This window comes from Takifugu rubripes, chromosome 5, assembly GCF_901000725.2.
Source record: "Takifugu rubripes chromosome 5, fTakRub1.2, whole genome shotgun sequence".
Taxonomy (NCBI): domain Eukaryota; kingdom Metazoa; phylum Chordata; class Actinopteri; order Tetraodontiformes; family Tetraodontidae; genus Takifugu; species Takifugu rubripes.
Genome location: NC_042289.1, coordinates 4,180,881 through 4,291,093, shown reverse-complemented (window position 1 = coordinate 4,291,093; position 110,213 = coordinate 4,180,881). Strand labels below are relative to the sequence as shown.

The window sequence follows — 110,213 nt, the reverse complement described above, 5'->3', positions numbered from 1 at the left end:
GGACATTGTGACGCCACTTTTGCGACATACGTTTGCATCTGTAGCAGCAATCTTCTCTTCACCGGTTTGGAACATCTTTGATTGCCGCTCTCGTATCCCTGGATTCACATCTGGATTCTCACTCTCTCAGACATCCCTCTGTCAACTTCGGGGGACACGTCATCACACCGGAAGGTGTAAATTGCGTTGGGAAACGGCTGCAGGGTGTTGGTGGGGGGGGTCATGCATAAGTGAAAAGTCACCAGTTCTGCACAGGGCTGACATTCACAGACAATCACAGTCATATTTGAGCCAAAAACTAAAGCTATAGCAAATACAGATGTTCAACGATCACAGAACGTGCATAGATGGAATAACTGGAGTAACTATGGAAGCGGGATTGTGACCTTTTAATGGTTGAAATGCTTCTGAAACTCGGAACGTGATTTAATCTTTTTCTTCCTGCTGTTCACACTTCCAGAATTCCATCAGTTCAGGCTGTTGCTGTCCACCGACTGGCTCAGGGTTGAGGAGTGTCCGCTGCTTTTTAGAGAGATAAGTTGTAGAAAACAGAACCAAAAATGAAAGTAAAGCGATGCAGACTGGTTCCAGATGTTTTCAGTGACTTTATTTATTTTAAAATCACGCAGCATTTCTTTTAAAGGCATCATAAACATTCCACAACAACCAGCGTGTTCTTCTGGGATGGGATGGAAACAGGAGTGCACGGTGTTCTTTTCTGACTGATGCCCAGTGTTGAGGGTTGCACCAACAATGTTGCCACCATATGCTCACGGGCGAGACGCCTCGACGAAGTTGGGGAGTTTAAACTCTTCCATGTTCCCAGAAACGGCCTGTTTTTAATTCAGCCCCCAGGGGCAAAGGGGCAGAGGGGGGTCTAAACGAGAAAGGCGTGGCTTCCCGGCATAAAGATATAAGTTACATTGTTTTTTTCCCCTGATATTCCAGAGAAACCGCGGCGGTTTTACCGTCACGTTCCGTGACTCACCGGTGAGTCACTCCTGTGGGCGGGAGTGCGCTCGGATCCGTCCCGCTCGCCTGTTCTCGCCGCTCCATCCTCGGCTCCGGGAGTATCCGGGCAGATATCAAGTCATGTGATAGCCGTGTTTCTTTCTTAAATTGCAGCAGATGACCCCCCCGCTGTGTACCAGAACAACACTGAGCCACTGTTGGGTTAAGATCGCTCCGGGAAGTTCTGCAGGGGGAGCGGAAAGGTTCCAAACTCTGAACCGCACAATCATCGACGCCTGGATCCCCGCAACTGTGCGTTATGGACAGGGAATCTATACCATATGGTGAAGGGAAAGTCTTCAAATTTGACCAATGAACGTATTTACCCAAGCGCTGGCTTCCTCCTGGAGGGGGGGGGGGGGGGGGGGGATTTATGCCTGGCGATGACGTCACAACCCAGGGGTCGATTTGATGACGCCAGTTTTCAAACCTAATCTGCGTCCTGTGATTGTTTTGTAATTAGCGCGCAGATTCCGCGAGGGTTGAAACAAAAATGGGATCGTTTTGCAAACGGTGAATTTCTTCCTGTTTTCAATAAAGTGGCGCTTTATTGTGAAACGTGCACAGGACCTGTCCACGTCTACACTGTGCACGGTGCATATATGCATTTCTATATATATAGCGGGAGGCCCGATGTGGTTTTGATGCAAACTCGCCACTGTGGTCGTTTCCGTCATTCATCATCAGAACATGATGATTATGGGATTGTGTGACTGAGCTGATCGCGGGTCAAAGGTGGGGTCAAAGGTGGGGTCAAAGGTGGGGTCAGTGCCGGTGCATCGCTCTTTAGCCCAGAGCTCTTCATCACTTCTTCCTGCTGTCTCATCACCATCATCCCGCTTTTCAGCTGTCGTCATAGAAACAGTTGCCATGACACCCGGTGCCCGTAAGTGATGCAAGTGTTCCAGTGTTCCAGGTGCAGGGAGGCTGTGTACTATACGTGCGTGTGTGCACGCGTGTGGTGACAGTTTTTTTTTTTTAACTGTAAACTGATCCGGCTTCTGATTCCGATGAGAGACAAGAGGAAATTGGCTCCGGGCCCTTTTTTCCACAGCAGTTGTATAACTTGAGGAGCCGTACCCATGGGAGCTGAGTTACTTATTCATATATATTCTTGTTTGGTTTTTTGGAGGTTCGTGTCTGTGATCACTGGACGTGCACGTCCTGCTTTTTTCTTCTTCTTTTTTTAATGTTGGCTCAACACATCTGCAGCTATTATCATCACTGTGATCGTTTTCCGTGTTTTCTATGCAACACTTGGCATTCTGGATGTAAAGACTTGCAGAGTTTAGATGTTTAGATCCATATTTGGATTAAACGCCAACACAGGGGTCAACATTTCTATCAGAGAATGACGCAAAGCCTTCATTTTCATTGCAGATTCCAATCGGATTAGTTACAGTTACATAAAAAAAACCAACTTGCTGGCTGTGTAAAGCTGCATTTCGGTGTTGCCCAACATAGTTTATCAGTGTTTCGTGAATAAAGTGGTCAGATTTGAAACTTATGTTATAGGATATTGTAACTAAAGGAGTGGAACGTTTCACACTTTTCTGCTGAATGAAGCTGTGAGTGCACTAAACCAACACGTCACTCTAAACGCGAAAATGTTCGACAATCAAATTCTTTAATAGGCATAACATCTAACAAAGTGATGGTGTGGAATTGATTTAGAGAAAATAAGACCTCTTTTAACAAGAGGGTAGTTGGGAATAGAAATTCTGCACTATTTGATAGTAAGAATGTAAATAAATAAATCCACATGCCAGCAGATTGCATTTAAAGGCTGGTGTGTGTTATTTCTTGTTCAATGACTGCACGTTCTCGTTTATAAGGTGAGAATATTGTGAATTACTAAAGGAATCCTTCAAGCTTTGAGTTTCTACTGGTGAGGAGCTGCTTAAAAACTTTAGAATTTTCTCGAGGAGGGCGAGAAGAATTAATTTTCCCCCGCTTTGATTCGCTCATCACCTGCACTCGTTACCTCCCTGACTCCTTGTAACCTTGTCGCTCTGACCCTCCTCCTCCTCCTCCTCCTCCTCCTCCTCCTCCCCCGTCCCTCTTTTGCACTCTGCTCCAATTTGCGTGCGCGTCCCCGACGGCCCGGCACGTACGTTGGGGGCTCGGCCGTACGCCACTGAAAGGGGGCGCGCCCGACTTAAAGCAGCGCGGTGTCCGGTGTTGATGTGTCGCACATTTTAAAAAGTGAGCGAGGAAGGAGGCTGGAGTTTGGAGAGGAGAGCGGAGCAGCCTCGAAACAAGTGTCCGCCGCCGGAGCGAGTGTCTGGGGCGACTCTCTGCGGGATTTCCTCCGCTCTTCATCAGCAAAACGCACACTATTAAACAGCTGTTGGACAACCACAGCGCGGAGCCGTCCCGTGTCGCAGCAGCGCGTGGCGATGGAGCTGTCATCCATAGGGGACCAAGTGTTCGCGGTCGAGTCAATCACCAAGAAGAGAGTGAGGAAGGTAAGACGGCCGCTTCGTGGAACTTTATCCGCCTCCCGCCGTTTTCCGCAACTTGTCTCCGTCTGCGTTCACCCGTCTCGGCGGAGCTCGCGCATCTCCGTCCTCATGGCGCACCGAAACTAGGGTACGCAGTTTCCCCATCAGGCCACCAGCGACAGACACGCGCCCGCAATGTTTGTTGCCATCAAACTTCTGTGGCGTCTCGCGGCTCCGCAGCCTCCCGGTGCAGCCCGCTGCGCCACGGAGGAGAGGCTACGCAGTCCCAGTAAAATGGGAAAAGGAGGCGTGTGTGTATCTGAGAGACGCGCACGGGGCAGCTGCGCACTTGTTTTGAGTTCCACCAGCGGCTCCTTGCCTCAAAGTGCTGCGTAATACCGCTGGCTGCTACGTAACGGTGACCCGGAGTGGAGAAAATCCTGGAATTAAAGGTGCGTAGTGGAAGCGGCGCGCGCACAGGTAGGCTCCCATGTTCGTTCCGATGCAGCGTGCTGCTGGAAAGTTTAGACTATAGGTGCGAGTGCTCTAAAGGTAAGTTTGTTCTCCGGGCGGGTTTATTTTTCCAACTCGGAGCGGCCGCGATAACGTTGCGCAACACCCGCGTTGTTTACATGTTCTCGTGGCCCCACCTATCCGTGCCAAAGCCCGTGCTTGACCCGGACCGGCTCGCGTGGCCATGTGCACGCACCTCGGGTCGTGACCGGGGAGAAGGGGTATATATAAAAATAAATTAAATAAATAAATAAATAAATAAATGGGGGTGGATCTGCTGTCATTTTAGCTGCAACTGACGTCATCATTCGGAAAGAAAAAAGGGAGAAATATGCCCTCACACTGTGCCCCCCCCCCCGCCCCTCCCGCCACCACTGAGCCCCTCCTCTGCTCTGTCTCCTCAGGGTAATGTGGAGTATCTGCTGAAGTGGCAGGGATGGCCCCCAAAGTGAGTAAGCATTGAGTCATGGCTCAGTGGCCTCACCCCTCCATGCACTCCTGTCCACTATATAGTGAGAGGCGAACGGTCCTGTGGACGCACGCACGCACGCCAGCACGGACGGACAGAGGGATTTGATCTGTGTGTGTGTGTGTGTGTGTGTGTGTGTGTGTGTGTGTGTGTGCAGGTACAGTACTTGGGAACCGGAGGACAATATTTTGGACCCACAGCTTGTCTTGGCTTACGAGCAGAAGTGAGTTCTCCAGATGAGTTTTCCTACTTTGATCAAGCTTCTGTCAGTTTCTGCTCACTCACCCCCCCCCCCCCCCCCTCTCTCTCTCCCCCCCCCCCCCCCCCCCCCCCCCCTCTCCTCTGTGTCTGTGCTTCTCTCTCAGTCAGGAGAAGATAAGAGCTCTGGCCTATCGTAGGAAAGGTCTCAGACCCAGGAAGCTCGTCCTGCGGGTATCGGCCTTTCTTTTTTTAAGCATTTGATATCAGTTAAATTGAGATGGAATCACCTTTCAAAAGTTTGACAGAAGATTTAGTGCTTTTGTTCTACTGTTGATCATCTTCTGACGTATTAAGTACAAAATTAAAGTTGGTCAAGTGGAAAAATGTTATTTTAATTCACGTGAATGTTTACGATGAGTACAGTCACTTTGAATGAGCCTGGGGTAGAAGTGTGAATCCTTTGTTTTGGAACGTCATTGTTTCTATAGCAACCTAGATTCTATAAACCCAACAGCGTAGATCTTCACATTTGGTCGGGCGGAATCTTTCTGCCTCGTCAAATCCCTCAGATCCTCTGAAAACTGGTTCTGCTGGTTAAATAACGCCTTCTGTAGCCAAAGCAGAGATTCATGTGGATCAATAACAACACTGCAACATAATCTGCAGAGATCGCGGCCCCGGACCCCCTGGGGGCCCCTGTCCTGTCCCTTATTCTGAAACCAGACTGCAGATTTCAGTTGTAAATCAAAGGGTTTCGAAATATTTAAAGAATATAGAAAAGTTGGGTCTAAAACAGTGTTAGTGGGGGGGGGGGGGTGTTGTTACGCTGGAGCCCACCACCAGGGGGTAGTCATGCTTGGATTTATGTGTGTTCTGTGGGTTTAGGGTTAAAAATGTGCTTTTTCCTCACAGAACCTCTTCGCCATGGACCTCCGCAGCTCCCACAAGGAGAAGCCCCGTCCCCGCCTGCGTCTCTCCCTCACCCGGGCAATGAGCACAGATATTGACCAGGGGGAGCGGGCCGGCATGTTCCGCCGCCCCCTCTGGAGGAAGAACAGGCAGAGGGCATCCAAACGAGGTCCAGAGGGGCCCTCTCACAGAACCATCTGTCCACTGAGGAAAAAGAAGTCCCTGGAAGAAGACTGGGTCGCCACCAGCGAAGAAGACAAACAGGAGTCCAACAAAAATGAAGACGTCTTATATGGTCAGTCAGCCACGCCCCTTTTTTCTGGCACCTTTGACCTCTCGGGGCTGCTAACTTGGTTTTTCTCCCCAGACGGCCAATCAAAATGCAGCCCTCCAGCCTTCAGGCAGCAAGAGGACATGGACGAGGAGACGGTGGACGACACGGAAAGCACAGGGACTTGGACCGACGGATCGTGCACAGGAACGCCGGGACAGACACAGACACTCGCGTGTGAGCAATCAAAGGAAGACGCCTTCGCCGCTGAGGTGGGACCGGGGGACACTGGGACGGCGTGCGAGAGGTCCTGCTGGGTCCTGCAGGGCCTGCAGGGGGGCACAGAGGCCGCCCAGCATCCCGCCGTCTGCCAGAGCAAGGCCGTCTCCGTCATAGTGTGCGTGTCAGGGTGCGGCGAGATGCCGGGCGACTCCGTCTGCGTGGCCGCCAAGGAAGCGGGGGGGGACGCGGCAAAAGAGCGCCGTCTGACTTCTCAGGTGGCGGCAAAGTACCCTGGGAAGGTGATCACCACCAATGTGACCATCAACTCGCTGACGGTGACTTTTAAAGAAGCTACAACGGCTGAAGGATTCTTCAACGGGTGTTGAGCGATGGGGGCGGAGCCACAGAACCGCCGTTAGAGCCGCCACTCTGTTCATATAGCATGATTCCACATGTCGGGGATCACGGATGACATTGCCTTTACATCAAATGTGAGTGGTAATTTTATAATCGTGGCTTTTTGTACAGGTCCTACTAACCTGCTCAGATCATGCATCACTGTCCACTGAAGGGGGGGGGGTGACGGGGGTGACGGGGGTGAGACAGCGCTCCTAAACCACATGACTACTTCCACCTTTTCAGGCGTCCTCAGTGCTTTCCAGACAGACATCTCACTCGGATCCATTTTAAGGAGATCGTCTCAGTCACTCCTTTTCTTACAAACACTGTTTTGTAACAATAATGTTCTTATACTGTACTTTGATATCGTCACAGAGATCACTGCATGCTCTGCCTGTCTGTCTGCCTGTCTGCCTGTCTGCCTGTCTGTCTGCCTGTCTGTCTGTCTGCCTGTCTGTCTGCCTGTCTGTCTGTCTGTCTGTCTGTCTTGTGCGACACATGCACAAAGCCCTGTCCTGTGGTTTGCTGAAAGCGGTTTATTTCTGTCACAAAAGAAGTAAAACAAAGAGCAAAAACTACTGCCTGACGCTTAGATGTAGTTCTGCATTTTAAGAAAGATGGATGCACACAAAAAAAGAAATTAACTTGTTTGCCGTCTGTCTGTTCTTCTCTTTTTCATGTACAAAAGCTGGTTCTATTTTTGTATAACCAATTGATAGTCCTCTGTTTTGGTTTTGTCCCCCCCCCCTAGCCTTTGTGCATTTAAAAAGAGGTGATGTCTGCTGTAACGCTCTGTAAGGTAATGGGCAAAAGGAGAAAACTGTAAATTAGAAGCTAGTGAGATATTTATTGCATGTCACAAATATAAGCTAAACTAACTCATGTCACTTATGTTAGAATACGTATTTGACGGAGATTAACTGTCACTCATGTCTTCTCTTTAAGAATTATTTTTTATTGCATTTCCAATAAATATTGTGAAAATAAGTCATGTTTGGGGCATATTTATATAACTATCAGGCATTTCTTACACCAACTTTAGATAGAAAAACCGAATTTTCACACAAAAACAATACATGTCATCACTAAAATAAGAAATTAGATATTGGTGGTAAAAGGTTTTCTATTTTGCATATAACACAAGCCTTGTGTCCTGAATTTGACGTTTTTGTGTCTCTTCAGCTCCTTTTTCAGTTAAAATACACATCCACGTTGTAACGCAGTGTCACGTGTCGCCGCTAGAGGGCGGGCTGGTCCCAGGAAATACTAATTCCTGTAAATGACGTCATCAGGCGCAAGTTTATAACCTCTGAATCATCGTTTTAGTTGAGTGCAGCTCTGGAGCCTTTAGTCATCCCGATATGACACTGGAAACGTTCCCGCTTCGGCTATAAAACACTAACAAATGAGGCTCATAAGATTAAAAAACAAAACAAAAAACCTCCGTCTTCGTTTGTGTCTTTCAAAAATATCTAAAATCTGTTATACGTTCTTACGAATCAGGACTAACATCAGCAGGAATTAAGTTATTCCAGTAAACTGGAATAGAATAAATAAGTAAATGAATATTTTCCAAAAGTGCGTTCATCTAAATACGCCCGGGACATGCCAAATTCTAACCATTAATATACCTTCATATCAGTGTGCATTGTTTTAAAAGATTTCCTATTGATGAGCGCATTTTGAAAGCAACTATACAAACGATTATTTATGATAGCACATCAAAAGGCAAGATAACTGCTTTAATTCAGCTACGGAATAAGGTGGCGCACAGCGCCCTCTGGCGGTTAAACGGGTCATTACAAAAACAATTCATATTTACCTGCCAATACTTTCATAATCACGATGGAGATCTTCCATTGTTTTTTTTCTCCACTCAGTTTAAAACTGAAGTCATCACCTGCACTAACAAGAATCAAACATTAACACCATGCCTTTGAAAAATACTATTATTACTGCTTTTCTGTAATGAGTGAGAACCTACGTGCAGAGGTATTGGTTCAGCCTAGATTATTTGTGGCTTCTGGTCTTAGATCGCCTTATTAGCTTTGACTAGCAAAAGTATTGTTATTGACAGCACTACAAAACCAGAGGCAGCAGGTCAGTGCCTTCAAGTTATATTTTGTTTTTACAGCACGTTACCATATGGAACAAACAAGGCTAAATAAAGATTTATAACACAGCACTGTTGGTAATTTGTATTTTATTACTTAAAAAAAAGTATTCGAGTCCACAGTTTGTTTCCTTTGTACAGTAAAAAAAAATTAAATTAAACTTCCAAAGTTCTGAGCAGAAAGATGAGGATGATGAAGTTTGGGAGGGGCGGGAAAACAAATTACACCAGAGAAAGAGAAAGAGTTGGAAGGTCGGGGGCTTTAAGTCCACGGGAAGCAGCAAAGGGGTCGAGGCTGAAAGAGGAAAAATAACTGCTCGCGTCTCCTCCTTTTTCCTCATTTCTGTGCAACACAGTTCATTTGGATTGAAATCCTCCGTTTACTCAAAACAAAAACCCAGTAGAATTCTAAAAACACTAAAATGCCCACCCCACCCAAGATTCAACATCCCAGCCCTGGAACTGAAAATGTTACAGGCACACAGGTGTGCAGCTCCCCTCCCCGAGGCTCCAGTGCTCCAAAATAAACGTCTTTGAAGGAAGGAGTGCGCAGGCGTTCAAGGGAGAGGGTTTGCATGTTTGTGAGGGTAAAGTCCAGCACGGGCGACGTCCCACGCAGGTGATCGGGACGCCTCAGCGCGTCCAGTCAACATCTGGAACTCACAGCGGCAAACCCTCAACCACTGCAATAAACACTGACGCTCGATGATTCCAAGACCCAACTAAACACTTCTAAAGTGAAATGTAATATCCGCTACCCCATCAAATAGTCAATAACAAAAATAGATTTCTATATGAAGACCTCTCAGGATACATAACACCCCCAGCCCCTGAAAATAAAATAAATAAAGCAATCCGATTAGAAAAAGAGGATATGCAACATGTCTGGATTAACATTAATAATCATCCACATTATTCTGCAAAACAAACGATGGGAAATGAAACAGTACAAAAAAAAAAAAGAATCTTTGCATTAAATCCTCCCTCTTTAATTCTCAACCATTTCTAAAATCTTAAAAACATTTCTTTAAAAGGCAATTACTCCTATTAATCCCCCAAACCACCAAAAATACCGCCTTTTTTATTCGATAACAGGTGGAAGCGGGGGGGTGGGGGGGGGGGGTGGGACATAAGAAACCACCACCCTTTTTTTTGTCCACAATTGGCAAAAAAATATATATTAACAGCAATAACTTACAATTCATTTATTCTAATTTATTTAACGACTGCTGGATTTATTGTTCATCTCCCATAGGAAGTTCAGTTCAATGCATCTTTATTGAAAACATTTTAAATAACATTTAATAATAGTATAAAAAAAGGCTAAGTGATAACAATAACACTGTCCTGGGTGAGTGCAGTTTGTGCGAAATATCAGAGCATTTTGGCTCAACTCAAAATGTTAAAGAGTTCCTACATAATGTTTAATGGATTATGATTCATATTCTGGCCCAGCGGGTCCTGGCCGTCCCCCCCCGGCCTGTGGAGACCGGTCATGCTGCTCAGCTGAGAGAGCATGGCACTCTGCTCCGCCCCAAACTGCTCCATAGAGTTCTGTTGCTGGGCTGTTTGTTGTTGTTGTTGTTGTTGTTGTTGTTGTGGAGGCACCACCATCCCTGGATGATGCTGGTTCAGATGGTTGGGGTGTGGGGAGCCCGTCTGCATCTGTGGAGAGATGTGATGTGGGGAGGGCTGGGGCTGCAAGCGGGGGGACGGGCTGGAGTGTGGGGGCTGGGACTGAGGACGGGGCGACGGCTGTGGGGACCGCACCTGGTTAGCCAGGCCCTGCAGATGTGGGTGGGGGGACATCTGAGGCTGCTGAGGACTCATGGGATTATTGTGTTGGGCTGGTGACCCCCCAGGGCCCAGATGCTGCTGCTGCTGCTGCTGCTGCTGCTGCTGCTGCTGCTGGAGCAGCCGTTGGTGGAAGGCCTGCTGCAGCAGGGAAGATGGAGGCGCGGGGCTGCTCTGAGCCGGCTGAGGGGCTTGAGGTGGTTGTTGAGGACCTCCTCCCACCCCTCCACCTGTCTCCCCCCCCGGCAGGCCGGACAGGGCGTTATGCTGCTGCATCTGGAGGTGGTGCTGGTGCTGGAGCCTCTGCTGAAGGGCGACGGAGGCCTGCTGCTGGGGCACCGCGCCTGCGTAACCCTGCTGTCCTGGGGGACCCCCTGGCTGCTGAGGGCCAAGGGGGGGCCCTCCTGAAGGGCCCTGGCCCACTTGAGGCGGTGGCATTCCTGGTTGTCCCAGGTAACCCTGGCCCTGTGGGGCCTGGAACTGCACATGATTCACCATCTGCTGCTGCTGCTGCTGCTGCTGCTGCAGTTGCTGCCGTCTTATGAGCATCTCTCTAAACTGGGGGTTGTTGATATTTCCCATCTGGGGCCCCTGGCCCTGCAGGCCCCTCCCAACACCCTGCTGCTGCTGCTGCTGCTGCTGTTGCTGCTGTTGTTGTTGCTGCTGCTGCTGCTGCTGTTGTTGCTGCTGCTGCTGCTGCTGCTGGAGAGCCGACATTTGCTGCTGCTGCAAATTAGTGAGCATTGGCCTCTGCTGCTGTAGCTGGGTCATGGCGGCCATGTTGACATTGGGCCCCTGTCCCCCCATGTGCAGGCCCGGCTGCCCGGGCCCCGCGGCGCCCATGTTCCCCTGTGGGCCTCCTCCTGTCATGACGTTAACAATAGGCCCCGCTGTGGCTCCGGGGCCTCCGCCTGGTCCTCCTTTATATTTCGAGGCCCTCTGTTTGATGAAAGCTGCCATGAGCTGCGGGTTGGAGCGCAGGATGTTGAGCACCTGCTGCTGCTGGTGTGGAGAGCTGGGTGAGCGCAGGGTCCTCAGCAGCTCCTGGAGAGCTGCCTGTGGGATGTTTCCACCGGGAGGAACCATCCCAGCTACACCAGTGGCTCCAGAAGCTGCGCCTGCCTGAACGCCACCAACAGCACCCTGCTGCTGTGATATGCTCATCAGGGCAGCCTGGCCCTGACTTTGTTGTTGTTGTTGTTGTTGTTGTTGGTGGTGGTGGTGTTGTTGTTGTTGTTGAATCATTTGTTGCTGCTGCTGCGCCGCCATCATCCCAGGATGTCCCATTTGGTTCATTAGAGCTTGCCGCTGTTGAGGCGCCATCCCCTGGTTTGCCCACTGCTGCTGAGGGTTTTGGTGCGGGGCGTTCATCCGCTGCTGTTGAAGCTGTACCTGAGGGGGCAGCTGGCCGTGGGGGGGGTTGCCCTGCTGGGGGGGCTGCTGCTGCATGGCTCCGCCGCCACCAACCATCATCACTTGTGGACCGCTCTGGGCTTGATCCATGTGCGCCCGGGCGGCGGCCACTGGGGCGGGGGCCTGTGGAGGAAGTCCCTGTGACGCCCCCATCCCTCCTGGCCCCGTGTGTCCCATGGTCATTTGGGGGCCCTGGCCTTGTTGGTGGTGAGGCGGCATCAAGCCTGCCTGTCTCTGCAGAGCCATCTTCCTTTGGGCGTCGGCTACTTGCTGGATTCTCATTGCAATTTCCACCGCTGCGGGTGGGGGCCCAGGTGGGGGCTGCTGCTGCTGCTGCTGCTGTGAAACAGGGGCTTGGCCCTGAGGCTGACTGGGAGGATGTTGGCCTACGATATTTCCAGCCATCATGGGGGCACCGGGCTGCTGTTGGGGAGGTGTCACGGAACCAAGGATTGGTTTGCCCTGGGACTGATGGATCGGGGAGGACCCGGGGGGTCTGTTAGCATATAGCGGCATGTTGTTGTGATGCTGTTGAAGCTGCTGAGGTTTCGTCCCCGCCCCGCTTTGCTGCTGCAGTTGGACATGGGGAAGCATTTGTTGCTGATGCTGGGGGGAGCTCATCACCCCCCCAGCCCCACCACCTCCGCTGCCCATCTGCTGGAACTGATAGTGAAGGGGGTGCTGCGCAGGCACCCCGCCTGGCTGCTGCTGCTGCTGCTGCTGGACACCAGCTATTGGGCCCAAACCCTGCTGGGGGGCCGCGGGCATCGCTTGAGTTGGGGTCTGAGGCGTTGGGGGTTGAGTTCCACCAGATGTTGGGGTGCTCGGTGCTGTAGTGCCGTTGTTCCCCGGTGATGGGAGTCCAACCTCGGAGCCCATTGGGGGTGCTCCGGCTGGCTGCCCAACTCTTTGCATGCTCGCCATTCTCCTCCGCAACATCTGGGCCTGCTGCAGTCGGTGCTGCAGCTGCTGCTGCCGCAGCTTCTGCTTGATGTTCAGACAGAACGGGACGGGACACTTGTTCTCCTGGCAGTGTTTGGCGTGGTAGCAGCACAGAGCGATGAGCTGCTTGCAGATGGGGCAGCCGCCGTTGGTCTTGCGCTTGCAGCTTTTTGTGTGCTGCACCACGCGCTTCATCTTCTGGCAGGACGGCAGCGAGCAGTTGGCGTTGCGGCACTGGCACGCGTGCACCAGCGACTGGATGCAGCGCTGGATGCTGAGGCGACGAGAGTCTCCCGGGCTCTGGGTGGATGCAGCAGCCTGGTTGTTGCTGTCATCGTCCAGTCCAAGTCCCAGCTTGTCCATCTTGTGCACGTGACCTTTAGTATTGTAGCAAGTGATGCACAAGTCATAGTCCTGCAACGAAAAAGCAGATGGGAACATTTAGAATATTTAATAGAGCGATAATAAGAATTGGATGAATGAACGCTCTCTGCACTCACCTCACAGACAGTACAGTGGTAGCGGGTTTCCACGTGGTGTTTACATTCATTGCAAGTGTAAACAAAGCGGTCCTGGCTCTGACTGTGCAGCTCCACCAGCATGCACATGGAACTCCACTTGGACCTCCTGAGAGAGCTGAACTCCAAGTGTTTGTCCCTGCACAGGGTCAGGAAGGCGTCGCGGCCGTCCATAAGGTCGCAGGCCATCAGCGAGTCCTGGTCGGTGATGGGGGGCAGCGAATTGGCCGTCGGAACAGCAATGAGGCGGATAACGAAGAAGACCTGGAAATTGAAGAACGAGGATCAGCCGCCTGGTTTTTGATTCAGCACTTTCACCTTTATTAGCTGTTATCACCATAAAGCATCAACTGAATGGAAATTAAAGCACCGCCTCTTTTTACAGTAGATGTCAATTTACCTAAATAAACACGATTTTAGTGCATCGGTAAGGTCGCCGCCTGGCTGTTGCTCCCCTCCCCAAATCAGGGTGAGGCAGTCGGACAGTTGACAACAACTAAGTTGTGAAGAGGGAACACATTGAAACCCAACTGGCGCCGAAACCTGGATATCAGGCTTAAGGTCCAGTCAGGAGACAATGATGTAAAAAGAGCTCATGCCAACGAGTGCAGAGGTGACCATAGCAACGGCGGCATGAACAACGGGACCAAAGTAGCTTCTTCTTTTCCACTAAATATAAGGCACAAACTGCCTGGAGGGCTCTTTTGTGCTTCGCATCCATGTTTACAGTGAAAATCATCAGCCCGTGTGTGTGTGTGTGTGTGAGAACAACCAGAAAAGCAACTCTGCCTGTAAATCTCACCTCCTTATGCTTCTCCATGGTAGCGTAGAGCTTTTGGGAAAGATCGTTGGAAACATTAGGCATCCCCGGTTTCTTCTTGTTGGCTCGGCTCAGTCCGCTCTTGTTCTTGCTCGTCTTTTTATTATTTTTCTTTTTGGCATTTTTGCTGTCTCTGTCTGTGGCCTGCAAATGTTTTGAAGTCGGTGTAAATAAAACAATCATAATTTTGGAGTAGCAAAGTTCCAGGAAGTGCACTCAACCCTCTGCCTGACTCACGTCGGTGCTTTCGTTGGAAGTGTTGTTCTCCTCTCTCTTCCGCTCCTCCTCCTCCTGCTCCAGCTCCTTAATACTCTCCTCAAGCACGTTGGGCCAGAAGTCCCCCTCAAAGTACGGCAGCTCCTTGGCGCTCGTCAGTCGATCTTCTGTTGCCTGCTTGAAGACGTCCTGTGTGAAAGAGGAAGATAGTGCCGGAGTTTTTACACATTTTAAATTTCTTTAAATTAGTAATCAAAAATGGGACCTATGTTAACTCATCATATCCACTAAATGGGCACAACACAGCTAGCTTTGAACAAATCTAAAGGCTAAAACAAATGGTAACCCACTCGTCAACATAACGGACTGACAACAAATGAAAGATGAAAATCAGAGACGTAACATTTACAATCAACAGATGAAATGACTCACTTTATAATCGTGGACGATGCGTTCAGAAACGGCTTGATCCAGCATTTTCTTATACCACTCCTGCAGTCGTTTGGGCTTGGGAATCTTCTGGTCTATCGGGTGGCAATGGAAGATATAATCATCCCCTTCGCTGGGGGGACACGCCCAGATGTGACCTGTCGTGTACCTGACACACGGGCAGGAAAAGTTGCATTCGTCATAAAAACATTTCTACTGCAAACAAAACACATGGAATCTGGATAACAGAAGCATATTTCACAGTATATCATTTCCTTAGACTAAATAACAGGCTTTTTCACCCTTTGCATATAAATATCACAGCGATTAACACTTGAACGACACTGACTTTACATCTTTTGTCACACTACAAAACATGAATGAGTTTTCCTTTACAATATATATTATTTTGCCCCTCTTACCCCTGCCTCTTGACATATTCCAAGTAGCCCAGCAGGATTTCATGGTAGACAGCAGTCCTGAGGTGTCGTGGCTTGAAGAAGTGTATACTGTCCAGGTAAGAGATGTACACTCTTCTCTGGTTGGGGGGAGGACAGTCGGAGCCGTACTCTTGCACATGCATGCCGAAAAAACACACTTCTGTCCCATCGATGTCCTCGAATGCAAACAGCGCTTTCAATCTGTACGGGAAGGACTCGGCCATCTCTCCGCTGTCAACAAACCTGAAAAAAGGAAACAAAAGAGGCGTGGGCTAAGAGAACAGATCACAGTGGCTTCCTGTCTTACTTTACCTGGGTGTTTCATCTGAACCGCACAGGACACATAGCAACACAAAGGGTTTGGAAGCAGTTGTAACAAACTGATAGCTCCCGGATAGCGTTGGTGGTAGTTATTAAATTAATATACTTACAGTTACAAGGTACAGGAAGCAACCTGCCACAGGCTCATGACTGGAACCCCAGTTTTATGGTAGCCCTCTCCTTCACATACACTGAAAACTTGTCATGCAGTGAAATTACCTTGATTTCATGCCTGGCTTGACCTCAACCACCTTGTCTGACACATGGACCATACGGATCGTGACCTCGCCAGATTCAGGATGGTTCTGCCGCTTGATAAAGTCATTCACTCTCGTCTCCAGGTAGCTCCCCAGTTTGGTCTGAGGAAGCCCTAAAAAAGAGACACTTGTTAATAGAGAAAAAGGGTAGGAACAATCACGTTATTTACACTATGGTGATGTCATTGCTGCCATGTGACCAGTCGTACTGCCGACTATTGATGACCAATTACACACGTTTCCATTTTTCCTGGTCATAATTCAAAATTAAACATTTTGGGATTCTGTCTTTAATGAAATACACTTACTTTTGGCGGAGTATTTGTTCTCTTTCCGTGTCTTATTGGACATTTTCAGGCAGTTGTCACATACAAAGCTGTTCAGGGGATAAATAATAAGGTTAGATTTTCATCTTTAACCCTCTTTATCATGATCATCACTAATAAAATGAAATGGAGGAAATAGAACTGCATCAGGCTGAAATATGTGCCGTCAGGTTTAACTCTGTTCTGATATCAGCATTAATCATTGCTTTTGATTCATTTAAAAGTTAAAAGACTACAGAGAGTAAAACATCTCTTCATCCAACACAAAACAACAGGAGTGTGTGCATGTGTGAACACTCACCCCGATGGCCAGATAGTTTCATTATGTAATACACAAATCTGGTGCATTTTGCGGCCACAGTCAAGACATTCTACAAGCCTGTGAACAGACGGACAAGAGAAACCAGCAGATGCAAAAATCTGTGTTAATAAGGCAACATTGTATACATTAAAGATTGAGGCTCTGCACAAGCTATAGACTTAGTACAACTTGGTAAAAGTTGTGGCAACTATCCAGAGTAGACTTGTTAACACCACAAAAACACCAAAACTATTTCTTCGTTTTATCCCCTACGGTACCACCTCAACATTCTTCATCCTACAAGATCACTACATTCTATGGTGGCATGCACTGTGCTAATTATAAACAAAAATAAATGGTTTATTTGCCGTACAACTCGGGGTCGAGTGTGTCATTCTTCTTTCGCTGAAACTGGTCTTTGTTAATGGACCTGTGAGACATATCAGAGAGTAACATTTACTAGAAGCAAAGAGGGTCCAAAGATCAGATCACTCTGATCTCACGTTTACAGAATGTCAAATTGCACCCACAGGATCCATCAATTGCTACATCATTATCACTACCACTCTGGGGCAAGGACTATGTCAAACTATATAAACATAGAACAAAACTTTATCCACAAATTAGCCTTCGGCAACTATTACAGTGGCCTAGTTTATTCAAAATAAAGAAAACAAGAACAAATTGGTAAAAAAAAAAAGGCAATTAAATGGTACTGACAGAGGTGCACGCAAAGACTTTTGTTATCATTTCAAGCAGTACTTACGTCTGGGGCTGGGAGGGGTCATCTCCCAGGGAAACACTTTCGCCCTGGATTTCGTTGAAACACTTCTCACAGAAGTGGTACCTGTCAGCAAGAAGCCCATATTTTGGTGAACTACACGTTCGCCATCAGCACAGCCAATCACAGAGAGGGCACGAAGAAGCAGCCGCCAATCAGGGCAGGGCAGGGCAGGGCAGGGCAGGACAGGCCAGGGGGCGGACACACAGGAGGAGGCAGAGGGCAAGGTAGGTCGTCGCCAGGAGGAAGCAGCCAATCGTGATGCAGGGTTTTTGTGTGGGCGGACGTTTTGAGTTTGCACGTAAATTTTGGAGTGGATGATTGGTCACACCAAAACAGGCCAATGCAGACATCACAAGCATTAAAAAAGGAGGGAGAGAAGGAGAAAGGGAGGGAGATGGGGAGAGGGTTCAAAATGAATATTTAAAAAAAAAAAGAGGCGTGAAATCATTTGTTACAGGTCAGATGAAGACAATGGAGAGGTCAGAGAGGGGAGGGAGAACAGGAGGAGACGAAACAACAACAACAACCAAGAGGACAGAGAGCCAAGGCAAAGCAAAGATTAGCATCAGACGTTCAGTGGTAAACAACAACAACATTACAGCGACATGAAAGACCACTAGGCGCAGTGGAGAAGGGGAATGAGGATATGAGTCTCTGCACGTAAAAAGGGTGGATGAGAAAAATAAAGCAAGAGACCCATCATCCTTTCAGTTCATTTATAAAGTGGGAACCTTTACTTCTGGTAGTTCCATTGGATATTCCTCCCTCACCCATGTCAGAAAATCTCCTCACATGCTGTGCAAGTACACTCGGTGGGAAACAACAGTTCCAGGAATGAAAGAATTAACTGAAGCCAGGAGCCCACTTTATGAATGACAACATAAATTAAAACAGTAAACTATGAAAGTGGATGGTGCCAGGGTAATTAAGTTGAAGCCAAATTAATCTCATCTGTGATTGCACGGATTGATTCTATTTCCTATCGAATGGCAGCAGCGTGCAAAATACAAGACAGACTTGCTATCTTATCACGGCACAACCTTCATTCCTAATACTGTCTGCATGTTACTGGTCTGTGGTCCGGGTGTGCTTGTGCTCTAGTATGCCCGCAACACGTACCTGTTCTGGTAGCTAAAATAAGCAGCGTCACGTTGGATGGTGCATAACTGTTTTCCATAGCAGCACAGAGTTTGGGGGGAAAATTCAAACTACAACAAATAGACAAAAAAAGGTCAGTGTTAGACGTGTTGGACTAAACCTACATGAATCAGATATTTTATGTACTCTCCTCACCTTCCTCCCACAACAGTATCCAAGACCTTGCATGACCGGATCAATCTCGGACTCAAACACTTCAGCTAATTTAGAGCAGTACTTGTAGACTCGGGATGTCTTGCGGTTGTACAGCCAGGCATTGTTGAACATCAACCAGATATCGTCCACGTACTGCCAGGGCTCCTGGTACTGTCCGGTATCCAGCTTCCGTTTTATAGTTGACAGATCCATGGGGTTCTTCACAATGTCAAAGTAGTCCTGGTTGGGGAAGGGGTGTCATCCGAAAGTTTGGGATATGAGAGGGGAAAGGGGAGACAGTGGAGAGAACAGAGGATGGATGGAAGGGGTTTCATCATCCATGGGAAAAGATGAGAGATGGAGAACAGTGTGAGCAGCAGCGGTGGCGACAGCGGCGGTGGCGGCATCATCGTGGTCGTCATATCAAGGTTGTCATGGAAGCGTTGACCAGGTGGTACCAGAGTAGGGAGACAAGAGGGTGCAGGGGGACAATGTTGAGCACTGCAGAGAAGAAGGTGTGTGTGCAAACAGAGAAACATAACAACTTCTGCCCTCTAGCTCTCTGCTTTGCACCCTTTAGTTCCTGTCATGCTGTGACCAGGGACCAGGGAACCACCACATGTCTCTGTCAACTTCAGGTGATTTTGAAATATGCGAGTATCTAATGCAACCTGGGTTTATCCGGGTAAAATAATAGTCATTAATTGCCTTTAAGAAAAGCATGTTTGTATATTTTTGCCACACAGTGAAAGAGCACAGTAAAATAGCCAATGACAAAGATTCTTAGCTATAAACAAAACAAAAGTTCAGGCAATCAGGGTGCAAAACCAAGAAGAACAGAGCAGCGGCCAAAGCAACAGGCACACAACATACCATCGTAGCAATATAGCAGGTGGCATTCACAATGCCAACAAAACCACAAAGCAGCATGAGGGGCTGCGGGATGGCAGAGCTAAAACCCAACAGTGTTAAGGTGAAGCAAATATCACAGGGTGAGATGAAGTTCTTTCATTTCTCTCGTTAACATCATCTCCACCTTTGCTGACCTGCTTTAACAAGCACTTCACAAAAAAAGTTCTCTGTCTCAGCATAATTTTTTAGTCTTTATTCAGAGAATGTTAGGCTTTCACAGTGGTTCTAGGGCCTGATGGAAACATTTAATTTTGATTCATTTTTGAGCCAGAGTACCAAATTTCCAATTGGAGACAAGTCAACTTTGTGTGATTTTTCATGGAACTAGTGAGGGCAACTTGACAGTCACCACTGGACACTGCTCACTTGAACATTGTCAAACAGCTACTGGTGAGGAACTGAACTTGAGAGGAAGCAACAAAAAATTAAATATAAAATATCAATTAAAACCTAAATGTAATGGGCAAAGATTAAGTGTGGTAAATGAAAGCAATGGATTTTGACAACACTGTGCTAGCATTAGCTCTGCACATGTACTCAATTCAATTTTAAATTAGGTTTCTGAAATAGGACTTTCAATTTAGGCCAAGTGTGCATACAGATGTGACTGCTAACACTATAAATTACCATCTGATTTGTATTCAATCCATTTGGAAAGGCTCCTCGGTTCGTCTGACATGTGCATACCTCGTCAGGATGGGGTTTGCCATTTAAGTATCCGTCTAATCGCTGCTAATTGCAAATTATGCAGCAGTTGGCATATCTGGATCATCTGGTCCCAGTATTGGCAAATATATAGATTATTATTTCTCCTTATTCAGCCAAATCAAGAACTGTTGTGTCATCACAACAGTTAAATGCTCATGAGTCACTGCTTTGATTTACAAACACACACACACACACACAATGAAAAATCTTTTATCCGTCATGCAATTGAAGAACTAAGCGAAAGAAAAATGGAGTGAACAAAAAAAAGAACAAACTTTTTTGAAGAATTAAAACAAAATGTCAGCCAGTGCAGTCCCTTACCAGGTTAGATTTGTTACTAGTTCGAATACGTACAGGTATTCCCAGTAACTGGGGGTCCACCGGCTGGCGGAAGGGAAGGGACTCTGGATCCTGTCGGTACAAAGCCTCCAGGGTGGGCATCAGAGCCTGACGCAACTCCTCTGGCTTAAAGACTGGAAGAGGGCAGAATTATACATTAAGAAGGGCACAGTGCATCTACAGAGCACATGTAAACAAAAAAAAGTTTTCATGCTAAATCTTAAGACTGAACACTATTTCAACCTGGAGGGAACCGGATTTTTTTCTCTTGCTCTTGTGTTTTCTCATGATCTCACCACAGCAAATTATTCATCCATTAAATATTTATTAGACGAAATGTAGCATGGGTGCTTTTGCTCACATGCTACAACTATTTGCTGTGTTATCCATCAACACAGGCCTTCTGAGAGGGTAATGATCCCATTTTTTTTTTAAATTAAGCCTTGATTTCACTGACTAAATACTATTTAAACTGAGGTGATTTGCCTTTTATCTCTGGACTTTGCTGTAAAATCTAACAAACATTTAAATGAACATCAACCAAAGAAGGAACAGGGAAAATAAATGAATTTCTAGAATGAAAGAAAAAAAGTTTAAAAATAAGACATTTCAGAATTACCTTTCTTCTTACTCTGACAACTGGGTGTGGAGCTGTTGAGGCCTGTGGATCGCACTCCCTCCTCCTCCTCTTTAGGCTCTTTCTTTATATCTGGCTTCTTTTCCTCATCTGTTACTGACACGGAGGATGAAGTTGCGTCCATGGGCTCCTCTTTACACCCAACTCCCAACGCCTTTTCTTTTTTGATCTGTGTCAAAGTATTTGTTAAAAAAGAAATTGTAAAAAAAATGTATGTTACTTTTTTACGATCCAGACAACAATGTCACCATGTGAGCTGTAGCAAACTTGCCTCTGGTTTCTCCTCTGTCTTCACTTCCGGATGACCTTTGCCCTCTTTTTGGCTGTGGGCGTCTTGGTCCTCTTCCTCCTCCTTTTCTTCCTGCTTCTTCACCTCTATTTTGATATCTTCTAGACTGGGTGGGAGACCGTCGCCTGTAGTGAGCAGGGAGCTTGGCTGAGTACTGCTGTTGACCGAGGTTGGAGAGGACACCTGACCATCTGCTGTCAGGGAAGGCTTCGGAGATAGCTGGAGGACAAAGATGGATGGATGGATAGAGTCAAGCCATGTTCAAAAGTGTGAATCTAGAACAAGTTGTTTAAGATGAACTGTTTCTGGAAACTGACTGAACAGAAAACCTAGAAAACCTGTTTTTCTATTCTCTCAAAGAGGAATAAATACAAGAAAGGAAGGTTGTGTTATATAGAGAAAATGCAACAATTTACTCACTGGTGTCTGTGGCAACTGCAATGGCACATGAGCATTTTGACTAGGCACTGAGGATGCAGGACCTGCTTGGGGACCTGAGGCAGCCACAGCCCCCAGCTGACTGGCCTTTTCAGAGATCCCCGTCTGGCCCAATAGCTGCTGCTGTGAAGCCTGTTGTTGTGGAGGTTGCTGGGGCGTGCCTGGTGTCTGTGGCTGTGGGGTTTGAGAGCGGGGTATCGTAGGAGGAGGCGTTTGACGAGGTTGAGGGGTTAAACTGCGGGCAGGAGAGGGGGAGTTTGTTCGGATGGGCGGACAGTGGGGGTAGACGTTGGACTGGGTGGACGTGGTGGATGGAGACATGTTAGGCAACGGTCCAGCACCACTGGCACTACCGGGCCCCATGGAGCCTACTGTTCCAGAGCCTGGAGCATTAGAGGCGGACTGTGCTGCAGGGCTGCTGGCTGGGAGGGAGGGTGGCATTGGCATCTGATTCTGAAGGGTTGAGACAAAAAAAAATAAAATAAAAACACACACCGTGATTGACAATTAAACATTGGCCTACAACTTTTGACCTATTACATTTAATCCCGGTTAGTCTAAATAGTGCCAATGGCAATCCATGGCATCAAACAAGCATCCCCGCAGATAATTGATGACACAGCGTTTACTCCAATTCATCACGTTTACAGAAAATCTGACCTAAACAGGTGTGCAGTCCCACCCGTTCCTGGACTATAAAGAACTATGGCTCGTTTCTTACCACTGGAACAGCAGTTTGTGCACCCGGCTGATTCATTCCAACAGAACCAGGACCACGACCTGGACTGGACCCTGGAAATTGGCCTGGAGGGAGGTACTGGTTCTGTAACTGTGTGGGATTGGGATGGCTGATCCTTGTTGATCCCATACTCATCTGAAGGGAAAAAAAAGAGTGTTTAGAGACTATAATAGACTATTTCAGGAAATGGTGGAAATTTCAGTACATATACAAAAAATGTAAACATCTAGGTCCTTCAAATTATTATGTTGAGTTGAGATTAATTAGTTTGCATTATTCAATTGATCAAATGTCTAACAGAATTTACAGAGGTGCAGGAAAGGGTTGATGCTCCAATACCATTAGACAACAGAGCAAACGCAGACAAGGACCATTCTAATCAACATGTTGGCCCTCTTGATGCGAGGGTTCAGTACAAAAAACTCATAATATTGCTTTCTGTCAGGAGTCTTTTTGGCCTGACAATAAAACAGTAATGAATGGGAATTTATTGTAATTTATGTAAATTATTCCACAGAGGTTATTAATCTGATTAAAATCTTCAACCAGATTAGTGAGCTGCAATAATAACATAATCTTGAGATGTAGCTCACCTTGTAAAACCTAAAGCAATCTGTAACATGGCAACAAATACCAACCTGGTTCCCTGAAGGATTTAGAGGAAGAGGAGGCGTTGGCCCCTGTCCCATCGACTGCATCCCCATTTGGCCAAACTGGTTCATTCCTACATATGAGCATAGTGTTGATATTGTTATTATTACTGGTAGCAGTGCTCCTATTACTATTACTAGGAACAGTCAGAAAGGTTCACAGATGGAGCGAAGCTTAAAAACAGCCAACCATTCCACTGTTTGTTTCCTCAGTGCCGTGTTGTCTCCAAGACACGGCGCTGAGGAAACATCAGTGTGTTTTAATGGGGCGGCGTCTTCTCCCATTAGTCCTTGTCAGATCTTAAATTCACACATTTTAAATAACTAAAATATTTATTATAATTAAAACAAAAAACAGCGGTAGATGGAAGAATAAACATTTGTGGAAAATCTTTTCATTTAATCATAATTAAGGAAACTCAAGGTCAGATTTGCTTTAAACACAGCACCTGCTGGGTTCTGCATCCTGTTGACCATCTGGGTGGGCCCTGCTGGTCGGACCATGGACGGATCAGTGTGGGGACCGTCTAATGGATAAGAATTTAAAAGTTACTTTGTCTCAAAGTTTAAATACATTTATAATATCTGTGTGGTTTAAGATTTACGGCATATTATGGTAGTACAATAAAAAATAACTGGCCTAAAAATGACAAGAAAAACATTTTAATATTTTCAATTGAATGCTATGTTGTTGTTTTTTTAAAACAATTATTGTGTTTTTATTTTGGGAATCTAACATGTTTAATTCTTACAAAACCAAAGTGTATCCAGGGGTTTTGTGGGTAATTAGACAGGTAACTTGATATATTTAGAGAACTTAAAAAGATCCCACACAATTTCATCAGTGTGCAAGAGAGGTAAAAACTGCTTACTTGGTGGTTGAACTGGACCCATGGGTGGTTGACCCATGCTTGGGGGCCCCTGTGGGGGGCCCGGGGAGGGGATGCCAGGTTGGCCTGGCATCATGCCCTGCTTCTGAAGTCGGGTCCTTCTCTTTTCTTCCAGCTCCTTTTGAATCTTGTAGATTTTCTCTGCCAGGAGGTGATAATATTCACCCTGGACAGAATACCAGGCAAAAAGTGAGGATATTTCTGCACATATGACACTAAGCAAAAGAGTTCTTCTTATTTCTAACATCATTCAAGCCCTTAGACACTATGTGCAGGTTTCTCACCCGAGTGTTAGCTGACTCGTACATGTCGCCCTCAACCTTTCGGGCATAGGCCACGAGATTCTCCATCCGCCGATCTTTAAGTGCAGCTGGATCGGGAGTAGGAAATATGGCCTGTACACTGCAATCACACATGCACAGAAACAATGAAAATGATTTCACCATCAAATTGGTTTGGTCCAATTCAGGGGAAAGGGAGGGCAGACTTACAGCTTATGGACAAGATGGTTGCGGAGATCCTGTGTGATGTCTTCATGCCAAGACTTCCTTATGCCTGCAGCAGAAGGCGCTGCCGTGGGCATGGATCCCACGTTTGCCACACCATCATTGAGCAAGCTGAGGAATGTGACAGTCAATGAGGCCAAAGGGATGAAGCCAACATAGTACTCATTCTCACACCAGAGAAAGTTATAATGTGCACTGGATTTATCGTGTCACGCATCAAAACGCGAGTACAGATTTTTCCAAGACCACAGGTGTTGGGTTTTTAAATTAAATTAGGAAACAGAAAATGATCTTGAAAGCACTAATGTGAAGTCACCCAGTCGTTGCAAATCAAAGATAAATGGTGCAAACCTGGTGTAACAGTTCCGAATGCATCCACCTAGCTATTTTCTACTTTAAATACATATGTAGATGATTCTATCCATTGAGTGAAGCAGCTACCACATGATTTAGACTGAATTACTGTATGCAATATAACCCTACCTCTGAGCATTCATGTTGCTGTGCAACATTGCATTTGAAAGCACGGCAGACTGCTGGTTGGGAGGCTGCACACCAACTCCACCATTAACGCCCATCGAGTTTCCACCTGGAAGCAAATACTTTTTTACAATTGGATATGCTTATTAATACAGATTACATAGGAGTGCACATTTGCAACACGAAAGTGCCAGAACTGTTGGGAACATTAACATCAGATTCTGTTAAGCATCAAAAGGTTCAAAGTTACAACAGCAGTGAATATGCACAGCAAACTAACCCATAGAGTTCAGAGCCCTCATTCCTGGTTGACCCTGCAGCCCCTGGGTTGGCATGTTGGGCTGTGATGGCTGCTGTGGCATCTGGTTGCCTTGGTAAGTAAGACCCAGTGCAGCATAGGCCCTCTCTATGGAGCTGGGGTCAATCTGGTTGGGAGGGTTCAGGTTTGGATTGTTGGACTGTCCACCAGGCAAACCAGCACCTAAAGAATTCACCAAACCCACTCCTGCACTGTTCAAAAGAGCTGTCAAGAGAATGAGGGGACAGAAGTAAAGTAGAGTAAACATCAGCTTTACTAAAGGATTCTCTAGGACTTCAAGTGAGGTGGTATCAAGATTATCTAATACTTTAACTTAATGCAAAGTCTTTTAAACACAATGTGACCAATAGTAGTCGATGTAATCATGTACAACTTTGCTGGTTGGGTCCGGTCTAGAAACAAAAGCTGCCTGCAGGAGCGAATTACTGCATGTAGCTGCTAGTGGCTAAGAGTAATACATCATCTGGAGATAATGGTGAGCAGCAGCCAATTAAAATATTTTTGACTGATTATCAGTCATTCTGAATAAAATGGTGAAGGATGGAAGCGCACATGCACGCACGCACACTCACATTGCTGATTCCTTTTGTCTCCAGCATTTTTCAGTGGCAGGCATACAGGACAGTCGTGTCGTGTGCAATTTTTCCAATGAGAGATGATCTGTCTGGATGAGGCACAGTGAGCCACTGTGGGAGAAAAAAAACAGAGGAAGAGGCGTTTGAGAGGAGGACAATTGAACAAACAAGAAAGAAACGGGGGGACGGGGCATACAAGGTATTGCAAATGTGAGCATGAATACTAAGCTGAAAAGATAGAGAAAGTCTCAGAAATGAACTTTAGGAGCTATTCATTAAAAATTATATACAGATCTAACTGTCAAACTATTAAAGAACAACCTTTTACCTTTTCTGACAGAACTTAAAGACTAAAAAAAGACTAGTCAGCCTAATTAAACAGGCTCACCCTGGCAAGACTTGCCAGCCTGGCAATGAGTCATGTGGTTGAGTACATTCTTCATGGTGCGGCAGTGAGGCAGGTTGCACTGTCGCACTTCACCGTTGGCCTGCTCCCTCCGCTGGCACTTGTGAGCGTGGAGTAGAAGGACCAGCTGCTGTTGGATCAACTTGCGCTTCTCTGGGTCTGCTGTTGGAGGTCCTGCGCTGGGACCAACCCCTACAGGACCGAGACCAACCGGACCCACGCCTGTTGCTGCTACTGATGCACCACCAGGAACACTGACTGCTCCGGGTTGTTGCTCCTGCTGCTGTGAGGGCTGAAGAGATAGAGCATGTTGCTAAGGGCGAACCTGGAGTAGCTTCAGTACAAATGGCTACAAATCAGCCTGAGGAGACAGAAACTTACCATCCCAGGTAACGTCTTCTTGTCCACATTGAACTGATTAAGCATGTTTGGCATGCTTGCCTTATTCTGGAGCGGCGATCCCAGCCCTGCTCCAGGCAGCGCCTGGCCTGCAGACTGGCTGTACGGCCCAGCATAGGGCCCAGTATTGGCCATCATGTTCATCTAGAAACACAAGACAAGGCAAGAATACAAATTATAGAAATAAAATGCTGCCATTTTTCATCTAAATTGATTTCAACGGCATAACAATGACACATGAGGTGATAATTGTTACTTGATTGTGACGAATCTGTTTTTATTTGATACCTCTGAGTGAAAAGCAGAAAAACAAAGGTGGGGGGGCAGTGAATGTAGATGATGGTGACACGGTACTGGTGCACCGAGCAACTGCAGGATGATCAGAAAAATCTCAAAAAGCTGCTTTTGCTGCTGCTTTTGCTGCTGCAGTCATGAGACCCGTTCTGCCAAAGTATTTCCCATCATCATTTGCGATACTGATTCACACCTTTACAGTACGATTGTAACTGTTGTGGGACGTGATGAACATGTGGGTTAACCATCAAGCCGCAGAGAAAACAGAGGTGCGTCTGTGGGCCTGACATGAAACCACATTTGCACCTGCTCTAGAAAGCTGTCCCCAGCGGATGCACAGGAGCATTACTGCAGAATTACTCCACGGTTTCTGAACTGACAGATTGCAAAAAACCCAAACATCTTTCCACCCAACCTGTCAAAGCATCACCTGTGAGGGTATCTTAAAGTGCAGTCACACAATAAAATCTGTTCCATTCTAGTCCGGCATCAGCTTGATGATGTGGGCTTCTGCGCGGTGCAGAGGATAAATTTATTTATGATTGTTCCCCCACAAAAAGGCAGCAAATGGGAATCACGCTGGTTGGAATAAATGCGAGATCAACGTGATGAAAAGATGTTTTTAAAGTGCTGCTCTGTGTGTAAAGTTGTTAGGTGTGTTCTCAGTGGGCCTGAAATCTTTTTCATGAGGGTGCGACTGGTACGGCTGTGCATGGAGGCAAGCAAGGACGGACAAACGTTCAAGGTAGCCGAGGGAACCTGGCCCAGATTCTCGTGTGAACCTACTCCCTGTAAAACATAAACAACAAACACCTATATACAAAACCATTCTTGCTGAAAGCCTGGAGGCCTTCTGAAAATAACCGGTCGACAGTAGGAACACTACGGAGCGACGTCTCTGAGTAGATTTAGGGGACATACCTTGTTCAATGCTCCTGGTTGCTGTGGTCTCATCGTTGCCTGAGCCCCAGGTACCATTTGCTGGCCACCTTGCTGCTGCTGCTGCTGCAGCGTATCTGCTAGCAGATTGCTGTTGTTACCCATTCCCGTATTGCCGGGGTAACCCATTCTCGGCGAGCCGTTCATTACTTGCCCACCCATCATTCCATGCGGCTGCTGTCCAGGATTGCCTTTCTGGGTACCCATCATGGCAGCAACCCGACTGAGCGCCGCCACCCCCCCAACCATCCCAACCTGCGGCATCAATCCGGGTTGTTGTGGCTGGCCGTGGGGATGCATACCTTGGGGTCCACCAGGGGAGACTCCGACTCCCCCCATCATCCCCATGGGAGCCCCGGGTGCTGTGCTGTTGGAGGCAGGGACACCCTGTTGTGGTGGCGCACCAGCTCTTAATAACTCAGATAACTGTTTGTGTTTTGATGCGGCATCCTGCCCGCCCAATCCCAGCCCCCCTAAAGGTCCTGAAAGACTAGTGTGAAGTTGGCTGAGATCCCCTCCGTTAGATAGACCGAGGTCTGCAGAACTGATGAGCTCATCTGGAAGGTCCTGCTCCAACTCAAAGGGTGATCCAAAATCTACACACGTAAAAAGAAAAAAAGAATCTTAGTGATATCATTTGAAGCAGAGGGGAATTTTGACAGAAATGTAGGTGTTGTGTAATTACAGAAGTTCTTATCTCAAAAAACTGAACTAGCATTAGAACCTAATGAGATAAACCCGAGCCCATTGCTTGAATAGAGCACACAACAGCTAATCATCAAGTACACAGGTAGCTTGCCATCTCTACACAATGCAACATTTATTTGAAACTGGGTTCCAAATATGCAGAATGATCATGCACGACCAGGTCAGAGATGTGAGAGCCCAATAAATCAACGTGCACGTTAAAGAAGAATACAACAGGTAGGTTCAAAATTGATCAACGCTAACTCTCCCTATTTACTCATTTTACTCCATTCTACCCCTATTATGAGACCAAATGCTGTAGGAAAATAAACATGTGAAACAATAGCCTCCCAGAAAAATGCAAGAAATCGAAGCTACTTTAAAGATTTTACGCAGTTAAGTCAACCAAACACCCATTATTTCCCTTTAAGGTCGAGATTCCAACAGTCGACTGATGAAATGCACGTCTCAAAATGGGAATTATAATGGGTCGCAGGAACATGGTTGTGTTGTGCACGTTGAGTGCCGAATCACTGCACAAAGTCAATTTCAACAAGTGCGGCTCAATGTTTAAATCGGACAATGGGGGAGTACAAGAAAGGGCTTTGTTGGAGGTACAATTGCCAAAATGAAAAGCCGTTCCCCGGGGGCATTTGAGCAAAACGCGGCAACAGTGCAAATGGTCGCACAACTTGGTCTCGATGCGGCGCTTTAGCACAACTTTAATCAAGTGTGGAACAATGGCTAGCTAGTATACCACAGTGCTAGTATACCACGGTGCTAGTATACCACAGTGCTAGTATACCACGGTGCTAGTATACCACGGTGCTAGTATACCACGGTTAAATGAAAACAGCAAGTTGTCTGCCCGCGACAAGAATGGCTCGAAACCTAAGTAGCCTATTACTTCTACTACGAACGGTCCGTTTCCCACCAAAGAGAACTCAAATTACCAGTAGATTAAAGCTGGTATTTATTTGGTCCCTAACTTGCCTTTGCTAAACAGATACCGAGCTCAGCTGAGCCGGTGGACAGCAGGGTTACCGTCCTATCGTTAGCTAGCAGCCGAGCTCGCTCGTTATACCGTTACTCTTGGTTTAATACATTTCACAAAGAAGCTTCCCCCCATCTGCAGGGTTTTAATAAAGCCAGGTGTTTTATGGGCTTGTGGTCTCGGTATTCTAATTTATAAGCGCTTGTGGGCATCGGGCAACTTTTAAACTAAACCGGGGTGACTCGACTCTTCCATTGTTTGGAGGTGGACATTATAGTTAGTAGCTAGTTAGCCCAGAGAGGCTAACACATCAAAACATCACCGCTGAAAAAGTTTTTTTTTTTTTTAGCCCAAATTGTTTACAATTTTTAGCGGTCTAAAACTTAAACCCCTTCGTTTCTCTTAAAATAAAACATTCCAACAAAAATCCAAAGCATTAATTATTAAACAGCTCTCACAGACATTACTAAGTCTGTGTGAAACTCCACAGTGACTTCCTCTAATGACCAGCAATGGACGCACAATAGTCAACACTAGTCATTTTATGTAGCTCAAAATTATAAAAGCATTAAAATATTTACCATTCCCATCACTGGCAGACACCGAGAGGGCAGGGGAGGATAGTTTGGGCCTCTTGGCTGAAGGCGCACCGGAGTCCAGGACATTATCGGCCATATTTTTCACCAATTAAAAAAAATGGAGTAAATCCACAAGGGTCAGGCGTAATCCGTTTAGGTTTTTTCCCCTTTTTTAGTTTAGGGGAACGCTCTGATCGCTCCCCCACCGCTTGGGGGACGGTAGGGGATACTACAGCAATGTTGAACTGGTTCTCGGATCTCCCTCCCGGTTCACTCTGCAGATATCGGCCCCCCTCCCCTGTCGGAGATGGTTTCCTCGCAGATTTGAACAGGAGGTGGGAAGGTGGAGTCGGGAAAAAAGGCAAGCGTGCGGCCCTCTGACAACCTCATGTAGCCTCTTCGGTGTCACAAAAACGTCCCAGGAAGCCGTCCGCCGAGCCGGACCCGGTCGTGCAGAGAGTCCAGTGTCTCAGGTGCGGTTCGCTGAGATATGGGCTGCCTCAGCCTGGGCACGGAGGTCCGAGCAGGTCCTGGTTTAACTTGTGGAGGTCCCCCTCATGCAGCGGTAAACGCTCGGTTGCATGAAAAATTTGGTCGATTTCACTTTGCATAAAGGGAGTAAAATGCAGTCACGGTGTCCCGCTCAAGCGGGATCCAACCCGAAATCACCTGAAACGACGCCTCAGAACCAGTGCCGATCTACGTTCCACGAGTGTCCTTTCCTTTGCATATGCATGGTCAATTCTACGTGCACTTTAGCGTGTGGTCGTGCCACAAACCGGGTAGAGACAGAGCTCACTGTAATTGCACATTTGGTTGTTGCAACCCCTTTTTGCACGAGTTGCAGTCTGCAAATGTTTTAAACAAAGGTTAAAGTTAATAGTCTTGACAAAGGAGCAGCATACGAAGTTTAATGAATTGGCAGAGTATTTTATGAGGGCAATCGCGCTGCAGATTGCCAATCAGCGGGCAGTCAGATTGATCCAATTAGTTTTATTTTGCAGGGGGGGGGGGGTACTTATCTTGTGCTCCAGAGAAGCTTCTTCATTCGTGCCGTGGAGAATAGTTAATATTCTGGCAAAACTGGTAATGGGCTATCCTGGCTTGGGGGAAAAATAAAAACAAAAATGAGGAGATAAAAAAATTAAGGTCCCAAACCTCCCCAAAAAACGGAATCACAAATGTGATTTTTTTTTTTAAATGACGGCGAGTCAGAGAAATTCTGGCATTCGGGAAGCTTCAGATTGAAACAGTGGCGTTAACACCCCCTCTTAAATATTTGTGAGCTGACAAAATCCTCTCATTGACTCTTTGTGATGGAGGTTGATGCTGGTAATTTCTCCCGTTTCTTTAAACCAGTCTTTATTTCCACCTCTCCCGTCTGCCCGGCAGCAATTTATTTATATAATCGTCTATGCGGACTCTTCCCTTCCTCCGCGACGAAGACATGGTTGTATTTCATGTTGATATTTTCCCTTTTTTGCTTGTTTTTTCCTCTTCGTTGCGAGAGTGTGTTGCCCTCTTCCGCCTCTCTCCGCAAACACCCCCCTTCCTTGGATTTTTCAAAGTATTTCCTTCTCATGCACGCACGTCTCTATCACCAACGCGGATTTCCGTCCTCTGACGTCTTATCTTTATGCCGATGCTGTCGCTCTGCCGGCGGCGCGGACAGGGGAGAGTTCTCCGCCGATTCTGGCCGCGACGGTTCACGGAGCGGTCGCTTTCTCCAAGTGGAGTCGCTCCTACTCTCGGTTATCTCCTCCTGTTTCTGACCGTCTGCCCGCATGAACAAAATGGCGGCTTGTTGTTTCTACTCCTCTGATACGGGGGGGAAGGGGAGGCGGCGCGCGCGGAGTGGGGGGGGACGACGACATTAGGCGTGAATGGGGGAGGGAGGGGGAGAAGAAGAGGGGAGTCTTCGTGGGGGTTCGGGAATGTCCGTAAAGCGCTTCCGGGCTCGAGCCAGCGCTCGGTGATGATCTGTAGGGGGTCAGTGACGCTCCTGGTTCTGTCCTCGCGGAACGGCGGAAGTCGAATATTCAGTCACGTGCTGTACAGTAGAGCCCTGAGGTTTAATGTAAACATTGTGTGTGTGCGTGTTTAAGTGTTCCACGATGTTAGATTAAAGAGCAAAATGTCATTTTTCACAATATTGTCTGCAACTAACCGATTTTTTCACCGTTTTAAAGACAGTGAAGCAGGTTGCAAATCAATTAAAATTTGTCTTTAAAATTTGTAAATCCTTTTTTGCATCTATATTATGGTAAAATGTTTCTTATCAAGTAGACAAGACAACGTGAAACTGGGTAATTAGCATATTCAGGTGAGTTGAGGGGAATATTGGATATAATGTAATCTGTAAATATTTACAGCATTTCAGGCTGATCCAATCAAGCAACAAACAAGAGGGACAAACCACGTCACTATCCTGGTTGCCATATAAATCGATAGATTATTATTTAAATTTAATGTACAGCAAATTTAAAGCTTTGAAAAATGGTAAATGTTCACATGACACATTTTAAAAATTAAAAAAAATTATCATGATCTATTTCAAGTCTCCAAAATAGTTAAAAACTAAAATAGACCAAGATCGGCATTTGTATATATTTAAGACTAAAAAACACAAGCTCCCAAAACTGCTGAATGTGCTTTGTTTACAAAAAGGCCTAGATTTTCACATATTACTACTACTAATAATTCCACTGAACAGAAATGTAACTGCAACTTAATCTGTTGTCATTTTTATTTCCTCTCAATTTTTTTTCTTATCCTGGTGAATTGAGGTAGAAGTTCACAAAATTGGAAAATTTCATCTTGTGTCCTAGGTTAGTGTTAGCATGAGCAGCATAAATACTCAGAATTTTAACACGGGTATCCACTTCAATTAAAAATATCAACATACATAAATCAATGTTATTAAGATACTGTTTTCTGATTTACCTGATAATTAAACATTAAGGCAATTAAATAGTTATGATTTCAAACCCACATTAATAGTGCTGTGTCACATACTATGAAAGACTGTTGAGGAAACTGAAGTATGCAAATATTGTTCCAAATTTATTGGGGTTTCTTTCAAAATATGAATTGGCAAGGGTGTGTGTCAGTGTTGCTAAATCTGGATGAATTTATCTGTAGATATATTTCATCAAAATACTTTTGAGACTTTGACAGACAGAAACAGTTTGTGACCCCCAAACTGTAGGTCACTGAATTGACAGAATGTTCTAATGTCATGACTTTCTGCATTGATTTTTATATAAAATAACACATTGAGAGGGGAAATTTACTCCTTTTGATTCATGTTAATTGAACCCACTGATGTGATGGATTTAATTAACATAATCAAGACTGGTTTCCGTGGTTTTCATTTTGCAATTCCACATAAACATGCACACTGAAAAGCAAAGAACTGAACCACAGTTTTGTGCATAGTTTTCATATGATATTAAATAAATAAAACACCTCTGTTAACCAACATCTTCACGCAGGCAGACAAAAAGTCACAGCACAGGCCCCCAGTGCTGTCGTTTTAACTTTGGGCACAGGCTTGCTCAACATCAGCAATTATCTTTGGTGCATCTCGAGACAGAATCAGAGGGCCTCCATTTTCTTGGATCACCACATCGTCTTCGATCCTGATTCCCAGGCCCCGGAAGCGCTTTGGTACCTGGTCATTTTCCTCAGAGATGTACAACCCTATGATTGCGATTGGGAGACAAAGTGTCATATTTTGTAGCCTTGTAGTGAGGGGATATAAGTGCAAGACAAGTTAGACATGCCGTCATTTTAAAAATGTTAACACCAGAAACCTAATGCAAAAAGAGATAAGTGGGTCTTACCCGGTTCTATAGTGATTGCCATTCCTGGCTGAAGAGGTTGTGAGCGGGACAGTTCAGGAGTGTCATGGACATCCATGCCGAGGTAATGACCAACATGGTGAGGGCAGTATCGCCGTGCAGCCTGGGATAAACAAAACATTTGGAACATTGTATAAATAAAAACCTATTTCAAGATTGTAAATAAGCTACAGCCTTTTTCACATTCTGTCTGTTCCATGACTACGAACTGGGTAAATATAATGTAAATTAACGTACTTGAAAAAACCCTGTCAATATTAAAATCAAGTTCTGATTTGTCCATCCATTTGTCCATGTCCTTGGATTGTTAGTGATACAAGAAAACACATTAGTGTGTATCCAAAGACTGCATTTTTGTTTTCCATGAACTGATGTGATTAAGCACATAGTGAATCTACCAAGCAACGGTTCTTTAGCTTCCTATTCATGTTATGTACCTTTAGTGCATCGGCATTGCTAGAAGTGGCCTTGAGGATACCCAGCTGTGTGAGCTGCCGTCCCAACAGATCCAGCATGGTGCTGTAGATGTGATCCAGGCTGACACCGGCGGAACACAGCGACAAACAGGAGCGCTGGACTTCTAAGACAGCCTCATAGAGCTCAGCCTGAGCTGGACTGAACCTAAGCAGGAAAGAAAAGGAAGTAAACGATGGAAAGCCCTAGAGCAATACGCTTCAAAGATCAACATACTGCGGGATTACTTTTTCAAACTTACTTTCCATTCACTGGCCACGTTCGAGTAATATCACTGACATAACCAAAGTATTCACAACCACCGTCGAGCAGAACCAATTCACCATCCTGGTAAATGAGAGAAGGAAACATCTAATCAGCCTTCATGTGATTACTTTATAAAAGTGAGCCCTTTAACATTTCAGAAAGGCTGAAGCATCGAGCACCTTTCATTACCTTAATGATCTGGTTGTTGTTTATGTAATGTAGGGTATTGGCTCGATTCCCTCCAGCTACCACAGGGGGGTAAGCCAGGAAGTTGGCACCATGGATCCGATTTTCAAAGTCAAACTGGAAAAAAAAACAATGCTTACACATAATTCTGAGTGTCCTTTAGGTACTTTACTGCAAACTACAGGTAAGTTTCCAGATCTTGTCCATCTGATTACTCTGTCATTAAGTTCAGATTGGCAGATTGCTGAGATAGTTGACCTTCTTGAATTTTTTCATAGATTCAAACAGGATTTCTGGAGTGCTGCCAGAGTAACCTTTTCCCAGGCCTTTCCTAGATTGTCTGAAATTCTGAATGTCTTAAATTCTGTTTCCATGTTGTCGATGACCCTCAGAGGCAGTGATTTAAGCAATGAATATTCCCAATGAATAAGCACAGTTTGAGTAAATAGAGCAACAATGTCCCCTATCGCCAAGCTCAAATAAGGATACATGACTAGCATCTTTGTTTACCATAAATTGATAGTGAATTAATTTAGACCACTCTGGCCAAAACGATAAAAGTGATGACACAATATGATGTAAAATTGGAAAAGCGTCAACTGGAAATTATGTAGTTTGGTGGACAAACCATGGCTCCCTTGGTCTGCAGGCCCTTTCTGCATAGTTATAATTTTAGGGAGGCCTGTGACAGGTCTCTGCAGTGGTCGCTCATGACACAATACCGACGCTACGCTACCTGAAAGCTATGCAGATGCAGAAGCATAATGAGGCCAAACCATTTCCAGGCAAGCTTTAAGTGGCAGGTGAATATTAGTTAACTCTGTTAGCTCTGAGTAAGTAATTTGAATGGACAAGAGACCTTCCATGAGTGCTGATAAAGAGTACAGCAGCATTAGGACTTTTTACAGGTATCGTTCCGCTGTACAGGTGTTATATTGACCATTATTTAACTGACTGGCAACAGCCTGCCCCCCTTCCAGTTGCAGAAACATTTGTGTTGGTGGAGCAAAGTAAATGATTAAATAAACACACAAATCATAATCTCTTCTAGCTTATGACAAGTAACTAATAAAATAAGCCTGTAAAACTTTTGTATAAAAGCAATATCACACTCAAGGTCGTGCTTTTGTGCTGAATATCAGGAACGGTTTGATTATCTGTGGAATATAACCAAATCATGCCAGTGCTGATATTAGCTCGTTGTGCTCACCCCCCTTGAGGGTGATATTGCTTCGTGAATTCTGAAAGCAGTCTATTGATTGGACATGTAAAAATACATGCAACAACCATGATCACTTTATTTTTTTTAAATAGTTTAAAGGTCCTAAACAGTACGGTAATTTTTTTTGGCACAGAGTTATGTGGTATCATGCAGTATTTCATTAAAAAGGTACTGGGAAGTAGTGTTCTTTGTGTTACCACAATTCAGTTCAATTTCTGTTATTTGTGTACGGTTTAGTCTTTTAAATTTAAAACACTTTAAAAAAAAAAAAAACTCTTTCCTGGAGGTGGGTCAAACCGTGCCAGATGACTAGGCTGGTTGAGTGGATTGCGGGATAGCAGCTTGGAGAGAAAAGCCAAGTGAAAATCGAGGCCATCCAAATTCCAACTTATACACATAATGGCTAGAGGTAATACTGTCTTACAAGTAACCCACTGCAGTTCCGCATCCAGCACTACGGGAAAATCCCACGTTGGGGATCTCATGGCTTCAGAGGATGCAATCTCTGAGGCGCCTTCAAGAAGAGGGACACCAAACTATGCCTCCACACTTTGCTGTTGTCGATTGACAAGTTATTGCTGCTATATACAGTGTCGAATGAGACTGCCCTTCATGGTGGGACAGGAGATCCCTCCTGCCAGGAAAGTGCCATGGTGGACCACAACAAAGTCTCTGCAGCAGTGGGAATCAGCTTCTCCCTGGCCAGAGGGGAGCCACGAGCAGGATTCTGTGACTGTCCTTAAGTACCCTTTGGAGTACCAGCTGAACCACAGGAAGGACCTTACAGAAGGGCATCTGGCCAAGGATGAGTCAATGCCCCCTGGTCTAGAAGATGTCTCGGCCAAGGAGAACCAAAGTGGGGGGACAGTAGGTCAATGCCTTTTAAGCAGAGGTGCTCACTACATCTAGGTGGAGGCGCCACTCTCCCGATGGAGGTTTTTGATAGGAAAGGGAGTCTGCCATGTGATTCTGCATTTTGGTAAATATATTTTGCCCATGTGAGGAGTTCTTTTATTACATCCAGCAGCCACGCAGACTTGGTCCTGCCCTGGTGGTTTATATGATACACTGCCGATGTGTTGTCGAACCGTACAAGGAAACACTTCCCCCTTAGGTGTGGCAGGAAATGCCTGAGAGCAAGCTAAACTGCTCGCAACTCCTGCTCATTGATGCGTGCGCCGGGTCTTCCATAGACCGCCGCCCATGGGCTGTACTGTTGCCCCAATGCGCCCCATCCTGAGGGGTTGGCATTTGTAGCGGCAATCTACCTGCAAGAGGAAACAGAAGCCAGAGGGACACCTCGAGGCATGTAGACTCACCCTGTCCCTTCACGGGGCCAAGGTGAGAAGACACTGCTGTGAGACCTTGAGCAATCTGTGCCGCTTGGCATCCAAGTGAAAGCTGTTCAGCCATATCTGCAGGGTCCACAGCAGCAACAAGCCCAGAACAGCTACAGCTGAAACGGCTGTTAGTTTTTCCAAGAGACAAAGCAATGTAACATAGTCAACCAGGTGCCCACTTAGAATAGGGCAAGAACGTGCAGGATGTCATCACACAGTTGGAGGATAGCTTGGCTGTCACAGTTACACTGCCCACCTCCACCCCATTGAAGCCTGTGTCCTGAGATGGTCCCAGGCAACTCTTCTCTATATTTACTCTGAGTCAAGCTGTGTGGGACAGGAGATGTGCTGTATCTCGGGACACCTTTTTTGGGAAAAGGGTGATCCTGAAAGGTAGCACCCTGATCAGTGGCCTCGATAGGCAAACCACAGAAACTAGCAGCCGCAATGGCCGACTGCAATCAAGCTGAGAGGGTCAACATGAGATGTGACAAGGATTTATTTAATAAGATCATGACTGTGAATTCATCATATCTAAGTACCCCTAATATAGAGCTAAGTATCTTTTAGATAACATATTTGATTGATTATATACAATAGAATTATTAATTTACTTGACAAGATTCACTTCTGCAAATGCTGATCAATAATCATCTACGATCAAAGTTTCAATGAGACCAATTAAAGATGTTGTAAAGGGGATTACAAGAGGCCAAACTTGACAGTAATCAGATTTGGTCAGTTCATTTCAACTCATTTCACTCTTTACCTTGGCAAAGAGCACAGCTTCATCCACATCCCCCCTTTGAGCCAGAGCCATTGTCTTCCGAAAAGCCTGAAAAGCAAGTTTTCATGAGACCAAATTTCCAAAGCAGGAACTTCAAAATACCATGTCAGATCAGGCAGAATGGCAAAATAAGATTCTAACATGAAAATACATTCCTCCGTTCTCAGACTTTACGTTACACTGATAGTCGGCGATTGGAGGAATGTTCTGTCATTGCCAGACATTCGCGCCTGATTTTGCAACTACATCCTTGTGAGAAGTTTCTCATAAGTAAAGCTACCAAACCTCATGCTCCTCTACATGCCCAGAGATGAGAACTGATTAAACACACTGACAAACTGTGACGTAGAAACCAACCTGCGCCGAGATGTGACCAGCTTCTTGCATGAGTGCCACCTCTGCTGAGCTTTTGATGGCCCTGAGAGTGCGTATAAGGGGCCTCGGGGAGCGTGGCATCGAGCCCGTCTCCAGCAGGGGACTCACGTGAGTCTGGTGGAGTCGGGGGTGGGCAGGTTCAGAACTGTCATACCAAAGCAGGGTGCCTGGAAACAGACCAGTTAAACTATGTCCCTCACCATTACTTGTCTTTTAATTACCGTCACATTTTGATTTGTGTGGGTGTGTAGGGGCTCACCAAGTTATGGAAAACAGTATACATAAAAGGTTTCAAAATTTTAATTAAAGATCCATTGGCTATCTGCGAGGGACTTCTCATTTAAGACTGTCTGAGGTGTAGAGGGGCCCCGTGGGCTGAATGGGTTATCATTCTTATTATCAGCTCACAATTGAAAAGCCAGCATCTGAGATAAGAGATGATGCATTCATGGGTACCCTTCACCTTCATTATGCCACTATAATGTTAAACTAAGTATGCATTTACAACAGAGAGGGAAATATTCTGCCTTAACACAATAGAATTGTTTTAGCTGCAATAACTGATATAAAAACTCACTGAAAAGTGGTGTGAGCATTCTCAAGATATTTCACCATCTTCTATCACCAGTTATCTTAGAAAACCCACAGAAAAAAGTTCATATTTTTTCTACAAATTGTGTAACATTGGCTCTAACTGAACAGTTGGTTGTCAAACTAAAAAAATGGAAGTCTTCCACAGTTATCAGGATAGTGTTTCACAGAAAGATATGGTGTGGAATTAATAATCAGCTCAAAGTGACATCACAATGAGCTGATTCACATCCCGTTCCACCCACCTTTTAAGCTCTTCAGGACAACTCCGAGTTCCTCTGTGCTGTGAACTCTCTCTATCCCGGTCAGCGCAGCTGCTCCATCCTTCCCTGAGCGGGGTCCATCCCATAGCTCCCTCCCCGCGTCTCTTCGGGGGACAAACAAGATGGCCTGGTCTGGACGTCCTTTCCCATAAAGGACCAAGGCACTGTCGGGCTCTAGGAAGCCACTGAGGTAGAGGAAATCCTTCGGAACAATTGTCGACGGGTTAATTGGTGGAAGCCTCACTCAAGACAGTATCACTCTATTTGATTATGTAAAAAGAAGATTAAATTGAAAATACCTGGTTCTGGTGGAAAGGATAAGGGATGTCATTGGTCATGTAGCGAGTCGGATGGGACAAAATAATGACCAAATGATTATGCGAGGACGCAGAGGGTCCCAGCCTGTCTGCTTGGGCTTCGATAAGGGAGGCCAGTCTGTACCTGCGGAGCTCGTATTCCATCTGGCTCAAGCCTGGCGTCACCTCACCTGAGCAGCAGAGATCACACTTCATCTCTACATGCACCATGTGCCAACGTGTCTGTAGTGCAAAATTATCTTTACAGTTCAAATACCACTTTATCACTAATATGTATACTTTTATAAGACTTCAAGGTGTGATTTACACTAAACTGCTTTATGGTGTGTAGCTGTGTATCAAAGATATAAATTTACATTAAAATAATCTGCAATGCAGTGATCTTGTATGGAGCTCATATTACTACAATCTGTACAATTCCTAAACAAGGGTTCCAGTCTCACATGGCCCTGAAAACCATACTTGCCATGTTTAAGCAGGTGTGGATGAGTAAAGGGGCTCGGCTGGCCGAGGTATCGAGGAGGTAGCGTCTTCAGCTTCGAACCTCCTTGTTTCAGAGAAATGCTCCTGCACAGGTTGGTGACACTTTCTGGAGTTCCTAAAGTATCAAAGACAGGACAATGTCCAACTGTGTGCCAATAATTTTGCTTGCTACCTTACTGTGCAATTAAAGACACTTCATGACTGGTTGGCTTTTATCTTATTATATTTAAACAAATTACTTTTCAACATTTTCTAGCATCCTTTATACTGTATATGTCAAGCTAAGTGCTTTAAGCATCTTGCTCATTAATTATAATCATAGACAGTCTTTTTAGCATGTTGCTGTTAAAAAGGTTACCTCAAGACATGAAAACAAAAACATTAAATACTAAAATATATTTGAACTTAACTTTATTTGCGCCTGAAAATAATCTAGTGTAATCTCAAACGTGCTTTTTTTACGTACTTATTTTTCATTTTGTACAGTCTTTATTTTAATCAGATACCACCCGTAAAGAATATTCCCTTTCAACAATCTTCATTAATAAAAAGCATTTTGGAGACTAAATGACGTAAAACCACGTGGATATGAGCCGGAAATGGTCTATATTTCAGTGTCACAGGCTGCTGGGTTGGATGCTAATATTTAGAATATTACAAGCACGTTTCTAACTAAAACACACGTTCCAATGAATCGAGGAACAGTTACCTCCGCTCCAGGTGCGCTGTGAGAGCAGCAGCTTGACAGCAGATCTTAGCAGGTTGCTGGTTGAGGGCAACATGTTGCAAGTGCAACTAGAGGACACCGATCAGTCACAGCACGTCATTACCCTGTAGCGAGAGTTGTGGCAAATTAAAGTACTGAAAACGCTACGTGTGTCTAGAACTACTTGCTGATCATCTACATTTAAACTCTGACAGAATGATTGCACTTATCACTTTGTAGTAGCCATGTTTGCTAGTGTCCATTCATAGTGGTAACTGCTGCCCTGAGTTTGGTTTGACAGGTACTCACTGGCGCGCGCACTGCTTGAAGTTGTATTTTTATAACACCTATTTATGTTTGAAGCGCTGTAATTTCAAAGGTATTACATTTTAAAACATGTTAACCACATGCATTTACATGCAAAACATATGCTATTATGTGAGAAATTGCACCTTTGAGATTATGTAAACGTAGGTATCACAGTTAATCAGCTTCTAGTATATAATAGTTCTATTTCAGGTAACGAAAAACCTTCGACAGTAAATATATTGTAGTTATTTTATTTTTCATTGGTAAATGCAAGATTGTTAGTTCTTAAAGCTTAATTACGTTATCGCTATGCCTATCAGACATAGCAGAGGGCTTTAAAATGTCACGGACCCAAGTCTGTCCTGATACGCGCCTGAAGGAAAACAGACGACGCTGCTGTGAAGGAACAGTCGTGCGATTAAGAAGCAAATTTGTCGCTATTCTGCGATTTTGCATTTCAAACAGGTTTGTTAATCGTCTCCAAATTTAACCTATCACTGCGTATGTGTTAATATAACTACGTATTTGGCGAAGTTAGCGCAGAACGTTATTATGCGTCAAACTGGTAGCCCGCCATTGACGCCCGTATCCAGAAACTTCTGAATCGCGGCTTATATTAAAAATACAAGATGACAAATTGATCTGGCGTCGTCTTATAATTTACATAATTTGAAACGTGTGTGTACGAAAGCCCCACCGGCTTAAGCCAGTGAGTGGGATTTCCCCTCCACGGGCGGGGAATGAAAGGCGGCGCTGAGCTCGAAGACCCCCACGACCACGTCCCTTGGGGGGCCTTGATCGCCAAACATGCTATGTGGAGCTACTGTTCAGGACTTTGCTCTCCCTTAGTCGCAGCTACATATACTTGCGATATATTGGCCTACGATTGTTTCATGTACACGTCTGTGTGTTAGCAACTGTTCGTTCACCAACTCTGTAACGCTGAAGCTTCCTAACCGATCTCAAGTCTGAATAAAAATATGGAAACCCAGTTGGCCGGTAGCGCACCTTCCCTCAGAAGCGCCCTTAATTTCTGACCGGAATCATAATCCATCGCCTACCGCCTCTCCAGCAACCCCCGGGACCCACTCTCGAATAGTGTCTTAACCAATAAACTGAGGAAGTAGTTGGTAGAACGTGGTCGCTCAATTCACGCGCGTTCACTCACCTCGCTAAACGCACGTAGTAATGTTAGCATCCGAGTATTATTGTTAGCATCCGAGTATTATTGTTAGCATCCGAGTATTATTGTTAGCGTCTGAGTATTATTGTTAGCATCCGAGTATTATTGTTAGCATCCGAGTATTATTGTTAGCATCCGAGTATTATTGTTAGCGTCTGAGTATTATTGTTAGCATCTGAGCATTGTTGTTAGCATCTGAGTACCATATTATTGTTAGCATCTGAGTATTATTGTTAGCATCTGAGTACCATATTATTGTTAGCATCTGAGTATTATTGTTAGCATCTGGGCATTGCTGTTAGCATCTGAGTATTATCGTTAGCATCTGAGTATTGTTGTTAGCGTCTGAGTATTATTGTTAGCATCCGAGTATTATTGTTAGCATCCGAGTATTATTGTTAGCGTCTGAGTATTATTGTTAGCATCTGAGCATTGTTGTTAGCATCTGAGTACCATATTATTGTTAGCATCTGAGTATTATTGTTAGCATCTGAGTACCATATTATTGTTAGCATCTGAGTATTATTGTTAGCATCTGGGCATTGCTGTTAGCATCTGAGTATTATCGTTAGCATCTGAGTATTGTTGTTAGCATCTGAGTATTATTGTTAGCATCTGAGTATTATCGTTAGCATCTGAGTAGTAATGTGGCAGCTGAACAAGTCTCCTGTCTCTCGTTTCCTCCAACAGTGGCGTGAGCTGGACGTGACGGCGTTATGGATCCGAGAAAATTGTCCGAGTTAAAGGGCTTCGTGCAGTTGTGCGAGACCAAACCAGAAATGCTGCACCTTCCAGAAATGAGCTTCTTCAGGGAGTGGTTGTTGGGGTAGGTCTGTCCTTTCTGTTGGTGGCTGTAGTGCAACCTTGCAATAATGTTCTTTGGGTCACTTTAGATCAGATTTAATAAAAAACATATTACAAAAGTGCTGTTTCAGTACACCAGAAACATAATTTAGTCACGTCTGTTGGTTTCTAACAACATTAATGACACACACTTAAAGGTTGTGGTGCAAGTTAACATTGTTGGTCCAAGCTTCATGGTCTGTAATTGCATAAATCGTATTGAATTTGTCTAAACAATTTTTAAAAAAATTAACTTGTTTTATCTGAAACAGTATTTGAAAGATCCTGATTAAATATATTTGATTAATGTCTTATTTTTATGATCAAAGTAGGTTTTTAGGGAAACGTTTCATTTGCTTTGAAAATCCCACCACGGGTTTAAGACCCATTTGAGTTTCTTTTTAAACCTACAGTAACTCAAAATATAAACCTGTTTAATATCTTCAATACATTGTTTACTAGTAAACAACTAGTTTACTCTATATGTTTATAATCTAGTTTAGAATGCAGTCTCCTGACTCTCCAAATTTTAGAAAAATAAACATATATTGTTCACTGTACTAATTTTGCAGCATGGGTGCAACAATCCCTCCTCTGTCCAAGCCAAAGGAGTCGTGCCAGGTGAAATTACATTTGTATTCCATCAGTTTGATGCACAGTGCTATTTGATTTTGATTAGGAATACAAACACGGATAAATAGTTCACAATTTTAAAGTATAATAATGAAAATATGAGCAGAAAATGTCTGTCTTCACTGTTTTGTCTGACTGTAACACCATGTAGGGAGGCTGTCCTTGTGGTCCTCCTCCCACAAAAGCTTCACCTCCTGAGCCAGAACCTCCCGTTCTGTCTGAGAGCGACGAGAGCGACATAGGTACTTCACACTCACTCCTGATTTCATTTTTATTAAATCCATTTGTTCACTTTTATGATTTAGGTTTTTTACAAGGAAAGAAAATAGTAGCCGTGCATTGTTGGTTTAGGCAGGGAGAGTCGGTCTAACTAGCAGCACCTCTGCTTCTCACCACTGTTTTACTCAGAAATCGACAACGACGGAGTGATTGAGCCAGACACGGACGAACCACAGGAGATGGGAGCATCTGAAAATGTTGAGGTAACCCGCCGAGCTTTCCTCCTGGAAATGTGCATCGTTTGTTTTCTCAGAATAATATGAATATTTAATGTTTCGACCCAACAATCTGTCAAAGGTTTGCTGTAATTCTTCAGGTCACAGAGGAGATGATGGACCAGGCTAATAATAAGAAGATGGAGGCCATCGACGCTCAAGGAGAAGGTAGCTCAATATTCTGTCGACAAACTGGGAAGCGGTGAGTCGCTAACAGAGATATCTGCTGTTCCCTTTCTCTGTTTCAGGAGAGCTGCAGAAAGCTCTGGATCTTTTTACAGAGGCCATCAAGCTGAACCCCTGTCTAGCTGTCCTTTATGCTAAGAGGGCGAGGTGAGAAATGCTGCCTGTGTTTTTGTCACGCTTGTGTTTAACTTCTGAAAATAAATGTTGTTTTTTTTTAATCTGACTGGTAACCTGAGCATCCTCTGTATTCAGTGTCTTCATCCAGCTGCAGAGACCAAACGCAGCCATTAGAGACTGCGACAGAGCCATCCAAATCAACCCAGACTCTGCACAGCCGTACAAGTGGAGAGGCAAAGCTCACAGGTAGTCCTCCACCTCCTCAGGCTCTCCAGCATTTTCAAAAAGGGGCGATCTCAATTAACCTGACGTGGCGTATTTATTGACCCTGAGAAATAGATGCAAATCGGTTATCAGTCTGCTTCCAAGTGAAGAAACACTTGGTGTGTTCGCTAAACTCCGCAAGCTGCGGTGGCGTATTTTTGCCTTTCGTATCCTGAAATTTCTTTCGTAACAAGAGGAAATATTTTCCCGTTGAGACGTTTCGTAACCTGGAAATTTCATATGTAGAGACGTTCGTAAGTAGAGGTCCCACTGTACTTTAAATGCTAAGTAAAATATAAACTTTAAATGTAGTTGCCAGGTAAGTGGAGTTGCACCCGTATTCGTTGTGAAGCAACGCCCAGAGTAACTGTTGATGTTTGTAATGAAATCTTTTGTCTTCCGATAACGATGTTGTGTGTGTACCTGCCTCTCTAGGCTGCTGGGTCACTGGGAGGAGGCAGCCAAGGACCTGGCCACCGCCTGTAAACTCGACTACGATGAGTCCGCTAGTGCAATGCTGAAGGAGGTCCAGCCTAAGGTATCGTGCTATGAGGGGAAAAGTGTTCTTTTTATGGATTCCCAGTATTTCCCCCCTCTGTTTATGTTTGCTCGCTGTTCTGTTTTAGTTTCTTTACCCAGACACATGTTTCCCTCCGTCAGGCTAATAAAATCATGGAGCACAGACGCAAATATGAGCGCAAAAGAGAGGAGAAGCTGATCAGAGAGCGACAGGAGCGCATAAAGAAGGCCAGAGAGGAGCATGCACGTGCTCAGAAGGTGAGAAATGTTGTGACACTGGCCACCCTCTGACCTGTGCACGCTCCACACTGAAACAGTGTTGTTCTGCTTAACGTTATAGAAGGTTCAAGTGTCCCTTTCCCTCGTCAGAGGGTAAAAGCTGTGCACAATAATTCTATATTTAACATGTCTGAACAGGATGAAGAAGCACGGCAGTCTGCTGGGGCATCCTTCCCAGGTGAAATACTAATAAATGATGATCATGAGCTGCATATTTACAGCTGCGTTTAAGTCTGCTGTCAGTAACTGTGGAGCTTGGTTGTTTCCCAGGGGCAGGAGGGTTCTCCGGGGGACTCCCTGGTGGCATGCCTAATTTTGAAGCCTTCCTGAATGATCCTGAGCTGCTGATGGCCATGAAGGTGACTTAGCAGCACTTTATTGTACTGTAAAATAATGTGGGACATTTATGGCCCAAAGATAAAATGGCTGAACTTCTTCCTCCAAACTTAATTCCAGGACCCCGAGGTGATGGCGGCTTTCAGTGACGTGTCAAAGAACCCAGCCAACATCGCCAAGTACCAGAGCAACCCTAAAATCATGGCCATCATCAACAAGTTGAGTTCGAAATTTGGCGCTCCACCACAGCCGTAGACAGGAAATGGACCAAAGCAGAGAGGAGAGCGTGGAGGGACGTGTGTGGAGGGACGTGAGGCTTTTCAAAGGTTGTTGGTGTTCAGACCAGAGTAGGAGCGCTTATGATTGGACCGGTGTAGCCGGAGCAGCCATTTTATCTGGTTTATCACCCCTTTAGCATTTAGCAATGTTTTGAGACAGCAACGCGACGGTTTAGGAGTCGGGTCACCACCTGTTCTGTTTGGTGCAGCTTCTCTGCAGCTCCAGGCGGCCGCTTCCTAAACTGCATATGGGAATATTGAAAGGAAAGCTTCTGCATTAAACCGATTCACATGAGTTTTAACCACTGTTTAATGGTTGTTCTGTCATCTCTGTTGTCTTCACTGTGGACGGATGGGAACCCTTTTGGCTGTTAAGGTTTGTTTTTGGGTTGTTTTGGTTGTTAAATGGATTAAGAGATATCAATGAAAAAAAAGTGATTGATCTGGATGTCTGAAATCTGCAAATAAATCTGTTGCTGCAAAGTGCTGCATTACTTGGTAGTTCTAGTTTATTCTTATTACCGGTACATTTGTACAGTCCCAATTCTGTTTTTTATTTTTTTTAATGTGGTATGAAAAACCTGAAAATTGATTTTAGTTTGAACTCTGGTCTGGTTTGTTCTGGGTCAAACGTTTACTCCGACGTTTATGGAAAGGTTTTGTGTTGGTCTGAGGTCATTAACGGGATTAGAGAAGGTTGGCGAGGTCCTCTCCCGTTCACGGAGAGCATCAAAGCTCCTCTCATCTCATTCAAAATGAAGTCTCGGCATTGCCCTTGTTACAAATAAAATAACAAATATATTCAAATATTTTGCTGAAATCTCTTATTTGTAACGTTTATCATAATTAGCGTGAAGGGATTGTATTTTCTGTCCATGCTCAAAAATCACACAATTGGACAACTTAATTGGTCTGAAACTAGACTCGAAAGCGGCACCTCTATAAGGGGTTCTTAGGCAGATTAAAGATGAAAAAGAGATGAAAGAAAATGGCAAATAACACAAAGTAAGAAACAGACCAAAGAAATAACTAAGAAAAGCATATCGTGACTCCTGTAGTATAGTATAGGCAGCAGTAATCCCAGGTTAGTTCATAGTAGGCTTTGGTCTTGGGAAGATCAAAGGTGAAAGTCCCTCCAGACTCCAGAACAGTCAGATGCTGGCTGGCACCTCCTTGGCAGAGGTAACAAGAGAGAAGGATCATGTAAGAGAGGTAACCAAAACTACCGTGTTCATCCCTCATTTCTAATGGTTTGAAATCTGTAAGGCTCAGGCCGGACTGCAGCGCTCAATATATCACTGTGGAGACAGCGCCCCCTGGTGGGACCATGAAATGACCGCTTCTTACCGGAGCATTCCTGATCCAGAGACAAGGGCCACAGGGGAACAACTGAAACCAACCATTTATCCTCACACACGTACTGGCCAACACAAATACATGTGAAAATAGTGCACATGCATGAAAAGCTCAGTCCCTCAGAGGAAAGGTCTCACCTGGACATTCTAGGAGGAAGCAAGACAGATGGACTGGATCCTTTAATTTCTCCTGTGATGTTATTAAATCAACAGGATCCTTGTAGATGTCCGAGCTTGTCAACCTTTATAAACCTCTGAGGTACTGATGAGGTGGGAGTGGTTTAACCAGGGCGCCCGTCCTGCCCTTTGTAAACCTTGTCCAACAATCTTGTGAACATTCGTCCAAAAAGGAGTTCAAAAGTTATTGTGGTCACAAAAATGATTGTTTATTATTGTTCATAAAGATAAAGAAAAATATGGGAGAAACAATACTTGACAGATGTGGCAGCAGCCAGAAACATGAAAGCAGCTAATGTCCATATCTGTGAAGAAGAGGAGACACAAAGTTTACTGTCTGAAATATTCTCATTATTTTGTAGAGCAAGTCGTTCCTGCTACAGATCCCACTGGCACACTTCACCACAAGACTGACACTCACTTCTGATATTCCCACTCCCTGTTGTCCAGCGGGCACACCTGTCTGGCTTTCAACCAGCGAGAGATGCAGTGGAAGTGGAAAGCATGCTGGGGACACACAGGAAAGGTGGTGTCCAACATACAATAGTCACTCAGAAATAAGATCATAGACTTAGAATCCAAAATGCTGGTGAGTGTCTACATCATCTGGCAACAGTGTCTCACCTGTGTCTCACCTGTGTCTCACCTGTCTCATCTATGAAGCTGAGACTGACCTTCAGTGCATTTGCTAATGTTTAAGATGCCCCATTGGGCACTGATGTGATGACAAAATCAACAACAAGTGAAATCTTGATGGACATGTCAGGGATTGTGGACACTTACGTTGCACACGCCCCAGGCCACGGTGCACTCCTCAGACGTGGCAGAAGCCTGGTTGGCCTGGCATTCTATACCTGATGAACACAACATAGAGAGCCTTTCCACCCAGTTCATGCATCACTGTGTGAGACGTGCGTCCAAATCAGCGTAAAGACCAACTCACAGAGATCCATAATGTGGTTCCTACAGATTGCACAGTTATCCACCACAATGTCCCAGGCCCACAGCGCGACGGCGTTCCACTGGAAGTCAGCAATAAACCGAGTCATCATGCAAGTGGGCCACAAAACCAGCATCCAAACAACATCTCCTTGTTACTGTTGTGGTCAGACTGACTTTACAGTTCTGGGTTCACTTGCAACAACCTTGATTCTACAAGTCTATACGTGTGTAGTTTGGAGGAAACGCTCCATAAGCCTTACAATAAGAATGCTTCAGACAGCTAGTTGTTGTTGTTTTTTTTACTATTTTAATGATAAATTATTGCATGGTGTTAGGAATGTCAATGGTGTTGGAAATGACTGATGATTAAGTAACGTATACATAAAACATACAACAAAACAATTGCTAAATATATAAACCGGCTTACGGTATAAATCCATTTGCTTTGTTAAACAAATTACATTATCACCTTTGCTGGATAATTAGATTAATTATCAGTAACCCCTCCCATTGCCTCTCACACCTGTAGTACAGTATATTTATAGCAACAGTAATACAAGATCACATAACACCGTTGCTTTATGATCTCTTAGTCTTGCTCTTGGAACATCAAAGTCCTTCCAGCATCCAGAACATGACCCAAATTGCATCATGTGTTTCGTGGCCCATTGTCAACATTTCCCAGAAATTTGACTAAAATCTGCTCCTCACATTGCCTCTTCCCCTCACTTCCTGTTTTCCCCTCACTTCCTCTTTGGGAGGTCCCACCTTGTCCAGGCTCCTTGGCATCCTCGTCCCACCATGTTTGCCTTCATCCACTCTTCCTGTGGGCTCCTTATTTAGCCTGGACCAGCACCAGGCATCCCACCTCCCTCCTGATCTGGTCATTACCCCCACTTCCCAGGCCTTGAATGCTCTTAAGGCCCCAAAGGCAATGGCAGCTCTCCACTTTTGGGTATTCTCCATTATAACAATGACATGATAACTTGGACTGGTCGCCTTGTGTTATTGGTGTTTGTGAGTCTGTTATTGAGCAATAAGCATTTTTCTTGGCTAAAAGTGAGTAAGCATTTTTATGCTGTCAGCAGTGAGTTAATGTAAGAAGTCATGTTAGTACTCACATTCAGGGATGTTAGTTTCTTATAAATTAATATACCGGTAACAGCAGTAGACATACACACCTTCTTCACTTCAAACCGCTTCTTGCTGGCTCCACTGTTTGCTGGTGAATCCACGTCCATAGCAGCAGCCATCTGGTAACGATACCTTTGATTGGTGTTTGATTGGTGTTATTGAGAAATGTTGGTTTCAGAATCATGTCTCACTGCATTTAAAGATTATCTTAGCTTTTGCAAATTCTTTCAAACTACATTTTTTAGAAAGAAGTTTAAACTGGTAAGAATTAGTATTATTCTTTTTTGACACAATTAACACACTCATTCAAATCATTTTCATCTGCACATCGGATCCAGAAAGATCCTCTCAAAACATCAACACAGACAACTATGGTGACACTAAACTAGCGTGATGCTAATCATCACTAGACTATTCCACAAAAATTGTGCCTGACTGCCTGGCTGCCAGACTGACTGCCAGACTGACTGCCTGACTGACTGCCTGGCTGCCAGACTGACTGCCTGACTGACTGCCTGGCTGCCAGACTGACTGCCTGACTGACTGCCTGACTGACTGCCTGGCTGCCAGACTGACTGCCTGCCTCTGGCCCCCCAGCCCCCTTTAACCCCTGCACATCACCTCCATTTCACTCGTATATGTACAGGAGTCACCCGCAGCCCACTCTTCGCTCCAACTTTGTGTTTGTCCTAGTTTGTCCCCCCCCCCCCCCCATCCCATCCCATACACACACACACACACACACACACACACACACACACACACACAAACACCTTCCCTACCCACAAAGCACTGAACTCAACCCTTTCATTAAAAACCAGATAACTACCTTATTGTGTGGGGTTTTTAGAAAGAGCACATTTGAAAGAATATTTGGGTGTTTACATGAGATTGCGATGGGCTGGCGTGAACTAAACTAAAACAGGAATTTACATTGGAGGTAATGGGAGGTGAGTGGACTTCTGGGTACAGTAGTTCGTTTTACAGATATGTTTAATGTTCTGACATTGACATTTTAGGAATGGTAAGTGGAAGGCCTCCCTGAAACTTATATGAGACCCTTGTGGCTACAATTTAGTATTTGAATAGTGTTTCTAGGTGAAAGTATAGGAGACCTGTGACCCTTTAAGGTGAAAATCGTGTGACCTCCCTGAGGCCTCTCCATAGGATAGCATGGGATTTTCTGTATGACAAATAGTGCGGGCTTACCTTGTATTTTATAGTTTCTCTGGACTTGTTAGTTTTGACTTGAAGCTAATCAGTAGTAGTACAGAGAGAAGCTGTAACGTTAAATAGTTGCAATATAGTAAGTTGCTTTGAACCAAAGCTGCTTTGACCTAAAAATGAAATGTAAAAGCTTCCAGCTTCAATTAGGGCGATGGAGAATGTCCGGTTCTGTTGGTTCGCAGCAGCGCACAATGCCCGGACATCAAGGAGGACATGAAGCTGTGGACTGCTGCCCACCGCCAAAGAGTGGCCAGAGGAGAGCATGAACGCACCGCAACCGTGGGTGGCGCTGCTCGAGTGAGGGTGATTTAGTGTCAGCAGCAAAAAAACTGCAAGTTACCAACTTCAACCAGAGTAATGATGCTGGATAATATTAGAGAGACGCTCTGCTCTACGCCCGTCAGAGGGATTCAGTTTAAATGATTTACTGAAGAAGCAGTGGGCGATGAAGTTAGTGCGTAAGTTGTGCCAAACAGCGCCCTCTCTTGCCAGGCCAGGGTACTGCGGCACACTCGACCCCTTCCAGTGCTCGTCAACCCATTCTTCAGTTTATGTGATATTGATGGACTGAAGCCCAATTCTGCCTTAGTGTATCACGATCACAATTAAAACTTAGAAAACTGAAAAATGACTCAACATAATCCCAGCCATTTTAGATGCTTAAACCTGTAAACCTAAGATATTGATGAGGCCCAGTGGTTAACCAGGGCAGCCATGACAGATTACCATTAATCCTGACCGTCCTGATCCTCCTTGTTCATTCATGTTGGAAACATTCAACAAAAAAAGTTCAAAAGTTATCACGGCTTAATCAAGACAAATGATCCAGAGATGAGAATGACCTTGTAACAACACGAACTTTTATTATTTAGTACATAAAGTTAAACAAAAATATGGGTGTAATATAACACAGGGGCAATGATGACAGATCTGGTAGTAGCCAAAAACAACATGAATGCAGCTAATGTCCATATCTGTGGAAAGAAGAATAGAGGAAAATTACTGTCAATACAGTTTTTTTGTTTCAAGAAATATTCTGAACTCTGGGCAAACAGTATTCTCTAGAATAAATCTGGCTGGCACACTGCACCGTAAGACTGACACTTACTTCTGAAATTCCCACTCCCTGTTGTCCAGCGGGCACACCTGTCTGGTTTTCAACCAGCGAGAGATGCAGTGGAAGTGGAAAGCATGCTGGGGACACACAGGAAAGGTTCCCTTCAGCTGGAATCTCAACAGGTGGTGGTCAACATCCAGAGCCCGTATTCACAAAGATATAAGAGTGCTCTCAGAGAGCTCCCAACAGCCTCAAAATTCTTAGCAAGGAGACTTAGCTTAAGAGAGGAAGTTTCTGAGAGCAACTCTGAGCAAGGGACAGAAACATCTACTGTCTAAATGATGGAATGGAAATTATTACATATTAGGTATGGTTCTATATATTTATATCGATATTGGATAGAGCATTAAAACCAATATATAAATGTGTCATGACTCAATATTCAGAGTATATTTCTCCTTTTCATTTTACCATCTTGTCTGTTTAAGGCAATTTTAGGCTTGTTAAAAGTCCTCCTCCCTCCTCTTAACAGTTTTCACCTTCGGAGCATTCCTAAGGCCTAAGACGCTTTATAAATAGCTTTTATCTTACCAAGGTAGAATTCTTACAACCTTAAGAATCGAGGAATTTGAAAGTATTCCTTAGAAAGAAGTCATTAAGAGCTACTTTTCGTCTCAAGATTTTTCGTGTATACAGGCCCAGAGCTAAGCACAATTTGAATTCATAAATGCACAATCAGGAACCGTCTAATCTTGATGGACATGTCAGGGATTGTGGACACTTACATTGCACACGCCCCAGGCCACGGTGCACTCCTCAGACGTGGCAGAAGCCTGGTTGGCCTGGCATTCTATACCTGATGAACACAACATAGAGAGCCTTTCCACCCAGTTCATGCATCACTGTGTGAGACGTGCGTCCAAATCAGCGTAAAGACCAACTCACAGAGATCCATAATGTGGTTCCTACAGATTGCACAGTTATCCACCACAATGTCCCAGGCCCACAGCGCGACGGCGTTCCACTGGAAGTCAGCAATAAACCGAGTCATCATGCAAGTGGGCCACAAAACCAGCATCCAAACAACATCTCCTTGTTACTGTTGTGGTCAGACTGACTTTACAGTTCTGGGTTCACTTGCAACAACCTTGATTCTACAAGCCTATACGTGTGTAGTTTGGAGGAAACGCTCCATAAGCCTTACAATAAGAACAGTGATAATTATTTTAAAACTTGATTTAGGGCGATAAAATAGTTTAAAATGAGTGATGACTAAATAACTGTAACGAATTACCGGTACTGCATATGGTTTCAGAATGAGAAATGGCAACCCTACATTATTTCAAACAAAAAAAAATGCATTTCAAGAGGGACCGATTCTTTTTGGGGATGTTTTATTTCCAAACGATTTATATAAGACATAGTAGAAAACAAAACCTGATAACTGCGTTTCAGCTAATGTTAGCTTAGCTCAGAGTCCATGGATTTGTCGACTGACGATGTTCTTTTAATGTCGAGGCTTTAATACCATTTTTATTCTAAGAGCCTTGTATAGACTCAGGCTGGCCACCGTTACTTATGTTTTTACAATGTTATAGTGAGTTTGTTCCTTCTCAACACAGAAGTGCCGATTCATTTTGTGTTCATGATAAGCTACTTGCTAATAAGTGTCTGATCCCGTTATCATTGTATCAACACACACGTAATGTAAGAACACTTACATTTAAAGATGTCAGATATTTATGACCTATAAATACACCATAAAACGTAGGTTCTTTAAACATACACACCTTTTTAACTTCAAAACGCTTTTTGCTGGCTCCACTGTTTGCGCCAGTCGGTGTGTCAACGTCCATCGCGGCAGCCATCTTGAAAGTCTGAGCGACTAACCCGGAAGTACTAGTGGCAGAAGCGTCCGTCTCAGCGGGAAAGATCAGCTTAATTTTACATTCAGCACGAATATTTTGGGAGTTTTGGTCTTCAAGTCAAAGCGAAATTCTTTTGAATTTTTGCTGTCTCCGACAGATTTATTTCAAAATGAAAATCCAAGGTTCCACCGAGATTTGAACTCGGATCGCTGGATTCAGAGTCCAGAGTGCTAACCATTACACCATGGAACCAGTACAAGCGCCCAGTTACAGTAAAATCAATAAAAACACAATGGCTTCGCTTATTCTCGATTTATTATGTTGTGCTGTTAACTCATAACATCTCACAACCGCATACGGTACAATGATAAAATACGAGAGAGACGATAAACAATGAAAATGAAACTATGAAAAGAAAGAAATTTAAAGTACCTTTTAATTCGACATTAATTTTTTGTTCTTTCCTACTTTGTGTGCCACAGCTTTGGACAGAGGTCGAGTCTTACCCAGTTTGTGGGACTTAGCTTTTTTCACTGGCCTAACTTTTAGCATAGGGGACATCGCACGGCTGGGCTTTTGTGTCTTCAGTTTTGGAGGTATGGTGGCCACAAGGGTCTCATCTGCAGGAGATCTTTTATCTGGACAGGATGTGAAGACACTGACATCTCTCACTCTTTGACCTCTGATCTCAGCAGGGTTTAAACAGGTGGCGATGACATCCAAACTTGTGTTTTCCATCCATCTGATTGTGGAGATAATAAAGCAAGTGATAGTCCTACTCACAGTGTCACAGCTTCTTCCTCATCCTTTAAAAGACTGAGGAACTCTATAAAGAACACACTTTTGTAAACCCATGCCCCCTTAACCAAATTTTGAAAACCTAAAAAGTGAGTTGAACATTAAACTGACCTTCGTAATGGCAGCAGATGACAATCACACAGCAGCGGGTTGTCCTGTAAGTCTACCACCTCCAGGCCAGTGAATGGACTAAGGTCAGGAAGCTCTTGCAATTGGTTTCCTCTCACAGTCAGAACCCTCAACCCTGGACCCAGACCAACGAGAGCATCCCGAGACATCTGGGCAATTTCAAAGGCTGATAAGCTAGGTTGTGATTTTTTTATTTTTTAAAATCTTAGTAGAGGGAAATACTGTACCTTTTCCATTCCCATCCGATCCAAGTAAAGCCTCCTCAGACTCTGTGATATGGGTTGAAAAGCCTTTGGTCCCACCTGATCGACTGAATTATGAGACAGGCTAAGTTCCTCTAGATTAGGGAGCCCAGAGAGAGAATGGGTAGGCACTTCTGTCAGCTGATTTGAATCCAGGTGAAGTATACCGAGGGAAGCAGAGTCAAGTGCACCCTTGGCAACAGAAGTTATAGTGTTATTTGTCAAGTACAACTCCCTCAGATTTGGGGATATGGATGAAAGCAAACCAGTGGGCTCTATTTTAGAGATGGTGTTTCTTTCCAGGTGCAACACAAAGAGATTTGGTAGTTGTGCCAGAGCTAGAAGAGACGGAATAAAATACCTGATAATAAATACAGGTTATACAGCTATAAAACAGTTTCACATAAAGGTATGACCTGAAGGCCTGCTGACCTGATCCAGGGAATCTCGCGAGCCGATTCCCATCCAGGTGCAGATACGTTAGCTCAGGAACTCCGTCAAAGGCTCTTGGAGCCAAAACCGTGAGGTCATTGTCAGAAAGATACAAATAAAGCAGGTTTTTCATTCCCCGAAATGCTCCAGCTCCAATCTCATGGATTTTGCAGAGCTGGAGGTGGAGGGAAACAACTTGGCCGGTGCCTGGAAAACTATTGGCAGGGAGGTGGTGGAAGTGGTTGCTGCGGATATCCAGCAACTGCGTTTTGGCGGGAAAGCCACGTGGGACTTTGGTGTGTCCTCGGCCCTCACATGTGGCATGCTGGGTTTCAACCTGAGGAGGAAAGTGATTTATATAAAATAGTCTCTTTGATGCCTCAGAGAGGAAATCCAAGACCTGTCAGTATGTCAAATTCCAGATCCGACATGTTAAGCAATGCTGAATACAGACTGGTGCTAAATGGAAAACATGACCTCAGCGATAAACCAACTCTACAAAAAAGACTCACATCACAGTGACAGTTTGCAGGACACTTGACTCTGTGTTTGGGTTTTGGTGTGGGTGGGGACACTTCTGCACTCGCATCAGCCTTCTCAATCTCATCCCTCAGCGTCTGTCCCCCACTGCGACACCGTAGATCCAGCAGAGCCACAGATACCAGAGGCTCGTCTGCGAGGTGAGCAGGACCGGCACAGGCCCCCAGCAACTTCATGCCGCCGACTTTTGCCCACTTCCTTAGGGGACGCATGTAGCAGTTACAATAGAACGGGTTTCCTTTAAGAGAAATGAGATTATCATCACATCCTCCATATATAAATCTAAAATACGCACCGGTGTACCTGTCAGGTTCAGGCTTCTCAGGTTCTTGGGGCCCCTGAGGGGTTCCAGATATTGGAGCTGGTTGTGGCTGATGTCCAAGTGGGAAAGGAGGGGAGCACCAGAAAAAGCCTGTTCCGACAGGTCCTGAAGGGCCATGTGGTTAAGGTAGAGGTGTGTAAGCTTCGCCATGGAAACAGACTCTTCCCCGAGGTAAGTCATGGGGTTGTGGCTGAGGTCTAGCTGCGTGACCTCACGTAGCCTTTTCAGGGAGAAGAGAGGGAATTATGGATTTATGTATTATGATGTTAAATGACAGACGCAGGGTCCTATCCCCTTTATGTTGGCTTATGGCCTACAGATAAGACAACTATTCCTGTTTAATAAAAGTGGGGAAATGAAAGTATAAGTCGCAATGCTTCCTTTCTGATACTTTAGTGCAGAAGTTAACAGCAAGCTTACAAACTTACTATTGTTTCAGTATATATACATACTGTATCTGAGTCTATTAATAAAGGTATTACTTTGTTTAGTGCTTCGTAATAATATTTGAGAATGTCCCACCTGTTCATCGTTTGAGTGGGAAAGAACTGCAGCTCATTGTGATCAAGGCTGAGGCGGTTGAGGGTGAAGAGCCCAGCAAATGCTTCCGGGGCCAAGTTGTTCAGGGAATTATAGCTGAGACGGAGCCACTTTATATTGTTCAGGCCCTGGGTGAGATACCAGATCGGTTTCAGAGAAGCGGTTTCTAATACTTGTTCATAATCATAGACATTGTCCAAAGGTCTTGGATACCTGGAAGGCCATGTTAGGAATGTACACAAGCTGGTTATAGTTGAGAGCCAACATGTTGAGAAAGCCCAGTTGCGTGAAGGCTCCTGGTTGGATCTCCTCCACTCGATTATGGTCCAGATGCAGCTCTTTCAAGGAGGACAGCCCATCAAAGGACTCCTGCAACGTTCAGGGCAAACAGTTTTTAAAAAAAAAGTAGAATTATATTGAATCATATCATGTCCCTACCTGGTAAAGGATTTCAATTTTATTGTGAGCCAGGTTTAGGTGCTCTAGGCGGCCCAGGGTCCGGAAGGCCCCCTCTTTCACCCTAACAATGTTGCAATGTTGTAGGTTAAGGTGGGTGAGGTAGGGGGTGTGGAGGAACGCAGCCCTGGGCAGCTCCCGCAGGTTGTTGTTTCTCAGGTCAAGCTTCACTGTAATCTGTGACAGAGTAAAAGGACAGAAAACAAATCATCAGAAACAATAAAAAGCGCCTGATCATGCTAAAAATCGACAACTCGCATTAATTAACCCCAAACATTTAAATTTCTCACCTCTTCTATAGTTGGGGGGACCTCCGTTAGGATCTTGCCGGTGCACACGACTGTGAGCTTGGTCCTGTCGCAGTGGCACGTTCTTGGACATCTGCTCGCCTCGCTGGGCAAACTCTGAGTAAAGGTCAGCAGGACCACAGTCGAGAAGAAAAGCATCTATGCAAGCAAGCATGGGAGAAGAAAGGGGAGTTTGGGAAATTACACTTCTTAATTAAACTTTAAATTGGACAGTAACATAAGTGTTTTTTCCAATACTTGGATGGATATCTCCTCCCTGAGCTTGTGGATAGCGTTTTCCATGTTCACTGTCACCCTCAGATGCTTCTTCTTTATTTTATACATCTTATGATTACATTTAATTCAGTCCTTGGACTCTTCTTTGTTCTGAACCTTTTAAACACAGGCCCTTGTGCAGGTTCTCCCCAGTTGCTGAAGAGTTAAGCCAGACATTATTGCCTAAATTTAGTTCTGCCCTTATCTCACTTGCAGAATTGGACTCATTTGTTGCAACCTCATTGCTGAATGTTTAAAGTTTTTTTTTTCCTTTAATGTCACCTTCCAAGACTTCTACTGCAAGTCTCACCCATGTATATTTAAAATAATGCCCCATTGGGTAGTTTTGTTTCACCACATCTTCAATATTGCAACAATGAGTAGCTCCAGATGGTGTTCAACATGATTTTAGGGCAACAGAGCGCATTATTGTGTATCTGTTAACTGATGAAATGTTTAAGGCCCTTTGAATACAAATATATGACAAAAATAACATGACAGATCTTTGGCTGGAAAGTTCCAGAAGGAAAACATCAAACAGACTTAGTTAAAAGAAAAAACAGGAAACCGAAGGCAAAGGCTTACCTTGGAAATAGAAATGAGCTGCCAAATATCCAGTTAAGGCTTTAGCAATCAAAGATTGCCTTTTTTGCACCCTACAACACTTTAGGTTTATGTTCCTGCTGGGCGACAGGCAAGACTTTGAGAAATTCTTCTGAGGACCCCTGATCCTCGTGCCCCTGCACTCCAAATTAACACCTTGGTTTTACATTCTGTCCAGTCTGTGACTGAAACAGAGCAGCAAACAGCAGCATTCTGTACATTCTTATATGCATTGTTGGGTAAATTACTTTATTGGAAGGAAGGACTAATGAAACCCCAAAGATTTTGAGAAATGTCCATTTGGTCCACTCAAATTTATTTTTTCAACAACACAATTCATTAGATTCAAAAAAATAGTTTATTAAATGCCTTTTGCTTTTCCCAAATCTTACTTAATGAACATCAAACCACACAGATTGCAATTACACTGCCAAAATTTTATCCACATAAAATATAAAGAGTAAAAGTTGGATGAGTAATACCGGTATATACATTCACAATTGCTGATATTTCACGCCCAGCTCAGAGCTTTATGAATCTGGACTCAAGTGTAATCTCTGCCACATCCAATCATATGCCAGCATGAGGAATTTGAGTTGGAAATGAGAGAACACGATTCAAAGCAATATAAAGAGAAAATATTGTCAGTGCCTTCGTCTGCGTATTATGCACGGTGCACGTCACTTCCTCCGCACCTTAAGGAAACTGATAACAGCTAAACACAGAGCATGTTAGTCCACAGACCAGATCGTGTGTGTATGGTGCACGCATATGTAATTCTTCAGCCTTCAGGCCTGATTCTCTGCAGTGTTGACTGGAGACTGTTTCGAGCGTTTCCACAGGACTCCAGAGCCTTGTTGTTTCTGTGAATGATAAGAGTCAACCATTAAAACGACGACTGGCTGCTCTGTAATGTTGATCACAATGGGCCAGATTCACGAAGCGTTCTTACGAACAAATTTGTTCTTAAGTCCCACTTACGAACAGTTGACGAAGATTGTGGCATTCACCAATTTCTTCTTATCCTGGATTTATTCGTAGGTAAGAACAAATCCTACGAACACTCAGGAGTACTCTTGCGCACATTTCAGTGCCGACATGTTGGCATGGTTGTGTTTTCTTCTCTTGTGCAGTTCAATAAAATTCAATATTACAATGATAATTCTGTCATATTTATTTATTTATTTGTTTATTTCCTATTTTTGGTGATTTACGGAGAATTTTAAAATTACGTAAATGTGCCAATGACTTAACATTAATCAACCAAATTGGAAACCATGCCAAAACTGTCTTTTTATTTGATTTTATCTTGATTTATTTTATTAGGGGATCGAGGATATGCCCTGGCTCCCTGGTTGTTGACACCACTGACCAACCCTCAGACTCCACAGGAGTTTTATTCAATCAGATGCATGCGCGCAGTCGCTCCACCATTGAACGCACCATCGGCATGTTAAAGGGGCGCTGGATGTGTTTGGACACAGAGCCACAACCCCGTGAGGATGTGCGTCCTGACGCAATGATGGGGCCAGACTGCAGGCACGCGGTTCACGTTCGAGCGCGATTAATTGCCCGTTTGTGAATAAAATGCATTATTGTCACAATCCGAGCACAGCTTTTACACGTTTATTTTTTTTTTTACATTCTTCTTTTTTTACATTCTCGTTGATTTCTTTAAGCGTGTTGGCTATAGTCATCAGGGTTGAGGCAATTTTATCAAGCGTGTTAGCCATCCTCTCTTGATTGTTCAACACGGCGTCAGAAATCAGGCGTGGAGAGGCAAGCTTTGGGCATTTCGCTTTGGGCATTTGGCTGCTTTTTGCTCCGTCTACAGGGTCCTGCTGCAGTTCCTTTTATGGGCATTAGTGGGCGGTGACTTATGCTAATCGTATGTTAATTAGACTCGCCTGGCACGCGCTTTCAACTTACGAACAGATGGCATTCATCAGTCTAAGAACACAGCTGCGAACAATTCTGGGGCTTACGAACGCGTTGATGAATCCGACGTAGGGTTTTCTTAAAAAACTTCTTAAGGACAACTTAAGAAAGAATCTAAGAAGATTCGTAAGAACATATTGGTGAATCGGGCCCAATGTCTGTATGTAACTGTTCATACAAAATACATGCATGAGCAAACAGGCAAAGCCCATTTAACACCAAATTTGATTCATTTAAGGTCAGCACCCACATTCTTCAACACCTCCATTTTCATAAACACTTAATAATAGTGCAAAAGCACACTGAAATCTGAATATGGTGTTAAAGAATGAGAATGTCATCAACAACCCACTTATATTTTACAATTATAATATGCTAAAACGATGAATAAATACTTTGCCATCGTGGTAATTCATGTGTAGCGAGGCTGTTTCTAGCTATTCAAAAGTGCACCTTTATATGATCTGACCAGCACTTGTTTGCCTGAAGGAACCACTGTTGCAGCAGCAAAGTGAACATTTTAACCGTGCCACGGAACAAAGGTCTCAATAACCTGCTTCAACACCACAATAGTATACGATCCCCAGCATCATGTAAAAGCATACGTGCAAAAGCGAACTTGTGTAGTATGTGCTTAGACCCAGCAGACAGGAGAGCAGATGTCGTATTTTATACCTTTAATGTCCCTGACGATTGGATGACTCTGTCACGCCCTTACCGGGACATGAAGGCCTGCAGCACTGTCACACTCTCCTGAGGAAAGTAGTCCTGCCGAACAACATGTTCCAGTGCTTGGAGGTGACCCGGGACCACATGCACAGGCTTCACCTTTTCCTCACTCTGAGAAACCAAGAGGATGAGTAAGAAAAATGGACACCAAAAGGACAGAACCAAACGTATAAATGTCAACGACACTGAGATGTGTTCCTCTATTATAGCTGATCCAGAGCCAACATACCTTGATGAGGCCAAGCAGCACCAACAAAGACGACACAAAGTTGTAGCCTTGAAAGGATGGTGAGGTAAATGCTTTCCTTAGAAGATTATCTGTGCAAGGATATACAACCACGACCCTTTGTTAAAAAAGAGACTTAAAGCTCCAGTGCGAAAAATGTTGGAAATTAAAAAACATGCTTGAAGACGTTTCTGCAGCTTTCATACTACAATGTTATCAAATCTGTTTTTTTTTGTAGCACCTGCTGAGTGAGACTAGCTGACAGAGTACATCTCAGCTCTTTAAGCTGCACAGCAGGACTGCATATTATTTTCAAATGAGGCTATGATGCTGTGACTAACATTCTGTGATGGTTGTGTGTGGTCTCTTCAAAGGAACTCACCAATGCTGTCCAACACTGCAGCCTTCACTTCACTATTCTCCTCTTTGTACACAGATGCAATCTTAAGAAAAGCCTCCGTTGTTTTTGTCACATCTGATACGTCCACCTATTCAGAGGGACAAACATGGGGTATTTAATCTGGGGCTGACTCGCTATGATCAAAGCTGACTAGATTTATGGACCCCCCTCCCCCAACAACTATCTTTTTACCTGCTCCTCAATTAGCATTGCTCTCCGATCCCCTAATTTAAGTAATTTGTCTGGGGACGGGAAGCTGAGGAAGGAGGCAACGTCTGGTGGACGAGTAGACGGAGGGGTAGATACCTGCTGGAGCAAAGAGCCTTCTATAAGTGATAAATAATTACTACAAAACTCTACAGAATAAAGGTAGATAACACAGCTGGTAGGAAATGTATTTCATGCCACAAATTCACCAAGGATCCAACCTTTATGCTACTGTCTGTCTTTTCTTCTTTATCATCTTCGTCATCTTCTTCCTCTTCTTCCTCTATTTCCTCCTCACCCAATTCTTCTTCATCATCTTCATCGTCGTCGTCGTCGTCATCATCATCATCGGGCTCACCATCATCGTCGCTGGAGGCAAATCAAAACCAGAGCTGAGTGGCGATGACTAGAATCACGCAAAGATTTGACATTTAACAATTAGTCCAGTAACTGCTTTCCTTACCTTCTGTTTAAACAAGTACATAAACATGTCTATGAGTAGCATGAACACATTCACCACAGTATCCCCCACTGACCATCAACGGTGCTGCTGTGGAGAGGGTGAGCAGCACCAGGTTTCTGGGGGTACACATATCTGAAGACCTCTCCTGGACAACTAGCTCAACACAGCTGGCCAGGAAAGCTCAGACACACCAATACTTCCTCCGCAAACTAAGGAGAGCACAAGTGCCCCCTCCCATCAGGTGCTCCTTGTACAGAGGCACCATTGAGAGCGTCATCACTGGCTGCATCACTGTGTGGTGTGGAGGCTGCACCTCCTCCTGCTGAGAGACTCTGCAGCATAGTGAGTGCAGCCAGTAAGATCATTGGTGCGCCGCTGCTCTCCCTCACAAACCTCTTCCACACCCGCCTCACATGAAGAGCCATCAGCATTGTCGAGGATAACTCCCACCCCTCACACCCCGACTTCAGCCTCCTGCTTTCAGGGAGAAGGTTCAGAAGCCTTCGGGCCCGCTCCACCAGACTGTCAAACAGTTTTATCCACCAGGCTGCCAGGATGCTGAACTCCATCCACTACCTCCCCCAACTCCTGCCCCTGCCCCAGGACCTTAACTCTGCTGAAATGCACTCCACAAAACCCTTGAAATCTGCACATAGAGGGACATTTCTGTATTACTGACTGTGTTTATTCTATCAACCTCTCTCACTTCATTGTATTTCACTCTATGTACATTCATGTTTTTGGCACCTTATTTACCCCTTTTTTGCCTTATTTATATTTTTATTTTATGTTATTCTATTAATTTTGCATTTCAGTTTTAACGCATGATAAGCTAGAGAGAAGATAAACGGTATTTCGGTTCATCTAAATGTCCAAAACATGGACAATAAAAGTATCTTATCCATTACCTCAGCGATCCCAGAACTTCAGCCATGTTCATACTTTCCAAGGAGTCTATGAGAGCTTTGCAGCCATCCACACCTAGACAGTTGCCTGACAAAAACAAACCCAGACGATTTTTACTTCCACCAACTTTTGTAAAAACAAAGCAATCAGCAGTAGTTGGAATGTCAGACTTAACAAAATGAACATGTGGTGTGAGTGTACCATTTAAATCCAGTTTTTCCAGCTGGCTCTTGTCCTTTATTGCACGTGCCACCTCCAAGGCAGCTTCTTCTGTAATTTCACCAAAGGACAGATTGAGCTCCTGGGAAAAAATTAAGAATAAAATAGAAAAGAAGGAAATTACACACTACAAAGTTATCTAATATGAATATTACCATTTTTGGAGATAGAATTCTTTTAAAGCCACCTTGAGGATAGGTTGTCCCTCTGAGATGCTTTCTGCAATAGCTACAGCTCCTGAGGGCCTCACCAGACAGTCTCCAAAGTTTATCACCTGGATGCTGTTCAGGTATTTAAGAGCCTGTGAAAGACAGATATTTACTAGAGATAGGACGTAGCAGTGAGGAACACATTACAACTATTACAGCCTGCATGTTTCAGTTAATTGGACATCGTTAACCTTCCAGAAAAAACATTTTTACATGTCTCCAAATATGAACACATGACATTCTGTCTATACATTGTCTATAGATTTTTTTTGCTCAAGATGATCCATAAAGTGATCATGTGTTATCTATGAGAGCAGGACAGGATCAGGGCTGACATTTACTGTATTAATAAACAACCAATATTAAATAACAGAGGCAGATAATCGTCATTGTTAATGACTCATTAAAAAAGGAAATACAATGTTTTTGACCCATTTAAAAAATTATTAATTATTCTCGCAAACAAAAGGATAGATTAATCTAAAACAAGTTTCATAGGAAATTCTAATCACAACACAATGGACATTAACTGACTGTACCTGTGCCATAGCAACAGCTCCCTTCTCAGTGAAGGTGTTGTCATTGAGGTTGAGGATGCGGAGGCCTGTGTTGTGCTGCATGGCTTTGGCCAAGGCTGTTATACCCGGATAATTGATACCATTTTGAGGCATGTGAACTTCCTCTAGACTGCCCATCATCTGGAACATCCAAATCATATTTCCAGTTCATTTTCACTCTTGTCATAATATTTTGTATAAAAAATAAATAAATCTATTGCCCATTAGTGGAAAAATTCAAGAAGTCAAATAACGGAACGTACAGTGGAGTTTAAATTGTCTGGAGTATACCTGGAAGGCTTGGGCAAGGGCAGTAGCGCCGTCATTCTCCAGCCGGTTCCTCCCTGCGACAAAAACCTTTAGGCTGAGGGGGGCGCCCTCTTTAGAGGATTTTTCATAGCATTCAACCAATGAAGCAGCCAAGATCTGAAAGGGGACCAAAAGTCAATACGGCTACATGCACAGTTTGATCGAGCTATGCTAAAAATTGGACTCCTTGTCAAAAGTCCTTCCTTGTCCTAGTTTGCATCTAATGGAGAAACCCAAATGACTGACAAGAAGACGTCCTCTTCAACTCCAAGTGGTTAATACGGCCCTCTTAATGCTTGATATATCACATCACGTAATAAACAACCAGAGTCAGGTGGCAGACCCACATTTTGAATATCAGAATGATAAATAATCATACATACACTTTATTTACTGTGCAGAAAACATGCACAATATCCCTTGTGGGCAAGTTAATTTTGAGAGGCAGACAAGAACGCTGAATGCCAACGCGGCTTTCTTAAATGTTTTTGTTCCGGGGTCATATGCCAGCGGTGGGGTTTTGGAGCATGCGCCTATACATTGTCTAATTTAACTCTAAATAAAGGCATAAACATGCCAGAAAATACCGAATTCCATACGCAATATGAGTCGTAGTCAGATATGGAGTGCACTGAAACAGGTTCAATCCAATTGGAAATTGAGACCAGAGTGTTTGTATTTGCAGACAAGATTTAAGAATAGGAACATCTGTCCACGACATACCTTTCCACCCCCGACGCCCATGCCGCAGTTGTTGAGACGTAACTCCTGCAATGTGTAACAAGCAGAGCTCTTCAGCAACTTCTCAATGCCCTTCACCCCATCTGGTCCAAACGCATTGTCACTGAGGTCCAATATTGTCAACCGGGCACCGGCCAGCATCAGAGAATCTCCAAGGGAAATCTAGACAAAACAAGGAGCAATAAAAAAAATAAAAGACATTGTGTAATAGACCACTGGAGAGACGGTTACTGTGTGGACAGCAGGTACAATACCAGGGCGGCGGGGATCTCAGAGCGCAGACGACCTGTAAACATGTCGCTCCAGTAACAGCACTAAAAGGTTGGAAAAAATGACACCATGAAGCAGCCAAGATCATAGTCAATGTCATAGTCAGGACTATATAGATTGATTCAGTCAGTACATATATACCACCTTTATCATGATTGTAATAATACCACCATTAATCAATCTTTATTTGCATGGTGCTTTTCATACAGTTTAGTAGCATATACAGGCACATATACATATAGTCACAAACATGTTACTCAAAAGACATGGCTGGGCACTGAGACCTAAGATGAGGAAGCCCCCTACCGAAATACTTTGACAATAACATGAAGCCAAATTGCTTCATCAGCTAAAAATAGCTTTAGACCACAGATAATCTCATCTATCCTGAAAAATCCATAAATATCTTTTAGTATTCTCTGTTTGAAAAGAGAAAACATTCAATGTTTTATTTATTCCACCATTAAATACCTTGATCTCGCTCTTTGTCTCGAGGGCTTTAGCAATGGTCTTAGCTGCCTCCACCCCGATTGTGTTGCCCTCCAGTCTGAGCGCCTGCAAACCATCAAAGTCCTGGATCTCCTTCACAATCTCCTCCACTGAAGACAGGGAACAAAAGACGGGCTTACACTTTGACAAGATTAGATACTGTAGAACTAAGGTCTGAATATAATTTTAAGTAAATATGGGTGTGATCGGTGAATAATTGGAGTAATTTTCACCTGAATGGGCATCATCCAGCTTCCTCCCCTGGCCTTTGTAACTTAACTCTTTTTCCTCTACGACAGTCTTGGCCAGAGAGTCGGCTAACTGTGCAACGATGTCTGTCGCCATGGTGACGTCTGAAGGGTGAACATAATTTCATTTAACCCTGCTTGATGAAAACCTTGATGTCAGCCAATTCTAGACACAGTGAGCACTGATGTAGTCTAAATATGTTGAACATTAATTGTTTTTCATGTACTTGAAGTTGATTGACAGCTCCAAAACATGCAAAAAAGAGGTTTTCGCTATTAAATGCCTTCATCCTGCCCTGCAGTTGTGTCTAAGGATCTGCATGCTGCAACATTCACGCCCTAAATACAATATAATGTTAAATATTAAACATTTTAGTCAATACCAGCTCTAGTGGGATATGTGCAGAAGTTAATCTAACAAACAGAAGCCTTCTGCACCAAAACAAATAAACCATCACACTAAATTCAAATGGCTAAACATAAGCAGTATAGAGCGCAAAAAGTCTAAATATCAAAGAAAATGGAAGCAAATCTTAAAATGATAAAGTAAACAGATTAAGGTCCTTGGCTTTGTAGCTAACGAGGCATCAGTAAATAAAGATGCTGAGTGTATGATACAATAGTCGACATTGAGCACAAGTCTTAATATATTTCGGAATTACAGTTGTGTGTGCTGTGAAACTTGTGAACACACTCAAAACAACCGTTTAACATTTAATTTGGCTTCACAATAGACGTGCTCGACACGCGTTTTAGCATAGATTTGCACTGTCAGTTGTCGCTAGCATTAGCAACGGACCGCAAAACTAAAGCCATCAAAACCCCAAACCTAACAAAGGCGCACTAATGCAGTTTGATGCCACTCCGTTACCGGAACAACATTGTCCTTAAAAGAATAATACAAACAAGAATAAAATTAATACATTGCACCCAATATGCTACGGCGGGTACGCGTGACAAAGCATGGCTCATTCGGCCTCACGAAAATAGCCGCGGAAACCACAGTGTAGGCAGATAAGTTTACTTCAGAGTCTGACCACTTTGGTTGTTTTAATTTTGTTATCATGGATTCTCTAAACCGAATGCAGGGAGTACCGGAATGGAGCAGCGTAGACAGCAGTCAGGCCGGGTGTCACGCTCCCGCTCGCTACGGACGTTCAAACCCACCCAGCGCTTCGCCACCGCTACGGAGCAGGGAGTCATGGGAGTTGTAGTCCAACCAGGAAAGGTCGCGATAAGAACTGAAAGAAAACATTAAACACAACCCCGATCACCACGACATTGACATTTTAAGGGACCTTCGTATTCATTTGGACTCTGGTAATAAGCAACAATATTGTATTCCCTTTTTTATATCTAGATAGTAGTATATGTTTTTGGAAGGGCTGTATCAGTTTAACAAATGCGGAAGAACAAGTCACATTTGTTGACTTGCGAAGTTCAACATAATGGAAGTTCAGCATCAGCTATTCTCTGGTCGTCTTGTCTGGACACCACCACTTCTGCAAAACTCATTTGCTAAGAACATGCTGAGAAGTTCCGTGACAAATCTTTTTGCGGCTATTGAGAAATAACAAATGGCTCCATTCTCGGGGAGTATGAGCCACAGGAAGGTGAAGAACCAGTGTCTTTTGGTTCTGTGGATCTACCTGTCAGCAGCCAAATGTGGTAGGTAATATTTTCTCAAAGTAATGAAATAGACTTAAACTTGTAAGTTCGAACAGCTCAACCTCAAACTTATCACAGCTCAAAGGTTTTTCTCCGAGGCACAAAAGTGAAAGAGAATGGGATAGAACCGAAAGAGAAAGCACAATAGAACCACTTAAAAAACATGTAGTTACATATATTTTTAAAATATTTTTGCAGTTAATTTATGAACAGGCTGACCTTTTTTCAATTCTTTATTTGATTCAGAAACGTGTGGATAGCAATAAATAAATTGATAAAGAATATGATTAGTGTGATATACAACCCCTTAGCAGAGGTACAATCAGACAACAACCTAACTGCAAAAAGGTGAAACTGAATGCTGTTTTATGTGATAATACAAAATTAGTTTTGCTTCTTTGATGGTAAGTAAAGAATTAAAGCACGAGTACTGTTGGGCTGGCCACCATTCAGGCGTTAACTTGAACTGCTCTCGCCACATTTTTAAAAGATAACAAACATTCTCCAATCAATACTTTTAACAGACAAACTTTAACCAACTGTATCCATATGTCATTGACCAAAGAAGTGTATGTAATTGAATAAAAATCACACAAGTGCAAACAAGAAGAAAAACACAATTAAAAACAAACATGCAAAAAGAAAAACACATGAAAAAGAAAAACACATGAAAAGGTTCATTCTTGAAGCACAACACAGTGCACTGAAGCAGATGTTACACAAGAACAAATTTCCCCATTCTTAGGGAGTACTTAGTAGCCATAACCTTATTTATTGGTTGTAACTATTTTAATCTTCTGTACCTGCTGCATTTCGTCTCTTATTTTTTTGGATATCTTTAGTAAAGTCACTTTCTGCTGTCTTTCTTCTTTGGTGAGAGATGCAGTATCTGTAAAGACAAGGGAGAGACTGAATTTGGGTCTCTTATGACACATTGGTTTAAACTCCTCCATTTATGTACTTTGAACAACAGTCTAACGCTTGATTCCAAGTTACTTTAACTCATTGGACGTCTCTTGTAGCCTTTGTGCAGAATTTGAAATGTGTGGAAAATGCACTTGTTCAGGTGGCTTTTTCTGGAAGCGTTCCTACCCTGCTCTCCACATCTGGACCTCTCAGAGGACTTGGCTGTTGGAGCAGACCTAAAGAATTGCATTAAGGCCACTCCACTCAGCATTTTGCCATTTAGAGCTCAGAGGGACTCCTCTGGAAATGGCAGCTCTGTGTTCAACGCTTACCATCACAATTAATTTATTAAAAAATATTATGAGCCTAAATGCCAAAGATTAACCCAAATCTGAACGTAAATTTAAATGTTAATGTTTATTTCCATGTAGGTTTTCATTCAGCCAGGTCATAGTAATCCATTAAGGTATTAAGGAATTATTTTAATTAACTAAAATTGTTGATGTGAAGTTCATTTGATCTATTTACTATTGGCTGAAGATGTGTTTGCATGAGCAACATCTTCATGAGTGAATGTCCTTAGTCCTGTGGAAGCTTTAATAAAGGAGAGGAAATTTATTTTTGAATGTTTTTACTCTTATTTCTAAGTTCTTTGCTGTTCAAATCTGCCTTTTCTGTACATTTGTGCACTGACGATCCTGTAAAGAATAAACAGATTAATCTGAAGTGATCAATCATGTGAAATTAGAAAGTTTATTAGTTTCTAAATGTTTTTGAATGTTGATTCATCTCTTTTAAAAAAATCAGAACCGCTGATCCCACTGTGAGGGTCCAGAGTTTTGACTCCATTTGTTTGTGTGTTTCAGGTTCCCATTCTCTTGAGTTCTTGTCTACAGGACGTGTTCAGCCTGGATCTGGGCTCCATTTTGAACAAGTTACAGAGTTTGATGGAGTTGTGATCTCTCACTGTGACAGTGGGACACAACAAGAACACTTCAAACCCGTCCTGGAATCCCACAACTTACCTGGGACCTGTGAGGTGGCCCTTAATGATGCTTTTGATGCTCTCATAGAGATTTCTAAATTCATCAATCACACACGGAGTAAGTTTGTAGCACATTTGCTTTATAACGTGTTTATTTTGTTGAAAATGAACTGAACATTTTACATGAAATAATCCTTGTAGATGTTCAGCGGCGGCGTGGCTGCATCACGTCAGACGAGAGGCTCGAATCTGCTTTTGACAACTGGGCAGTGAATGGAGAGGGTTTCATTCAGTTTGATGCTGGAGCTCAGAAGTGGAAAGCCCTGTCTCCTTCTGCAGAAATGATTAAAGATTCGTGGAACAGCTATGAGGCTCGGAACCATTTCTATGGACACTTCATCAATAAACAATGTCCAGAAATGATCCATCAGATCAAAATAAGAGAAGTTGAGAAAAGAACAGGTGAACTTACACACACACACACACACACACACACACACACACACACGTGGTTCACTGTTCAAAGAGTGACAACAGACAACCCTGATCATCACCTTTTCTATCCTCCTGCAGATCTCCGTGTGTTTGCCAAACCTGTTGATTTAACCAGGGCATTGCTGAAGTGCCACGTCACCAGTACTGACAAATCAGTGCGTTCAGTGTCTCTGACTGAAGACGGGGCCACCAAGGCAAACTGGATCACTGTAACTGGCCCGTTGCCTTCTGGGGATGGATCAGTGATCCTCATCCTGACAGCTGAGGTCCCCCTGATCCACACCAACATCTATGGCTGTGTTGTCCAAACAGAAGACAGAAACATCACTGTCATGTGGGGTGAGAACTTTACATTTACATGCTGCTGCATGATTGTTATTGAGTCATGATCCAGGCTGCACACAGGCCAGTGGGATCTTATTGTTGCTGGGGGGGGTTCTGGTGTGTTGGGTACTCTGGTAAAAGTCCCTCATGAAGGAGGTCTGAAACGTTCCTGGTGATTCTCTGGTCTTTTCTGGCTGTTTCGATGCTGTTGAAACTTATTTTAGAGATTTTTCGGTCTCAACACAGTTTTTTTTCTTCCCATTTAATTAACAACATTTAACGTGCTTCACATGTTTCCAGAAAGAAACGAGCTACTACAGAGTTACAATTTGGTACAGGCAGTGGAATGTACAGAACCACTCTCTGCCAGCAGGGGGCGGTGCAGCAGCTCAGCGCCCACCTTTCTATGGTTTTGGCACAGAATTATATTATTATTATTATTATTATTAGTGGTTATTGAGTCAAAACAATACAGGCTAGAAATTTAACTTTGTGCTCAATTTTCAAATGATTGAGGTGTTTTGAAACATCTGATTTGAGAAATACTGGAGGAGAGCTGTGTGAAAATAACAAATGTAACTGCTTCAATAGTGTAAATTGTGTCAGCTACATTTGTCAGCATCAACATTATTAGCTTACAGTCATAATTATTATTTTTATTACTGTGTTTTAATTAATAATGATGAATTTTCCCTTTCATTTCAGATGGAAACACACTTGATGGAAGAGAAATTCTTTACGCAACTGTTGATTGGCCATTTTGGAAAACTTTGAGCATTGTTACATTTTCATGTGTTTTTCTTCTAATCTGCACAACAGCAGTGGTGCTCAAACGTACGTTTCACTACTTTTGTTGAAACATTTATGTCAGTCTATTGTTATGAACAGATCAACAAGTTTCTGAAGGCTTACACCTGACAGCATCTATTAATTGTGCTTCCATTTCATTTCACCACAGACAATGAGAAGAAGATCAAAAGAAGAATGAAAAAGAGAATTCCAGGAAGCATGACAGAAACTGAGAAAGAAAACCTAAGAATGTCCCTTGTAATGAAACCATTACAAGACCCAAAGATTAATTGAAGAGGATTTTATCCACCAGAGATTCAAACAGAAATAACATCTATCAGACGGAATATTTTACTCCCCATATTGAAGGTGCACCTCTGCAGATTTTGGACACTGCTCTAACCTTCACTGACTGTTGAAAGTGAAACAGATGAGGCTTCAGTGCTAACAAAATCACTAGCAAACACTAATCTACAAACGATGGCTTGGAGGAATGTCCAGGGAAATAACAGAATAGAAGCGGAGACTGTCAGCACAGCCAGCAGCCGGGACGTCCCGCTGAGAGAGACAGAGAGACGGGGACTGTGCCATTTAATAGGCAGCACCCAGGCACAGCCCGTCACTCCACTGGGGACCTGTAAGACCCCCAGTGTCCAGGAGGGGACACTGGGGTTGTCCCGTTGACAAAAGGAAAAGAAGAAACTTACGAAAGGGCAGCTCTCTTGACAATTGTAAATGTTTTCATTGAAATAAACTTTTGAAAACCACAATTTAACACCAGAAGATGGAGACAGTGGGACAATAAAAATCAAAGTATATCTGTGATTTTTGCCTATGTGAATAGAAAAAAAATGCCAGTGCTATGATGTTAGATCAATAAATGTGACAACTGTGTAATCATCCATTTTACAAGTATGAATCTCAGTTGGAAAATCTTGTGTAAGATAAATAAAATAACTTCTAACATGTGAATTAAGAGGGCAATCATTCCACAGCGAGAAAAACTCATTTCATTTCTTATAGTGGACATTTGGCAGGTTATAATCTCAGGTTCTGATCCAATAAATTAAAATAATCCCACACCAGTGTCATTCACTCATACAGAGCCATTGTTTGACCCTCCTTCATTAACGACTGTTGGCAGAAAGACTTGGGACTCAAAATCCTCCTGCTCAGTAGTTCAACCTGTTTCCATGTCGATAAGTCAGAACATCTACCAAGACAATGGGTTTGTCTGATGGTGTGTTTGAGTGACTTAACCTGTGAGCTTTGCACAGTGTACGAATATGCTAGCAATTAGCCTGAGCCACTATATGAAAACCAAATTGTTCAAATTGTCTCCCTGAAGTCCCCATCATGTGCTTTAGACCTTCCAAGTGTGTGTTTTTGTTCCTATGATGCCTGTGTGTCTGTTGACTTCAAAACAAAATCAGGTCCCCATTTCAAAATACCAGTTTTACTGTGTTGTACAGCAGAGAACTGTGTGTGCACGTTGGATACACTGTGGATGTGCATTTTAGCATTGCTATAGTGGGATTGATAATATTGCTTCCAGTCACAGCGTGTTCATGCCCCCATCAACGTGGTGATTGCCTCCCTGAAGACTGAAAACACCACTTCCTCTCACTTCCCTCCCCTCAAGCGCTGCTACACCAGCCTCTGCCACCTCTATTCTGGCCATTTTTGGTAACCCTGAGAAGTTTAATGCGAAACATGGTCATAAAAAAGGTTTTCCTAAAATTCTGAAACACTGTCTCGTGCCTTTTGGTGAGCTGAAACATTGGACCATTTTTTTAACACACCTGGTTCACCAGAACTATTCCTGGGGCAAAACTCCCCAGATTAGGGTTTTCAGCAACAACTTAATTTCATCTCCCACCTTTGCCACAATCGCCCTCTTGGGTTTTTGTTCCCTGATTGATTCCCATGTAAGATTATATTTGCCAGTTTGAACTTCTCAGATTTTAGGTCCGCCCTTTTGTTTCCTCTGCCTTCCCACTTAAAGTTTATATTCTAAACTTTGAGACTTTGTTGAACATTAACATCTGCTGGCAAAGTGCATGTTCTTTTTGACACACCCTTCACTTCCCCACCGCTTTGGATACAACACTGACCTGTTGAGAACAAGCCGAGAACTTCGATGACAAATATTCTTGCCGTCCTGGACAATTAGCTAAAGTCTATATACATATATAGGACACACAAACAGATGCAACTGTGTCTGCACTTTCTAGAAACTTTGAGTATAGCAAAAGAACATCAGATTACATTAGTGTATTTGCTACTGAATTTGTTGCAATTCATGTGGCAGTTCAGTGGGTTTATCAGAACAACATCCAGAAGGCAGTAACTTGTAGTGATTCAGTATCAGCATTAACAAGCATCAAAACAGGAGCATCAAAAGCTCATCAAAATTTAGTAATCAATATAATCAGAGAGTGGAGGAAATGTGCAGGGAAGGGGCTTTGTGTTGTGTTTCTGTGGACCCCAGCTCACATGGGGATCTTGAGGAATGAAAGGGCAGAGAGGTTGGCAAAGGAAGCAGAGAAGAGGAGCAGTGTTGACAGAGAAATTAAAGATCAAAGTCAGAAGGCAAGAGTGTTGTGTGGGTAAAAGCAAATGAGCAGTGGCAACAGAGCGGGGAAACAGAGGTCAAGGGGAGGCATCTTCTTTCCAATACAAAAGGAGGGACAATGCATCAAGGAGAAGGGAAAAGAGCAGGAAAGAGCAGGTTATAATAACAAGGTTAAGAATTAGGCAGAGCAACTTAGACAATATGCTATACATTGTGGAGAAGCATCCATCTATGTGAGCAGTGTCATGAACTGGAGACAACAGAACATGTGCTTTAATATGTAGGCATAATAGTGAGGAAAGGAAGATGATGGATGGACTGAGGAAACTGGGAATGGTGGATGTGGATGAGCTGGGTAGAGAGTTCAGGTGGGAGGAAAGAGCTTTATAAATTTCTTACGTACTGGTCTAGTAAAAAGGATGGAAGGATGGATACGCTAGATAGAGGACCAGAAGGTGGCAGCTACAATATAGATGCCAACTGCCTTTAAAACCAAAAGAAATAGAACAACAACAACAAGATGATCGGTAGATTTGTCTGGTTCCGATCAGGACAAAAAGTAATGATGGGCAAATTAAGCTTTTGTGAATTCCCGAACCACTTGTAATGATTACTCGAAGTAATGATTACCTGAAGTTGCAGTTCTAGCGCCCTCTCCTGGCGACCCGCGAGCCCTGCACTGCAGGGTTGGAGCCGCTATTGGTGACCGGGAGGCGCACACGTGAGCTTTGTTTTGTTAAGGAGAAAATGCTGGTAAAATATGCCATAGCTTGGGTATTCTTGTATAATTGTGGACTCGGTTTTTATTGAGGTACGTTATTTTTTCCACAGTATAGAGATTTAACCAGTTTTTTTGCTCACAATTTCTCCACATTTGGAGAATATTCTTCTGCAGGGTACAGTAGATGCTGGCATGGTGGAGAGAGGTGGAACGGTTGACGACAACGCCACCTGGGGAGTTTCACCCCAGGAATTAACCGGAAAACAGGCACGCGCAGATAAGGTTCTATTCCAGAGGCAGAGACAGGATTGAGGGTTAGGCACTACAATTTTATTTAATCCAATACTCAAAAAAATATAACTCTGCTGTATAATAGTTAAATTAACAAAAGGGGTGGACAGGGCTGGGGCCCCACCGGCAGGTAAAACTCAATTAGGGGAGATAAACAAACTACAAACACCCGTGCTACTGCAAAGAAAACTACACACGAGGGGGGGTGATGAAAACGCCCTCCACCAGGGGTTGGATCCCCGCCGTGGCCCGCAGCACCTGTCCACAAAGAAAAGAGGACAATTAAATTTACAATGATGATCAGACCACACACACACACACACACACACACACACACACACACACACACACACACACACACACACACACACACACACACACACACACACACACACACACACACACACCACACACACACACACACACACACACACACACACACACACACACACACACACACACACACACCACACACACACACACACACACACACCAGGTCGTCTAAAAGAACACAACGTCAACCAAGAAACGAAAAGCAACAAAACCTAAAAAAGTAAATATAAATTGATACAATTTACACAATGTTAAGAGTCTAAAATTTAGGCAAAAGCTCCGTGGTCGCCTCGGCGGCACCACCACGTCTCAGCGCCGTTTCTCCGAGCAAAGGGGAGCGAGGGGAGAGGGAGAGAATCCCGAACCAAAGGACCGAGCCAACGCAGCAAAGCAAAGCAGTGGGTCCAGTAGGCGAGGTAGTCCGTGCCGACTGTGTTTGGTGGCACCATCACTCCGTGAGGGGTTCCCGCTGGGGCAACGCGACCCACCGACGCCAGCCGGCAGCCAACTGCAGCAAGAACAGCCCCATTAACATTTATCAACCGAGTGAGTGGGGGAGTCAGTGACGCGCATTGCTGCGCCTTACCTGCCCAGGGCAAACTAGCGCGCGTGCCCTCACGGCAAAGCGCTCTAGGCGGGAGGAAGCACCAACCTTCTTGGCGCTGCCAGACAGCTCGCGCTGTGAAACAGTTTCTGTTGGTGGAACCGCCCAGATAAGCCGCAACCCCGCCGTACCGTCGAAGAGGGAAAACAACTGAAGCCAGCTGGAGGCAGTGCCTTATATAAACCTTTTCTCCCCACCCACCAATTAATGCACTACCTCCATATGGCACCTGTTCGGAGGGCAGGCCACGCCCTGCCACACATGGAACCAACCAGCAAGAGATCTCAAGTCTGGGACCACTTTGAAATGGTGCCGCCGAACAAGGTAAGTGTTACAAACGTATTTTTCCACTCTTATTCACACAGTAACAAATAATAAACCACACACATATCTCATTTTTAATTTGCAGGTGAAGTGTTTGCTTTGTTCCCGACATATAATAACAACACGTCATCAATGATGAGGCTGCTGTGATGACGTTTCCACCAGGTGAGTGGGTGCTGTTCCAGGCAATATTAAGAGTAACTTTTAAACTTTACTGCGCAGGTTTGGGTGTATAGAATTAGTTAATTAACTAAATGAATCTTGTTCTGCTAACTTCCATATTTTATGTAGCAGGAAGCAGGAGCTTGATGAAGCTCTAGTGGATTTCATAGTGAAAGATTCCCAGCCTTTCACTGTGGTGTCTGATCCTGGCTTCCGTGCTCTGGTGGCTAAACTGGATCCCACATGCACCCTTCCATCAAGGCAGACAGTTAAAGCCATGGTGGAGAGGAGGGATGTGGAAGAAAAGGAGAAGGCCAAGGCAGCCCTGCAGAATGTTGACAGTGTCAGCTTGACCGCAGATATGTGGACTTCCATCAACATGGATGCGTATCTCGCCGTCACCTGTCATGCTATTCATGCAGGTGAACTCTCCACCACCCTGGTGGGAGTTCGGCCTTTTCCTATCAGTCACACAGCAGAGAACATCGCTGGAACTGCTCGAGAGCTTTCAAGGGAATGGGCTCTAGAAGAGAAGGTGAAGTGCTTGGTGACTGACGCAGCAGCAAATATTCTGCGGGTGCAGCAAATATTCTGCGGGTGCAGCACGCCGTCTGCCTGGCTCACACACTAAACTTGATTGTCAAAAAGGCCATGGATGCTACTCCTGGGCTAGATAATATAAGATCAAAAACGAGGCGGATGATCACCTATTTTAAATCAAGCACCACCGCTAAAGAGAAGCTGCAGCAGATCCAGGTGCAAATGGGCCGTCCTGTCACAAAACTAATAATTGAAGTAGACACAAGATGGAATAGCACCTATGAGCTGCTGCAGCGTCTTTATGAGCAGAGGGATGCAGCTGCAGCTGCTCTGACCACTCTGCCCACAGATTTGGACCTATTGACTGCAAATGACTTTGAGTGTGCATCTGAGTGTAGGAAGATACCGTCACCTTTTCATGCTGCCACCGTAGAGCTCTCACATGAAAAGAGGGTGTCGGGATCAAAAATAACACCCCTGATAGAAATGCTGAAGCATGCTTTGAGTGAGCTGATGGCACAGAACTCAAACAAAATGGCAAAAGACCTTGGCATAAACCTCAATAGAATTATGAATAGGAACCACAAGCATCTTCTCTTTATCGTCATTACTTGACCCAAGATTTAAAACACTCGGATTCCAAAGCCCTTCAAATGCCGAGTCAGCTGTGCACCGGTTAAAGTCGGAGTGTGCGGCATTGTTGCGTAATGCACCCACCCAAGAGGACCCGCCATCCACTTCAACAGCACAGCCAGAACCAGCTGCTTCTTCCCAAGGTACAAAAATGATAGAATTTGGATCAATAGATTTATTTGCATTGATTCATGTACGGACTAAACTTCATGTAATGTTTTATTTTGAGTCATTGATCCGTGGAAGCTGTTGGACAGGGATGCTGAAGAAGCAAGAGCGTCCAGGAATGCCACCGCTGATGCCATAGTGGAGGTGCAGCGTTATCTGTCAGCCCCTCCACTTGAACGATCACAGGACCCTCTGGTGTACTGGACGACAAACAAAGCCCGATACCCAAACCTGTACCACCTGGCAAACCAGTACCTCGCAACACCAGCATCCTCTGTGCCCTGCGAGAGGGTGTTTTCTAAAGCCGGGGAAATGGTTTCAAAAAAGAGAAACCGCCTCAAACCCTCGACTGTGGAGAAATTGTTGTTTTTAAATAAAAATGCATAAGCACACCAGTTCACCCAAGCACCTTAGGCCCATACCCCCCATCTGTTCCTAAAATATATAGAAAAATAATACAACATCAAAAGTGCACAAACAGCAAAACTCAAAGTGCACGCTTGCTGGGTCATCAACCTTTTGCATGGCTGCAGTACCACCAATGCGCCGGCAGATGACGCCCGCGTTCGAAATGATTGAAGCTTCGAGTAATGAACCAATTTTCAACACAATGGTCCAAAAGGGTTCAAAGCCTCATGAAGCCTCATTTGGACATCACTACTTAAATGTGCAGGGAAGACAAGACAGGCCAAGCACAGCAACACTGGGGCAACACTCCACAAAGCACCACAACCCTCCGGCCCTGATGGGCAGGCGCTCCCTCCTTAAGTAGGTGGCCAGATGTTAATTGCCCACAGGTGCGCCTGCCTGCAGCGCAAACTGAGCTCCTCTCGCCCCCTGCAGGGAAGACCAGGCACAACCCTGGACCCCAACAACTGTGTCCAGAAATGATCCGTCAGATCAAATTAAGAGAAGTTGAGAAAAGAACAGGTGAACACACACACACACACACACACACACACACACACACACACACGGGGTAACGGAGAGAGAGAATAACAACAGCAGCTTTTAAAGCCAAATGAAGTCAATTTGCTTTAGAGACAGAGAACATGAAATCCAAACTGCAGAGCTCTTTTAGATCACCCCTCTTGTAGTGCTCCACTGTGCCTCTATGCATGATAGTCTGGAGTATTACACAGTGTTAGTTACAGTTCCCATCATCCATATGTTGTTTATAGTAACACGTCTATAATATATGAAATATGATTATTACAATAATAAATATTACAATACTTTCCATGTAAAGTAAAGTAGACCCATATACATTGTTTTATTGTTTTGGTTTTATTGTTATTTTATTCAATTTTTGTTATTTTGTTTGTTTCAATGCAGATGGAAAAACACTTGGTGGAAGACACATCCTCCATGCAAGTGTTGACCGGACATTTTTGAAAGTTTTCACCTCTGTTTTGCTTCCAGTTTTCTTTTTCACATGCATAACATCACTGTTGCTCAAAGGTAAGTCTCACTATTTTTGTTGTAGCCTTAAAATGAGTCCAAAACAGTTTTGTTGCTAAAATAGCAATAAAACACCATCGCTGTCTGTCAAGAATACAAGAAGAAAGAGCAGGTCCCACGAGACCAAGACACAAATTATGTTGCTAGAAATTGATCATTTTAAATCCGGTTATCAGGAGTTCATGTGCTAAAATTCCAAACTGTCCGAAGGCGGTGTCAGTGAATCACGTGTTTGGACCCAGAGGTCACCTCACGGGCGGGTATTTGATTGGTGCTGAACGGAGGCTCCGCCCACAATCTGGTTCCAGCGCTCTTATTGAATTACGACTTTCTCGCTCATTCTAACTCCTGCGAAACTCCTCTCGTTTGAGACCCGCTTTTAAGAGAATCGGTCTTTATCACAAAGAACCCTCGTCATGGTTCTTCCAGACTGTTTCAGATGAGGACAACAAGTGTTTAGCGACCTTCATTTAGGAAGATGAACATTTGTCTTCTGTTTTGGATCCTGCTCCCAGCAGCAGAATGCGGTAAGTTGAGGAAACTTTCTTTACACGCACGTTCTGAGCGCTGTGTTGCGCTTTTCTCAGGTAGAAATAGACAAACAATCAATCAGCTCTCTGTGTAGATGCTCTTCTCCCACATTTGGTCTTGTTCCTCTCAGATGCCCCCAAAGACTCACAATCTCACATGACTCCTTTAGGCAGCCAACACCTTTTAGAGCAACATGCTAATCAAAGAACACACAATGATTCTGATTAAAACAACTCTCCCCAAACTCTTGCATGAATATATAATATTCAAAATGACGTGATTGATTGAACACCTCAACTGGTCGGTGATACTGCCATCGACTTTTAAAGACCATTCAAAAACGCCCTTTGTTTTTGTTTAGCTCTGCAATAAAAACATCAATAGCGAATAATGCACCAGGAAGCTGGTGAAATACTTGAAGATATTTGGGCAGTGACACTATTCGAAACATGAGCAACCGTACGTGGAAACTTCAGTGCTTCCGTTTCCAGTGCGGGGGGGCGTCCCTGACTGAGCCGTTAGGGGGCGCAGCAGTACTGCACACTAAGACTTCCGGTTGATGAATCATCTGCTAAAGTACCTCTGCCCTGTGTGCGTGTGTGTGTGTGCTTTAATATGTATTTAATATTTTAATATCAAAAGCATATGCATGAAAGTTGCAGGTAACTGTCCAAACACAGATGTATTTTTTAGTTGTTGACTATCTGAGGATTTGCTTTGATTTTGATGCCTGCACACAGAGTACGAAGAGAGTGAAGATTAAACCTCTTTTCTTATTGGTGCCTGTTCAGGTGCTGTAGTAAACCTTGTTTATATTCAGTTTATGAGGAATCTATGATGATATTTTGGGTTATTGTTGGGTCTTTTGACCTGTTTCTCATCCTGCTGCTCCATGTTTCCTTCACAGCTTGTGGAAAGAGGCTGTTTTTCATTCTGGTTGTTTGTTTTTAGTGGTGTTTTGTCCAGTTGAGTGTTTGTGAAGAGGGATTATAGTAGGGGAACGAGGAAGCAGCCCTGAGGAGTTCTGGTGATCAGGATGAGAGGAGATGAGATGTGGGTTTTTATCCTGACATGTGGTGGTCTGGCTCAAAGAGGATCAATGATGATGATCAAAGAGATATTTTAGCTTTTTTTGATACCGTCCACCAATTTGAGCAGATACGACTCACAGCTTAAAGTTTAAAATAATTAACCATAATATTAAACTGTCTACATCTTTCAATATTAATTTGACAAGACCTGAGATTGGGATCAATTTATAACATGATTATTTTTGTCAGAACCGCTGATCCCACTGTGAGGGTCCAGAGTTTTGACTCCATTTGTTTGTGTGTTTCAGGTTCCCATTCTCTTGAGTTCTTGTCTACAGGACGTGTTCAGCCTGGATCTCGGCTCCATTTTGAACAAGTTACAGAGTTTGATGGAGTTGTGATCTCTCACTGTGACAGTGGGACACAACAAGAACACTTCAAACCCGTCCTGGAATCCCACAACTTACCTGGGACCTGCAGACCAGCATGTTATGATGTTTTTGATGCTCTCAAAGCGATTTCTAAATTCACCAATCACACACGGAGTAAGTTTGTAGCACATTTGCTTTATAACGTGTTTATTTTGTTGAAGATGAACTGAACATTTTACATTAAACAATCCTTGTAGATGTTCAGCGGCGGCGTGGCTGCATCACGTCAGACGAGAGGCTTGAATCTGCTTTTGACAACTGGGCAGTGAATGGAGAGGGTTTCATTCAGTTTGATGCTGGAGCTCAGAAATGGAAAGTCCTGTCTCCTTCTGCAGAAATGATTAAAGATTCGTGGAACAACCGTGAGGCTCGGAACCATTTCTTTGGACAATTCATCAGGAGATACTGTCTAGAAATGATCCATCAGATCAAATTAAAAGAAACAGAAAAAAGAACAGGTGAATAAACACACATATATATTTGTACTTGTATCTTTGTGAGGACTTACACAGATTCATGAAATACCTGTTTTTTACGACATAGCATGTAAAATCTAACAACCACACAGATTTGGCTCATTGGACATAATTCAGGAATTAACCTGAACACATACAAAAGTATCTTTTCTTCCCCTGGCTGGTCCCACCCTGATCATCACCTTTTCTATCCTCCTGCAGATCTCCGTGTGTTTGCCAACCCTGTTGACAGAACCAAGGCATTGCTGAAGTGCCACGTCACCAGTACTGACAAATCAGTGCGTTCAGTGTCTCTGACTGAAGACGGGGCCCCCAAGGCAAACTGGATCACTGTAACTGGCCCGTTGCCTTCTGGGGATGGATCAGTGATCCTCATCCTGACAGCTGAGGTCCCCCTGATCCACACCAACATCTATGGCTGTGTTGTCCAAACAGAAGACAGAACCATCACTGTCATGTGGGGTGAGAACTTTACATTTACATGCTGCTGCATGATTGTTATTGAGTCGTGATCCAGGCTGCACACAGGCCAGTGGGATCTTATTGTTGCTGGGGGGGGTTCTGGTGTGTTGGGTACTCTGGTAAAAGTCCCTCATGAAGGAGGTCTGAAACGTTCCTGGTGATTCTCTGGTCTTTTCTGGCTGTTTCGATGCTGTTGAAACTTATTTTAGAGATTTTTCGGTCTCAACACAGTTTTTTTTCTTCCCATTTAATTAACAACATTTAACGTGCTTCACATGTTTCCAGAAAGAAACGAGCTACTACAGAGTTACAATTTGGTACAGGCAGTGGAATGTACAGAATCACCCTCTGCCAGCAGGCGGCGCTGCAGCACCTTCAGCGCTCACCTTTCTATGGTTTTGGCACAGAATTATTTTATTATTATTATTTTTGTTGTTGTTGTTGTTATTATTGGTTATTGAGTCAAAACAATACAGGCTAGAAATTTAACTTTGTGTTCAAGTTTCAAATGATTGAGGTGTTTTGAAACATCCGATTTGAGAAATACTGGACGAGAGCTGTGTGAAAACAACAAATGTAACTGTTTCAATAGTGTAAATTGTGCCAGCATCAGCATTATTAGTTTACAGTCATAATTTTTATTACTGTGTTTTAATTAATGATGGATTTTCCCTTTCATTTCAGATGGAAACATACTTGATGGAAGAGAAATTCTTAATGCAACTGTTGATTGGAGATTTTGGAAAATTTTGAGCATTGTTACATTTTTATGTGTTTTTCTTCTAATCTGCACAACAGCAGTGGTGCTCAAACGTACATTTCACTACTTTTGTTGAAACATTTATGTCAGTCTATTGTTATGAACAGATCAACAAGTTTCTGAAGGCTTACACCTGACAGCATCTATTAATTGTGCTTCCATTTCACCAGACAATAAGAAGATCAAAAGAAGAATGAAAGAGAGAATTCCAGAAAGCAAGAGAGAAACTGAGAAAGAAAACCTAAGAATGTCCCTTGTAATGAAACCATTACAAGACCCAAAGATTAATTGAAGAGGATTTTATCCACCAGAGATTCAAACAGAAATAACATCTGTCAGACGGAATATTTTACTCCCCATATTGAAGGTGCACCTCTGCAGATTTTGGACGCTGCTCTAACCTTCACTGACTGTGAAGAACTCCAGGATAAATGTCTGAGATTTATCTCAACACCTCCCACTTGAGCTCTTGGTTTTTTAAAACTGGGAGGTCACACCATTCTTCTATGCCTTTTGATGTTCTTCAACAGGAAGTAAGATAACAAGGCGTCTGACATCCCTATGAAGAATCGTTGCAGGAATTTTTGATGAGAGCTTCTTGATTTCATCTCCACTAGTTTTCATGGCCCCTCTTCTGATTGGCTTGGCAAGCGAGACAGGGTAGCTGGGAAAGGTTTTCACTTTTACATCTCTTACAATGCCTTTTCCATCGGTGTTGACACTGACCACTCTGGCCAACTTGTATTGACCTCTCAGGGCATTTTGGTCAGCTGGCCAAACCACATCTCCCACTGCAACATTGCCATTTGTTTCTTACAAATGGGTTAGGACCCAGCCAGCTGGCACCACTTTTGCCAGAATCTGCTGACCTCTCTCTGAATACTTTGGAGTCTCTTGTATGGATAGCCATCAAACTGGAAGTCTCCTGGATCCGCCCTAGGACTGGTCCTTCCTAGTAACAGGGAATTTGGGGTGATATACTCCACGCAGTCTTCCCTGCTCTGAACTCTGGCATCAATGGGTCTTTCATTTGCCAGGTTGGCTGCCATGGAGAGAAATGTCAGGAATTCCCCCCATGTGAAAACTCCAACTCCACAAAGGTTGCTTAAGGCCCGCTTCACTATTCTGACAGCTGCTTCTGCTGCTCCATTCCTATGGGGAGAGTCTGCAGGGTGGATTTTCCAAGACCACTCCCATCCCATGTCTGGCAGCAAAATCCTCAAGCTGAGGCCTGTTCAGTTGGTCCAGCAATTTATGCAGCTGCTCTAGAACAGGTTTTGCCCCCACAAAGTTCATTCCTGGGTCAGACCACAATTTTCTGGGGTGCCCTCTTAGTGAAGTGGACCTCTGGTATGCCAGCAGGAATCCCTCTGTTGACTGATCACTGACTACATCAGTGTGTATAGCTCTTGAAGCCATGCAGCAGAAGACAATTCCCCAAACTTTAAGTTTTACTCTTTTCTTTATCTCATCCTTAACCTCATAAGGTCCGAACACGTCCATGGGCCAGATTCACCAATATGTTCTTAAGAATCTTCTTAGATTCTTTCTTAAGTTGTTCTTAAGAAGTTCCTTAAGAAAACCCTACGTCGGATTCATCAACGCGTTCGTAAGCCCCAGAATTGTTCGCAGCTGTGTTCTTAGATTGATGAATGCCATCTGTTCGTAAGTTGAAAGCGCGTGCCAGGTGAGTCTAATTAACATACGATTAGCATAAGTCACCGCCCACTAATGCCCATAAAAGGAACTGCAGCAGGACCCTGTAGACAGAGCAAAAAGCAGCAAAATGCCCAAAGCGAAATGCCCAAAGCTTTCCTCTCCACGCCTGATTTCTGACGCCGTGTTGAACAATCAAGAAAGGATGGCTAACACGCTTGATAAAATTGTCTCAACCCTAATGACTATAGCCAACACGCTTAAAGAAATCAACGAGAATGTAAAAAAAATAAGAATGTAAAAAGAATAAAAATGTGTAAAAGCTGTGCTCTGAAACCAGTCTCACTCTTTTTTTCTTTTTGAAGTGAATCAAGACTGTTAGACTAAAATTGTGACAATAATGCATTTTATTCACAAACGGGAAATTAATCGCGCTCAAACGTGAACCGCGTGCCTGCAGTCTGGCCCCATCATTGCGTCAGGACGCACATCCTCACGGGGTTGTGGCTCTGTGTCCAAACACATCCAGCGCCCCTTTAACATGCCGATGGTGCGTTCAATGGTGGAGCTACTGCGCGCATGCATCTGATTGAATAAAATTTCCTGTGGAGTCTGAGGGTTGGTCAGTGGTGTCAACAACCAGGGCATATCCTCGATCCCCTAATAAAATAAATCAAGATAAAATCAAATAAAAAGACAGTTTTGGCATGGTTTCCAATTTGGTTGATTAATGTTAAGTCATTGGCACATTTACGTAATTTTAAAATTCTCCGTAAATCACAAAAAATAGGAAATAAATAAATAAATATGACAGAATTATCATTGTAATATTGAATTTTATTGAACTGCACAAGAGAAGAAAACACAACCATGCCAACATGTCGGCACTGAAATGTGCGTAAGAGTACTCCTGAGTGTTCGTAGGATTTGTTCTTACCTACGCATAAATCCAGGATAAGAAGAAATTGGTGAATGCCACAATCTTCGTAAAATGTTCGTAAATGGGACTTAAGAACAAATTTGTTCGTAAGAACGTTTCGTGAATCTGGCCCCATGTTTGTAAATTCGAATGGTGCGGCTGGGCGTGATCGCTCTGGTGGAAGGTCACTCATGATCTGCTGACACTGTTTTGCTTTGTTTTTCCGGCAGATCACACAGCTGTCCACCATTTTCTTTGCAAGCCGACGACCTTTTATCACCCAGGCCCTTTTCCTCATCCTGAGAAGGGTCCCTGCTACACCTTCATGGTCAACTTTGTGGGCTTCTTCGGCCCACAAAGTTGACAACCATTCTTCATATGGTAAAACTGGCACTGCAGTCTTGTCTTCATTGAACATCTGAATCCGGCCTCCACAGACTAGGAGTCCAGAGTCCACATCTCTGTATACTGCCAACCTGCTTAAAGTGGTGTGTGGGAATGTAGCTCCTTCTTGGGCTGCAAGGAAGAGGTCTCTAAGTGCATCCTCACGTTCTTCTGGAGTCAGTACAGCTTCCTTGGCCTTTTCTTTGATTGACCTTGCCTCCCACTTTGACTGTCCTTAGTCTGACCCTTCTTCTCCAGCCACTTCTTGGCAGCTCGCCACACCCAGGCGATAACTTTGATGAGACTGGACAAGCTGCTGAATTTTTCCACATCCAAAAGATTTGTCCCCCAGCCAGCAGGCTTCCTTTCTGGAAGAGAGGATGGTTTAGATGTAGTCTCCTGAATTTCACTTTGACTTTCCTGCCGGTGGTCTCTCTGACCCATTTTTCCTTTGGCTCTTGTCAGCACCGCTGAGAATGCTTTCCTCTGGAGTTTATCAACATTCTCCCTGGCATGCGCTGCAACCTCCCCACCTGACTTTATAGGCCACTCCTCCACTGGCAGCTTCAGAAACTCTGGTCCACACTGCCATGTGGAATCCTCTCTCAAATCTTCAGGAGTGCCTCCTCTTGTAATGATGTCAGCAATGTTTAGATCCCCAGGGATCCACCACCAGTCTTGTGCTGGTCCAGACCCCTGGATTTCACCCACTCTGTTGGCAAAGAAGGTCTGGTAACCATAGCTGTCTCTTTGAATGGCCCCCAGGACTGTCTGACTGTCTACTAGATGGAACCATCTTTCAATATCCACTCTTCCATGCTTCTCAACATATTTCCTGATCCTGGCTGCAAAGACAGCTCCACAGATTTCTGCGTTGATGGCTTCTCCCTTTTGATCCAGTGGCATTAGCTTGGCTTTTGATTCCACGAACCGGACTTCAATCCCTCGACCCTGTCTCCCACCTCAAATACATGACAGCTCCATAACTTTTGTCACTTCCATCTGAGAATGTGATCCCCCATGGCTTGCCTTTCCAGTCAGCTAGTGTGAGGCTCCTGTGGAATTTAATCTGTCCACGCTGGACATACTCTTCAATAACTGAATGGCTTCTTCTCTGAGACCTTCTGACAGTGGTTTATCCCAGGTTTCTCTGGTCAGCTTGCCACCACCTCCCTCCTGGAATGCTTTTCTGACAAGGCTCGCCCCCTTCTGTTTGGCGGGTGTGACGAAGCCAATTGGGTCATAAAGCCCAGCTATCTGGCTCAGGAGTCCCCTCCTAGTCAGTGGATTAGGTGTCTCATCTCTCACCTCCTCTTTGAGAAGATTCTTGCCAACTCTCATTTTCTGTTTCCTTTTGTAAAAATTAATTGAAGTCATCATGTAGAGTTTGTCCTCCTCTACTTGGTACCCAATCCCCAGGGCTTTGTTGTCTCCATCCCTCATTTGATTTGGAAGAATTAGGGTCTGACTTTGTCTTAACCCCTTCTTCAGGACTCCTGCTTCCATTTCCTTCCTCCCACTTTCCCCTGACCGGACCCATGGTTTGAGAGAAAATCCTCCAGCTCTTAGGATTTCTTCACTTCTTCATTTTATTTCTACTTTATTCTATATTTATGTATATATGCTTATAATGCTTGTAATACATATATATTATATTATGCGTGTGTATATATACAGTATATACTGTATATATATATATGCTTATAATATATGCTGTATATATGCTTATAACGTTCTGATCTTATCTGTATTTATTTATTCTGTTTCTATACTTTGTATAGGTTGCTACTACAATTCAATTTCCTCACGGGGATGAATAAAGTACATCTTAATCTTAATTTGGGTTCCCTCTCCTCTGCCAAAGTCATTTCTTTCCCACCTGGTTGGCAGTTCCCACATTGGCATCCTCCACACCTTGGCTCACATGCAGCCCCAATGCTGTCCCACCTCCACCACTCAAGGAACTCACGGTTGCCAACAGCTGAAAACTTTGCTTGATTCACCTCCTTCAGTTGTACCTGAGCTGCCTCAGTGGTTGGATTCCAGACAATTTCCTCATATTTGACAGCAGCTGTCCTCATGGAGTGAGCAAAATGTGTTTTGGACTCATGTGCCGCCACATCCACTTCTTCACACAAATCAGAGTGAGCTCCAGCCACCGTCCTTCCCAGGGGACCCTCCCACAAGACAAGATCTCCCACAATTCTCACCCTTTGTGGAACGAGTCTTCCCTCTCGGTGACTAATAAGAAGTTCAACTTCTTCTGGCCTTCTTAATTCGTCAAGCTTGACCTCTGGGAAGAACTACTGCAATTTCTCAGGTTGGATTACTTTGTGCACCTTGGCAATTTCATCCAGGCCGTAGCAGACAAGCTCATGAGCCCTCTCGGTCCCTTTCGGAGTCTGGACTCTGAATTTAAGGACATATCTTTCTGTGTTCACCTTCATGGTCATTCCACCAACTCCATGCACAATTAAGGTTACTTTCTCACTCTTCAACCTCAGCCGGTCAGCAGCCTTATGGGTGATGTAGTTTGTATCTGATGCAAGGTCCACGAGGGTCCCAATCTTCTGCCCTGCGTTTGCAGTGACCTCCATCAGCATCATGATGACTGGAGGTTCAGTCAGCCCATTACTTCTTAACAACTCGGACTGGTCCTCTGTATTTTTTCCCACTGCTGTTTCGTTGGTGAAAGCTCTTCTGCACCGCTCTGCCAGTTCTGGTGAAAGTTCAGACAAGAACTCTTCCTGTTCTTCTGTTAGCTTGCACTTACTTCTGCTTTTTCCACTCGTCTTGTCATGACCCTTTTTAAGTTCTCCTTTTGGGCAGAGAATGTAATGGCGGTCTGAGGGGCCTCCTCCTTTTTTACAGTCTTTATTTCTGCATAGGAAGGTCTCTCTGCAAAACCCTTCATCACCATGATGTCCCAGGCATTTTCTGCATGCTCCCAGTTTTTCCAAAGCAGTTTTCTTTTCAGGTAGCTTCATCCCTTTGAATTTCTTACAGAAGAAAATCTTGTTCTTGTGCCCTCCATCGCCACAGAGAACACAAACATCTTCCAGTACTTCTCTCTTTGTGGTTCTTTTTCTCATATTTTCTTTTGGGATGGTCTGACACTTTGTCCACAATCCTTAGCTGTTCAAGCCTCTCCAGTACTTCTTCCTGATTTTAGGAATTTCAGCAGCATGTCAAAGTGATTGTCTGAAGTGACCCTATTCTTCGGCTCGACCATGAACATTAACCAGTCTCTTTTTACATAGTCAGGTAACTTGCTTTCCAAAGATTTAATGACAAGTGGGTTCCTCCTGGCTCCAGAGTTGCCCAGCTCTGTGAGATCTGCTAGGGCCTTCTCCACAGACTGTATAAGGTCAATGACTTTCCTTGGCTGGTTTCCCCTTACATGTCGTATCTTTTCTAGCTCCTCAAGGATTTCAAGGACGATGGTTGATTTGTTTCCATATCTGTTTTCTATGACTCTTAAAATATCTTCAGCAGTGGTATAGGTTGAAAGCCTGAGGTCCTTTGCTATCCTGTCCTCCACACTATCCAGGAGCTGAATTTTCTTGACTTCAGCTGATCCAGATGGCTCTCCTTGCTTCTGCAGGTTTTCCCAGTCCTTTCTCCATCTGTGATATTCCCTCTTGCAGCCACTGAAAACTGGTAGAGTGGTTGCCTTAATCTTCACAGTTGGTATTGCTGGTGTGGGAAATGCTTTCCAGACTCCTGAAGCTTCTGTGGCAAGCCCTTGCTCTGCAACCCTCCGTGCAGTGACAAATTCTTCTTAACATCTGCTGGTAAAGTGCATGTTCTTTTTGACACACCCTTCACTTCCCCACCGCTGTGGATACGACACTGACCTGTTGAGAGCAAGCCGAGAACTTCGATGACAAATATTCTTGCCGTCCTGGAGAATTAGCTAAAGTCTATATACTTGGGAGATTATCAGCCACAGGAATGTGAAGAGAGGTCTTTTGGTTTTGTGGATCTACCTGCTAGCAGCAGAATGTGGTGAGTAATATATTTTAAGGTAATGGAATAGGCTGGACCTTGTACGCTTAAAGAGCTCAACCTCAATCTTATTTATACGGCTCATTTAAAAAGATACAAAGTTGTTTCACAGGTCAAAAACTATTTTAAAGACTAGCCAAAAAAACTGGATCCAACCTCGATCAGCTAAAAGGGAAGGAATCAACCCTAACCATAACCCTTTAGATCTGGGTATTGTTCTGCTCTGTGTGTATCCAAAATTATTCTCTCTGTATGAGCCTTTTTAACCGTTCTCTCCCCCCATTACTGAACCTGCTCTATGCTGGCTGTAAAACAGCAGCCCTGATAAACACCTGTGGCTGCAATGTGTTGGCAAGTCTTTAATAGCAAAGAACATGCTGTAATAACCTCCTGGAAGTAAATGAAAAGGGAGGTTATGAAGTGAAAATAAAGACTTTGTGGATCTATTTCTCTATGATCTGTTTCTATGTGTGCAAATTAGCACATTTTCACCGTTTATGTTCTTTGAACAACAGTCTAACGCTTGATTCTAAGTTACTTTAACTCCATTGGAACTTCTCTTGTAGCCTTTGTGCAGACGTTGACATTTGCTACCAGTGTGGAAAATGCACTTGATCAGTTTGCGATGGGTTGAGAGTTTCCGCTTCCTTGGTATCGACTTTGACCAGAGGCTGAGCTGGAAGGATCATATCAGGCAGGTAGTAAGTTTATCAAAGACAAGCATGAGAAGAAAGATTCTGGTATTAAAAGCAAGTTCTATTCTAAGGTGGACAGCAGATCTAAGGATTAGCTTCAGGTCTATACTGATGGCTCAAAGGACACAAACAGATGCAACTGTGTCTGCACCTTCTAGAAACTTTGAGTATAGCAAAAGAACATCAGATTACATTAGTGTATTTGCTACTGAATTTGTTGCAATTCATGTGGCAGTTCAGTGGGTTTATCAGAACAACATCCAGAAGGCAGTAACTTGTAGTGATTCAGTATCAGCATTAACAAGCATCAAAACAGGAGCATCAAAAGCTCATCAAAATTTAGTAATCAATATAATCAGAGAGTGGAGGAAATGTGCAGGGAAGGGGCTTTGTGTTGTGTTTCTGTGGACCCCAGCTCACATGGGGATCTTGAGGAATGAAAGGGCAGAGAGGTTGGCAAAGGAAGCAGAGAAGAGGAGCAGTGTTGACAGAGAAATTAAAGATCAAAGTCAGAAGGCAAGAGTGATGTGTGGGTAAAAGCAAATGAACAGTGGCAACAGAGTGGGGAAACAGAGGTCAAGGGGAGGCATCTTCTTTCCAATACAAAGGAGGGACAATGCATCAAGGAGAAGGGAAAAGAGCAGGTTATAATAACAAGGTTAAGAATTAGGCAGAACAACTTAGACAATATGCTATACATTGTGGAGAAGCATCCATCTATGTGAGCATTATCATGAACTGGAGACAACAGAACATGTGCTTTTAATATGTAGGCATAATAGTGAGGAAAGGAAGATGATGATGGATGGACTGAGGAAACTGGGAATGGTGGATGTGGATGAGCTGGGTAGAGAGTTCAGGTGGGAGGAAAGAGCTTTATAAATTTCTTACGTACTGGTCTAGTAAAAAGGATGGAAGGATGGATACGCTAGATAGAGGACCAGAAGGTGGCAGCTCCAATATAGATGCCAACTGCCTTCAAAACCAAAAGAAATAGTGGAAGAACAACAACAACAACAAGACGAAGCTCGGTAGATTTGTCTGGTTCCGATCAGGACAAAAAGTAATGATGGGCAAATTAAGCTTTTGTGAATTCCCGAACCACTTGTAATCATTACTCAAAGTAATGTTTACCTGAAGTTGCAGTTCTAGCGCCCTCTCCTGGCGACCCGCGAGCCCTGCACTGCAGGGTTGGAGCCGCTATTGGTGACCGGGAGGCGCACACGTGAGCTTTGTTTTGTTAAGGAGAAAATGCTGGTAAAATATGCCATAGCTTGGGTATTCTTGTGTAACTGTGGACTCGAGGTTTTTATTGAGGTACGTTATTTTTCCACAGTATTGGGATTTAACCAGTTTCTTTTTTTGCTCACAATTTCTCCACATTTGGAGAATATTCTTCTGCAGGGTACAGTAGATGCTGGCATGCATAGAAATCTTTTGGCCCGCTTGAAAAGGTTGGTGTAACGATGTCTGTGATTTAGCCAGTAGGCGAGTGGGTCCTCTGACCTGGCCAGAGGTGGGCTGCTCATGCACCGCTGCCCATCTACCGTCACATCTGCCATAGCATTCCCAGCCCTTCTTGCATCTGAGGCGTCTCGGTCCAGCGTTCCCCAAAGGTTAATGTCTGGAACACACCGGGCACCGGACCTGTACAAAAAGTAATTTACAAATAGACAAACAGCGATTCATTTGGATGGAAGATACACCATAGCTATAGTAAGTTACTGTTGGATATGAAACTTTGCTTTTGTGCATTACACCTACAGTACACCTACTACCTACTACAACTACACACAAACTGTTAATTTTTAAAATACGGTTATCAGGAGTTTATGTGCTTAAATCTCAACCTGTCCGAATTTTGACGAGGCGGTGTCAGTGAATCACGTGTTTGGACCCTGACGTCACCTCGATGACGGGTATTTCCTGGTGCTGAACGAAGGCTCCGCCCACAAGGCGGGGTCCAGCTCTTATTGAGCTGCGACTGTGGCGCGAATTTAAATATCCCCGCGACACTCGTCTAGTTTGAGACACGCTTTTAAGAGAATCGGTCTTTATCACAAAGAACCCTCGTCACGGTGCTTCCAGACTGTTTCAGATGAGGACAACAAGTGTTTAGCGACCTTCATTTAGGAAGATGAACATTTGTCTTCTGTTTTGGATCCTGCTCCCAGCAGCAGAATGCGGTAAGTTGAAGAAACTTTCTTTACACGCACGTTCTGAGCGCTGTGTTGCGCTTTTCTCAGGTAGAAATAGACAAACAATCAATCAGCTCTCTGTGTAGATGCTCTTCTCCCACATTTGGTCTTGTTCCTCTCAGATGCCCCCCAAAGACTCACAATCTCACATGACTCCTTTAGGCATCCAACACCTTTAGAGCAACATGCTAATCAAAGAACACACAATGATTCAGATTAAAACAACTCTCCCCAAACTCCTGCATGAATATATAATATTCAAAATGACGTGATTGATTGAACACCTCAACTGGTCGGTGATACTGCCATCGACTTTTCAAGAACATTCAAAAACGTCCTTTGTTTTTGTTTAGCTCTGCAATAAAAACATCAATAGCGAATAATGCACCAGGAAGCTGGTGAAATACTTGAAGATATTTGGGCAGAGACACTATTCGAAACGAAAATAGTGCCGGAGGCGTCCCTGACTGAGCAGTGACTCAAACAGGGGGTGGAGAAGTACTGCACACTGAGACTTCCTGTTTATAAAACGTCACTTCGATGGTGCTTCGTCACCTGGTGCTGAATGGAGCGCTGGACCCCGCCTTGTGGGCGGAGCCCAGCGCTCTTATTGAACTGCGACTGTCACGCGCAATAAAAACTCCTGCGACACTCGTCTAGTTTGAGACGCGCTTTTAAAAGAATCGGTCTTTATCACAAAGAACCCTCGTCATGGTGCTTCCAGACAGACTGTTTCAGATGAGGACAACAAGTGTTTAGCGACCTTCATTTAGGAAGATGAACATTGGTCTTCTGTTTTGGATCCTGCTCCCAGCGGCAGAATGCGGTAAGTTGAGGAAACTTTCTTTACACACATGTTCTGAAGAGAGCCGCCGGGCGGCCAGTGACGTGCGGTCAGGGGAGGCAGGTGCGGCGAAAAAAATAAAGTTTACATCAATAAATATTATTTTCCACGTATATGTGTTAAAAATGCATTTGGAGTATGACTACACATTTCTGCCATTTCATTGAGTAAAAATTGCCGAATTTGAGTTACTGTTGATCAAAATTAAATTTGTGCTGCACACATCTCTGCACTTTAATTTGTTTACAGTATATATGAATTTCTTAAAAGACAAGATGGGTGCTCTATCCATAGCTATATAAGAAAGTTCTTTACGGGACAAATATGCTCCTGTGTATATGTTTGTGTTGGTTTGTGAGTGTAACTGAAAAAAAAAATGCTGATGGGATATGAAGCATTATCAGTAGTTGTGTGCTGTTAGAAAAAGGGTGAAATAAGATGCTTTTTTCAGTTCTTACAATCGTAAATCTGACTCTTGAGGAGTCAGTGCCTCACCAACATGCTAATCAAAGAACACACAATGATTCTGATTAAAACAACTCTCCCCAAACAATTGCATGAATATATAATATTCAAAATGACGTGATTGATTGAACACCTCAACTGGTCGGTGATACTGCCATCGACTTTAAAGAACATTCAAAAACGCCCTTTGTTTTTGTTTAGCTCTGCAATAAAAACATCAATAGCGAATAATGCACCAGGAAGCTGGTGAAATACTTGAAGATATTTGGGCAGTGACACTATTCTAAACGCCAACATGGGCAACCGAACGTGGTAACTCCAGTGCTTCCGTTTCCAGTGCGTGGTGCTGTTCCTGGCTGAGCCGTTAGGGGGCGCAGCAGTAGTGCACACTGAGACTTCCTGTTGATGAAACCTCTGCTAAAGTACCTCTGCCCTGTGTGTATTTTAATATTTAATACTTATTTAATAATTTTAATATCACAGGCATATGCATGAAATAGTTGTCACTTGTTGATAAGGCATCTGTTGAAACACTGATTTAAACCTATTTCCACCATTTCACTGAAATTGTTGTCTTTATCAACATTTATTTGTCAAGAAATACAGTAAATCAACATCAAAATTTACATTCAAAAATACTGCACAAGTCAATCTGAAATGTATTTATGCCCAACAACACCATTCAGCTGCAGCTACCTGGCTGAACTTTAACTAAAACCTGCAAAACACCGTTACCAGCCTGCTGAAAACAAATGCATGAACTAGCTTGTCAAGATATTGTTTAGTCAGGAATCCTTTAATTCTTGCAATATTTTTTGGGTGTTAGTCAGCTCATTTTGTTGTCCTCATGTGGTTGTTGGTCTCAAACTGTCTCAAACTACCAAGAATGATCTCCCAGGTAACTGTCCAAACACAGATGTATTTTTTAGTTGTTGTCTATCTGAGGATTTGCTTTGATTTTGATGCCTGCACACAGAGTACGAAGAGAGTGGAGATTAAACCTCTTTTCTTATTTGTGCCTGTTCGGTTTATGAGGAATCTATTATGATATTTTGGGTTATTGTTGGGTCTTTTGACCTGTTTCTCATCCTGCTGCTCCATGTTTCCTTCACAGCTTGTGGAAAGAGGCTGTTTTTCATTCTGGTTGTTTGTTTTTAGTGGTGTTTTGTCCAGTTGAGTGTTTGTGAAGAGGGATTATAGTAGGGGAACGAGGAAGCAGCCCTGAGGAGTTCTGGTGATCAGGATGAGAGGAGATGAGATGTGGGTTTTTATCCTGACATGTGGTGGTCTGGCTCAGAGAGGATCAATGATGATGATCAAAGAGATATTTTTGCTTTTTTTGATACCGTCCACCAATTTGAGCAGATACGACTCACAGCTTAAGGTTTAAAATAATTAACCATAATATTAAACTGCCTACATCTTTCAATATTAATTTGACAAGACCTGAGATTGGGATCAATTTATAACATGATTATTTTTGTCAGAACCGCTGATCCCACTGTGAGGGTCCAGAGTTTTGACTCCATTTGTTTGTGTGTTTCAGGTTCCCATTCTCTTGAGTTCTTGTCTACAGGACGTGTTCAGCCTGGATCTGGGCCCCATTTTGAACAAGTTACAGAGTTTGATGGAGTTGTGATCTCTCACTGTGACAGTGGGACACAACAAGAACACTTCAAACCCGTCCTGGAATCCCACAACTTACCTGGGACCTGTGAGGTGGCCCTTAATGATGCTTTTGGTGCTATCAAAGAGATTTCTAAATTCACCAATCACACACTGTGTAAGTTTGTAGCACATTTGCTTTGTAACACATCTAAGAGGAATTAAAACCTTTAACTAAAGAGAAAAAATAATCCTTGTAGATGTTCAGCGGCGGCGTGGCTGCATCACGTCAGACGAGAGGCTTGAATCTGCTTTTGACAACTGGGCAGTGAATGGAGAGGGTTTCATTCAGTTTGATGCTGGAGCTCAGAAATGGAAAGCCCTGTCTCCTTCTGCAGAAATGATTAAAGATTCGTGGAACAACCGTGAGGCTCGGAACCATTTGTTTGGACAATTCATCAGGAGATACTGTCCAGAAATGATCCATCAGATCAAATTAAGAGAAGCGGAAAAAAGAACAGGTGAACACACTCTCTGGTCCAAAAAAATATAACGCAAAATATAATAAAATCACAGCTTTGAATCACTTCATTAAATTGGACATAATTCAGGAATTAACCTGAACACATACAAAAGTATCTTTTCTTCCCCTGGCTGGTCCCACCCTGATCATCACCTTTTCTATCCTCCTGCAGATCTCCGTGTGTTTGCCAACCCTGTTGACAGAACCAGGGCATTGCTGAAGTGCCACGTCACCAGTACTGACAAATCAGTGCGTTCAGTGTCTCTGACTGAAGACGGGGCCACCAAGGCAAACTGGATCACTGTAACTGGCCCGTTGCCTTCTGGGGATGGATCAGTGATCCTCATCCTGACAGCTGAGGTCCCCCTGATCCACACCAACATCTATGGCTGTGTTGTCCAAACAGAAGACAGAACCATCACTGTCATGTGGGGTGAGAACTTTACATTTACATTCTGCTGCATGATTGTTATTTACAGATCTATAGATTGTTTCTGGGCCCAATTGTAAATATAACTGGTTAAAAAGTTCAGGAACATATGATACAGAATAATGCAAGGTTTTAAACCTAGTGTATTTTATTGTTATTGCCATAATTTCCCTTTTGTTTCAGATGGAAAAACACTTGCTGGTGTTAATTGGACATTTTGGGCTCCCATTTTGGTTTCATGTGTTCTTTTAATCTGCGCAACAGCATGGATGCTCAAATGTAAGTCTCACTACTTTTGTTGAAACACTCATCAGTCTGTCAGCTGATATTTTGGTATTAATGTTTCAATAATTAGCCTTATGATCAGATCAATGTTTGTAATGAAATATCTGCCAACATGTATTATTTGTGCCTCCATTTGTGTTTCACAATAGTCAAGAAGAGGATTGTTTCAAGTGTTGAAGAACAACCACCAGTATCTTTCAGGAGTGATGAATTGATGGATAACCAGAAGAATGAATATTTGTCAAGATTGGACGAGAGACAAATGCTATGATCCAGAATATTTTTATTCTCTGTATTAAAGTTGCCCCGTGTAATACAACTGAGCAGGGGATCAAAGCACAAACATTTGCAGTGAACCGGCTTTAACGTTCACATTTACGACACTTTCAAACAGAGCAGTACATTAAACAGAACATACAGGTGAAGTCACAACAGTGATCAGGTGTAAAAAGCTAAAAAGCAAAAGAAACTTTTTATTTTTATGTTCTTTTCCCTGTTACCTTTTATCTATTATGTAAGCACTTTGGTTTCCTATTTAGACATTATAAAGCATTACACAAATAACTATTTCTATGTTAATGTAACATGACCACCAAACTACTGTTTAGTGAACCGTTTACTTAAACATTAATTTATTTCTTTAAGAGACTGATGATCAAATGTAACTCATGTTCTTTGATGTCATGTGGCACCAAGAATGTTGTCAATAAACGATTAATTTTAATTTAATGAAATTGAATATCAAAATAAATGTACATACTTGTTAAGATCTTCTTTTACTGTATTAAATGTCTTTATACTAAGATTGTCTTATTTTTACTTCCTTCATTAGAAGAATAGTTTATATTTTATATCAAGAGGCAGAATTTTTATTTACTCCAGATTATAAAGAACAACTTGATTAGACTTATTTTTATACATAAACATTTATTAGTAAGAAATAATATATATGTATATTTTTGTAACAATTTTCATGTAGATTGTTTTTTTGATCTTTCACAAAAATAAGGCTCGAGTGATTTGTATCAGTATACTGAATTAGTCTAAAGTGTGTTCCTTTAAAAACACGTGCAACAAAGATGAAAAAGAAAGACATCGGACAGAAATGATCTAGTCCATTTATACAACTAATTTATTGGCCTATCAGAGAGCTGCCAGATTAATAAATTATTGTTCACCCAGGTAATAATGACTTTTATGGCTTTTCAAAAAAGCATCCACAGAAACTTCAGTGACTATATTTTCATGTCACCTTCGTATTATTATTGTCACATTCTACTAAATTTGTTTGGTAACGTGAAAACTCAAATACTTTCAAGATCTTAAATGATCCTAAAAGATCTTTAACATCTCAACATGTCTCTAAACTACAGACATCACCTTTTTTAATACATTCAGTGAGAAGACATAAATGCATTGTTGTCAAACTTAGAAGAAGAATCAGTATCAGGGTTTCCTGCAGAATAGGATTTAGTAGTTCTATTTTCAGGACAATAACAACAAAAGCGCCATTTAATGCTACTCATTAAAAACCAGTAGTAACAAGTACTCATGCAAAATCAAATCAAACAGTAACCTTCAGATGTTTTATGACATTCCAGACGCTATTCTGTAGGACCTCCAATATCAGTTTAGTAATAACTGCTATCTGCTCGTTGTGGAGGCTGATGATGTCTGACCAAGATCTCCCCTGAGAAAACACAGACCAGCAGCTCAGCCTTCCAGAGAGAAGATGGAGCAGTTACAGAAGGAACAGGGGATGTTAAACTAGTACGGAATTAAAATGTCAATATAGAACATATTTCAACCAGTGAAGAGCAGGCAGCCAGGCTAAAGCAGCAAGAATGTAGCTCAGAGGAACAGAATTATAACTTTGTTCAACGATGGAACATTTATCACTTCAATTAAGGCAAAACCAAAAACAAACAAACAACAACAACCCTACAAATTTATACTTATTAATTGTTCGTCACTCAAGTTTATGAAGAACATTTCACGTCTCGGTAAAATAAAAGTAAGGCGGGATCCAACTATTACACCCACTTCCGGTGTTTACTGCGTGATAAAAAATTCAAAAATTAACGATCGTACAATCAGAAAAATCGTGACGTGTTCTGAAGACGTTTGGTTCCCCAGCGCTGGAGAGACAACTTCATCTTTTCTCCTCTTTTGGATGCACAACAACAACAACATCGACAGCAAATAATTATGGACTTTTATTTGGGAAACGCAACTGCAGGAAGATGAAGTTCTGTCTTTTGCTTTACTGGGTTTTGCTGCCAGCAGCAGAATGTGGTAGGTGACACAACTGTAATGGCGAAAGTTTGGATTTGCAGGGTTGTTAGACGCCGCGCAAAATTTGTCAAGTTTATTGAATCAAGTTTATTTTGGTCACCACGTGTTACACTCATCGAGAACCTCAGGCTCCGAACCGAACTGCAGCGTTTGAAACACGCGCCTTTCTTGTCGCGCTCTTTGCGTCAAACACTTGAACAGATTCCCGAGAGAAGTTCCACGGACATCCAAAGATTTAAGACTGACTGATCCATGATCCACAACCACGTTTAAATATTAATAATAAAATACTGGCTAAAGACAGGAAAATGTACAAAATAGAGAACATTTTCTGGTTTGCTCTGGAGACCCGGAGAAGCTGCTTTATTAAGTGTAATAGTTCATGATCTTCCTTTTCTTTTTTAAACTGGTGGTTGTTTCATCTTATTACTGCCATCGACTGTTGAGTGTAGATCAGGAAGCAAGCATAAAAAAGCATTTATTCGGCCTGATATTTCTTCTGATTGTTTGGTACCTGTGTGGCCTACAAAGCCTGAGTGAGACCCTCAAGAAGGGCACCAAATTTAAACAACGGGTGTCCACAGGTGTCCTTGTTTCCAACCAGGTGTAATCCTGCAAAGACAGAATCCCGAACTCTGAGTGGCTGAGAGCCAGTGGATTTGAAATTAGGATCCTCCCAGGCGAGACGCCGACGTGGATTATAAACTCCCAACGTTGCTCCTGATAACCACACTATCTTCAGCCAGAGATTCTTGTCTTCGTTATCTGGATCTACCCAAGAACACTGCCACTGCGCTCCTCTACCTCATTCCCTTTCCTTTCTCTCTCCTATTGCTCCTGCCTTTTTCCTTTCAGTTTGTGCTTTGTTATTGTTTCAACTTCTTCCTTTTTCCTAATTTGACATTAAAACACAGTTTCCTGTGTTCCTGTCAGAACCTTTTGATGCAAGAACTCCATTTGTTTGTGTGTTTCAGGTTCCCATTCTCTTGAGTTCTTGTCTACAGGACGTGTTCAGCCTGGATCTGGGCCCCATTTTGAACAAGTTACAGAGTTTGATGGAGTTGTGATCTCTCACTGTGACAGTGGGACACAACAAGAACACTTCAAACCCGTCCTGGAATCCCACAACTTACCTGGGACCTGCAGACCAGCATGTTATGATGTTTTTGATGCTCTCAAAGCGATTTCTAAATTCATCAATCACACACGGAGTAAGTTTGTAGCACATTTGCTTTGTAACACATCTAAGAGGAATTAAAACCTTTAACTAAAGAGAAAAAACAATCCTTGTAGATGTTCAGCGGCGGCGTGGCTGCATCACGTCAGACGAGAGGCTTGAATCTGCTTTTGACAACTGGGCAGTGAATGGAGAGGGTTTCATTCAGTTTGATGCTGGAGCTCAGAAATGGAAAGCCCTGTCTCCTTCTGCAGAAATGATTAAAGATTCGTGGAACGGCTATGAGGCTCGGAACCATTTGTTTGGACAATTCATCAGGAGATACTGTCTAGAAATGATCCACCACATCAAATTAAGAGAAATAGAAAAAAGAACAGGTGAACACACTCTCTGGTCCTAAAATAGCAGCCTGGTGTTGGTTATGAGCTAAAACTATGTTGAGAGGAAGCGTGAGCTGCTCATCACTGCTGGTTCCCTGTTCAAAGAGTGACAACAGACAACCCTGATCACCACCTTTTCTATCCTCCTGCAGATCTCCGTGTGTTTGCCAACCCTGTTAACAGAACCAAGGCATTGCTGAAGTGCCACGTCACCAGCACTGACAAATCAGTGCGTTCAGTGTCTCTGACTGAAGACGGGGCCCCCAAGGCAAACTGGATCACTGTAACTGGCCCGTTGCCTTCTGGGGATGGATCAGTGATCCTCATCCTGACAGCTGAGGTCCCCCTGATCCACACCAACATCTATGGCTGTGTTGTCCAAACAGAAGACAGAAACATCACTGTCATGTGGGGTGAGAACTTTACATTTACATGCTGCTGCATGATTGTTATTGAGTCAAAGCAATACAGGCTGAAATTTTAACGTTGTGTTCAAGTCTCAGTTAGTTTAGGTTTGTTAAAAATCTGATGTGAGAAATACTTGAGTGCTGGGAAAATAAGAAATATAACTGTTTAAACACTGTGAATAGTGTCCGCTACATTTGTCAGCATCAACATTATTAGTTTATTATTGTAATTATTACTTTTATTATAATGTTTTTAGTAACAATGCTATTTTTTCTTTGGTTCCAGATGGAAACACACTTGATGGAAGAGAAATTCTTTCCACAAGTGTCAGTTGGACAATAATTTTGGGCTGCATTCTGTTTTTATGTGTTCTTTTTCTAATCTGCACAACAGCACTGGTGCTCAAATGTACCAGTAAGTATCACTACAGTAAATGTAACATTTAAGTCAGTCTGTCAGCTGTTGATTTAGTATTGTTGAAATATTTTAACAATAACATTTTTGTGGACAAATCATTGAGTTTCTAATGAGATCTACCTCTCAGCACATTAATTCATCCTCCATTTAATTACAACAAAGTCAAGAATAATAAGAGGATTTTGTAAAGTGAAGAAGGAGCAGAGGCATAAATGGTCTATTTTTCTGGCTGCTTAAGCTTTGAACTATTTATTTTCTTCCACAGATGATTTAACAGACTTACAAAAAGCACTAGAAATAAAAACGTGTCTAGGCTCTTAACAGGAGTGTCGTGATGTAAATATACAGTGGTTATGTTGGACAACTACTCTACACCCCAATACACGCGACACATTATTATCACCAACAAATGTTAGTCCCCATTTGAGCTGCATTGAATTGAATGGAACAGATTATTGTCTGTTAGCCTAACTTAATTGGTGTGTGTGAGGAACTGTAACATGAATGAGTTCATGCATACCATAGTTTCAGGAGGAAGATCACTTTTCCATGATTTTTTTTACTAAGACTCCTAAATTGTGTTGAATGAACTCATTAACTGGAATGACCAGAGTGTCATCTTTTGAACCAGCCAGGCACTCTGGGTGCTAAAGCTCTGAACCTATAAATCGCCCCAGGAAGAAATGAAAAAAACACTTCAGCAGCACCTTGAAGAATATTTAAGAGGATGATTGTATCAACAGAAAATGTTCTCTATTTGTTCTTTTTTTATCTAATAAATGTCTGCTTTCTAATATTGTATATTTTTATATCCTGTATTAAAATAAATGTTTTTTCTAAGAGCCTGTGTGATACATATTTAAAGAACTTGGTTTTCTTTTACTCCAGTTTATGAGGAAACATTTGATTGGGCTTGTTTTCCTTTAAAGGTCAGCTTCTCACTGACAAGATCATTATAGGATACAGGAGTTTTAGTGTGAGAGCCTATATTCAACCTCCTATTAGGTATTACAATTGCCAAAGGTATGACCATATCATTACAGTGTGTAGGGGGAGCAGAGGTGTGTGTGTGTGTGTGTGTGTGTGTGTGTGGGGGGGGGGGGGGGTAGTAATAGCACAGTTAATGTAAATGTAACTGGGGAAACCGTACAGTGTGGAGAAAACAGTCTTAATTCAACAAGTCTGAGAAGAGCAGAGAACAGAGGCAGTGAAGATTGTGAGTAAAAATAAAAGAGTGGAAGAGATGAATGAACCAAATAAATCATGTGTTTCATTCAGCAACCCCTACATACCATAATACACATACTCCAGTGGAATGGTCAAAGTCTCATCACAGACAGGAAAGACTTAAAAAAAATATCCCTGAATTACAGGAACACGTGGATATTATTTGTGTACAAGAGGCATGACTCAAACCAAATTTGGGTTTATTAAGTTGAAAGATATTTTGGTGTGGAGATTTTAATGCACATGGGGGGATATCAGGAGGACTCGAAGTAATGGAAGACATGTTAGATGACAAAGGCATGCTTGAATACTGGTTTGGCCGTGAGGGTGAAAGTGGCAAAGGGCACCGAGCCATCAAGAGATCACACATCGGCATCACAGGTTTTAACATGGAAAAGCAACTGGGAAGTGTTGAGAAGCAGCACAGTGGGTAGAGACCGTCATCCAATAGGTCTAGAAACTGAAAGCGTTAGGGGTCGGAACAAAGGAGGAGGAAGATGGAAATGTGAGGGAGCAAATGGATACGTTCAGAATATTTGCTGGGGCAAACTAAGGGCAGTTGGTGTAAACCAGAACTGAATAATGAAATATGTCAATTTATAACTGAAGCGGCAAATGCAACTATTCCAAGAAGTAAATAAAAGAAATTTTAAAAATGAAAAAAAAAAACCTTAAACTCAAGACTTTAATAAATTATAAGGAACAGCAGACAGCAGCTCGTTTTAGGAGCAGCAGACACACACAGGACCGAGTAGATTGACCAGACTAAACTTTACTGAAAAGGTGGCAGCAGAATCCCTCAAAGAACCGGAGCTAATAAAGTCTTTGTCAGAGCAGGCTGGGTGGCACGAACAGACATCTGAATGGGCGATCACAGAGGGCTGCACCACAAATTGGCCATGATGGAAGCGTGGACCAGTCTTTTAAACCATTAGACAGGTGAAGGTGATTTTCTGAAGACGAGTTCCAGGTGTGTAGATCGCACGATGGGAGTGAAGCAGGAAGCAGCCCCTCCCAGCCTGGAAACAGACACGGGAAACACAGACAAGGAACTGAAGGGGAGAGGGAGAGGAATAAGACGAGGGGAATCTCCTCACAGCGAGGGGAGTGATAAGAGGAACAGACGGGAGTCCTGGAGAAAGTATCGTGAGTCACTTGGTAGGAAGACACCAACGACAAGACTGTGGGGTATGATCACAAGAATGTTAGGAAGTAGACAAGAATAGGGATGCCCAGTTATGGAAGATGAAGGGAACTTTATTGTAGAGGACAAATAATCAGCAGCACTAATAGCACAAATATTTGCTAAAACAAAAAGCACAGAAAATTTGAGTAATAAAGAGAAAGAAGGGAGGATTGAAAGAAAAAGGCAAGTGTGACAAGGTTTTCAATGACAATACCAAATAATGCATTTTTAAAAAGCTGGAAAAACAACTCCAGGGAAGACCAAATAAATTATATTAGATAAAATTAGTGTTCAAAGTAAAGGGGCATTATGGAAATTATATAATAAGCTATGAGGGGAGGGAAAATGACCTAATCAATGGAAAGAAACTGCTATTGTACCAATCTGTAAGCCAAGTAAGGACCCGGGTTTGCTAGAGAGCTACAGAACAATAGATCTAACAACCTTTGAAGGCAAAACTATGGGAAAAAAAATTGATTAATGAAAGGCTGAACTCTTATTTAGAAACCAGGGAAAAACTGAAAATGATATAAAAGTGGGTTTAGGAAAAGAAGCAGCACGGTAGGTTTTACATTTAGAGAATGAGATAAGGACAGTCCAGATCAATAAAGAAAGTGTAATGCTGTATTTTTTATATAGAAAAAGGTTATGATATGATGGGAAAGGATGGACTGCTTATGAAATTATATCACATCAACATCCTGGATCAGGATTTTTCTTACCAGCAGGAAAATAGCAGTGAGAGTGGGTAAAAAAGAGAAGTGATAGATCCATCCAGGTGAGGATGGGGGCAGAAATGTCAAGACAAAACATCGTTGAAAACGCTACACAGCGTTCAGTGGTCAGTCCAAATCTTTATTCACTAATGATAAATGATTGAATATATATTTCCAAGTATTCCCGATGGTACGGGGAGGTCGCTGTTTTCTGACGATGGGGCTCCTTGGACAAGAGGGAGGAACTTCCAGTATATTGTCAAGAGGATGCAGGAGGGAATAAGTAAAGTTGAAAGATGGGGAATTAAATGGGGCTTTAAGTTTTCATCTGAAAAGACAAAGTTTTTTACAAGAAAGAGGGTAGGAGAGAGCAATCTAAAAACATATGGGAGTGTGTTAGAAAGGGTTGAGAGTTTCTGCTTCCTTGGTATCTACTTTGACCAGAGGCTGAGCTGGAAGGATCATATCAGGCAGGTAGTAAGTTAATGTAAAAGAAAAAAGTGGTAAATATAATGAGATCCCAGCAATGTAGAGCTGATTTCAGAACTTTGCTGGATATGATCCCGGTGCAAGCACTTAGACTCTACATGGGCCAGTCAAAATCTCACCTGTGTGTGCGCTCCAGGAACAGGCTGGGGAAATGCCACTGTGGCTGAAGAGGAAACAGTTGGCTGCTAATTACTGGATTCATTCAAGAGGTCAGAGGGATGAACATCTTACAAAGGGGGTTCTGCTAGTGAGTTGGGAGGAGACAGCACAAAAGGGGAGTTTTGGGTGGAAGGGTGATGGGGTGGCCAAGGATATGGGGGTGTATAACCATTAAAAGCAGGAGCAGTGTTGACAGAGAAATTAAATGATCAAAGTCAGAAGGCAAGAGTGTTGTGTGGGTAAAAGCAAATGAGCAGTGGCAACAGAGCGGGGAAACAGAGGTCAAGGGGAGGCATCTTCTTTCCAATACAAAGGAGGGACAATGCATCAAGGAGAAGGGAAAAGAGCAGGGTTGGAGCCGCTATTGGTGACCGGGAGGCGCACACGTGAGCTTTGTTTTGTTTAGGAAAATGCTGGTAAAATATGCCATAGCTTGGGTATTCTTGTGTAACTGTGGACTCGAAGTTTTTATTGAGGTACGTTATTTTTTCCACAGTATTGGGATTTAACCAGTTTCTTTTTTGCTCACAATTTCTCCACATTTGGAGAATATTCTTCTGCAGGGTACAGTAGATGCTGGCATGCATAGAAATCTTTTGGCCCGCTTGAAAAGGTTGGTGTAACGATGTCTGTGATTTAGCCAGTAGGCGAGTGGGTCCTCTGACCTGGCCAGAGGTGGGCTGCTCATGCACCGCTGCCCATCTACCGTCACATCTGCCATAGCATTCCCAGCCCTTCTTGCATCTGAGGCGTCTCGGTCCAGCGTTCCCCAAAGGTTAATATCTGGAACACACCGGGCACCGGACCTGTACAAAAAGTAATTTACAAATAGACAAACAGCGATTCATTTGGATGGAAGCTACACCATAGCTATAGTAAGTTACTGTTGGATATGAAACTTTGCTTTTGTGCATTACACCTACAGTACACCTACTACCTACTACAACTACACACAAACTGTTAATTTTTAAATACGGTTATCAGGAGTTTATGTGCTTAAATCTCAACCTGTCCGAATCTTGACGAGGCGGTGTCAGTGAATCACGTGTTTGGACCCTGACGTCACCTCTCTGGGGGGTATTTGATTGGTGCTGAACGGAGCCTCCGCCCACAATGCGGGGTCCAGCTCTTATTGAACTGCGACTGCGGCGCGAATTTAAATATCCCCGCGACACTCGTCTAGTTTGAGACACGCTTTTAAAATAATCGGTCTTTATCACAAAGAACCTTCATTTAGGAAGATGAACATTTGTCTTCTGTTTTGGATCCTGCTCCCAGCGGCAGAATGCGGTAAGTTGAGGAAACTTTCTTTACACGCACGTTCTGAGCGCTGTGTTGCGCTTTTCTCAGGTAGAAATAGACAAACAATCAATCAGCTCTCTGTGTAGATGCTCTTCTCCCACATTTGGTCTTGTTCCTCTCAGATGCCCCCCAAAGACTCACACCATAAAAACCTATTAAAGATAATAAAAAGAGAGTACAATAAGAAATAAAATAGAATATAAATATAAAACTATAAAAAAACGCCCTTTGTTTTTGTTTAGCTCTGCAATAAAAGCATCAATAGCGAATAATGCACCAGGAAGCTGGTGAAATACTTGAAGATATTTGGGCAGTGACACTACAGTGATCCCTCGTTTATCGCGGGAGTTACGTTCCAAAATTAACACGCGAAAAGTGAAATCCGCGAAGTAGCAACTTTATTTTTTTAAATTATTTTACAATGCAATACTGAACAGTAGAATGAAACCAAATATCAAAACCTGTTTTAAAGACCAAACTTTGTTTAAAACAATAATTTTAATCTAGTAATACAAGGTTGGAAACATTGTCACTCGCGTATTTCCCAGTCCCAGCTGTGCCTCTTCGTCCTGACTCCGCTCCGCTGGAGCGTCTGTTTCTACTGAAGGCGCAGGAGTCTTTCTCCGAGAGAAGAACATTGTTATAGGCAGTTGTTGGCGCTCTTTCTTTTTCTGAGCAAGAAGATTTTTATAAACGGATATGCCACCTTCGATTATATTTGAGAACTGCAATGAACGACTCGCAAAAAAAATCAGCGAAGCCGCGAAAGATGAACCGCGATATAGCGAGGGATCACTGTATTCTAAACGCTAACATGGCGACTTCCGTGCTTCCGTTTCCAGTGCGTGGTGCTGTTCCTGACTGAGCCGTTAGGGGGCGCAGCAGTAGTATTTCCACCATTTCACTGAAATTGTTGTCTTTATCAACATTTATTTGTCAACAAATACAGTAATTCAACATCAAAATTTACATTAAAAAATGATCAGGACCATTCAGCTGCAGCTACCTGGCTGAACTTTAACTAAAACCTGCAAACACACCGTTACCAGCCTGCTGAAAACAAATGCATGAACAAGCTGGTCAAGATATTGTTTAGTCAGGAATCCTTAAATTATTGCAATATTTTTGGGTGTTAGTCAGCTCATTTTGTTGTCCTCATGTGGTTGTTGGTCTCAAACTGTCTCAAACTACCAAGAATGATCTCCCAGGTAACTGTCCAAACACAGATGTATTTTTTAGTTGTTGACTATCTGAGGATTTGCTTTGATTTTGATGCCTGCACACAGAGTACGAAGAGAGTGGAGATTAAACCTCTTTTCTTGTTGGTGCCTGTTCAGGTACTGTAGTAAACCTTGTTTATATTCAGTTTATGAGGAATCTATTATGATATTTTTGCTTTTTTTGATACCGTCCACCAATTTGAGCAGATACAACTCACAGCTTAAGGTTTAAAATAATTAACCATAATATTAAACTGTCTACATCTTTCAATATTAATTTGACAAGACCTGAGATTGTGATCAATTTATAACATGATTATTTTTGTCAGAACCGCTGATCCCACTGTGAGGGTCCAGAGTTTTGACTCCATTTGTTTGTGTGTTTCAGGTTCCCATTCTCTTGAGTTCTTGTCTACAGGACGTGTTCAGCCTGGATCTGGGCCCCATTTTGAACAAGTTACAGAGTTTGATGGAGTTGTGATCTCTCACTGTGACAGTGGGACACAACAAGAACACTTCAAACCCGTCCTGGAATCCCACAACTTACCTGGGACCTGTGAGGTGGCCCTTAATGATGCTTTTGATGCTCTCAAAGAGATTTCTAAATTCATTAATCACACACTGTGTAAGTTTGCAGCACATTTGCTTTGTAACACATCTAAGAGGAATTAAAACCTTTAACTAAAGAGAAAAAACAATCCTTGTAGATGTTCAACGGCGGCGTGGCTGCATCACGTCAGACGAGAGGCTTGAATCTGCTTTTGACAACTGGGCAGTGAATGGAGAGGGTTTCATTCAGTTTGATGCTGGAGCTCAGAAATGGAAAGCCCTGTCTCCTTCTGCAGAAATTATTAAAGATTCGTGGAACGGCTATGAGACTCGGAACCATTTGTTTGGACAATTCATCAATGAAGAATGTCCAGAAATGATCCATCAGATCAAATTAAGAGAAGTGGAAAAAAGAACAGGTGAACACACTCTCTGGTCCAAAAAAATATAACGCAAAATATAATAAAATCACAGCTTTGAATCACTTCATTAAATTGGACATAATTCAGGAATTAACCTGAACACATACAAAAGTATCTTTTCTTCCCCTGGCTGGTCCCACCCTGATCATCACCTTTTCTATCCTCCTGCAGATCTCCGTGTGTTTGCCAACCCTGTTAACAGAACCAAGGCATTGCTGAAGTGCCACGTCACCAGTACTGACAAATCAGTGCGTTCAGTGTCTCTGACTGAAGACGGGGCCCCCAAGGCAAACTGGATCACTGTAACTGGCCCGTTGCCTTCTGGGGATGGATCAGTGATCCTCATCCTGACAGCTGAGGTCCCCCTGATCCACACCAACATCTATGGCTGTGTTGTCCAAACAGAAGACAGAACCATCACTGTCATGTGGGGTGAGAACTTTACATTTACATACTGCTGCATGATTGTTATTGAGTCATGATCCAGGCTGCACACAGGCCAGTGGGATCTTATTGTTGCTGGGGGGGTTCTGGTGTGTTGGGCACTCTGGTAAAAGTCCCTCATGAAGAAGCTCTGAAACGTTCCTGGTGATTCTCTGGTCTTCCTCCGTCTGAAAGCAGACCTTTGGATCTTTTCTGGCTGAGATTACAGCAGTGTTGGTCATTAACTCTGTCAGAAACGGCTGTTTCGATGCTGTTGAAACTTATTTGAGACTTATTTTTTCGTCTCTCCACAAGTTATTTTTTTTGGCCCATTTAATTAACAACATTTAACGTGCTTCATATGTTTCCAGAAAGAAACGAGCTAC

General features: G+C 43.5%; 8 protein-coding genes, 5 long non-coding RNA genes and 1 other non-coding gene across 26 annotated transcripts in view; 6 read left to right on the top strand and 8 right to left on the bottom strand.

Annotated features, from left to right (window-relative positions):
* The first annotated feature begins 3,184 nt into the window (after nucleotides 1-3,184).
* LOC101079131 (uncharacterized) lies at nucleotides 3,185-7,426 on the top strand. Of its 5 annotated transcripts, none has more exons than XM_011603750.2 (6): nucleotides 3,185-3,907; nucleotides 4,373-4,416; nucleotides 4,595-4,660; nucleotides 4,807-4,869; nucleotides 5,551-5,842; nucleotides 5,915-7,426. In XM_011603750.2, the coding sequence occupies exons 2-6, from the start codon at nucleotides 4,405-4,407 to the stop codon at nucleotides 6,424-6,426; spliced, it is 945 nt and encodes a 314-aa protein (XP_011602052.1). In that variant the 5' UTR covers nucleotides 3,185-3,907; nucleotides 4,373-4,404; the 3' UTR covers nucleotides 6,427-7,426. The 5 variants fall into 5 exon arrangements, with proteins under 5 accessions (XP_011602052.1, XP_011602053.1, XP_011602051.1 ...); XM_011603751.2 differs by having other exon boundaries at nucleotides 3,185-3,935; XM_029836431.1 differs by having other exon boundaries at nucleotides 3,186-3,479.
* Nucleotides 7,427-9,519: 2,093 nt separating this feature from the next.
* LOC446056 (histone acetyltransferase p300) lies at nucleotides 9,520-32,038 on the bottom strand. 4 transcript variants are annotated; one of them, XM_029836424.1, is made up of 30 exons: nucleotides 30,189-32,038; nucleotides 27,909-28,522; nucleotides 26,676-26,837; nucleotides 26,277-26,586; nucleotides 25,886-25,999; nucleotides 25,275-25,517; nucleotides 24,998-25,103; nucleotides 24,500-24,625; nucleotides 24,293-24,410; nucleotides 23,991-24,174; nucleotides 23,568-23,645; nucleotides 23,107-23,192; nucleotides 22,451-22,603; nucleotides 21,712-22,182; nucleotides 21,274-21,510; nucleotides 20,985-21,171; nucleotides 20,348-20,499; nucleotides 18,407-18,646; nucleotides 18,233-18,321; nucleotides 17,096-17,206; nucleotides 16,703-16,759; nucleotides 16,330-16,407; nucleotides 16,011-16,078; nucleotides 15,665-15,815; nucleotides 15,107-15,367; nucleotides 14,688-14,853; nucleotides 14,277-14,444; nucleotides 14,022-14,183; nucleotides 13,202-13,483; nucleotides 9,520-13,115 (listed from the first exon to the last, which is right to left on the bottom strand). In XM_029836424.1, exons 1-30 carry the CDS (start codon nucleotides 30,280-30,282, stop codon nucleotides 9,966-9,968), a joined length of 8,418 nt encoding a protein of 2,805 aa, XP_029692284.1. In that variant the 5' UTR covers nucleotides 30,283-32,038; the 3' UTR covers nucleotides 9,520-9,965. The 4 variants fall into 4 exon arrangements, with proteins under 4 accessions (XP_029692284.1, XP_029692285.1, XP_029692286.1 ...); XM_029836425.1 differs by having other exon boundaries at nucleotides 17,096-17,176; XM_029836426.1 differs by having other exon boundaries at nucleotides 20,381-20,499.
* Nucleotides 32,039-32,913: 875 nt separating this feature from the next.
* On the bottom strand, nucleotides 32,914-43,222 carry LOC101079584 (xaa-Pro aminopeptidase 3). Of its 2 annotated transcripts, XM_011603753.2 has the most exons (12): nucleotides 42,356-43,222; nucleotides 41,042-41,163; nucleotides 40,316-40,447; nucleotides 39,832-40,019; nucleotides 39,515-39,734; nucleotides 38,661-38,845; nucleotides 38,286-38,351; nucleotides 34,958-35,071; nucleotides 34,764-34,849; nucleotides 34,486-34,669; nucleotides 34,031-34,151; nucleotides 32,914-33,887 (listed from the first exon to the last, which is right to left on the bottom strand). In XM_011603753.2, exons 2-12 carry the CDS (start codon nucleotides 41,112-41,114, stop codon nucleotides 33,721-33,723), a joined length of 1,536 nt encoding a protein of 511 aa, XP_011602055.2. In that variant the 5' UTR covers nucleotides 41,115-41,163; nucleotides 42,356-43,222; the 3' UTR covers nucleotides 32,914-33,720. The 2 variants fall into 2 exon arrangements, with proteins under 2 accessions (XP_011602055.2, XP_029692289.1); XM_029836429.1 differs by lacking the exons at nucleotides 32,914-33,887; nucleotides 34,031-34,151; nucleotides 42,356-43,222 and adding an exon at nucleotides 34,161-34,346 and having other exon boundaries at nucleotides 41,042-41,337.
* Nucleotides 41,675-46,973, top strand: LOC101074401 (ST13 Hsp70 interacting protein). Its single transcript, XM_011603752.2, has 13 exons — nucleotides 41,675-41,812; nucleotides 43,221-43,356; nucleotides 43,946-43,994; nucleotides 44,158-44,248; nucleotides 44,415-44,488; nucleotides 44,602-44,668; nucleotides 44,749-44,833; nucleotides 44,939-45,049; nucleotides 45,503-45,605; nucleotides 45,728-45,844; nucleotides 46,004-46,043; nucleotides 46,136-46,224; nucleotides 46,322-46,973. The coding sequence occupies exons 2-13, from the start codon at nucleotides 43,247-43,249 to the stop codon at nucleotides 46,454-46,456; spliced, it is 1,071 nt and encodes a 356-aa protein (XP_011602054.1). The 5' UTR covers nucleotides 41,675-41,812; nucleotides 43,221-43,246; the 3' UTR covers nucleotides 46,457-46,973.
* A 1,208-nt stretch (nucleotides 46,974-48,181) lies between these two features.
* LOC115249890 (RING-box protein 1-like) lies at nucleotides 48,182-51,368 on the bottom strand. Of its 2 annotated transcripts, none has more exons than XM_029836434.1 (6): nucleotides 51,297-51,368; nucleotides 50,135-50,206; nucleotides 48,955-49,033; nucleotides 48,795-48,865; nucleotides 48,433-48,518; nucleotides 48,182-48,316 (listed from the first exon to the last, which is right to left on the bottom strand). In XM_029836434.1, exons 2-6 carry the CDS (start codon nucleotides 50,204-50,206, stop codon nucleotides 48,304-48,306), a joined length of 321 nt encoding a protein of 106 aa, XP_029692294.1. In that variant the 5' UTR covers nucleotides 51,297-51,368; the 3' UTR covers nucleotides 48,182-48,303. The 2 variants fall into 2 exon arrangements, with proteins under 2 accessions (XP_029692294.1, XP_029692293.1); XM_029836433.1 differs by having other exon boundaries at nucleotides 50,135-50,219; nucleotides 51,297-51,358.
* Nucleotides 51,369-52,152: 784 nt separating this feature from the next.
* Nucleotides 52,153-54,317, bottom strand: LOC115249889 (E3 ubiquitin-protein ligase RBX1). Its single transcript, XM_029836432.1, has 5 exons — nucleotides 54,162-54,317; nucleotides 53,317-53,395; nucleotides 53,157-53,227; nucleotides 52,423-52,508; nucleotides 52,153-52,288 (listed from the first exon to the last, which is right to left on the bottom strand). The coding sequence occupies exons 1-5, from the start codon at nucleotides 54,237-54,239 to the stop codon at nucleotides 52,276-52,278; spliced, it is 327 nt and encodes a 108-aa protein (XP_029692292.1). The 5' UTR covers nucleotides 54,240-54,317; the 3' UTR covers nucleotides 52,153-52,275.
* A 102-nt stretch (nucleotides 54,318-54,419) lies between these two features.
* trnaq-cug (transfer RNA glutamine (anticodon CUG)) lies at nucleotides 54,420-54,491 on the bottom strand. Its single transcript has one exon. It is a non-coding gene; the product is annotated as a tRNA-Gln (tRNA).
* Nucleotides 54,492-54,542: 51 nt separating this feature from the next.
* Nucleotides 54,543-58,962, bottom strand: LOC115249888 (chondroadherin-like protein). Its single transcript, XM_029836428.1, has 11 exons — nucleotides 58,847-58,962; nucleotides 57,989-58,144; nucleotides 57,681-57,875; nucleotides 57,456-57,611; nucleotides 57,225-57,370; nucleotides 56,684-56,922; nucleotides 56,353-56,618; nucleotides 55,841-56,177; nucleotides 55,394-55,746; nucleotides 55,149-55,315; nucleotides 54,543-54,981 (listed from the first exon to the last, which is right to left on the bottom strand). The coding sequence occupies exons 2-11, from the start codon at nucleotides 58,142-58,144 to the stop codon at nucleotides 54,675-54,677; spliced, it is 2,322 nt and encodes a 773-aa protein (XP_029692288.1). The 5' UTR covers nucleotides 58,847-58,962; the 3' UTR covers nucleotides 54,543-54,674.
* A 200-nt stretch (nucleotides 58,963-59,162) lies between these two features.
* Nucleotides 59,163-67,995, bottom strand: LOC101061032 (ran GTPase-activating protein 1-like). 3 transcript variants are annotated; one of them, XM_003964447.3, is made up of 16 exons: nucleotides 67,871-67,995; nucleotides 66,761-66,880; nucleotides 66,510-66,637; nucleotides 66,023-66,082; nucleotides 65,751-65,930; nucleotides 65,010-65,144; nucleotides 64,701-64,859; nucleotides 64,140-64,253; nucleotides 63,935-64,034; nucleotides 63,736-63,820; nucleotides 62,586-62,733; nucleotides 62,350-62,466; nucleotides 62,140-62,245; nucleotides 61,761-61,849; nucleotides 61,521-61,642; nucleotides 59,163-59,727 (listed from the first exon to the last, which is right to left on the bottom strand). In XM_003964447.3, the coding sequence occupies exons 2-16, from the start codon at nucleotides 66,870-66,872 to the stop codon at nucleotides 59,646-59,648; spliced, it is 1,737 nt and encodes a 578-aa protein (XP_003964496.2). In that variant the 5' UTR covers nucleotides 66,873-66,880; nucleotides 67,871-67,995; the 3' UTR covers nucleotides 59,163-59,645. The 3 variants fall into 3 exon arrangements, with proteins under 3 accessions (XP_003964496.2, XP_011602057.2, XP_011602058.2); XM_011603755.2 differs by having other exon boundaries at nucleotides 62,350-62,463; XM_011603756.2 differs by having other exon boundaries at nucleotides 59,164-59,727; nucleotides 61,478-61,642.
* Nucleotides 67,996-71,109: 3,114 nt separating this feature from the next.
* Nucleotides 71,110-72,914, top strand: LOC105419825 (uncharacterized). Of its 2 annotated transcripts, none has more exons than XR_003888472.1 (3): nucleotides 71,110-71,168; nucleotides 71,859-71,987; nucleotides 72,112-72,914. It is a non-coding gene; the product is annotated as an uncharacterized lncRNA (long non-coding RNA). The 2 variants fall into 2 exon arrangements; XR_003888473.1 differs by having other exon boundaries at nucleotides 71,859-72,030; nucleotides 72,403-72,914.
* A 7,278-nt stretch (nucleotides 72,915-80,192) lies between these two features.
* Nucleotides 80,193-80,702, bottom strand: LOC115249864 (uncharacterized). Its single transcript, XR_003888491.1, has 2 exons — nucleotides 80,578-80,702; nucleotides 80,193-80,465 (listed from the first exon to the last, which is right to left on the bottom strand). It is a non-coding gene; the product is annotated as an uncharacterized lncRNA (long non-coding RNA).
* A 16,414-nt stretch (nucleotides 80,703-97,116) lies between these two features.
* On the top strand, nucleotides 97,117-98,327 carry LOC115249854 (uncharacterized). Its single transcript, XR_003888480.1, has 3 exons — nucleotides 97,117-97,175; nucleotides 97,356-97,451; nucleotides 97,607-98,327. It is a non-coding gene; the product is annotated as an uncharacterized lncRNA (long non-coding RNA).
* Nucleotides 98,328-101,662: 3,335 nt separating this feature from the next.
* LOC115249857 (uncharacterized) lies at nucleotides 101,663-102,455 on the top strand. Its single transcript, XR_003888483.1, has 2 exons — nucleotides 101,663-101,722; nucleotides 102,003-102,455. It is a non-coding gene; the product is annotated as an uncharacterized lncRNA (long non-coding RNA).
* A 7,333-nt stretch (nucleotides 102,456-109,788) lies between these two features.
* The window catches only part of LOC115249855 (uncharacterized), a 1,204-nt gene continuing 779 nt past the window's right edge, over nucleotides 109,789-110,213 (top strand). The window contains exon 1 of the long non-coding RNA XR_003888481.1: nucleotides 109,789-109,836. This is a non-coding gene — a long non-coding RNA (uncharacterized lncRNA). The remainder of the gene's footprint in view (nucleotides 109,837-110,213) is intronic.

Coding starts and splice junctions, on each gene's coding strand:
- LOC101079131 (XM_011603748.2), top strand. CDS start 3,411: ATGGAGCTGTCATCCATAGGGGACCAAGTGTTCGCGGTCGAGTCAATC. Junction 4,661..4,802: donor GTCTTGGCTTACGAGCAGAA/GTGAGTTCTCCA, acceptor CTTCTCTCTCAG/TCAGGAGAAGATAAGAGCTC. Junction 5,843..5,914: donor AAATGAAGACGTCTTATATG/GTCAGTCAGCCA, acceptor TTTTCTCCCCAG/ACGGCCAATCAAAATGCAGC.
- LOC446056 (XM_029836424.1), bottom strand. CDS start 30,282: ATGGCCGATAATGTCCTGGACTCCGGTGCGCCTTCAGCCAAGAGGCCC. Junction 25,518..25,885: donor AGACAAAAGGAATCAGCAAT/GTGAGTGTGCGT, acceptor TTCTCTTGACAG/CTCTTTTGAACAGTGCAGGA. Junction 14,184..14,276: donor CTTCCAACGAAAGCACCGAC/GTGAGTCAGGCA, acceptor AAACATTTGCAG/GCCACAGACAGAGACAGCAA.
- LOC101079584 (XM_011603753.2), bottom strand. CDS start 41,114: ATGTTGCCCTCAACCAGCAACCTGCTAAGATCTGCTGTCAAGCTGCTG. Junction 40,020..40,315: donor TCCACACCTGCTTAAACATG/GCAAGTATGGTT, acceptor TCTGCTGCTCAG/GTGAGGTGACGCCAGGCTTG. Junction 38,352..38,660: donor CTGGTCACATCTCGGCGCAG/GTTGGTTTCTAC, acceptor CTTGCTTTTCAG/GCTTTTCGGAAGACAATGGC.
- LOC101074401 (XM_011603752.2), top strand. CDS start 43,247: ATGGATCCGAGAAAATTGTCCGAGTTAAAGGGCTTCGTGCAGTTGTGC. Junction 44,669..44,748: donor CATCGACGCTCAAGGAGAAG/GTAGCTCAATAT, acceptor TCTCTGTTTCAG/GAGAGCTGCAGAAAGCTCTG. Junction 45,050..45,502: donor TGGAGAGGCAAAGCTCACAG/GTAGTCCTCCAC, acceptor CTGCCTCTCTAG/GCTGCTGGGTCACTGGGAGG.
- LOC115249890 (XM_029836434.1), bottom strand. CDS start 50,206: ATGGCTGCTGCTATGGACGTGGATTCACCAGCAAACAGTGGAGCCAGC. Junction 49,034..50,134: donor AGCGGTTTGAAGTGAAGAAG/GTGTGTATGTCT, acceptor GCTGACTTCCAG/TGGAACGCCGTCGCGCTGTG. Junction 48,519..48,794: donor TGGCCTGGGGCGTGTGCAAC/GTAAGTGTCCAC, acceptor GTGTGTCCCCAG/CATGCTTTCCACTTCCACTG.
- LOC115249889 (XM_029836432.1), bottom strand. CDS start 54,239: ATGGCTGCCGCGATGGACGTTGACACACCGACTGGCGCAAACAGTGGA. Junction 53,396..54,161: donor AGCGTTTTGAAGTTAAAAAG/GTGTGTATGTTT, acceptor GCTGACTTCCAG/TGGAACGCCGTCGCGCTGTG. Junction 52,509..53,156: donor TGGCCTGGGGCGTGTGCAAT/GTAAGTGTCCAC, acceptor GTGTGTCCCCAG/CATGCTTTCCACTTCCACTG.
- LOC115249888 (XM_029836428.1), bottom strand. CDS start 58,144: ATGCTTTTCTTCTCGACTGTGGTCCTGCTGACCTTTACTCAGAGTTTG. Junction 57,371..57,455: donor TTCCTAACATGGCCTTCCAG/GTATCCAAGACC, acceptor TATCTCACCCAG/GGCCTGAACAATATAAAGTG. Junction 55,747..55,840: donor CGCGAGATTCCCTGGATCAG/GTCAGCAGGCCT, acceptor CGTCTCTTCTAG/CTCTGGCACAACTACCAAAT.
- LOC101061032 (XM_003964447.3), bottom strand. CDS start 66,872: ATGGCGACAGACATCGTTGCACAGTTAGCCGACTCTCTGGCCAAGACT. Junction 62,246..62,349: donor CAATGCTAATTGAGGAGCAG/GTAAAAAGATAG, acceptor CCCTCTGAATAG/GTGGACGTATCAGATGTGAC. Junction 59,728..61,520: donor CTGCAGGCCTTCATGTCCCG/GTAAGGGCGTGA, acceptor TATCATTCACAG/AAACAACAAGGCTCTGGAGT.